General features: G+C 40.5%; 1 protein-coding gene across 1 annotated transcript; it reads right to left on the bottom strand.

Moving 5' to 3' along the window:
* Positions 1-17,535: 17,535 nt before the first annotated feature.
* On the bottom strand, positions 17,536-119,001 carry LOC130172297 (raftlin-like). Its single transcript, XM_056380895.1, has 10 exons — positions 118,405-119,001; positions 104,854-105,037; positions 75,227-75,404; positions 64,963-65,071; positions 58,633-59,119; positions 50,965-51,168; positions 41,490-41,608; positions 28,801-28,904; positions 23,692-23,767; positions 17,536-22,947 (listed from the first exon to the last, which is right to left on the bottom strand). Exons 2-10 carry the CDS (start codon positions 104,999-105,001, stop codon positions 22,288-22,290), a joined length of 2,085 nt encoding a protein of 694 aa, XP_056236870.1. The 5' UTR covers positions 105,002-105,037; positions 118,405-119,001; the 3' UTR covers positions 17,536-22,287.
* Positions 119,002-121,476: the final 2,475 nt, after the last annotated feature.

Consider the following 121,476-nt stretch of genomic DNA (forward strand, 5'->3'; position numbering starts at 1 on the left):
GCATAAAAAGTCATAGTACAGTAAGGCATAAAAAGTCATAAAAACGTCATAGTATAGGAAGGCATAAAAAGTCATAAAAACGAAATAGTAAAGTAAGGCATAAAAAGTCATAAAAACGAAATAGTAAAGTAAGGCATAAAAAGTCATAAAAACGAAATAGTAAAGTAAGGCATAAAAAGTCATAAAAACTTCATAGTATAGGAAGGCATAAAAAGTCATAGTATAGTAGGCATAAAAAGTCATAAAAAAGTCATAAAAACGTCATAGTATAGTAAGGCATAAAAAGTCATAAAAACGTCATAGTATAGTAAGGCATAAAAAGTCATAATATAGTGAGGCATAAAAAGTCATAAAAACGTCCATGTATAGTAAGGCATAAAAAGTCATAAAAAATCATAAAAACGTCATAAAAACGTCATAATATAGTAAGGCATAAAAAGTCATAGTATAGTGAGGCATAAAATGTCATAAAAACGTCACCGTATAGTAAAGCATTAAAAACGTCATAAAAACGTCCTTGTATAGTAAGGCATAAAAACATCATAAAAACGTTCTTGTATAGGAAGGCATAAAAAGTCATAAAAACGAAAAAGTACAGTAAGGCATAAAAATTCATAAAAATGACATAGTATAGTAAGGCATAAAAAGTCATAGTATAGTAAGGCATAAAAAGTCATAAAAATGAAAAAGTACAGCAAGGCATAAAAAATCATAAAAACGTTATAGTATAGTAAGGCATAAGTAGTCATGGTATTGTAAGGTATAAAAAGTAAAAAAAATGACATAGTACAGTAATGCATAAAAAGTAATAAAAACTTCATAGTATAGGAAGGCATAAAAAGTCATTGTATAGTAAGGCAAAAAAAGTAATAAAAACGAAAAAGTACAGTAAGACATAAAAAGTCATAAAAACGTCATAGTATAGTAAGGCATAAAAAGTCATAATATATTGAGGCATAAAAAGTCATAAAAACGAAATAGTAAAGTAAGGCATAAAAAGTCATAAAAACTTAATAGTATAGGAAGGCATAAAAAGTCATAGTATAGTAAGGCATAAAAAGTCATAAAAAAGTCATAGTATAGTAAGGCATAAAAAGTCATAAAAACTTCATAGTATAGGAAGGCATAAAAAGTCATTGTATAGTAAGGCAAAAAAAGTAATAAAAACGAAAAAGTACAGTAAGGCATAAAAAGTCATAATATATTGAGGCATAAAAAGTCATAAAAACGAAATAGTAAAGTAAGGCATAAAAAGTCATAAAAACTTAATAGTATAGGAAGGCATAAAAAGTCATAGTATAGTAAGGCATAAAAAGTCATAAAAACGAAAAAGTACAGTAAGGCATAAAAAGTCATAAAAAAGTCATAGTATAGTAAGGCATAAAAAGTCATAGTATAGTAAGGCATAAAAAGTCATAAAAACGAATTAGTAAAGTAAGACATAAAAAGTCATAAAAAAGTCATAGTATAGTAAGGCATAAAAAAGTCATAGTAAAGTAAGGCATAAAAAGTCATAAAAACTTCATAGTATAGGAAGGCATAAAAAGTCATAGTATAGTAAGGCATAAAAAGTCATACAAACGTCATAGTATAGTAAGGCATAAAAAGTCATAATATATTGAGGCATAAAAAGTCATAAAAACGAAATAGTAAAGTAAGGCATAAAAAGTCATAAAAACTTCATAGTATTGGAAGGCATAAAAAGTCATAGTATAGTAAGGCATAAAATGTCATAGTATAGTAAGGCATAAAAAGTCATAAAAACGTCATAGTATAGGAAGGCATAAAAAGTCATAGAAAGTCATAGTATAGTAAGGCATAAAAAGTCATAAAAACGTCATAGTATAGTAAGGCATAAAAAGTCATAAAAACGTCCTTGTATAGTAAGGCATAAAAAGTCATAAAAATGACATAGTATAGTAAGGCATAAAAAGTCATAAAAACGTCCTTGTATAGTAAGGCATAAAAAGTCATAATATAGTGAGGCATAAAAATTCATAAAAACGAAAAAGTAAAGTAAGACATAAAAAGTCATAAAAATGACATAGTATAGTAAGGCATAAAAAGTCATAGTACAGTAAGGCATAAAAAGTAAAAAAAACGCCATAGTATAGTAAGGCATGAAAAGTAAAAAAAAAATGTCAGAATAGTAAGGAATAAAAAGTCATAGTATAGTGAGGCATAAAATGTCATAAAAACGTCACCGTATAGTAAGGCATAAAAACGTCATAAAAACGTCCTTGTATAGTAAGGCATAAAAACTTCATAAAAACGTCCTTGTATAGTAAGGCATAAAAAGTCACAAAAATGACATATTATAGTAAGGCATAAAAAGTCATAAAAACGAAAAAGTACAGTAAGGCATAAAAATTCATAAAAATGACATAGTATAGTAAGGCATAAAAATTCATAGTATAGTAAGGCGTAAAAAGTCATAAAAATGAAAAAGTACAGTAAGGCATAAAAAGTCATAAAAACGTCATAGTATAGTAAGGCATAAAAAGTCATAAAAACGAATTAGTAAGTAAGGCATAAAAAGTCATAAAAACAAAAAGTACAGTAAGGCATAAAAAGTCATAATATAGTAGGGCATAAAAAGTCATAAAAAAGTCATGGAAGGCATAAAAAATCATAAAAACGTCATAGTATAGTAAGGCATAAAAAGTCATACTATAGTAGGGCATAAAAAGTCATAAAAACGAAATAGTAAAGTAAGGCAAAAAAGTCTTAAAAACGTCATAGTATAGTAAGGCATAAAAAGTCATAAAAACGTCATAGTATAGTAAGGCATAAAAAGTCATAATATAGTAGGGCATAAAAAGTCCTAAAAAAGTCATAATATAGTAGGGCATAAAAAGTCATAAAAAGGTCATAGTATAGTAAGGCATAAAAAGTCATAAAAACTTCATAGCATAGGAAGGCATAAAAAGTCATAGTATAGTAAGGCATAAAAAGTCATAAAAACGAAAAAGTACAGTAAGGCATAAAAAGTCATAAAAATGTCATAGTATAGGAAGGCATAAAAAGTCATAGTATAGTAAGGCATAAAAAGTCATTAGAACGAAAAAGTACAGTAGGGCATAAAAAGTCAAAAAAACTTCATAGTATAGTAAGGCATAAAATGTCATAAAAATGACATAGTATAGTAAGGCATAAAATGTCATAAAAACGTCACCGTATAGTAAGGCATAAAAACGTCATAAAAACGTCCTTGTATAGTAAGGCATAAAAAGTAAAAAAAAAGTCATAAAAACTTCATAAAAACGTCATAAAAACGTCCTTGTATAGTAAGGCATAAAAAGTCACAAAAATGACATATTATAGTAAGGCATAAAAAGTCATAAAAACGAAAAAGTACAGTAAGGCATAAAAATTCATAAAAATGACATAGTATAGTAAGGCATAAAAATTCATAGTATAGTAAGGCGTAAAAAGTCATAAAAATGAAAAAGTACAGTAAGGCATAAAAAGTCATAAAAACGTCATAGTATAGTAAGGCATAAAAAGTCATAAAAACGAATTAGTAAAGTAAGGCATAAAAAGTCATAAAAACAAAAAGTACAGTAAGGCATAAAAAGTCATAATATAGTAGGGCATAAAAAGTCATAAAAAAGTCATAGTATAGTAAGGCATAAAAAATCATAAAAACGTCATAGTATAGTAAGGCATAAAAAGTCATACTATAGTAGGGCATAAAAAGTCATAAAAACGAAATAGTAAAGTAAGGCAAAAAAGTCTTAAAAACGTCATAGTATAGTAAGGCATAAAAAGTCATAAAAACGTCATAGTATAGTAAGGCATAAAAAGTCATAATATAGTAGGGCATAAAAAGTCCTAAAAAAGTCATAATATAGTAGGGCATAAAAAGTCATAAAAAGGTCATAGTATAGGAAGGCATAAAAAGTCATAGTATAGTAAGGCATAAAAAGTCATAAAAACGAAAAAGTACAGTAAGGCATGAAAAGTCATAAAAATGACATAGTATAGGAAGGCATAAAAAGTCATAGTATAGTAAGGCATAAAAAGTCATAAAAACGAAAAAGTACAGTAAGGCATAAAAAGTCATAAAAATGACATAGTATAGGAAGGCATAAAAAGTCATAGTATAGTAAGGCATAAAAAGTCATTAGAACGAAAAAGTACAGTAGGGCATAAAAAGTCAAAAAAACTTCATAGTATAGTAAGGCATAAAAAGTCATAGTATAGTAAGGCATAAAAAGTCATAAAAATGAAAAAGTAAAGTAAGGCATAAAATGTCATAAAAACGTCATTGTATAGTAAGGCATAAAAAGTCATAAAAATGAAAAAGTACAGTAAGGCATAAAAAGTCATAAAAATGAAAAAGTACAGTAAGGTATAAAAAGTCATAGTATAGTAAGGCATAAAAAGTCATAAAAACGAAAAAGTACAGTAAGGCATAAAAATTCATAAAAACGTCATAGTATAGTAAGGCATAAAAAGTCATAGTATAGTAAGGCATAAAAAGTCATAAAAATGAAAAAGTACAGTAAGGCATAAAAAGTCATAAAAACGTCATAGTATAGTAAGGCATAAAAAGTCATAGTATAGTAAGGCATAAAAAGTCAATAAAAACGAAAAAGTACAGTAAGGCATAAAAAGTCATAAAAATGTCATGATATAGTAAGGCATAAAAAGTCATAAAATTGTCATAGTATAGTAAGGCATAAAAAGTCATAAAAACGTCATAGTATAGTAAGGCATAAAAAGTCATAAAAAGTCATAGTATAGTAAGGCATAAAAAGTCATAATATAGTGAGGCATAAAAAGTCATAAAAACGAAATAGTATAGTTAGGCATAAAAAGTCATAAAAACGTCATAGTATAGTAAGGCATAAAAAGTCATAAAAACGTCATAATATAATGAGGCATAAAAAGTCATAAAAACGAAATAGTAAAGTAAGGCATAAAAAGCCATAAAAACTTCATAGTATAGGAAGGCATAAAAAGTCATAGTATAGTAAGGCATAAAAAGTCATAAAAACGTCATAGTATAGTAAGGCATAAAAAGTCATAATATAGTGAGGCATAAAAATTAATAAAAACGAAAAATTACAGTAAGGCATAAAAAGTCATAAAAATTACATAGTATAGTAAGGCATAAAAAGTCATAGTACAGTAAGGCATAAAAAGTAAAAAAAAACGCCATAGTATAGTAAGGCATAAAAAGTCATAAAAACGTCATAGTATAGTACGGCATAAAAAGTCATAAAAACTTCATAGTATAGTAAGTCATAAAAAAGTCATAAAAAAGTCATAAAAACTTCATAGTATAGGAAGGCATGAAAAGTCATAGTATAGTAAGGCATAAAAAGTCATAAAAACGAAAAAGTACAGTAAGGCATAAAAAGTCATAAAAACGTCATAGTATAGTAAGGCATAAAAAGTCATAAAAATGAAAAAGTACAGTAATGCATAAAAAGTTATAAAAACGTCATAGTATAGTAAGGCATAAAAAGTCATAATATAGTGAGGCATAAAAAGTCATGAAAACGAAATAGTAAAGTAAGGCATAAAAAGTCATGAAAACGAAATAGTAAAGTAAGGCATAAAAAGTCATAAAAACTTCATAGTAAAGGAAGGCATAAAAAGTCATAGTATAGTAAGGCATAAAAAGTCATAAAAACGAAAAATTACAGTAAGGCATAAAAAGTCATAAAAACGTCATAGTATAGTAAGGCATAAAAAGTCATAGTATAGTAAAGCATAAAAAGTCATAAAAACGAATTAGTAAAGTAAGGCATAAAAGGTCATAAAAACTTCATAGTATAGGAAGGCATAAAAAGTCATAGTATAGTAAGGCATAAAAAGTCATAAAAACGTCATAGTATAGTAAGGCATAAAAAGTCATAATATAGTATGGCATATAAACTCATAAAAAAGTCATAGTATAGTAAGGCATGAAAAGTCATAAAAACTTCATAGTATATTAAGGCATAAAAAGTCATAAAAACGAAAATGTACAGTAAGGCATAAAAAGTCATAAAAACGTCATGTTATAGTAAGGCATAAAAAGTCATAGTATAGTGAGGCATAAAAAGTAAAAAAAATGAAAAAGTACAGTAAGGCATAAAAAGTCATAAAAACTTCATAGTATAGTAAGGCATAAAAAGTCATAGTATAGTAAGGCATAAAAAGTCATAAAAACGAAAAAGTACAGTATGGCATAAAAAGTCATACTATAGTAAGTCATAAAAAGCAAAAAAAGAGTCATAGTATATTAAGGCATAAAAAGTAATAAAAACTTGTAAGGCATAAAAAGTCATAATATAGTAAGGTATAAAAAGTCATAAAAACGAATTAGTAAAGAAAGGCATGAAAAGTCATAAAAAGTCATAGTATAGTAAGGCATAAAAAGTCATAGTATAGTAAGGCATAAAAAGTCATAAAAACGAAAAAGTACAGTAAGGCATAAAAAGTCATAAAAATGTCATAGTATAGTTAGGCATAAAAAGTCATAGTATAGTAAGGCATAAAAAGTCATAAAAAAGTCATAGTATAGTTAGGCATAAAAAGTCATAGTATAGTAAGGCATAAAAAGTCATAAAATAGTCATAGTATAGTAAGGCATAAAAAGTCATAAAAACGAAAAAGTACAGTAAGGCATAAAAAGTCATAAAAACGTCATAGTATAGTAAGGCATAAAAAGTCACAGTATAGTAAGGCATAAAAAGTCATAAAAATGGCATAGTATAGTAAGGCATAAAAAGTCATAGTATAGTAAGGCATAAAAAGTCACAGTATAGTAAGGCATAAAAAATAAAAAAAAAGTCATAAAAACAACATAGTATAGTAAGTCATAAAAAGTAAAAAAAAAGTCATAGTATAGTAAGGCATAAAAAGTCATAAAAACTTCATAGTACAGGAAGGCATAAAAACTCATAATATAGTAAAGCATATAAAGTCATAAAAACGTCATAGTATAGTAAGGCATAAAAAGTCATAGTATAGTGAGGCATAAAAAGTAAAAAAAATGAAAAAGTACAGTAAGGCATAAAAAGTCATAAAAACTTCATAGTATAGAAAGGTATAAAAAGTCCTAGTATAGTAAGGCATAAAGAGTCATAAAAACGAAAAAGTACAGTATGGCATAAAAAGTCATACTATAGTAAGTCATAACAAGCAAAAAAAGAGTCATAGTATATTAAGGCATAAAAAGTCATAATACTGTAAGGTATAAAAAGTCACAAAAACGAATTAGTAAAGAAAGGCATGAAAAGTCATAAAAAGTCATAGTATAGTAAGGCATAAAAAGTCATAGTACAGTAAGGCATAAAAAGTCATAAAAATGTCATAGTATAGTAAGGCATAAAAAGTCATAATATAGTAGGGCATAAAAAGTCATAAAAAAGTCATAGTATAGTTAGGCATAAAAAGTCATAAAAACGTCATAGTATAGCAAGGCATAAAAAGTCATAGTATAGTAAGGCATAAAAAATCATAAAAACGAAATAGTAAAGTAAGGCATAAAAAGTCATAAAAACTTCATAGTATAGTAAGGCATAAAATGTCATAAAAACTTCATAGTATAGTAAGGCATAAAAAATCTTAGTATAGTAAGGCATAAAAAGTCATAAAAACAGATTAGTAAAGTAAGGCATAAAAAGTCTTAGTATAGTAAGGCATAAAAAGTCATAAAAACAGATTAGTAAAGTAAGGCATAAAAAGTCATAAAAACTTCATAGTATAGTAAGGCATAAAAAGTCATAAAAACGTCATAGTATAGTAAGGCATAAAAAGTCACAGTATAGTAAGGCATAAAAATAATAAAAAAAACAACATAGTATAGTAAGTCATAAAAAGTAAAAAAAAAGTCATAGTATAGTAAGGCATAAAAAGTCATAAAAACTTCATAGTACAGGAAGGCATAAAAACTCATAATATAGTAAAGCATATAAAGTCATAAAAACGTCATAGTATAGTAAGGCATAAAAAGTCATAGTATAGTGAGGCATAAAAAGTAAAAAAAATGAAAAAGTACAGTAAGGCATAAAAAGTCATAAAAACTTCATAGTATAGAAAGGTATAAAAAGTCCTAGTATAGTAAGGCATAAAGAGTCATAAAAACGAAAAAGTACAGTAAGGCATAAAAAGTCATACTATAGTAAGTCATAACAAGCAAAAAAAGAGTCATAGTATATTAAGGCATAAAAAGTCATAATACTGTAAGGTATAAAAAGTCACAAAAACGAATTAGTAAAGAAAGGCATGAAAAGTCATAAAAAGTCATAGTATAGTAAGGCATAAAAAGTCATAGTACAGTAAGGCATAAAAAGTCATAAAAATGTCATAGTATAGTAAGGCATAAAAAGTCATAATATAGTAGGGCATAAAAAGTCATAAAAAGTCATAAAATAGTCATAGTATAGTAAGCATAAAAAGTCATAAAAACGTCATAGTATAGCAAGGCATAAAAAGTCATAGTATAGTAAGGCATAAAAAATCATAAAAACGAAATAGTAAAGTAAGGCATAAAAAGTCATAAAAACTTCATAGTATAGTAAGGCATAAAATGTCATAAAAACTTCATAGTATAGTAAGGCATAAAAAATCTTAGTATAGTAAGGCATAAAAAGTCATAAAAACAGATTAGTAAAGTAAGGCATAAAAAGTCTTAGTATAGTAAGGCATAAAAAGTCATAAAAACAGATTAGTAAAGTAAGGCATAAAAAGTCATAAAAACTTCATAGTATAGTAAGGCATAAAAAGTCATAAAAACGTCATAGTATAGTAAGGCATAAAAAGTCATAATATAGTGAGGCATAAAAATTAATAAAAACGAAAAAGTACAGTAAGGTATAAAAAGTCATAAAAATTACATAGTATAGTAAGGCATAAAAAGTCATAGTACAGTAAGGCATAAAAAGTAAAAAAAAAACGCCATAGTATAGTAAGGCATAAAAAGTCATAAAAACGAAAAAGTACAGTAAGGCATAAAAAGTCATAAAAACTTCATAGTAAAGTAAGGCATAAAAAGTAATTGAACTTCATAGTATAGGAAGGCATGAAAAGTCATAGTATAGTAAGGCATAAAAAGTCATAAAAACGAAGAAGTACAGTAAGGCATAAAAAGTCATAAAAACGTCATAGTATAGTAAGGCATAAAAAGTCATAAAAATGAAAAAGTACAGTAAGGCATAAAAAGTTATAAAAACGTCATAGTATAGTGAGGCATAAAAAGTCATAATATAGTGAGGCATAAAAAGTCATAAAAACGTCATAGTATAGTAAGGCATAAAAAGTCATAAAAATGAAAAAGTACAGTAAGGCATAAAAAGTTATAAAAACGTCATAGTATAGTGAGGCATAAAAAGTCATAATATAGTGAGGCATAAAAAGTCATGAAAACGAAATAGTAAAGTAAGGCATAAAAAGTCATGAAAACGAAATAGTAAAGTAAGGCATAAAAAGTCATAAAAACTTCATAGTAAAGGAAGGCATAAAAAGTCATAGTATAGTAAGGCATAAAAAGTCATAAAAACGAAAAATTACAGTAAGGCATAAAAAGTCATAAAAACATCACAGTATAGTAAGGCATAAAAAGTCATAGTATAGTAAGGCATAAAAAGTCATAAAAACGAATTAGTAAAGTAAGGCATAAAAGGTCATAAAAACTTCATAGTATAGGAAGGCATAAAAAGTCATAGTATAGTATAGTAAGGCATAAAAAGTCATAAAAAGTCATAGTATAGTAAGGCATAAAAAGTCATAATATAGTATGGCATATAAACTCATAAAAAGTCATAGTATAGTAAGGCTTGAAAAGTCATAAAAACTTCATAGTATATTAAGGCATAAAAAGTCATAGTATAGTAAGGCATAAAAAGTCATAAAAACGAAAAATTACAGTAAGGCATAAAAAGTCATAGTACAGTAAGGCATAAAAAGTCATAAAAATGTCATAGTATAGTAAGGCATAAAAAGTCATAATATAGTAGGGCATAAAAAGTCATAAAAAAGTCATAGTATAGTTAGGCATAAAAAGTCATAGTGTAGTAAGGCATAAAAAGTCATAAAATAGTCATAGTATAGTAAGGCATAAAAAGTCATAAAAACGAAAAAGTACAGTAAGGCATAAAAAGTCATAAAAACGTAATAGTATAGTAAGGCATAAAAAGTCACAGTATAGTAAGGCATAAAAAGTCATAAAAATGGCATAGTATAGTAAGGCATAAAAAGTCATAGTATAGTAAGGCATAAAAAGTCACAGCATAGTAAGGCATAAAAATAATAAAAACAACATAGTATAGTAAGTCATAAAAAAGTCATAAAAAGTAAAAAAAAAGTCATAGTATAGTAAGGCATAAAAAGTCATAAAAACTTCATAGTAAAGTAAGGCATAAAAAGTCATAAAAACTTCATAGTATAGGAAGGCATAAAAACTCATAATATAGTAAAGCATATAAAGTCATAAAAACGTCATAGTATAGTAAGGCATAAAAAGTCTTAAAAACATCATAGTACAGTAAGGCATAAAAACGTCATAATATAGGAAGGCATAAAAAGTCATAGTATAGTAAGGCATAAAAAGTCATAAAAACGAAAAAGTACAGTAAGGCATAAAAAGTCATAATATAGTGAGGCATAAAAAGTCATAAAAATGAAAAAGTACAGTAAGGCATAAAAAGTCATAAAAACGTCATAGTATAGTAAGGCATAAAAAGTCATAGTATAGGAAGGCATAAAAAGTCATAGTATAGTTAGGCATAAAAAGTCATAAAAACGAAAAAGTACAGTAAGGCATAAAAAGTCATAAAAATGTCATAGTATAGTAAGGCATAAAAAGTCATAGTATAGTAAGGCAAAAAAGTCATAAAAACGAAATAGTATAGTAAGGCATAAAAAGTCATAAAAACTTCATAGTACAGGAAGGCATAAAAAGTCATAGTATAGTAAGGCATAAAAAGTCATAAAAACGAAAAAGTACAGTAAGGCATAAAAAGTCATAAAAATGTCATAGTATAGGAAGGCATAAAAAGTCACAGTACAGTAATGCATAAAAAGTCACAGTATAGTAAGGCATAAAACGTCATAAAAATTGCATAGTATAGTAAGGCATAAAAAGTCATAAAATAGTCATAGTATAGTAAGGCATAAAAAGTCATAAAAACGAAAAAGTACAGTAAGGCATAAAAAGTCATAAAAACGTCATAGTATAGTAAGGCATAAAAAGTCACAGTATAGTAAGGCATAAAAAGTCATAAAAATGGCATAGTATAGTAAGGCATAAAAATGGCATAGTATAGTAAGGCATAAAAAGTCATAGTATAGTAAGGCATAAAAAGTCATAGTATAGTAAGGCATAAAAATAATAAAAACAACATAGTATAGTAAGTCATAAAAAGTAAAAGAAAAGTCATAGTATAGTAAGGCATAAAAAGTCATAAAAATGAAAAAGTACAGTAAGGCATAAAAAGTCATAAAAACGTCATAGTATAGTAAGGCATAAAAAGTTTTAGTACAGTAAGGCATAAAAAGTCATAAAAACAGATTAGTAAAGTAAGGCATAAAAAGTCATAAAAACGTCATAGTATAGTAAGGCATAAAAAGTCATAGTATAGTAAGGCATAAAAAGTCATAAAAACGTCATAGTATAGTAAGGTATAAAAAGTCATAAAAACGTCATTGTATAGTAAGGCATAAAATGTCATAATATAGTGAAGCATAAAAAGTCATAAAAACGAAAAAGTAAAGTAAGGCATAAAAAGTCATAAAAACTTCATAGTAAAGGAAGGCATAAAAAGTCATAGTATAGTAAGGCATAAAAAGTCATAAAAACGAAAAAGTACAGTAAGGCATAAAAAGTCATAAAAACATCATAGCATAGTAAGGCATAAAAAGTCACAGTATAGTAAGGCATAAAAAGTCATAAAAACAGATTAGTAAAGTAAGGCATAAAAAGTCATAAAAACTTCATAGTAAAGGAAGGCATAAAAAGTCATAGTATAGTAAGGCATAAAAAGTCATAAAAACGCAAAAGTACAGTAAGGCATAAAAAGTCATAAAAACGTCACAGTATAGTAAGGCATAAAAAGTCATAGTATAGTAAGGCATAAAAAGTCATAAAAAACGAATTAGTAAAGCAAGGCATAAAAGGTCATAAAAACTTCATAATATAGGAAGGCATAAAAAGTCATAGTATAGTAAGGCATAAAAAGACATAAAAATGTCATAGTATAGTAAGGCATAAAAAGTCATACTATAGTAGGGCATAAAAAGTCATAAAAACGAAATAGTAAAGTAAGGCATAAAAAGTCATAAAAACTTCATAGTATAGGAAGGCATAAAAAGTCATAGTATAGTAAGGCATAAAAAGGCATAAAAACGAAAAAGTACAGTAAGGCATAAAAAGTCATAAAAACGTCATAGTATAGTACGGCATTAAAGTCATAATATAGTGAGGCATAAAAAGTCATAAAAACGTCCTTGTATAGTAAGGCATAAAAAGTCATAAAAATGACATTGTATAGTAAGGCATTAAAAGTCATAAAAACGTCATAGTATAGTAAGGCATACAAAGTCATAATATAGTTATGCATAAAAAGCCATTGTATAGTAAAACATATACAGTCATAAAAACGTCATAGTATAGTAAGGCATAAAAAGTCTTAAAAACATAATAGTACAGTATGGCATAAAAAGTCATAAAAACGTCATAGTACAGTAAGGCATAAAAACGTCATAAAAACGTCATAGTATAGTAAGGCATAAAAAGTCATGGTATAGTAAGGCATAAAAAGTCATAAAAACGAATTAGTAAAGTAAGGCATAAAAAGTCATAAAAACTTCATAGTATAGTAAGGCATAAAAAGTCATAGTATAGTAAGGCATAAAAAGTCATAAAAACGAAAAAGTACAGTAAGGCATAAAAAGTCATAAAAACGTCATAGTATAGTAAGGCATAAAAAGTCATAATATAGTGAGGCATAAAAAGTCATAAAAACGAAATAGTAAAGTAAGGCATAAAAAGTCATAAAAACTTCATAGTAAAGGAAGGCATAAAAAGTCATAGTATAGTAAGGCATAAAAAGTCATAAAAACGAAAAAGTACAGTAAGGCATAAAAAGTCATAAAAACGTCATAGTATAGTAAGGCATAAAAAGTCATAGTATAGTAAGGCATAAAAAGTCATAGTATAGTAAGGCATAAAAAGTCATAAAAACGAACTAGTAAAGTAAGGCATAAAAAGTCATAAAAACTGCATAGTATAGTAAGGCATAAAAAGTCATAAAAACGAAAAAGTACAGTAAGGCATAAAAAGTCATAAAAACATCTCAGTATAGTAAGGCATAAAATGTCATAGTATAGTAAGGCATAAAAAGTCATAAAAACTTCATAGTATAGGAAGGCATAAAAAGTGATAGTATAGTAAGGCATAAAAAGTCATAATATATTTATGCATAAAAAGCCATTGTATAGTAAAGCATATAAAGTCATAAAAACGTCATAGTATAGCAAGGCATAAAAAGTCTTAAAAACATCATAGTATAGTAAGGCATAAAAAGTCATAATATAGTTATGCATAAAAAGCCATTGTATAGTAAAGCATATAAAGTCATAAAAACGTCATAGTATAGCAAGGCATAAAAAGTCTTAAAAACATCATAGTACATTAAGGCATAAAAACGTCATAAAAACGTCATAGTATAGCAAGGCATAAAAAGTCTTAAAAACATCATAGTATAGTAAGGCATAAAAAGTCATAAATACGAAAAAGTACAGTAAGGCATAAAAAGTCATAATATAGTGATGCATAAAAAGTCATAAAAACGTCACAGTATAGTAAGGCATAAAACGTCATAAAAACGACATAGTATAGTTAGGCACAAAAAGTCATAGTATAGTAAGGCACAAAAAGTCATAGTATAGTAACGCACAAAAAGTCATGGTATAGTAAGGCACAAAAAGTCATAAAAACGACATAGTATAGTATGGTTAAAAATGTTATATCATAGTTAGGCATAAAAACATTAAAATAGTCATAGTATAGTAAGGCATACATTTTTTTTTTAAATGTCATAGAATAGTAAGGCATAAAAACATCTAAAAACGTTATAGCATAAACAAGGCATAAAAATATTTCAAAAATGCTGAATTATAGAAAGGCACAAAAAAATCCAAAAAATTCATAGTAAGGTTGGTATAAAAACTTCTTAAAATGTCATAGTATAGTAATGTATAAATTGTCATATTATAGTAAGACATAAAAATATCCAAAAACCTCATAATATACGATGGTATAAAAACACTACCAAACGTCATAGTATAGTCCGGGGAAAAATTTTAAAGTATAGTAAGACATAAAAACGTCCCAAAAAGTCAGAGTATAGTAATTAATGAAAACGTCTAAAAACGTCATAGTATAGTATTGCATGAAAACGTACAAAGTCTGATAGTATATTATGGCATAAAAACATTACAAAATGTCACAGTATAGTATGGGAAAAAATTATAGTATAGTAAGGTATAAAAACGTCAAAAAACGTCATAGTATAGCATGGTATAAAATATTACAGTATAGTAATTTATAAAATGTCATAATATAATACGTTATAAAATCATCTAAAATCATCATAGTATAGTAAGGCACAAAACTGATAAAAACATCTTACTACTCTAAGGCATAAATTTTCATAGTATAGTATGGCATAAATTTTTTTCAAAAGTTATATTTTGATAAGGCATCAAATGTCTAAAAAATATCATAGTATAGTAAGGCATCAAATTTCATAAAAATGTTACAGTATAGTAAGGCATGAAAATCTCAAAAAGGTCTTAGTATTATAAGGCATCAAATGTCATAAAAACATCATAGTATAGAAAGGCAAAAAAAGTTAAATAACGTCATTGGCATATATTGGCATATATGTGTCAAACAACGTCACAGTAGAGTCAGGTATAAAAACTGCATAAAACTGCATAAAATGTCATATAAAACATCAAAGTACAGTCAGGCATAAAAAAGTCGTAAGGCTTAAAAAAGTCAGTATCGTAAAGCAGTAAATTCGCCAAATAACCTAATATGCATGTCCTCAGATTGCTGATGGAAGCCATAGTACCCTGCGAGAACAAACTCACGACTCCAGGTGAGATATGGGATAACTGCAAACTCAGACAATTCACAAACTTTATTTGGTGAATACAAAATAGAGCTTGATCATGTAAATAGTAGAATTATGGTCTAATAGACATAAGTGGTTGCCAGCTGCTGTGTAATCCAGCCACACCGGTCTCTGAGAGCTTGTGCGTCATCTCCAGGTAGAACAACTGTAAAATACGAATACCAACATACAATAAACAAAAAAAGTCAGAATCTAATAAATCTCAGAGAGAACAGCAACAGCGGCTCTTGGCATGTCTCCATCTCCAGATGCAGTGTGTGCCATAGGTATGGGCATGTGCGTCGGGAGGTGCCTTGTTGATTAAGATGATTTTATTCTTTCTGTGTTGATAATTTTCACTCTACAATATGTTAAAAATACATATCTATAGTGTTGTATTTCAGCACTGTTACCCAGAGAAAACTGTCCATTTGGACAGAAGACGTGCAGTGGCACTAAATAATTCAATGGCAAATTAATGACATGGAAAAACGTTAATTGGCAATTGGATAGTTGCCAATGCTTCTCTATACTTTGTTTTTTTTATTTTCCTTCACTAGCCCTGCATTTATCTGACAGTTTTAGCCTTCATTATAGCCTTTATACTGTATATAGATATTGTGTATGTATAAAGATCTCATGGGGCATCTTAAACACTCTCGGGGCCTTGAGAATGGATCTGGTGTTAGTGGTCTTGGTTGAAGGCAAAGCCCTCCTCTTAATGACCTTCTGCTCCCCCGGGCTCTGGGTTCATGATTTATAGATCACACCGGCTGTGTTGACTCAACTGTAAATATAGTTCAGTTCATAAACAGTGTAGGGTTATTATGATGTGTCCCTGCCTCGGTTTTCATGTGAAATATTGATGCATGTGAGACAGTTTTGGGGCTGAATGGCATTTTTTTGATGTAAGGGGCGAAATGAATGGTGTTGTTGCGGTGTTAGGGTGTAATAACTATAAAGTTGATCTATTCTAAGGTTCACACAGTAATGAAGGCAATAACCAGATGGAGCAGATTACAAAAAAAAAGAAAAAAAAAAGAGGTCCTTTCTCTAAAAGAAAATAGTGGTTTGGGTCTGTGAGTCTCATTTTCCTGCTGTATTCTGCTTCTTTTTCTATTTTCACTGTGTTCAGTGGACTGAATTTTTCATTTCATCTTCCACTTGCTTTATATAGTCCTCCAAGGGCAGCAAGGGCTGTCCTTATATAGAGCTAGAAGACGGCATTTCTGAGAACTTGTTTTTGCTGGAGCACCTGATGAGGGATGACCATTGTGTGTTGTGGTACTTGAATCTTGTTTCTGTCTCCAAAGTGTCTTCAGACTGGAAAGGAAGCGCTGTTATAGTTAGAGAAGCCAAATGAATATAAATAATAAACTTGTTTTAGAGGTGTGGTTTTATGCTCAAATCTGCGGATCAAAGTCAGACTGTCACTTGTAATTCACATGTAACATTGAAGATTACTTTATGTGATGTATTGTTATGTTTAGTTGTGTCACCATGAACAAAAGAACCTCGACTTGATCTCAGACCTGCTTGGACTTGGACTTGTTTCAGACTCGACTCAGTGGACTTACAGGACTGGAAGTAGAAGATTATGACTAAGACAATGATTATGTTCTCTAGCTGAAATAGTCTGTTTTAAAACAATTGCTCACCTCACCATATGTGATTAAACAGCTGCAATCATTCCTCCTGCTTGTAATATATCCTTTCCTAACATGCTAACAATTCATTAACTGAGTAGTTGATTGCTAGAAGATCAATCCGAAACGATATATAATTTAGAATCGATTAATCGTAGGTCTGTCTTCATGCAAAAAAGCTGAATAATTTTGATGAATCGAGCGTCACAAATGAGCTTTTCCTTACATCATTTTAAACTGAAAATCTTTCAATTTGAATGATAGTTGGACCAAAAAAAAAGTAATTACAAGACATCACTTTAGACTTGAAACTATCCCCTCTGGAAATGAAGCCTGCATTTTTGCATTATCTTTTATTTGATCTTTTAGAACAAATGATTAATCAGTTAATTGAGAAAATAATCAGGAGATTAATTGATAATGAAAATAATGAGAAATATATTCCAAAGTTCATTTTCAGTTAATATGAGGCTTCAGCTGTTGTGCCACACATTAGGAAGTGATCTCTCAAATATGGACAAGAGGAATGATTACTCCAAGCAGAAACAGTTTCAGTGTACATAAGGAGATCTGACTATTATTTTAACACTGACTTGAAAAATTGTGACCCTACCCTTTAATTAGTTCATGAGTCAAATCTAGAGCTAAAGGATAATTCCTGCACTTGAGCTTTGCACTTGAACATCAAAGTTACTTCTAACAGTGACTGCCTGAACAAACAGATGCTGTGTGATATTCCCTTTGACACAAAAGAAGCAAGGACACATGTACACATTAAATATAAATCATTTTATAATATACAAATTGTACAGATGTCATGAACAATAGGAATGTGGACATACTCAGGATAGCAAAGATAAAGAATACTTCTTCTTACTCGATAGCAAACACTGCTATGCAAGTGACAACAGCACATGATCAAAGATACTCAACTCAAGATGGCAGCCGAGGTGATAGGAAACTAACATCAGAGACAAAAAAAAAATAATCTAAGAATACGTTTTCCAGAGGCTGTGAGCAAGCTAAAGTGACAACACAGAAAAAAAAAATGACGGCATCCTATTGTATCATGTTCTGTCATTTCTACTCTGCCCATTTCACATCATAGTAGCACACAGGAAATGAACCATTATGGTTTTTTTTTTCTTTTTTTTTTTTTTTACAGCATTAACAAGAACGATTGCACCAGCGCCGCTATTGAGGCTCAGAGACAATTATGCTGATAAAAGACAGGAAACTGTATATTACCTTTTTTTTTTTTTTTTTTTTTTACACAGTTGAGTTGAGGGCTGCAAATGTGTTTGAGTCGAACATTAGACAAAGGTCTCTTTCTTTTCACGGACGGACAAGTTAACATGGTTCAGCATCATTTAACTGATGAAGTGTCAGATCCTGCCTCGCTTTTCTCTCCATGTGTTTTTCCTTTTTTTTCTTTCCGTAATACCAGACAGAAAAAAAAACAAAAAAAAACACAATTACCCACAGTCCCTGGAGTGTACTCGTGTCAGAGGTTAGACTGCACTGCAACCAATCAGCCCTTATCAGGGAAAGTTAGAGCACTGAAGGCCACGGCCTCAGGTAGGACGGGGCCGACACAAGGCCGGTTGTAACTTTTGTCAAGGTTACAATCATCCGTGTTTGTGGATGTCCAACCGGAATGTGGTGGGAGTCGGAAATAAAACCAAAACACAGTCGTGTCACATGACGTCACCTCGTCGCTTTAACTGATTTTCCAAACTCTGCTCTTCTAGATAAAGTGGAACATGATGTGTCTGTTTTCAGGATGCCAAAGGGGAATAAATGTCACAGTTTCAAATAAAATAAAAAAAAAGAAAAAGAAAGAACATTAAAAAAAAAAAAAGGAGAAAGGCAGGAACACTGAAATATATTCATATTCATAAAACAGATAGATGACAGTTAAAATGTTTATCTTGACAGGGGAGAATGGAGAAATTGATTAAATCTGATTAAAGTTGACCAGGATTCAGTGGGGAAATTGCTCAAATATTCATAGTGATCACGTCAGCTATCAAAAGGCATATTTTGGTATTGCCTTTCATAATTCATATGTCACACTTCACGAAAGTGTGAAAGTGATGGCTGAGTCTTATTTGCTCCCCAGCAGCATTAAATATTTCTTGAATACAATAAGTGCTTATTAAAGTTCAAACAGCCGAAGAGCAAAAAAAAAGAAAAAGAAAACACCACAGAGAATATTATGATATGACTTCATATCTTGATTCAATATCAGAGTGGTTATTTGTCATGTGCTCGTGCGAACTCCTGTGTACAGCTGTGGAAAATCCATTCTGGCTCAAATGTGACCCTTGACCTTGTCTGCCATTAGTGATGAACTCACGCTCATGGGTCTGGGCTCTGTCATAGTGGAGGCCGAGAGGACGAGTAGCATATGTTTCGGGGGGGGGGGGGGGGGTCACACAGACCGTGACCCCCCCCCCGTAAAACCAACAACAGCCCTCGGGAGGTAGCTCGAAGCATCAGTCAGAAATACATTTTAGCAAGCTTTAGCGGAACAGCAGAGGCAACACAAAGCCCACAATAAAAATCTCTCGACTCATAAACAGAACATTCACAATAATAATAATAATAATAATAATAATAATAAAAAAAATGGCATGTTCCAAACATCTTCAAAATAAATCCAAAACATATTTCCTTCATATAGACAAACACTTCAAATCTTTTATCCCCTCACTGTGAATTCCAGTAATAACACAGGGAACAACAGCTTCAAAATACCAACACTGACTGTAGCAAAACTTTCCTGTTTGACTATAACAAACATATAACACTTAAATCACCACTGTGCCTCTAAAGGACATTTCTAATAGCAGGTTGAGGGCCATTTACAGTATAGTAAGGCTAAACTGGTCACAGTTTTTATATTCTACTCTACACAAAGACATTTGCCATTTTACATTGAAAAGAATCTCAGCGGCGGGTGGATTAATCCCCCAAAAAGGAGAGCACTTATTCGGCATAATCGATCTTACTTGTGTGTAATTGAAGAGTTTCATCTCCAAAAGGAGACATGACCAAGGTATCATCTATTCTCATAAAACAAAAGATCCAAATTATGACAAATTATAGTCTGTATAAAGCGAGACAGCAGGTAGTTTAAGTTCTTGAACGACCGAATGCTAACGTTTTAATAAATAGATTTTCTGACACATTATATGACAAAGCGTGTCCAATTTCTCTGCAAAATTTAGCATTTTTAACACAAACTCATCCTCCTCAGTGCAAACGATTCCCTATATGACATCACCGTTAAATCTAAAGGCTATTTTCTTGAGGTGTTTTGCTGTCAATACATCCCCCAATAAGTGACCCCCATTATAAATGCATGATTCCTGACAGATACCCTACTGACAAAATCCATTAGCGAGCTAATGAGAGCTCTGCACCGTGAACATTGCCACCTCCCTCCCTCACCGTCTCCTTTTTCTCAAATGGAAAGCTACATGATGTAATGAAACAGCACATGATGACTTGGTTATTGTCAGGAATGATGTCGGGTAAGACGTGCTTAAAGAGCTGGAGGTAAAATAACGACGGAAATCTCAACGGGGAATGTGGAACATAAACAGACGTTGCTTTAACGGAGCCTATTCATTTCTTTTATTTGACTCTCTTATGCTCTGTGGCCTCTCTCTTCCACTCTCAACCTCTTCCTTTGTCTCAATTTCTCCGCCTCAATCTTCAGTTTTGGTCTGAGTAAACAACATCGAGCCTCTGCCCTGACCGCACAGCTTAACCTTGTTTCCGCACTGAGAAGCATCTCCGTGGCCTTTGACTGGAAATGTAATTAAAAATGTAACTTTTGCGTAGAAATAAATCCTCCCTCCTGTATGTAAAAACTAACTAGGAGAATCTAAATACGAGTGCTGCCCTTGGGCTGCAAACATTCAGCTGAATTTCACATCCTTATCTAACTTGGCTTTGAATGTGGGACATTCTGTATGCAAGGTGAGCTTAGCACACCACACCAAAGAGTGATTATCGGCTCTCTTTGAAGCACTTGACGGCTTAGAGCTCAGCGTAAACAATTATCTCTTCACCCTACTTTGGATTGCCTGTCGCAACAAACGCCTTTCCCATCACCTCTACCAGCGTTCTCCTCCAAGTTCCCTCCACATCACAACTTAATATGGTGCACAGAACCAAGGAACAGGAAGTGGTGATGCAGTCTGTGATCACATAGGACGCTCTTCTGAGCTTACCAGCCTCTTATACCGTGAGTCGTTTGGAGGAGTCAGGCCTGTGTCTAGTCAGGATTCTCTTGGATCTTGGATTAGGGAGCTGACTTGTCATTTCCACAGCTTCAAAAACCAAGGAGAGCTGCTCGAAATGTTTAACAGTCAGGTGAAAGTACCTCTTGTAACAGATGCTATATCTGGGTACAACTCTCAGACAGGACTAGAAGAGCTGAAGGGGGTAGGTGGGTGGTCTCAAACTTTTCTTCAAAAGCAAGAAATGACCTTTCAGAGACATCACTGCCGTTCTTTCAGGCTATCTAATCAACCCTAATTAAACAGGTTGCAAGCTGACATAAACTCAGTGTTACATTGCAAGAAGAACGGTGTAATGCTCCTCACCCTCCTTAAAGGCCTGGTCACAACAGAAAGATGCACAGTGTAATTTGTCCATGTATCTTTGCAAAATGTGTGGCTCTAGAAGCTTGGTGATATAGGGTCTATTCACAGGGCGAGTTGGTAAATTACTATATCTGGTGAGCTAACTGCTAACATCATTATTCAGTCTTAGTAGCTCCCCTTTAGCATTTCATTGTACCTTATTTAATTCAATAAAGAATCACTGAAGGGGTAAAGAAGAAGTTAGATAGCTAACTTGTTAACTGACAGTTAGTTTGGTTGCTGATGAGACAGTAAGCTGAATAAAAGTCAGCTAATAAGCCATGATAGCGTCCTTCATTTTTGAGTTGCCCTTGGTTAGCAGCACAAAATCGATGTTCAACTCTACTGAATTTGAACTTTATGCAAAGAAGTAATGCAGATTTATTTTGCCCCCAAAAACTTATCAAATAATCATGCTGATTCCATTTGAATGAATTAATTTCACTGAAAAGTTGAGCTGTTTTATGTGCTGATGTGACCAGGCCTTCAAGTTGTTGCTCATTCTTCTAGAGCAAAACAAAAACCCATCCTGTTTGTAGATATTCACCAACCCTGTTGAACCTCATCCAGTTATTCCAGTGACTCCACATTGACTCACGCACCAGCACCGCCTGTTTTTGGATATATACATTCAGTATGTGTGGTTATATGGTAGGACTGATGTCTGCAGTTACATGAAATCATTCTGTAGCTACACTGTTAAGATTGGGGTGGGGGACATCGTTTATGAAAGATGGCAGGTTTGGACAATGCTGCAGCGGTGGGGATCGAAGCCCCATTAATTTGGATCAGGGACAACACTGTGAACCAGTTTTTAAGATGGGGAATTTGAGAGGTAGGGCGGGGAAAAACCTTGACTTGGGGCTACTCTTGAGTCTCCTCTGGGCTTTGATTGGTCAGTGTGGCCTGTGAGTCTGCCACAATCTCCTTGGCGATGACCTCCACGCTTGCTGGTTCTTCTGTCTTGTGTTTGATCGCATTCTCTTCACCTTCGTCTTTCTCCTTATCCGTCTCAACACCGTTTTCGATCACAGCTTCAACTTCTGCTACGCTTTCATCCTCCTTTTCTTTGGTCTTGTTCTCTGTTTCCACAGTCGCAACAGTTTCTGCCACTTCCCGGACGTTTTCTAAAGGCTCTCCATTCTCCTTTGATCCTTCTCCATCCATTATCTTTTCTTCTGCCTCTTCTTCTTCCTCTTCTGTGCCATTTTCTGCTCCTTTTGTCTCTTCTCCTCCATCTTTCTCTTCCACGGTCTCTATGCTGATTTCAATCCCATCGTCAACGTTTCTATCTTCCTCACATCTCGATTCCCTTTCTAGTGGTGTCTCGCTTTCCCTCGCTGCCTCTTCATCTTTTGCGTTCACCCTACTCTTGTCTTCCTCTCTCTCAACCTTTTCTCGGTCATCAAGAATCTTGGGATCTTCTGCGTCCTTCTCAGTTTTTGTTTTCTTCTTCTTCTTGTTCTTTGCTGTGTCTTTGATGCAGTTCTTATTGGACTTTCCTCGGGGCTTGAAGATCAGTTTCTGAAACATTTAGATTAGCATGTTAGTGGAATGCATTGTAACTCTTTAAATATGCTTTTGGGCACAAAGCATTACACACAGACTTAATTAAGAATGGATCACAGTGGATCTAATATTGCAAAGGGATAACTAGCTAATTCAAATGAGTCTCATTGATGCACGGAAGGAAATTGAGGCCATTTTGAGGGGAGTTATTGCTGGCCTCAAGGCCTTCAGTCTGACCAAACAAACAGGCAAAATTTAATGCAATAGGTCCTCAATTACTTGAACAACTTCTGGAGGGTTCTACACATTGCAGGGATGTAGAGAACTGAGATAAACTCTGGTCAAGAAAATCTTGTTAACGTTAGCAATTCCCGGAGTCTTAGAGCCTATTAAATTTGTTGTTGTGATGGCAGTTTAAATTCGGGTCAAAGGAAGCGTCAACATGGATTCATTCCACTGCGGACAAAGGTTAGCTTTATAGTTTATCACCACTATTCAGGGTCGCCAAGACAGCATGACCAACCCTCCTTCCCCCAAACAACACATCTGTCGGTTACAGAAGAATCTCAAACAGAGAAGAGCGCCTTCACGTTTGTCCATTGTTGTGTGCGTTTGTGTACTTAAAAGAAAAACCAGCTGTGGAATCAGAGGAGCCAAAGGTAATGTTGGCTTTGGATATATGGTGAGCAGGTGACAGAAGGACTGGTGGGAGACCTCACATTAGCCAAGAAATACAGAGAGGAATGTGAGGTCAAATACCTTGGATTCCCTCCTCTTTCGGCCCAACACGGGTCTCTGCAGGAAAACAATCTGCTTGGTGGACAGACTTCCATCACTGAAAGATGAGGACACAGAGAGAGAGAAACGCAAAGAGAAGAGAACATCAGCTGACAATGTTAGCAATTCATCAAGACTCTGAGATTATTTTACTTCTTGAATCAAGCACCTTTACTTTTTTTGGCACTAATTTATTTAGAAATGATTTAAAACAACACGAGAATGGGAGAGGGAAATATGTTATTCCCATTGGCTTTTCAAGGTTCAGACATTCAGAAACACTGACGGATTATTTATAATTCATTGTTGTTTTTTTTGTGCTGCAGCACTCCAAGATATATGTGCACAATTCATCTGAGTTAAATCCCGGGATAACACACAGTCATCCACACTCTTACTGACCTTCCGACGAGATAGTGAGATGATTGCTGGCCACTGCCCATGCTTCACTCTCTTATCTGACAGTTTAAGGATATATGTTCACATTTGCGGCCGAACCTCTTTACTGCTGTCGCCTATCAGTGTCGTTTCACCCGCTTTCCCTTGAATCGTGCAGGGAAACAGTCTGAGGCTGATATTGAAGTTTGCCTGAATGCCTGTGAACATCTACTTCTCAGATTATGTATTTCTTCCTTTTTCCCTCAATTCCCAAAACATAATCCTCCATCCAATGCACATGTCACACCCCTGTGTTCTGAGGAGGATAATCTGCACAAGTACTCGCGCTGACAGATTAATCGTGGCAGGAAATGCAGATTCATTTCTGAGTGGGCTTCCTGTCTCTCACGCTTACTCCCACACTTTCGTCTGCTCATCTTTGTCATAAACAGCCCCCTGTTTTTTTTTTTTTGCCCAATGTGCTCTCACTAACTACCAACCCGCTGAGTTTTACCTCTTTGCTCTTATCTCTCACGACAGCCTGATGTCTGACAGTTATATTGTTTGTTTCTGCTTTGTTCCTTCTATTTCTCTTTTGCTATTATTGGACATGGTTTAAAAGGAGATATGTTTTCCTGTGCTGCTATCTGACACAAGTCCAATAACACACACACACACACACACACACACACACACACACACACACACACACACACACACACACACACACACACAAAGGTTACATGCTGTCTGAAGTTAAGCTGCCCGCTCAACCTTGCACATGAGGAAAGATGGCAGGTTTATGATCGCAGGAGAACCCTTAAAGCCTACTACAAATCTTCCCTTTCTCAACATCAAATGGACTTGAGACTCCTCCAGCACAGGGCTTACAAACCATCCAAAGCCCACCACAACTTCTTTTTTTTTTTTTTTCCATTACCTCCTTCCTTCCATCGTTTATCCATATGCTATTTTCTAGGCTGTCAAGAATGCTGGACGGCTTCCTGTGCGAATCACAGCTGAAAACTTCCCAGCAAAAGCCCCAGCCCATTAAGCTAGAAAGGAGTGGATGGCTTTGAAAATTACAGGCCTTTACTGAACCTGCTCTTGGCTGTCAGTGTCAGCCACACTATTATAACTTGAAGCCATATAGTACAGCAATAGCCTGCGACTATTTATAGGTGAATGTACCTGTCGGTGGCTTCATCTTTTGGGAAAGAAACTGCCACTTGAAATGAAAAAAAAAAAAAAAACCTGACACAACAAACCTGATGCTCCAACCGAATTGCATCTTTCCTCCATAAAACTAAGATGAAGACTCTATAATGCTGCATCTTTTGATCACTAGTTAGATCCCAGCAAAGTGAGATGCCTGCGATAATTAACTAATTTTTCTCAACCTTCTTGTTTGCTTGTTGTATGTTCACCGCATCATAGTTAATGCAGAGAAATTCACATTTGCTGTAGTAAATGGCTCTGAAATGCAATTACCATCCACATTAATTGAATGCGGCGAACATGAATGCGTGCTCTGAGACAACTACATGAATTAATGTTGTGTGGAGAAGCCGCTGAGCACCAGTTAGCATTAATTTCAGACGCTGCTGAGATCACTGACACTTATCCGACCCCTCCAGATGAAGTGCAGCCTGCAAACCCTCAGACTACAAAAAGCGTGCATTTACAAATTTGCTATTTAAAAATGGAGGAGTCAACACCACGAAAACAAGTGTAATGAGTATTGCTAATCTGAAATAGATCATCAACCATTATTTCAGTGCGCAAGAAATGTTTTGCAGGCAGGGGGAGAAATGAGCTCCGTCTTGTACTGTATCTAGGCCGACTCTGATTAATTAGCCATGTTGTGCTGTTGCGTTGTGGCATTTTGAAAGAGAGGAGAGAGGGAGGGAAGGTGGGGAAAAAAACAAAGGATGAAAATAGAGAGGTAATTAATCAGCTGTGTTCTGAAAGAGCAGCAAACATGACCAGGATAGGTGGGGGCAGAGCAAACAGACGGTCAGTGCATGGAAATGCTACATGCACACTTCATCAGTGGGACACATGACAACATATATTATTAAAGGATTATTCATGTCTACCTCAAAACAATATTTACATGCTTGTATGTAGACAGAAAGAGTTATTGGTGGCTTTAATCACTGGCCACAAAGAGTTCTCTTAAACGGTTTCAATATAAGTGAAGGGGGTCAAAAATAAGAAATGCAGTATAAAGTTTAGCTGAAGCTAACATGAGGCTTCAGCAGTCTGACAGTGAGGAGTCTGGAGAGGGGACGCTCCGAAGTTTCTGTCTTTTTAGTACGAACCTCACTGATCCTTCCTGAGTTGCAGAAGGACAGAAAGTGGGAATTTGGTTCTAAAATAAGCATAAATTTGGAAAATACCCACTTGATTTTTTTAATATTAGTTCCACCTCTTCCTCATATTCCCCCATTTTCAACATACACGTGGGCATGTGAGTATTGTTTTAAGCTGAAACTAAAGGTCATCTCTCCAAATTGTAGGGCTGCTTGTCAAACTGCCGTGCCTTGTTTTCTATTTCCACATGTGTTAAATACAGATGTGACATGTGTATGGAGTTGTTTAAAGGCATGTTTGACATAAAGTAATGCAACAAGTTACTTTTGCTGCTAATAGTAAACACTTTATATGGGACTAAATGTTGATCTTTCACCAGAAATAATTTGCTTCTTCCCGATACAGAGGACAATGAACTCATCAGACAGCTCGTCTAGGATCCAGTTTCCTTGTTACTCTGCCAATTCACTGTCACAATATTTATTGCTTAACTCTTGTTTATGGAATCTCGTCTTTTTCTAATTTGCAATCACTATTGAAGTTTCACAGTTGCTTCAAGTCAAGGCCCAAAAGCTGCCTGCAGCCTTATTTGGAAATGTGTTTATCTTGGTGCAGATCTGTGCATGCATGTAGACTAATTATCTTATCGTTATCACTGCAAAACATTACTTAATTGAAAAATTTAAAGCAAAAGCAGGTCTGTTTGATCATGAAGGCTTTTGACTATATTTGTTTTTGTTGTATTACTATTCTTAAATACCTATGAGTGGTTTCTAAGACTGGTTTGCAGTGTCACAGAGAGCCATACTGGGCCGTACTGCAGTGAAATATTCCACTGGTTTAGCACATTATCAGCATGTTGAGGAACAATTCTGTTTTGCAGTGAAGCTCTTCAGTGTGTCTGAGAACACGCAAGGCCTTTGACCATAAGCGGATGTACACTCATCTAGCAGCCATGAGTGATGAGTCAGCACGAGCTAAGCTGAGGAACCATTACATTTCTGTGAAGAGATTTTCCACCAACAGTCAGAGCTGCTGCTTTTAAACTTTCACAGCTGCTGCTGGTCGGCTCAACGCTCAGTCCAAATTGGCACAGATTTAGGTCAATTCCTTCTAAAAGCTGTCATATTTCTTTGAACAATAACTTCAACAGACAATGTGTGTGTGTGATAATTTACACCAGGCTGCAGTTTTCACAGGTATACTGAGGCACATACAGGAAGTGGCCAGTGTTAGATCTTGTGTGATTGTGTGATTTTTTCATTTTCACTTTTATTCAGAGATTTTAGTAAAAAAAGGAAAATCTATATTCTGTCTTTCTAAACATGGCAGTGACACAGAGCTGTCACTTCAGGTTATACCGGCAAAATGCTGAAAACTGTGTTTTTCCATTTTTCTTTTTCTTGTTTTTTATTCTTTTGAAATCCTACTCAAATAACTCTTTTAATGTTGCCCTTGCAATTTTATGTCTGATAAAAAGCACTTTGGCTCTTTTCTTGATGCAAGGTGCTTTATAAAAACTTGTCTTTCCTTGAGCACTTTGAAGAACATTATACTTCTTCTTTGCAGATTAAGGCTTTTCATCCAAAAAATTTAAAATGCAATTAACATGTTAATGCATCAATAATACCGATCCAATAACATTATATATAACAATTTAACACGAGCCCTTCTGCAGTATGCATTGTGCTGATGTAAGTGTATGTGGGTACATTTTAGGTGAAGGACTTTTCCTTGTAACTGAGTAATTATACATTGTGGCGTTCCTGCTTTTATTTTGTTAAAAGGATCATCATGACAAAGAGCAGAAGTAGCAGTTGTTGAATAGATCCTCAGGTCATAGAGTGATGTTTTACATTTTAAGTATATTTCACAGGACAGAGGCACCTTGTTATAAACAAACTCCATCAGATATTAGGCCTTGATGTGAGCTAAAGATTTAGCACCAAAATGAAATAAAACACTCAAAATATAATTTTAAGTATTTACATCACATATTCAGTGCCAACACTGAATTAAATATGATTTAATGTGGCTGCTTTTGTTACCCTGATGAACAGAAAATTACCTTTTAATGTTTAAATGAAAACAGACCTATACAAATGAATTACAAATATAATACTTGTGTAGGTACATGTGTGCGTAAGTATTCACCCCACAGGATATAGGACACACTTAAATCACCACTGCTGCTGCTAATTGCTTTTAGAAGTGGAAATGGAGATCACTGTGTTGTGTTTACTTGTCAATACTTTTTTATAGACACTCGTAAAAACAGTAAAAAGGAGCAAAAGGCTTGTAGTTGCTCTTGTTGCAGTTCCCGCTGGCTGCCAACAGAGGTCGTTAGAGGTCATACATTACTAAATGCCCCTCTAATAGTCACATGAGGGTGATTACCTGTTAGTCTTGATTATGGGAGTTGGCAGCACACAGGTGAGTCTCCATCCGTATGTGGCGAGGGACTGTAGCAGAGGAACATAATCAGCCTTCACCTGCAGACCCTGTGAAGAAAACAAGACGTCCATCACAACCTACAATCAAACTGAAAACAGCTCGCGGTCCCCGATCCTGCTCCTCTTAAACACTACGTACACACACAGCGCAATGAGCAGTATGCACGCATATTATGCAGCAGAGGGCATTCACTACTGTGATTACAGCTCAAGTTATGAGATGTAATCAACGTGGTCAGCATCACTCAAATTTCAGTTAAAAAAAAAAAACCTTCCCTCTCCAGACATGATGGCTGTTATACAATGTCGTGCCTGAGAGGTTGTTTTCCAAGAGCAGTGCACACGGGTTACTGGTAAACCCAGACATAAATCAACCGTTACAGAAACTCCCAGGTTGCCGTGAGTCAACATGGCAACCGTCTCTTCGTGACAAGTATTTGTCAGATCAGTAAGTCCTTGAGTAAATAGACTGCTCATGTGAAACTGCTCACTTTGAGACAAACATTTTAATGTGGTTTTAACAGCCACACATTGTCTCGGTGATGGATTTGAATCCAGAAAGGATGAAGCACAACAATTTAAATGTTATTATTTTAACAGAAATACACACATATTGCTTCATGTACTTTCAGACGACACAGACACAGCGACAGACAAACACACCCGTTTCGGAGCGTGTGCATGTGGTTTACCCTTCTTTTCATGTTAGGCACCTGCTGAAAATGAAAAACCACAACACGAGTTGGTCGGATTGCTCGTACTTAAAACAAGATTTGCATTCGCACGCACGCACACAGAAAAACATACCCTCACATAGAGGTATTAAAAGACCTGAAGGAACGGCTCTGCATCCCTAAAAGCACGTCCAAAGTTGGTGACTTTGCAAGATAAATATCATTTGGAAGACAAGAGTGGAATAAAAGTCTCAGCATTCAGGCCGTTACCCTTTTTTACATAAATTCCAGACCGTTACTATCTGTGGTGCAGGGTGAGTACTGATATGAGTCAAGAAGCCAGTCAACATGAACGAAGCACACCACAGAACTTCACAGAGCCTATTCATAGAGCACTGATCAACTGCTCAAGAACAGAGACTTGAGAATAGATCACACCTACACACGCTACATTAGCCGTCACCGTACTGCGAAGTGTGAAAATCTCCTCTAATTAAAGCTGCGCCAACCAAAGGTTTCATGTGCATGTACTGTACAGCTGCCTTCATCTGCCTCTTATCACAGAGAGGCTGCGCTGCACGAGTGTCCCTTTGTCCCTCAGGGAACCACCACACACACACACACACACACACACACACACACACACACACACACACACACACACACACACATACTCAGGTACATCTGGTGCCAAATCAAAACTTTAGAGTGAAATACAAAACCAAGGCAGAACCATCAGCTTTGGTCTCCTCCTTTTTTTAGGTGTGACATCACAAACCAGGCAGGTTCATACACATGAGCCTGTTACATGACGTTTTACTGATGAAGTGTTGGGTGATTTAGGATATTGGAGCTGGAAACATGCATGTACCTAAATAAAAAGCTTTAGCTGTGGTAATCTGCATGCTAGTGATGCAATGCAGTGCATTTTTACAGTGTAGAAATGTGTGTTATGATGCCACTTACGATGATAATGATAATGACACATCTCAAGGGGTGATGTAAATTAAACTAGATTAAACTTCTACTAATACTGTTTACACGATTAAATAACACATCATCTGTCATACTGTTAATTCTATAACAGCAACTATGAGAGCAACTACTAATACATGAACTATAACCATTTGTCCAGCAATTGCTACCACCACAGCTCCTACTACTATACTATCATAACAACAATATCTGCTACAAGAGTGATGACAGATGCACTTCCACTGCACTGCTGCAAGTATTACTACTGCTGGGCAACTGTCCCGAAGCAACCATGTGTCTATGTTTGTTTGACTATACAATATGTTCTCTACCTCTACTACTGGTACAACGATGATACTCGTACTATCATTATGTTAATGACTGCTACTACTGTACAACTACTACTATACAAGTAGTACAAGTGCAGATCGAGTACGATCACAACTATAGTCAATATGGCAACTTCCCAGGACTGAGCCACGAAGCCAACACACACCTGCACTTCCCCAAATGGCCACTTGAAGCTGGCTCCAAAAGCGGGTCAATCTGCATAGACCCCCCATGTTAAAATGTCCAGCTTTACAGCCGAAAATGAACATGTTTACAGCCTGGTAGAGTCGTGGCAACTGTACGGCAGCATAATTTAAAATTATGCATAATTTAAGTGACAGCTGGATGAACACCTGCCAAGAGGGCGACGGCGCAGCAGCCTTCTCTGAGCTTCAAAACGGCTTTTCAGAAACCTGTAGGTGATGTCACTGAGGCTAGGTCCATCTTTTTTTACTGTCTAAGACTACAATACTTCCCTGCCATGATTATCTCTACATCTGCACCTGGACATAGTTTGTATTCATACGGAGAGAATTAAAAAGTGAGAACATTTCTGAGAAAGACAGGGACTGATCAGCATGCAGGGCTCATTGTCTGCCATGAGACACACTGTGGGTCACAACACTTAAACCCACTCCACTGCACAACGCCTCATTTCTCTTCCACAGGTTTTTATTGACCAAGATGACAGAACAAGCACAGACAGACTTAGAGCAGTTGCGTATTAAGTTGTAGGTCGCATAGAGCTAATCGTTAGAACACAAGACACTGCTCCAGACATTATTTACACAAGCATTACTTTCTAAGTTCCTACAGGGAGCGGCGCACATCTACATTTTTCGGGGGTTTATGTTGGAACCACTCCCAGAAACAAGCTCTGTCTCAAAGCTTTCCCAGAAAGTAAATAGAGAAATAATTTTTCTGTAATGGCTTGCTGTTCTTTGGAGCAGGTGAGAGGTAATCACAGTCCCTGGAGTGTGGCTCTCCGCTCTTCCTGACTTATTATGCGGGGCCATCTTGCTGCCTCAGCACTCCAGCACCAACCTGTGAGTCTAAAAAACAAAGCAATCACATCGCCATCTTTGTCTTTGATGTTATCTGAGTGACTACAAAGACGGACCACACGGTAAGAAGACAGAGGTTCTGTACTGTAACCACCTCGGTCTAAGCTACTTTAAATTAAATCAGGGTTTTTCCTAAGATCTTCACACGGTTAAACAAAAGCCCCTTGCTAAAAGGTATCTCAGAAGGGAGGGGAAAAAAACAATTTTTAGCTTTCACTCATGACAGCTAAAACATCAGGCAAGAACACACATCTAAGTCTTACATTTTTTTGCTGCTCAACCGCCTCCTTATCATTTTCAGAAAAGCTATGGAGATTGACCAAGTTTATTTTCAGGCCTACGGCAAAAGAAGGTGCAGCTGCAGGTCAACTTAAAGTTCACAGTGCAATCTGAGAGTCAGCTCAACAAAAACACGTCTATTGTTTTTATTTAAAGCCCCTCCACCAGCTCTGCAAGACATAGACATAACAAACCATAATTCTGTTTTTCACCAGCTCTGAATGCAGCTGAATTTTGGGGGTTAAACGCTTTGCTGACACAGTCCAGCTGATGAAGCAAATACCTTTTTCAAAGAAGGGGCGTTCAGATACTGTTCCTGATGGGCTCGCTCAACCTGGAGTGTTGTCACAGCAACAGAAAATTCAGCATCCTCTGTGCTTTAAAGCACTTCAGCATCCCTTTATAAGTGTAATTGGTTCTTTTCAAAAAACATAAAACATTAATATTTTATATTTATGCATTTTAACATATATTCCTTGTTGCTACATCTGCTCACTTTTGTTTAGATAATAAGCTTGTTGCTCAGCATGGATGAAAACCAGCTCGGCAAAACAATCTCACCACAACATCTATTCAATACCTGTTCTGGAGCTTTCAGGCGAATCACATGTTTCTCATGTAAATGTAGATTTTACATTTTTCTGGAACTTCTTGTCTATGTTTTCTAAGTCTAAGAGTCTAAAAATCATAGGGTATATAGAGCTTTATAGGGCTACATGCAGCTAGTTTATATAGGGTATTTTATTTTTTTTATTATTTAGTCATTTACTTTATTTTATTTGCTATTTATTCATTTTATTTGTATTATTTTATTTAGGTTGATTCTGTTTTTTAGCCATGCTATAGGAGTGGCGATGTTGGACAGTTGGTTCACCACTTTAGCCCAGACTGAAATTATTCAATCAACTATTGGGTGGATTGCCATAAAATTTTGAACATACATTCATGGTCCTCAAAAGGTGTATTTTCCTGAGTTGGGTGATGGTGATCCCCTGACTCTTCCTCTAGCACCACCCTGAGGTTTACATTAGTGCTTCAGAGTGAACTATCTCAACAAATATTGCCTAGACTGCAATAAAATCTGCTGCAGACATCCATGATGCCCACACCATGAATCAAATTAAATTTGATCACCTTACCTTTCATCTAGCATCATCATCAGGTCACAATTGTAATTTGTCCAATGCCTTGGCACCATCAAGGGATGTTTTCTTGGCTTAAACCTGCATTACCGCAGCAATAATAAACTTTAATAGAAGACATACAGAGTACATCCAAACTTTAGACATTTACGAGGCATTAGCCGACTTTGGAGTCAAGACTAAACTATGCAGCCTGATAACACATGATGAGGCAGTTAGAAAAACAAAGGATCAGCCAGGGGATGGAGTTATACTGTTCATCATGTGTCAGTGAAAGCTTTTATTAGGCACTTTTGCAGGGAGAATAAAAGTGTGAGCATTTGATGTTTGAAACTGATGATTCAAATGGGAGGGGGAGGGTGGGGGGTGTGGGGGGGTCTGAGACAGATCATCAGACAAGTCATCAACTTTAAAGCAGCAGCCCTAATTATATTATTCAAATAAAAGAGAGGGCCAGGAGCAAAATTCTGACAGGGGGGCCCAGAGTTCCTCTCTGTGTCTCTGTTTACTGCTTTTTTAAATTAGCCTGCCAGGTAGTTAGGTAAATACCAGATGTTTTTTTAGGTTAACTGAGCTGACTCTTTTAACCACAACCTACTTTGGAACAAGAGATTAAAAACATGCCAGTTTCTTTGTCATGTTCACCTCAGCTCAGGCTCAACTCTGTCTGATCAGACTATTCACTTTTACTCATAACATTAACTGCACGCACACCACAGGGACTCCGCTCAGATTTCCTCTCTGTTTCTGAGGCCCTCCATGATATGGTAGCTAGATCAGTGGTGGGAGATGTACTCAGGTCATTTACTAAAAAGCACCAATACAACAATGTAAAAAATACTCCATCAGACATGAAAGCGCTGCATTCACAATCCTATAAGTAAAAGCATGAACGTATCATCAGCAAAATGCGCTCACTGTATCCAAAGTACTTGTTCTGCAGAGAGATGGCCCATGTGACCGACATATTTTATATCTTACATGATTAGATTGTCACTGATGCATAAGGAGGTGGAGCTAGTTTTAACTACTTCATATGCGGTCAGATTTGAATCTGTATTTATTTTTTCACTTCCTTTGAGATTCAGTTCAACAATCACTCTTTGGTGGAAACGATCACATTTCAATACTTTTTGTAAGTTGTCAGTTTGGTAACCACAGGGACAAGCCTTAACAATGCCATGTATTTAATAAGCTTATCATATTCTTTTGTGTATGATGAAATGTAGAGGAGTAGAGGTATGAAAATGGAAAATGGAAACTCTAAGTAATACAGCACAGCACTTGATGCACATTGTATGTTTTCAACCACTGCAGCTTGAACATTCATAACAAAACTGTCACGTCTAGGTTACATGTTATTACTTGTGTCTTATATCTTGCACATAAACAACTGATCCCTATAAACCGAAGCCTTCCCCTCCCCTCTACAGCTATCAGCATCATCGTCACGTTGTCTGACAGAGCGGGCGTGATCTCTCACTAGCACGGACAGTGCAAATTACTCTCCTTCTATCTAGGTCACCTCTTCTCTCACCTCAGTCAGAGGGGATAGAGATATCGTGGACAGGCAATTCATGTCGATGATCGACTCTCTGCACAACACGCAGGCCTCAGCATGCACACACAGACACAGAGCGTGCGATACAACATATACTGCACACTGTGAGTGATGTGTGAGGTCTGACATTAGAAGGAAATCTACAAATCTGCATCCTGTGTTCGTTGCACCGACCGCGGGAGTGATTCTAGTGAAGCCAGAGGAAGACGCTCTGTAGCAGGTGGCTTTTGTGTGAATCTGATTTCAAGACGTCAGGAGTGCCTGAGAGCGCGCACACACACACACACACACACACACACACACACACACACGATATCTTCATGTGTGGATCTGAGGTGTCCTTCGTCTATGTCTTAAAACTATTGCTTCAAAGATTCCTCCCTGCCACACCACTGCTGTGATGTGGGGCCCTAATCCCATTTTAGACATAATTTAGTTTCTGAAGACTGTGAAGTGCTGCTCTTCAAAGCCGGGGATGCTGCTGAATTCTGGGAGTGAGTGACAACAATGTCAGCTCTGTTAAGCTCCTTTCACTTGCTTTGACTTTGGAGTGCCATTCCTTAAATGTGAACTCCGCTGATATTAACTTTTAGTGCGTCTTCCTGCAGGACACTTTCTCTAAACTCCCCCTGTAGTTTGTTTTTTCCTGCTTTGCCGTTTGGGTTACGAGTTGTCAAGATCAAGGAGGAGTGAGCGTGCCTGCGACATCATCAGACTGCGGTGCTTGAAGCGGTTCAGAGAACATTTTACTCTCTGAGCGTCATGCTATGATATCCACAGACGGTACATGCTCAAAAAGCTGCGCATCTCGAGAAACAAAAGCATTTATGAAATCTGCATTAAGATCCTGTGCTATCCGTCTGAGTTCAGAGAGAGAGAAAACTGTTTTAACTTTAAATCATTTTGCACCAAACTCATAAAACAGCAGTTATTTTCCATGTTCCAGCAGCGTAATAAAACCCAAAAACAAAAGCTTTTTTTTGCGCTAACCAGGGAGCTAGTTTGCAATCCATCTTGTTTTCTGCTCTAACCATTTTTCTAAGTTATGTATAAAGCCTTGGTAACCACTGCACAGAAGTAATCATTGTCTTGAAGAACCGTGATTACAGTAGCGGAGCCATGCTGCATCTCTGCTGCGCTTAATTAGAGTCACAAACACACCTGCTGGTGTCGACCGAGCTGCATCATTTCACCTTTATATGTTGAGCTCTGGGGGATTTGGAGATTTGTGCTGTCACCCTGAAATGGAGGTGAATGGACTTTAGTTTGTGCTGCTCAAATTCCACTCGCTCGCCTTGTATTGGGGTGATGGCACATTCACACATGGCACATAGAGTCAAGATTATGAGCATGGCTGGATATCACCAGGTAAAAATATGCTCTCTTGTGATTTGGGTGTGTTGACCCTCGGAAGATGATTCTTTACAGACCTCTTCACTGAGTTAACATGTCAAGTTAATTTACTTTATCATGAGAAGTGCACAGTCTGTGGAACATGCGTCTTAATGCAGCTGCATCTTAGCAAATATAGGATTCAGTGTTTTTGAAGCTTGATCCATACAAGGCACTAAAAGTGAGGACTTTAATCTGTCTCTAACAAGTCTCCCGACTATGAATGTGCGCTACTAAATTGCTAGAGTGCTGTTCCGATTTAACTTCACATTCCTGCTGTCAACGCTGTCCAAAACACATTAGTTTAAAAAAAAAAGACAAACACAGATGCAGCAGAAACAGAGGCCCTGTTCAGACCTGGCATTAAAATGTGTCTCCACATGCGTCTCGAGTGACCACTTGTGAAAGGATCTCAACTTCCCCGCTCTATATGCAAATAAACACATTCATTCATGCTCATTCATAATGAGACTAATTAGACTGTGGCAGAGGACGTCGGTTAAAATTCCCATATTGTATAAAATGTGACTTCCATGTCTTTTTTGATTATAGATCAGGTCTAGCTTCTATATTAATACTGTGAAAGTATCAAAGCCTCAGTCCACAGAGAAACACACACAGCCTTTATTCAGACACTGAGCCTTAAAACAAGCCGTCAGGACTTCTCTAACTTTATGATGTCACAACAAACCAGTCAACGCCCTCAGCCATGCCCCAAGCCCCGCCCACATGGTCCCACAATCCTACCTTACAAGATTTGTTTTTTTATTTTTATTTGATCCGATTGGCTCACCGACCCGTTGTTACTAGAGCTCCAGAGAGATCTTAAAACCACAAATATACCTTATTGATATCAAAACTTCAAATTAAACAGTGTAAAATATGAGTCCTTTAACTAAGGCGGTCCTTCAGTGTGGCCCAGCACACATTTGTGTTCATTATGCTACAAGAATGAGGCCGCATGCAGCCCAGACCCGGAGGTGGTCTGATGGTGGAGTGATCAGATCTCAAATGCGTCTTCAAATTCATCTTGGGTGTGTTCCCCTCTGAACTTAGAGCTGTCCACTTGTGATCAGATGCATCTAAATTGGGCCAGAGATATCATCTTTATTATTCCAGTCATTCTTCTTCCTTGTCAAAATCTGTTGCCGACATCACCCGCTCAGCTGTCGACAGTTCGGTCAGAGATTTGGGTGTATCGTGCTTGAATCAGCTAATGTAGCCTCAAGCTGCTAGCAGAGGCGAGGAGCAGACTACAGAAGTGCAGTAAACTCACTTCTGTCTAACTCCGCACATCATTTTCCAACTTGTAGTCTTCAGCCCCAACTGCTCAGTCTTCATGCAGCTCCCTCTAGAGCCACTAGCGTCCCACTTGAATTACTCCACTGAGGCTATTCAGTTTATAAACACTTTTTATGTACAGTTCTTTGAAGCTTATATGAGGCTTAGACTGTGGCAGATCAGATGGAAATATTCTGCACACAATCTAATAATCTCTAAATTTCCCCTTTAGATCGACTTGTTAGATCTATTTGTAAAAATCTTTGTATGATCTTAAGAATTTATAATTCAGCACAACATGTGCCGGATGCATCATAATGGACCCACTGCTTGGGCTTGGCAGAGCTGAAGTGGATAATGGAGCCATAGACAACATTTTAAGAAGATATGAAAGAGAAGCTGAAAAGAGTCTTAGAAACACCAGAGTCCTCGTACATGTCAGCCGCACTGAGGTGAATATGAGTTTATCTTAAAACACACACACACACACACACACACACACACACACACACACACACACACACACACACACACACACACACACACACACACACACACACACACACACACACACACACACACACACACACACACACACAGGTGTTTTTGTGACTCTGGTGCACTCTTACTGTTTTATGTGGATACACAAAGACTGAAACACAACACCTTCCTGCTAATGCACTTTGTCCCTCCTGATAAATAAATTCTCCTGCAGCAGCTCATTGTGAGCCAACATATTAAGAGCGGCTCTAGCTGAGGTCTGAAGACATGTTTTGTTTGGTTATTGCTCTTGTGAAGCTCGGTGATAGGGGAGAGAGCTTTCAGCACATTAGCTCCATGGCAGCTCCTGTATTGATTTTCCCACAGGACAAAAAAGAGATGAGAAGCTGGTCCTAATTGGAGTTTCATAGCAGAGACCCTTGATGAGTTATTCATTTTGAGGCACGTCACCACCGTCCATATGGCGCCTATTCAGGTCATTTTGCTCAGGAAAAAAAGAAACCACTGTGTTCAGGCGACTGCTACAATCTTCATATGTATTTAGGACATCTGTCCAAAATAGTTTTCTTTCTCGTTTCTCATGGGAAACAAAAGCTTCAGGAAATGTCCGTATTAGCTCTCTAGCACTGATGTCATTTTTGTGCAGAGGACATGCAGCCATTTATTTGTATGTACGCTTTTAATTTATTTTTAATTTATTTATGAATTTCTCTGTTTTTGTGCTGTTTTCCTCCTGGCTGTGATCTGATGTCATTTAGCAGAAACCGTTTCCACAACACTTGCATCTTAGTTTGTCAGTTTGACATTCATTTTTGTTGCTTGTCTTCTTCTTTCATTTTCTTTTATGATATGATTTGTTTTGAAGTCAGAATCTTGCGGCCCATGAGTTTTTGTTTGTCTCACATGTAACGACGTCTGGTTTTTGTCGCAGTTGTTGACTGTTTATCATTGTACTTCAATACTGTCTTATCACAGTGCATTTTTTCATCATTTGGTAATAAACTAAATATCTGTAATCTAATGTATAAGATAAATGTATTTTTAAATTATATATTGGAGCCTCTTGGTTCAATCTTAATGACTGAAATGATCTTTTACAAAAGAGAGAGATGTATCGTCTTTGTTCACCAGTGTTGGGCAAGTTACTAAAAAAACATAGAGCTCAAATAGCTACAAATAGCAATAGCTCCTTTAAGCACAAAAGAAACACCTTGGAAACTAATAAAAATGCTGAAATAAAAGAAAAGGTTTTGTTATGGCAAACCTTTCTCTAATGATGCAAACTGATCTCAGCCTCATGTGACGCCCCTCCCACAGTCTTGGAGGCTCTCCTGTCTCTCCTGTCCAACCCCAGCAGGGGACTGGCAGACATGAGAGGGTGGTCAGCTGATGTTGTTCACCTGCTCCTTCCCGGACCTGTGCTCAGCCTGTCTCTTTGCCTCCTAGAGCTCACATCCACCCTGGATCACCTTCTTCCATCCATGCATCGCTGTCATGGCGAATATCGTTGATTTCCACACCTCTGATGTTCATGTGTGTCACCTTTTTTCTCTGCACCTCTGCACTTTTCACATGCAGATCTTCCGATTAGTTGTAAATCATTTATTGGAGAAACAATTAAAACCCTTGAAAACGAACAGACACCGTCCCTGAGAAGATAAACTCCCACTTGATGACAATGTAAATGATTGCATGCCCTCTGTGAAACAGCTTGTTTGCCTCTTCCGCTGTAAGCTTCATACATCCAACCACCTGTCAGACTTTTTGATAAATAAAACTGTAAAGCATTAAGGAGAAAAGATGATGATGTATATGAAGAAGAAGAAATAGAAAAAAAAATACCCGCAATCAATATTCAGCCTTATTTTTCATTGTAATTATCCCAGCACTGAAACAATAATGAGCTGTGAGGATACTTTGCATATCAATTTTCGGCAGTTATCACAATGAATGAATGGGGATGATGTGAGACCCTGGTCGCCCTTTGTGAAAGAGTGTGTTGTCAATCTGATTTGGCATGGTGCAGATCGCTCGGGTGAAACAGTTTTTGATGAAGTCCCAGTGGAACAGTTGATTGGATCTCCTGGAACACTGGGTGTCGGTTCAGTGTCGTTCGCCGAAATTTTCTGAGGAGGCTTTGAAATCCATTAAGCTGTAACCACATTACCATTCATCTCAGAGGAGGGGAGGTCTTACTGCTGCTGCTGCTGCCGCCAGATGACTGCCGCCAGGCGACCGAGCCTTTTTTATTGGCACATGTGGCCATCAGCGCCGCGCTGGACAATCAGAGAGCCACATATTGGGGACAAAAGTCTCCTTTCACACTTGGAAAGCCACGGGCCGCAAAAAGTCTAAATTCAATTACTGAGATAGCATCGGCAAACACATACAGACACACAAAAACCCGACCCATCCGCACACACTTAGCGGACACAAACACATGCACATACAGCTGCAGACACATGCACACACGCGCACACACACACACACACACACACACACACACACACACACACACACACACACACACACACACACGCATACATACAGATGAAAGGCAACGAAATGGCTGCAAACCCTTCAACTCAGACAGAAATCAATTTCCAACTTGGAACTTGTGCTGAGGAGAGACACTAATCGGCGGGCAGATAAGGGCTTGTTTGCTCCTGATAAGACAAGCAACCGCAACACATGTCCCATAAATTGAGATTTGCCAGATTTGCCTTTCGGGTTGCTGGGAGAATGGTTGGCTGAAGAGCGAGGAAGGGGCGGGAAGGCACAATATCCGAATGACAACTGATTTCAATACAAGACCAGCAGACTCTCAAAGTGGATTTGTCCTCTAAATAGATCTGAGTGATGTAAGTTAAATGTATTCATTGAATACTACAATACTGATATAAGCATTACTGACGCGTGACAAGTTATAGGACGAACCAACACACTGGGGGGATCAAACACCACACTCATAAAAAGATATTCCCTCATTTGGTGTTTAGATGTTGTCTAACACATGATCTCCCATAAGAGTTCAATCGAGCAGAGATCTGGTGCCTGGAAAGGCCATAACATTTTCTTTCCCATCGAACCATTGAGTGACGCTTCCTGCCCCGTACGGGAACATCAGTATTCCTTATTTCTTATTTATGACTCATTCATTCAGGTTGTTTCTTTGATTTATTGAGCGGGAGACTGAAAGGTGGATCAGAACGGCAACATGATAATATCATCACAACAGCCCTGGCTAAATGTGCCACTATGCATCTGTTAACACGGGTATTATGTTTAGTGAACCTGCCTTTCCAAACCAGCAGCATGTACAGTACGTGCTGAAAAAAAACGATGCACAAATTCCCTCAGATTTTCCTCTCCACTGGTGGCAGAGAGCGCAAAGCCTGTGACACTGTGACGAAAAGAAACACCTCTCCACTCACATCAATGACGGTCCACTGCTCCACTACGATGGCGTCGAATGTCGGCGCGGCCGCGTTCTGCTCTCCCTCGCTCGCCTCCTGGAAGATGAAGACACTTTCCACCGACTTAGGCAGCAAATCTGCAGAGAAGGAGGAAAAAAAAAAATAAAATCCAGCCGTGAAAAGAGTATTTACTGGATGGAGTGTGTCAGTCTTGTCTCTGCTGCTGCTTCAGACCCTCCAGGCCAGAGGAAATGGAATGATATCAGTCAGCCACATTCGCACACAACCCTTTATTACATAGCCAGTGGTGTGAGCCATTTGTGTGAGCAATGTGCACTTTATACATTATGCAGGGAGACAGTGTAAAAGAAAGGAGCAGGTATTCCCCTTCTGGGATGTTAAAAAAAGGAGAGGAGACATTATGCGCTACATCAGTGCTTTTCAGGACCCAGAGCCCTGCTGGTTTTCATGCTTGACAGCCAAACAGAGGCTAATTACAACTAGGATGCAAGGTGAATGCAATAGCTGATAGGATTTAAAACCAGCAGTGCTCTGCATCCCGGGGATCACGACAGAAAACCATTGCTTTGAAAAAAAGATGGACAGATTTTAGCGATGGCGAAATGTAGCCACTGATTTAATGAAGTCGGTCCGTAAGGCATTAAAGCATAAATCCTTTTGCTAAGCCTGCATAATTCACCTTAAAAAGACTTGAATTAAGTGAGCCACATAAAGACATTGACGTTGATGCTTTGGGCCACTAGTGAGATTGTGTGCTGCTGACCAAATAGATTCTCTAAGCTTCTCTTCTGTTGCAGGATAACAATCGCAGGATTGGCATCTGGCCCCCATGAGCTGGGACCCCTTTCCACCCAATGTCTCTTGTTATTCCTTTGATGCACATGCACATTACATTTAGACACAAACACACACATATACACAGACGCACACACCAAATACACGCCCCATGGTCCAGTCTTCCCGGCCGGCCTTAGTGCTTTCTCATTACTCCCACACCATTTACACACTAATACAGTTTGCCGGGGCCCGGGCACCAATACGAGACACTCCACATTTCATTACTGGGCCCTAATAATAGGGGGATGAGAGGCGGCTGGAGAGCCTGCGGAGAGAGAGGGAGGGAGAGGAAGATAGAAAGAGAAGGAGGGAGTGGGTGAGACAGAGGGAGAGATAGAGTGGAGGGATGACAGGCTCTTTTATTTCCCCCCTCCCTGAAAACCCATTTAGGACCCGTGTGCGCTCAATTGAAGACATCTCTCAGACGTCTACTGGCTCTCTCAAAACAGACATTGTCGTTGTTCACCTCCATCCCGCCCCTTTGCCTTTTCTCTTCCTCACCCTCACCCTCCCTTCCCCCCTCAGTCCACCGCTCCACCGCCTCATTCGTCAGGCCTCCTCGCTTGCCGTATAATTGGAAAGAATTCTTTTTCGGAAAACGCCAGGCCCTCCATCGGTTCCCTGCCAGCGCAACAGGGATCACTCAGGTGAGATCGACACAGGGTTGCGCCGTTGCTCTACAGGGGGAAGTCTGTCTCTGGTGATAATGCAGACAAGACGCTCAGCAGAGGAGAGAGAACGAGGGAAGTGGAAGAGAAGGAGTTGGTAGCTGGGGGCGTTGAGTCCGTCAGGGGAATGCACCGGTTGCGTGCACAAATAAACATTATCTTGCGCCTATTGACTGAGAGCTGAGCTGAGCAGCCGGCGGGCCGACTGAGAATAAGTTGTTTACACTTGCAAAAAAACCACCGTGCGCCCTCAGTAAAATTGTTTTCCATCCCTCCGTGACTCACATACTCAAGGTCGCAGGGCGAGGCATGCAAATACAGTCGCACTAACAACAGGGAGTGACAGCGCTGGGACTGAAAGACACAGAGGCAAGTGGTAGGATGGAGGGGGGGGGGTCAGATATCAGGGTGACAGCAAGTGACACCGGGTGACATGCAGCGGCTTAAATCAGCACCCAAATGACAGAGGAGAGCATCACCAACAGACATCCAGAGTCTGACACACACAGACTGACACTCGGATCAGTTGTGTGTTCCTAATATTCATGGACATGTTCTCAAACCTGCTGTTGTACATCGGCTTCTAGCACACAGCGCTTTGAATGAGCAAACAGCAGAGAGAGCACACAGGACGGAAGCTGCCTGCAGCTGTGCATCAGAAATACTTTCTACCCAGATTACGTTTTACAGGTGTACATCACCTACAAGGTTTTCACCCCAGGCAGGAAATAAGACCTTCCTTGATTTACCTTAATTAACAGATAGAACTGATTAAAGGGCCATACAGGTGTTGTAGCATGTTAGATCTTTGAATGTATTTCCCCATGTTCCAAGCAGCACATAAAAAGTGAACATCAACAAAGCAACATCTACTCTTACTTCCTCATTGAGAAATTCTGGATCAGACCTTGTGCCCCACCCACCACTGCTCGCGCCAGGTCAACAGGTGAAACAGCTGGCGAAGGAAACACTTGAGAGACTCTGGCACATGTTTGAGCCTCAGTCAGACCCTGATTGTTGTGCACCAAAATGAGAGGTTGGCGGTTAGCGCAGTTAGCATCTTTAATTCATTAGCTTGCAATTGGCAGTGGCTGACACCATGTTAGCGGTTGTGCTAATGCTAACTCTCACTCTCTGTACTGACAAGGTTTGAGGTTCCATAGATTCTGACGTATGAATGCCTGGCTGTCTGAAGCTCTGTCATTGGTTGGAAATACTGATTATTTTGTTTGTGATGACTGCTAATTTGTATTATATAAACAACATCATATAAAGACATTTACAGGGTTATAAAGCTTCATCAGAGGGCACTGCAGTACTTTCATTACATGCTGAGATAATATAATATTGACAAACAATTTCGTATTCATTGCAGTGGACTCAAAGTTCAAGAATCTCCTAACTTCAGAATCGAATGGAAAAATAGCTGCCTGCATGTGAGAAAAATAGGTGTGTCTGAAATCCCTCTCATGCCACTGAAGTGGATCGAGACGTTTCTATGTTCATTTTCATGTTTTTTGTATTTGACCGTTTCACCACCGTAGCAACTGCTGTGAATCTATTCAAGCTGACTATAGCTGCTGTCCTCTCCAAATGGAGCACTGCAAGAGGAAAGAGCACTAAACTAGATATTTATCAATGTCACAGTACTGTGGATTATTACTTTAAAATTTACACCATAATTTGATCCAAGCGAGCCGCATTCACAAAAAGATCTGTGTGCACAGATTAGTGGGTTTGTGTTCGAGCCCAGCTGACCGCTGCCGAGCTGGAAAGTGACCCTGCCCCAGGTCACGTCTGCTGACATAATTTAAACATGTGTGCCAGGAACAGCCTCAGAGAACTGGAGACAGGCTGCTGACAGCTTATCTATATTTCAAACAGGACGAGTGGACATCCAGAGAGAGGGACAGAGAGAGAAAGAGACCGGGGCGTCTAATGTGTGTGGACTGAATGTGGCTCTTCCCAGCGGAGCCAAAGATTTGGCAGCTGCAGGCTGGTACCTGTGGGTTACCGGGCAGACTTCAGCTGAAAGGGCAGAGGATGGACAGCATGGTGACTAGAGACCAGGGTGTGTTTGCAAATGTATAGTCCACTTGCTTTGGCCTGAATTCAGAGGATACAGGAGTGAAATCTCCAAGTGGGAAAGCATGTTAGCAATGGTGCTGCTGCTTTATTAATATACGCTTCCAAAATATGAATTTTTAATCTTTATTAATATTCATTAATTTCCATTTCCTACTAATTTACACTTGATATGTTCTAGTACTACATGAGCTCGTCTTCGTGACAGACCAGAGTGAACCGATAGGTGTTCATTCATGCATTCAACTGCACTGTGGAGTCAGCTGACACAGAAATATAGACGATGAGAAATCTGCTTTGTTACAGCTGTCAAAGGGATTTATCCTCCATCCGCGCTGCGTCGTGCACACGGGTTTTTACATTTTTAGCACGGTGAAATTTCAAGATAAATGCATTTTTGAGACTCAAGCTTGTGTTGGAGAAAAAAGAATAACTTCCAGAGGAGAGTCTGTCAGTGTAAAGCATGATAAATAGTTAATGGAGTGCATATAGCAGCCTCTCGGTCACCCGTTCACACACACGGATGGAAGGTGATGCAAGGTGCTGGCCCGACCAGGGGGAGTAGAGCAGCTGACTCAGTGTCCAAACAGTGGGAGTAATTTCAGGGTCAGCGTCTTGCTAAAGGTCAAATTGACATTAGGAACGAAGGAACTGGGGTTAAACTGCCAACCCTGTCATTACTGAGCAGCCTGCTCCACCGCCACATCAGTATTTGTGGATCATCTCTAATGTTAATGGATTTCTTCCCACTGTGGCACTGATGTATAACTAAGGGATTATCACTTTTTTCATACAGTTGAGTGAGAGCAGGTTCCTCTATCGCCATTCACTGGAGCTCCACCACTGTGAACGTCATCTATTCTTCCATCCAACAAGTTTTGTGAGTGTTTATCCGAACTAATGTGCAGAGATTCCTGCAGTTGCTTTCTCACTTGAGACAAACTGATCATACAACCTTCGAGAGGTGTCACTTCAACCACCTGGGTGCATTTGTATATGCCTAAATATATATACATGCTTTAAGTTAACACTGTCAACCTGTCTTATAACTGCAGCTCATGCTGTGCTGTCAAATCCTGTACACAGAGCTGCTACCACACAACAAACACGAGCGTGGATCCTGCAGAGATGCTCATGCTCACAGACATGCACAGACATCTCAGGGCCCTCAGTTCTAATTCCACCTCTCGTCAACTTTTGTCTCAGAGAAACGCTTGCACATCATTTCCCTTCCGTGAATTTCATTTCACAGTAAAAAAAACAAAAACAAAAAAACCTTATTGGAATTTCATATTCCCTGCATCTCTTTCTCTCGCTCTCTCGCTTGCTCTCTCTTTTTGTCTCCCTCCACTGGCTTTGCCCAAATTTAGAAACCAGTGAGGGCTGACTGTCATGCGTATGAATAGCTCAATGTCTCACAACAGGGCTACAAATCCTCATTGTGGCTCTGGAGATAGCTTAAGCTATACAAGTAACAAAGGCAAACTCCCCGTCAACACCATTACTGTCAGTTCTTTAGTAAACAAACGCAACACCCCCCACACCGCGCTTCACACTGCATTCAGGTAGAATGTGTATAAATGAGTGTATTTGTGTGTCTTTGTAAATATATATGGATACTTCATATGTAGGCCTGTATGTGTGTGTGTGTGTGTGTGTGTGTGTAAGTCTAGTCTTGTGTGGCACCAGTGAGCAGAGACCTCGTCTGAGCCACAGGGTCAGATATTATGGCGATATTGAATTTCACAGATCCTAAGCTGCGTGGAGGCCCCAATGTCATAAGACACACATTAAAGATTCATACGCACTGTGGCACTGCCTGCAAAACACACACACACACACACACACACACACACACACCTCATGTGTATGCAAACAATGCACCCTAATGCTTTCTCATCCGGCTTCACCATGGAAACACATCTTTAGAAGGAGCATCGGGACCTGGTGTGTTTTTGGGTGTGTTTTTGTGCACGTGTGCGTCCCTCTGCACCACGCCAAACAGCTGACTGTCAGAGACAATAGAAAGGTAGCAGATTTAGGAAAACGCCAGACTTGTGGCCTGACTGCAGGAACAAGAGCAGTGACGTACGTTCTGAAACAAAAGCCAAATAATCTATGGACTCCAGGTCAACAAGTACTGACAAGAACAACAACAATAACAACAACAGGCTCTTATAGTTTTTAAAACATTAATTTGTCATATTTAAAGGTTTGATATCCAAGAATCCAACTCATCAGTTAATTCTAAAAATGCATTTTAGGTTTAAAAGTTTTAAAAGGTTTAAAAAGCAGATGAATCAAAAGAATTATGATAGCAGTAAACTTTACATATTTGTACATATATGTAAGCAAAGAGACAAGAAAATCAAGTAAAGATGCAACAAACAATTCAGGACACATAGTTGCATTTTCCTTAGTTTCCATAGTTATGTTATTATGGTCTCTGTGTAGCAATAGCCTCATAATAAATAACTGTCATTTTATAGTTTACATTTACTGATTACTGTTGACTCACAGCACGACAGTGTTGTCACGGAAATATATCTATACTGTATTTGAGACTGATGACTGATGGGAAATCTGTTGTATTCTCAAATTGGAATTTATAATCTGCCTCAGATTACGCAGCATTACAGCTTCTTTAAACTTCCCAATCAGCAGGTTCACAGGATTTTGAGCTCAGAGTCTCTGGTTCAAACCAGGACCAGCTGAGGTCCTGAGGCTAATGGGAATATCATCATCGGTTTTCAGCAAGTATCTGGGCATGTCAATTAAGGCTGAAGCCAGGAACGCAGGAACGGACCCAAATGCAAGACTCGCACGGAGGCCGGCCGGATGTACAGGCTTACATTCAGACGGGTGGACAAGATGGCGGGCAGGAATCCAGGCAAACAGGGAACAGGGAAATGAACACAGATAGCAGGTTCACAGGAAACACAACAGGAACATGAGCAGGACAAAAGCAGGAACGAAGGCAGACAATTCAACAGAGGGAACAAAGGGACTGAACTAGTGTTTATATGTAGGGAAGCGATGAGGGAAAATGGGAACAGGTGTGTAGGTAGGTGAATCAGGCCGGGTGAACAGGTGTGCAGGTGAATGTGGGGAGTTAGATCAAGTCCGGAGATATCAGCTGGCTGGATAGACACATGGCAGGAGACAGGGGCGGGAGTGACCCAAATGAACAGGACTGGGGCGGGAGTCATGACAGGTCATAAATCAAAGCATGAGACGACTTTAAATGTTGAAGTGATGAACACTAGATGAAAAGTGAAGGGCTTATTAAAGTTATTACACTTCCTCTCAAAGGGCAACATGAAAATCTGTACTGAATTTCATGACAATCCATTTAATAGCTGTTTCACTCAAAGCCATGGTGTTAATCCAAAGTCAGGGGAAGTCACCATGTATCTGCACCACATTTTATGGCTCGATCCATCCAACCGCCGCTGAGATACGGTGGAAAGTGGTGGAACGACTGACATTGACATCCACGATGAAAAGCAGGGAGGCTCAGCAACACTTCCTTCAAGTGATCAACAGTGTAAAAACAATAATAGTACAACAAGATAAAAGTAAAAAAGAAAAAAAAAAAAAGGGGCAGAAGAAGGTCAGTCTTGGAAAAAAGCCCAATTACACTCATTAGACCACACATGTATCTGTCAGTGCATGACAAGCTGAAGCACGCTATATCTCAAAACAAGCCTGTCACTGCCATCTACCATCCTGCATGCGCCTGTCTCTGTCAGCCCATGTCCCTTAGTCTGTTGTGCCGCTGTCAGATATGTCCTTGATGTTTATAGGGCTGAGATGGTCCCTTGCATCGTGTTCAGCGTCTCATCACGAATTCAGAAAACTGGTCTCAAAGAAGTTGCTAAAAATGGAGGCGGCAGGAATGGATACTGATTCTAAAGCCCTGAGCTGCACGGCTGTTTGGTGTAATTAGCTGCTAACAACAAACGGGATGCCGCTTTGATGTCACATTGCCAGCTGCTCTCAAGAGACCGAAATCCACAAAGTGCAGCATTCACCTCTGTAAAGTTGTCTGTTTTCTAAAGTGGTGGAGCTTAAGCTGTGTGCTGCATTCAGTCCTATAAGTCAGTGAAGGGCGAGACGGTTTCATAATGCAGCTGATCTGCTTCCAACCCTACCCACTAATTTCACTGTTCATGAGACTCGTATCTTAGCAGTGCATGGAAAATGCAAAATATGTTAGAGGACTCTAATAGGCAGAAAAAATGTAATCATAATAACACACTTCATTACTCCATTCTCAGGACATAAAATATGCAAGGAGGCACTAATTTGTTATCAGGTTAATTATCTGTGTTTCAGACTTGCTGAGGCGTTCACTTTCCCAGATTAATGAATTATGACTCTTATTTACTCTGGTTGGCGTATTTCACCAGTGTCAGAGTGAAGCATGGAGCCGCCAGGGTCTGATGGAAGAGGAAACCCCAAACAGGAAATAGTTGAGAGGAGGATACCAAACAGCTCGTTGAACTCAAAGGAGGCATTGCAGCCGCACGGCACACTAGAGAAATGGAGTTCATCCTATTGTCGTTTGTAAAAGATGCAGTGTTTCAGTTTTCATCAACACCTCTAGCAATCCAGAGTTTCCTTCATGCTGCCGTCATCCAGCCTCACAGCAAGTTTATGGGTACACTCTAAACACTGAGCTGTCTTTTTAAATACGTACAAGGGAGGGTCACAGTTTTAACAGCACGCTAACGATAACATGCTAACGTTCAGCAGGTATAATGATAACCATGGACCAAAGTGACCAACTGAATGACTGAAATTGCCATCCCTAGAGCCCTGCTGCTACCAGGGCTAAAAAAGACTGTGTGTGCATCAAGCTATTTTTACCACTAGGGGCAGTAAGACAAAATATATTCACATCATCTTATTATTATGTTGTGGCTGGTTCAAGTTTCTGAGCAGCTAATGAATTAATGTCCAATATCCACAAGATTTCTGGCTCCAGTTTGGTCCACAGACTCCTCAAAGAAAAATCTGGGTCGTTCAACTTTTCATCATTCACTTGAATACATCATTTTCTACTTTTGGACAGTTGTTGCAGACTTGGTTCCTCTAAGCTTGCTTGTTGTGGAAATAGCTGCCTACATTTTCTTTGTGTTGTAAGACCCAATTTTAAAGTCTACGTTGACCAGAGGCTCCGAAACGATTAGATGAAATATGTTAAAAGCCGTGTAAAGCTGCAGAGTTGGGTATTGATTCTCAGTGGCTCTGGCACTATGAGTAAACCCTTTCATATAGTTTGCAAAATGCTTAATGTAGCTTGAAATTTCAAACATACTATATGATAACCACTACCCCTGCAGTTATCTAGTGTTTGTTTGCAGTAAAAAACTAAATCCTGCAGGACTTCTCCACTTCCTCACACTGTCAGAGGAAGTATTATAACAGTCAAATGCAAGTATTATTCAAATATGTTCTGATTGTTTTCTGGTGAAAAACCAATGCCAGCTAATGCATAATTAATGCCACGCAGGGCAAGGTGCATCATTACCTGCCACAGGCTTTTTATTTTAGAAAGGCTGATGTGGATTTTGCATTTGCCTGATGTTGACAATTTTACTGGTGAATCTGTGATAGGAAAAAAAAAGAAGGCAATTTGGGAACCTCTCTGACTTTTAATAGCTGTAAGAGTCTGAGCAATGAGAGTACGAACAATCCTGCAGCAAGAAGCCAAGAACAAAAGTGAAGGCCACTGTAATATTGAAGGAGAATAAAAGTATACTGTGTTAGTTGTATTTTCTCTACATTACTAACCTCTCATCTTTTTGACTGTGTGTGAGATGTAACCTAAAAACATTATGTGTGTTGTCGTGCAGTGATCTTCTTCACGGCCTTACCGTTCATGTTGCCCAGGTGGAAGTATCCATCGACCAGCGAGGCTCCGTTGTTGAAGTGCTGGGTCATGTGGTCCAGCCAGTTGGCCTCCACGCCTTTGACACCCTCGTCACAGTTTTGAACCCGGAGCGGCACCTTGACAGTGTAGTACTTCACCTGCTCCTCTCGGACGGGCGGGTGGTTGTACAGAGCGAGCAGGTCCACCCCTGAAGACACGCGACAGAAGACAAAGCTCTCGTCATTGATTTAAGTCAGTAAGGGGTGTGACAGTACAGATGTATCCTTGGTGGAAGTCCCACTTTTTACTGCACAATTGTTGAACTACTGCTGTACACTGGCCACAGTCCAAAGTGTAATTCTTCTCCATCTGCAGGAGCACTTTTATTCTCCTCCGCTGCCAGGAGCGGTGGAATTAAACGGTTGAATGAATGACATACATGCAAAGAACTATCTGCAGTATTAAGCTGGAATATGATGCAGCTTAAATACGACATTACTTACGAATTTCGAACTTTTTTCCCTTGGATTTTTCAACACTAACCACACGTCCACACTGTGAAACAACATGGTAATGAACAATTGGAAGGAGCATCTATTTTCTATGAGATAAGCAACCAGGGAAACTCAGCCAATGTGTTGACAGTCAACAAGCTTTGTGGCCAAGAAAAGTTGGCCACAGTGTTCGAGGTCATCAGCCGTCAATAGTAAATCACAATTTGTGTGCATGCTTTTTCTTTTTCCGACCGGTTTGATTTTCTTTTCCTGTGAAAAACTGTAAAAAACTAAACAAAAAAACAAACAGCAATGTTTTTCTGTCAGCTAGAATTACTTTACTTACTTGTTTTTTTTTAAATGTCCAATGAATGACAGTTGTGTAACTCCAAATAACAGTACAAAATACAGTGGAAGTTGTCAAAATTGTTGCTATGGCAACGGTCAGAAGCAATATTTTGTTACTGGGCCGTGGCTGTGGCATAAAATGAGCTATATTAGAACAAAAGTGCAATTTTGACAACATGATTATAATGGAAAGTGATGAGGTACAAACCGGGATATTGCAACACTGAGGTCAATGACCTCTCAAAGTCACCTCTCAATGTGAAATGAAACCTTTGGGGATGAAGATTATTTACCGAAACTTTCATGCTTTAGTCATAAAATAGACAATAGGTTTGCCCCACTATTGGAAACATTTATAAAAACTGAGCTCAAGAAATTGGTTGTACAAAAATCTGGCACAATTCACATAGAAATTAGTGTAAATATAAAATTACAAAAGAAACTTCCAAATCATTTCACCCTAACTTGCCTAGTTTATTCTTAATGTTTTTTTATTCGCAACTTTGTCTCAAAAAATCAAGTTATAGGACATTTTAAAATCTTATTTTTTGTATTATGCAGAGTATGAATATTTATGTAAAAACTAACCCAGTGTATTATTTTTCCAGTGGGTATTAAATTTCTAATAATCTTATTATGTGACTTCTAGGACACTGGTCTTTATTTTCATGACTTTTTATAGAAACAGTTGCGTGTGCTGCATTCTGCATCCGTTTTATATTAATTTCTGGCGTAAGCCCACACTGGCAGGGCACATTCTGTATGCAAGATACTATGATAAATCCTTCAGCATCATTATCATATCATGAACAAAAGTTCTCACCTGGCAGGTGCAAAATAGACGAGAAATGAAAAAGTAATACAAGATGAGATTTGCGTTGCCCCGAGCTGGACTCACAAAAATGCAGGAAATCTTTTTTTTTTCCAATTGGTTTTTTTTCAACAACAAACGTGAGGTGAATCAAAAGCAATTTGATCATATTCATGTACAAGTCATCCTCACATTCCTTTTAATGTTTTACAGGAGTGATATAACGCTGCTGAGTCTGAACTTAAAAAGGGACCTTTTCATTGTAGCCGAGTTAATTAATAGTATAACCTTGAATAATGCATTAAAAGCTCTCCAGCTGATGTTGTTTACATCAGGCAGAAATATACATAATGCGGTGGGCTCAGGAGAGGGAAACAGGCTTGGAAATTTGCCCACAGTACGTATGTCACTTCTCCTCGCTCATATCACACTAAATCAAAGTGGAAGGAGTTTCATTTGTTGTGATGTGAGTGAGTGAAATATTTGTTCTGCTTGGCTATGAAAAAAAAAAAAAAAAAGAAACTCCAAACGTGAGATGTGAGCGAGGTTGGAATCAGGGCGGAAAGCAATTCAAATCGAGCCTGGTAACATTTTCCCCTTTTCTTTCTAATGCAAATGTCGAACTGTCATTCCCCAAGTGAACCAGATGGATGAGCAGAATGTGCAGCACTGCCACCCGCCCGTCCACCCACACACACATGCACACACACTTTGATGTGGGGTGGAGGAGGTGGAGGAGGTGGTGGTGGTAGTGGAGGGAGTCATGGCTCAGTTGCTTTGGTTCCTCCATCCGTCCATCCTTCCGGCAGACACCCAGGAAGAATGAATCATTTATAGAACCATTTCTTGTCTGGCTCGTCTGACTGATGTGACAGCTGGCCACCAAATTCCATAATCTTGTCATTTGTCACTCTCGAGAAAAAGTCGAATCACAGCAGAATATTCACACACCCTCCCCTCATCCTCCCTATGTTACCCATGTTACAACGAGGACAATATGGTAAACAGATCTTGGACAACACATGACAACGAAACGACGTCCTGTTCGACATGCCTCCGTCTTGCCAAAACAACACATTTCCCCGCCTGTGATTGATTCTGTAGTTATTTGTACCATATTAACTGGTTTACAGTTTATGTGCACAAGCCTGAGATGATGTATCACTACAGTTTGCCCCATGAATCCTCTCTGTATCTCAGAGAGCTTCAGGCAGGTCATGAGGAAGGCTTCTTTTGAAAAATTGTGTCATGTACACTAACTGATTTAGAAATGCAGGAAGGCTTTGGGACACAGCTCTAAAATTCCTGTAATCGCGGTGTAATTAGATAAGTAACAGCATTAAACCATATTCGACACAGATTATTCCAGTTCTACTGATGGGGCTTTTATAGACACTGGTCAGATTTATAACAGCCTGACATAAAATAACAGCCACTAGCAAGAAACATGCTGCCCGGCCTCCATCCTTCTCACAATATTAGCTGCTTTCTGTGTAATAGCTGAGAGTTTCTCCATGCATTATATTTCATTACAGTCTAATTATGCTGTGATTATGGCACTGAGGCGACTGTAATTCAAGCAGAGGGTAGGTAGCTCATTTTCTAACCTTTATTTGTCTGTAAACATCTCTTCAGCAGTGCACTGTTCACTGGAGATGTACTGCACAGAGGCCACAGAGCATTAAGTGCCTTGCCTAAGGGCAACTTCAGCAGGGGAAAGCAACCAACATATTAGATAAGATAAGCAAACAGCCCTCAGATATTGACCTGACATTTGCCAGTCCAGCTGATGGGCTGTAAAATAGTAGGAAGTCAAACTGGGGCCATGCTTTCAACTGGCAGTCTCAATAATTTCCATTCAGAAATGATTTTGATAGAAATCTGTCTCTTCATGTGCAGACATTGTGCACCTGAATCTCCCTGCAAAGCACAAATAAAACATACAGCATGGGTCTATTTTCCAGCTGCAAGTCGCAATGCAAATGTCAAAGCGGCTGTTCTTTGCCAGACCACGCTGCAGACTAAGCATTTTGTATTTCTTTTCAAATGGGCGTCTGCCATGCAAATCAGCTGAAAGGTGCCTGCACATAGCATCAGTCCTGCTTCTGTAGCATTAATTTACACAACAAAAAGGTGGATCAGATTCCATAAAATGATATAAAATATATTAGCAAAATTCAATGGAAGATGATGAATAGATCGCATGTCTCATCATTTCTTCCCTATGTGAGTCTGGACTTAAACCAGTGACCCACCAGTCACATGTTCACTATGACCACGACAAGCTTGAGAAAAACTGGTGCAAACTGCAGAGGAGCAGATACTTTATTGTCAGGGAGAACATAAGGTTAAGTAATTATAGGTCTTTAACAAACTCCATTAGAAACCGACATAAATCTCTAAAACAGGTCTCTTGCTCAGGCTCACCACTCCCCCTGTTCTCTTGAGCTTAAGTGGCCTGTAAATGACACAAGCAAACGTTCTCTCTTTCCAGAGCCAAGATCTGGTGGAGAGGCGATATTTTACCAGTAGGAAGTGGCAATAATACTGCAGTGCTACTCAGTTTTTGGCTCTATAACAAGAAAAAGACATGAAAGCCATAAATGTCACCTTATTGTCCTGATCAATAACTAACGGAGAATTATTATGGTCACTTTTGTATCTAAGGAAGTTAAATCTCACTTAATGCCCCAATAATTAAATATTAATAGGTATATATAGGTAGACAAACACACACACACACACACACACACACACACACACTGAAGCTTGCATGTTTAACTCCTTTGAACCCTGATCACATGACTTCATTACACCAACAAACGACTGCTAAGCCTTTCAGAATAAAGTCCTTGCAGCTAACCTGACTCTTGTCACTGGCATGGTCGGCTAACGAGAAAACGAGCGCATGAGCGTCGTTAGGATGTTGAAAGCATGTTGCTTCAAAGGCTTATCTGATAGCAGTGCAGCTGTCCAAAAAAATGACGAGGTCGGCGGCACTGAACCTGGCGTGATCTAAGCAGTGTGACTCTCCAACACGCCATCGTTTCAACGTCTGTCTCTATAATCTGAGACGCTGGACACTGATCCCATCAGAGCAGAGATAACACTGATCTCAGGGATAAGAACAAGCAGCTGAGAAGACTTCCTCTGCACAAGATTTCAGACTGATGTGCGTCAGGATTACACCTATGATAAAGGTCTTTACTTCATTTTAAAGTGTTACTGTGTAGTCACTCAGTTTTGTTAGTTTAAAGCTCAGTAGTTCTTGTAGAGATGGCAAACGTATATCATGGCAACAGAGCAAGGCAATTAAATGTTGATTGTGCATCAATATCTGTGAGCCTCTGATGCATCATCACTTCAGTTTCATTATGTCTCCTGCACAAAGTCTACTCACAACTTCATTTCTGACAGTATTATAAATAATATTTTTTCAGGCCTCAAAACACAGCACCCATGTGACGTTATGTTCCGCCTGCTGAAACAGCTGATAGCGTTTTAGATTAGATGCTGAAAAGGTCAATGTGACTTTTTAAAAAAAAATCTAACCATCATGATCTCTGCTTTGAGTCGTCTAAACATAAGCATACAAATGTTAATGAGTAGTTTCAGTTTAAATGTTTCCTCTGTATATTCATAGAATATAATCCAGTTGGCATTTCATTCCCTACAAAACGTTTTTGCTCATGCAAATTAGTTGCATCTGAAAGTAACTTTTATGAGACAAGAGTTGTCTTATCCAGACTGGCTTCTACAGCTGTCACAGCCATGTTCTACCACCAGAATCCCTTTCCCCCCAAGCATTTGAGTCTCCAAACTTAAGGGCTCAGTTTCTATCAGGAGCTCCAGTCTCAGGGACGGTGTTCCTCTATCAACCGTAAGCTGCAGACTTTCCCCGGCTCCACTGGCAGCGCTCGCACAGTGTTCACCTTGAGATCTGAGGATTAGCGTGGACAAGCCAGCAGTAGCCGAGACTCTTGGGCCTCCTCAGCAGACTGGGCATTAGTAGAGAGGGACATGGGAGCTTGGCAGGCTCCCTTACCACCCCGGCTGGCTGCTTCCCCGGCGCTGCTGGCATTGTGGAAGAGATTCAGGGGGGGGATGAAGGTGGGGGGTTGAGAGAGAGCCGTGAAGCTGAGGGAGGTGGAGGACGAGGCAGTGGGGGGATTATCTCACTGCAAAATGCACTGTAGGGAGGCCCAGATGGACCAGTGGGCTGTGGTCTGCTGTGGTGCCAAGTGTGTGTTACCACACACACATATACATGAAGAGACGCACAAACAAAAGCACAAAGCATGCACCACCAAAGAGCACATTCATTATGCAACACCTAGTATTAGGTGCTTTGAACCTAATCACACCGCACACTGTACCTACAGTATAACACACAGACGTTAACACTCCCACTGGGACGTGTGTCTAATGCACAGTTTGCACGTTGCACTGAAACATATCACAAATAGGTTCTGTGAGAGGACGAGAGACGGGGGGGGGGGGGGGGGGGGGTGTAGTGGTGGGTGTCTCCATCTGTTAATCCGAAATGCTCAAATAAAGCTGAAACTATAAATGTCTGTGCTAATTTCAACAGCGCTCCCACAGACAAGAGGGCGATCATGAATAACTCATTGAGGTGCAGCTACGTACGGATCACTTTCTGGGAAGACGGCGAGCGAGCCATGAAATGTGCAGGTTCCGAAAAAAAAAAAAAAAAACTGTTTTGGTGAAATTCACATACTCCCCGCTTCATCAGCTAAGTGCGAGTGTGAATTTGTATGCACCGCAATAATATGATTCTTTTTGTGTAACGGATAGAGAGGATTATATCCCAAGCCAGCACATTGTTGTGTAACATTGAGGCAATAGCAGGAAATGACACCTCTGCAGTTGCCAAGTGTTTCAAGAGGGATCTATGGCGCCACACTGTTCTTTAGTTAAACAGCCAAAAGGTATGGCTTCAAATGAAAACCAAAAAAAAAGAGAGAAAGTGACACGGATATGTAGACAGATACTGGCTGAAGATTAGAAGCTGTCATTTTGAATCTCTGTGAATATGTGACACATGAAGCTACAGTTTAGAGGATGCCCTTGAGTGTTTGATTTCACCCCCAGCTGCGTTCGCTTCTCTGGGATCAGCAGCTGATTGTGTGCGTTCACAGGTGTGAATGTGTACAAATATGCAGCACGAAAAGCATACATTTCCAACATTTATCCGATGTCACCGGCCCGAGTTTCATCTTCACTGAACATAGAGTGCATCAGCAGCTACAGCCTTTCACAGTTTGAAGCTTTGACCTTTAATTATCTTAATTATCATTCCTCATTAGGTCTTTCTGTGTAATTTGTAGGGTTAGCTGGATTTGTGTACCAGTAACAGGTCTCGTGCCATTTGGATTCAAAAGTCTCGTCAAGTTTTAAAGTCTGAAATTTTGACCTTTAATTACAGCCCGCCCATTGGGCCAATTAGTGCAGTTTGTTTTTTTAGAGGTTCCGTTCAACCACTTTACAAAAAAACGAAATAAAACAAAGCTTCTGCGATATTCGCTGCTGAGATTTCATCCAGCACAATACAACCGGGGGAAGTCGTCAAAAATCTATTGACCTCGCCATGAACAGTTGGGTCATTGGGGCCACAGAAGAAAATTGCTGACAGCATGCTTTGTGGATTAGCTCTAAGAACAGATGAAGAACAGAGATGCTGCTCCTCTGCTGTATTGGGGTGGCAGAGAGACAGATATTTCACAACCTGGACATATAAAATAACAATCTTGAGCTTAATGTAATTTGGGTGAAATGACCCTTTAAAGTAAGTTCTGTAAAATATGGACCAGCAGAATCTGAAATATCAGTTTTAGTAAACTAAAATAATAAAAGCGCTTCAGTTACTATACACAAATACCCGGATGCATTCTTTTGAGGCAGCATATGAGACTCACGGTCCTTATTTCCATGTTTTTTGTTTGAGACATCATTCTCATCTTAGTTTGAGTTTATGATAGTAACCATGGAGACCACTCACCATCGCCTCTCCGCAGCCGGTATCTCGGCCTCTCCTTTGTCTCTGTGTCGCTGCCTTTGTTGTTATTGTGACATGGTGAGTTCTCCTCCGTCAGCTCCTCGCTGTGCTCCAGATCTAACTCTGATATTGGCGACGTGGCAGGCGAGACCTCAGCCTGACTCCCCTCCACCCGGCTCCCCGAATGGTTCCCAGTGTTCTCACTTTGATTCTTCTCCCCGCTCGGCGCTCCTTCCCCAGCATCGCGAGAGGCCTCCTCGCTCCCCTCTTTGACCGCCGTGCCAGCTTCAGCTCCAGGTTCTGCGTGGTGTCTGGGGCTCGAGGGGTTCGAGGGGCTGCAGCTGCCCAGGGAGTCGAGCAATGAGCTCGGGCTGGAGTGCAGGGAGAGGGAGGGGGTGTCTGGTTCTCTGATCGTGGTGCATGGGGCCCCATATGGTTCCTGGACAAATCCCACAAACTTCACTCCCTGGTCAGCAGCATCCTGGATCTGCTGTTGAGAGCAAGAACAATAAAAACAATAAAAATCAAAAGGTAGAATGAAGAGACTTTGCATCCTCTGATTTTGATTCGAAAAGAGCTAAAATGATCAGTAAGTAAATTGACAAAAAAAAAATGCTGCTTTTCTTCATGTATGATAGTAAAAAGAACATCTTTGAATTTGAAGATGTCACCTTGTGCTCTGAGAAACTGAGCTGGGTATAAAGTATAAGTATAAGTATAAGTATAAATGATTAGTCCACTAATTGAGAAAGTGACTAGCAAAATTATAAAAACAATTGTGAGTTGCATCATTAGATATAGTGTTAAATATCTTGGGTGTGAAGCTGCTGTTGCACCCGTTTGTTAGGAAAATGGCAGAAACTGTGAAGCATAACATACACAACAAAGTTGTTTGCCATGATATCTGAAACTGAACTTTCAGAGCACTGTCGACTCCACTGCATCTTTACGTTCCTCTACCAGCATCTTCTCCAATCACACAGCTGTTGATTAGACTGGAGCGGCCACAACCTCAGTCAGGCCCGGGCCGCATCCCAAATCCACCCCCCCCCCCCCCCCCCCCCCCCGTCTTATTGTCATCTGGCACTTTATGTCAATATTGGGATTCTGCCACAGAGCGAAATTGAAACGTTAACTGTCAGAGAATGTTAATGATGCCATTCTCCATTTCTGCCCCACCACCCCACCAACCCCCTCCGCAGACCATCCCCGCCCCACCCACAAGCCAAGGCGGCGCCCGTCTCTATCTCCAGCCACAGTGAGGGAAGAGAATAAAAATCAAATCAAATTGCAGGTTATTCACTATGAAATTAAATTGGAAAACAGTCACATTGTTTCCAGCCACATTGTTTAATATCAGTGAACGCACTCAGGGTGCTTCCACATCATATTCCCCATACCAATATGTTGAAATGGAATTGCAGAGATAAAAGAATGCAAGTGTTGTATCTCATTTAATGGTAATGCAGGCAGTCAGAGAGAGAGAGAGAGAGAGAGAGAGAGAGAGAGAGAGAGAGAGAGAGAGAGAGAGATGAATGGCTGCGACTGTCTAATGCTGTTGCAGTTGATAGCACAGAGGATTCAAATGGTCGGCTGTAATGATAGAAAGTATTTTTAGAACCATTATTGTCATTATTATTATCATTATTATAAATCCCTTGTATGACACATTAGAGCCATTCAGGTTTGATTTCTTTTTCCAAACAACTTGCCAAAAGGCCTACATGGTGACAAATGTTGTGACTGCACAAACAACAAATATGAGTGAAAACAAATAGAGTAAATCACCAAATATGTCCAAATTAAGCTACATTTTTGCTGTATAATCACTAATAATTTAAAATCTCTTTCAGATGAGTTGTAGGTTATTGTTTGAGACATGAGAGTCTGGTGGGGTAATAATTAGTTGCTTAATTATTTAAAACTGAAAAATAATGGACAGCAATTTTAATAACTGTTAAGTCATTTATTGAGCAATATTGTTGTTATACCTTCTTAAATTTGAGAATTTTCTGCTTTTCTCTCCTTTGTGTCATTGCAAAATTGAATGTCCAAAGATAACACAAATATCTCTGGCTGAATCTTGAGGAAATGTGTCAGAGGCTGTACTTAAAGCTCCAGCAGACGTTATCTGAAACTCCCTTTTGCCCCGACATCTCAGGAGTGCCCCAGGGATCAGTACTGGGACCCCTCCTCTTTGCAATATATATCTCCGTGTTGGGCCCAACTACTTTCGGTGCTACTTACTTAATCTCCTTGCTACTTATTAAATCTATGTAATACTTAGTACTTACACCAAGTTCTCCCACTGCACTGAAGCTGTAGTGATGTCCCTCACATCTAAGTTGCTTTGGATAAAAGTGTCTGCTGAATGAGTTAATGTAATGAGTAAACATAACTTCTCGTTTAAGCTTTTTTCTGCGCTGCACTATGAATACTTTCCTGTAAAGACTGATTAATTTGAAATTTGGTACACACAGGAGCATGCTGATGTTTAGGAGTTAATGTTTACCATGTCAAACATTTTAGTTGAACGTGCTAACATTAGTTAATTAGCACTAAAAAGATAGTACGCCCGAGGATGATGGGAAAGTCATTAGTTTTGCAGGTATTTGGGTATAAAACTTAAATATAATTATCTGTCCTGATGATTGCATTAGATGAAAAGTCACCAAAGTTAATAAAGTTAATCCTCGGGGGGACATAAATGTGTGCAACAAATTTCAAGGCATTCATTCCAATAGTCAACCTCATGGTGACATTAGAAGAAAAATCAGGAGCTCACTCAAGTCATTAGGATTCATCCTCCAGGTAACACAAATGTGTGTACAAGATATCACGGCAATCCATCTAATTGTTGTTGAGATTGTTCGCTCTGGACCAAAGTGGTTAACCAACATTGCCATCCCTAGAGCAACACTGCTAGGATGCCGAATGATGCACAAGTCATCCTGTATATTTCTATTTGATGGCATAATTCAGGCATAAAAACTTGAGTTGGAGTAATTCCCTCAGTATAGACAACGTATAACTTTGATTTAAAGGCGGAACAAGAGGATACAGATATTACATATACTGTCAGACCGTGTGGAACAAGACAAGTTTTAATAACCTTAAAGATAAAGGGAATTTAAGAAGAAAAGTGGATATCAAGGGGGTTTGCTGAAAATGAGAATAATTCTTGGTTGCAGCCCTTCAACAGCAATGTCCCATACACACAACTGGGAACAGTCGAATAAATGGAGGATAAAATCAAAAATTAGCATTCTTCTGAACTTTTCAATCTAAATGAACTCACGGGTTGCTCCGGCTCAGAAGGAACCACCTCGGGTCAAGAAAATGAGGTTTCGAGGTCAAAAAGGAAACTTTGCATCACATAATTTCTCTTCATTAGCCAAAATGATGCAGAGCACAAACTTAATGAAAAATATTCTGGAAGCTGCTTCCCTTATTCTGCCACCAGAATATCAACAGCCTGCAGTGAAAAACCCATTTCAATTTTGACTTGAGACTACATTTCCTATTTCCCCCCGTAAGTTATTAAAGTGGCACCGGGAGAAGGTGCCTGAAGGTCAAGATGAAAACCCCGGAGAGAGAGATTAAGCAAGGCAGAGAGAGGGAGAGAAGAGATGACAGAAAGAGAGGCAGAGGGATAACGACAGAGATCGAGACGGTGGGGAAGATAAAGAAAAGAAAATGAGACCAAAAAAAAAGAAAAAAGGAGACGAAGACAGAGAAAAACAGAAACCAAGAGAGAGGCTGAAGGGAATGGACTTCTCTGCTCACTCCTCCACCACTCATCCATGTCCACTTTCCTTTTAATAGATTTCCAGCAAGGCCTCCTCCTCCTCCTCCTCCTCCTCCTCCTCCTCCAGCAGGCCTGTAGCAGCTCAGTAGATTAAAATGATAACCAGCAGTAATGAGGTCCTACAGGACTGCGGTTGCATGACTAATCGAAGGGCAAAATGTACAGAAAGGTTCGGGAGCGAGGCTTCAAAGGCGGTCGGTAATATACAGATTAGGCAGGAGCGTTGAATCATGATGATGCAGCAGAACCAGAGACAAGAGAGGAAGGTGTGTTCCTGCATTTCATCTGAAGTGCCATTTCAAAAACAGGCTTTCTGCAGCGGTGCATCATAACAGTGACATAGGTTACAGAGCCAATTCATTATCAGATCAGGGAATGTGATTTCACATCTGTGGCTTCTGTTAGCTGCTTTCATCTCCTCTATGGAAAGTACAGATATGCTGTGTTATTTGGTTTGTTAATTAACATTAGCTTTGAACCATCTGGGAAATACGGCTTTTAGTATATCACACACATACATTCACCAACTTGGAAGTACTGCAAATGAACAATATTGTCTTGTGAAAATGTGAAACCATGCAAATATATAATTCTATATGAACCCTGAAGAACACTCTTTCATACTCTGATGTCTGTGACACAGATTTTGAGAGCTATTACAGATTTGAAGGAGATTATGGGGCTGAAAATAACAACCCAATATACAGTTATATGAATGATCTAGCTTGGTCCAACTGAGGTGGAAAATTTGAAATTGTTCACTTTCATTTTGTGCGACGTTTCGCGTCTTCTTCACTGTATTTCAGAGGGAACTATTGTACTTTTCACTCAACTACAGCCATTTAGCTGCTGCACGTTACTCTGAAGACAGATTTTTTTTTTTTTTAATGCAAAATCTCATATAATAATCTTGTAAAATATAATGCATGCTATAGTTCCATCTGGATCAGCTACGACATTACAATGCTGTTCAACCTTAACGCATCAGCAATTTAACACTGAAATAGGCCATTCTGTGTAATGAATATTTCACTTATACATTTTGCTGCTAACACGTCCACACGTTTTCTCATAATAGAATATTTTAGCACTGCTATATTACTACTCTCACTGTAATTAAGGATTTTCACGTGTCCACTCCATTCCTAATATTCAAGACCTGACTCAGGACCGAAGTAAGGTCAGGTCCAAATTACATTTAGTATAATCAGGTCAGGTGGGGTCCTGCTGTATTGCTGAGGGTCTGGTGTCTCTGTGTTAATATGTATAATACTCAAATGGCTCCAAGTGGACCCGCTATTACCTCACATTGTGTTAAAATTATGGCAGGGGAAAAATGTGTTCTTTAGAGGTGAGAGGGAGAGTGTGAACTGTGAAGTGCAGGTAGAAATTACATGTGTTTCTGCTCATTATTGGTGCATCATGCTGCTGGTGATAGCTCTCTATTTGGGTCTCCCGAGTTGATCACATTTTGGAAATTTTAGAATTGGGTCTAATTATGTCAGTCAGGTCTGACTGCCTTTTCCCCAGCTCTGTTTTGGATCTGGTGAAGACACTTGAAGACCTCTAATCCGAACACTTCTCCTACTACCGATCCGTCCACTGCCTCCTGCTGCCCCGTCTGAATTTGATTGATGTAACTGATAAACTGCTGCTAGTTTAAAACAAATCTGACAAATTTGGGATTGAACTGCAGGATCTCTGGCATGACAAAACTATGATTTATTTAAAGGTTCTGTAAACAAGATTTTAAACACTAACATAGCAGCAAACAACTGTTTTCTGAAAGAGTGTTGTAATCTGAGCTTCTCTGTTCTTTGGTTTTGTATCCGGGACAGCGGTGTGTGCGTGTCAGTGCATGCGAGTCCCTCCTTGTTAAACCGCTGGCCCACCCTGTGTTCATAAACAGACAGGGACTAATTGATCAGAACATGCAGCAGTGGCAGCCTGTCAACACAGCTCATAACAGAGGAGTAGTAACAAAAATCAAAGTTGTGAAGTTGCCACTAATTTATACCTGACATCTCCTGAAATACACACACTTTGTCACCACCCCTATGTTTTCTTTATTATCTTTTAAAGTGGCAAGTTTGTTAAAAAATCCTTTTTATTGTCACTCCTCCAACATGATGGACTACACTGACAACTGTGCTCCAAGCATTCTGTGACAAGCTGCTATTAAAACCCTTCAGCCTGACAGCAGTGTGCTAGCAGGTTTAGCCATGTGGCTGATTCACTAAAAACATACAAACCTTGTCTTCTCTGAACCTTCAGACAGCGTGACTCGCTGAACAAAGTGATTTCAGTTTGGTAGCACACTAAGTTTATATTCTGGACTGAGGACATGGACTGCTTTGGATGTTCTCACTCAGTATTCGATGTTAGAATATACATTGAGCCATTTACTTTGCTTATTTCTCACTCATTCATCCCTCCCCCCTTCCTTCCTCCCTGCTGCATCCTCTCCTTCCAGCTGGGCACAAACTGACAAAACCTTCAGCTTGGCATTTGTAAAGCAGCCCTACCTTCTTGACGTAGCCCTGGATGAGCTCTGGGGTGGGCACCTGCTCGGCAGACAGACACTCTTCCAGCTGCAGTTTGTACGGTGGGCAGACCGGCTGGCTCCTCTCCACCCTGCAGGAACCACAGTGGGGGAGACAGGACAATGAGTTTCAGCCTTTCAGCCAGCCAGCCTGCTGGACAAACACTGAGGATACATGAGGGTACCCATGCATTCACACACAGGCAAACACACATTCACAAATGGCCTAAAATCCTGAAATTATAATCATAAAACATCCACAAACAGGGTGCCATTCATTGGACCAGGCATCAAATTTATAATGCAAAAATATCCCACTATCAACAAATTACACGGCATCTAGAAGCTTTGTTAATGTTATTGTTGCCCTGTGGGAGGCAGGAGAAAAATACAATAAAACACTTAAGTCTGACAAAGATCCACATGGATGAAAGCAAACACACAGGGAGCACGGAGAGCACAAAATTCAATGCAAATCTCGTCTTGCACACACCCCCCATCAGTCCTCCCCGTTGAGGCCATCGGTATTTTGAGCGGGGAGAATCTATTTATATGGTGCTGTATTTTCCTATTCTGTCCTCTGGAGGAAATCCCAGAGCTAGCCCCGAGGAGACTAACGCCCCGGCTTCCATCTCCCTGCTCCTCATCCTGTTGACAAGGCGAAGAAGCCTCACACACCTTTTTCCTCAGTGTGCAAGCTACAGTAGGCACATGTGTGTTTGTGTGCAAGGCTGCGTGTGTGTGTGTGTGTGTGTGTGTGTGTGTGTGTGTGTGCTCTGTTTGAGCGCTGACTTTACACGGACCCCTGATGTGACAGAGGGTAAAAGATGCATGCGTGCATGATGGTCTGTTCTTGCAGCTTCTCAGTCCACGCGAAGACTCACTCTGAGTACACATTCATGTCACTGCCTCTTTGCGTGTGTGTGTGTGTGTTTGTTCCCTAATGCATTATCACAGTGATTTTTCCACCACTGGATGCAGATTGAACAATTCATGTATCAACTATGAACAACGTTTGAGAAATTGGTAACAAAACAGCAGCTTAAAGGAATAGTTTTTGGGAAATATGCGCCGATCCAAGGTACATAAAGCACAACTTTAGTTTTTTTACATTTTGGTTTTTGTACAGGTTAAACAAACAACATATAGTGTGTTAATGCTTAAGCTTTAGAGGAGCTGGTAGCTGGACTTATTTTTTTCTTTTAACCCATGGACAGACCTTGGCTTTTCCCCCCTTTTTCCAGTCTTTGTGTTAAGCTAAGCTAATCAGCTGTAGGCTGTTATTATCATATTTAGCATACAGACATGAAAGTCAATCTTTTCATTTAACTCTCGGCAAGAAAGTGAATAAATGTATTTCCCTATTTGACTCATTTTACGTTATAGTATTGGAAAAACGCTGTCAAGAAGACTGACTACATTCTTTTTACCTTCATATGAGTTATTGTTGATGTTTCCATGAAAACTGCTAATTAAAGTGACACTCCAGCTGTTTAGGATTGTACTTCTGTGAAGTTAGGCAGCTTGCAACAGACAGATTTAAAGATGAAATGGTTAAAATCAGAGCCACACGGGCTGAGATATCCTGACTTTTAGATCTTAGAATGAGTCACACTACAAAGACACTGGACCCTGCACTTCCCATGATGCAACTCAACAGCCTCTTTCATTAGGCCCTTACTGCCTGGTAAACACCAATCCTTCAAACTTTAAGCCCCTCGTTTGTCACACAGGCTTTCACTAATAAAGTCTAGTCTCAAAAACCCTTGAGTGAACCTTTAAAGTTTGCCCAAACTGCTTGAGTTTGTCGGCACAAAAGACACTTCTACTGTATAATCACAGGGACGCCGAGAGCAAAATAAGCTTCTTTAAGCTTCTTCTTTAAGATTCTTCACCTTTCTTCTGAGTCATAATGTGCCCATATTTTTCTTTTACATCATTTTACTGTCTGACTAACCTGACTCTGCTGGAGTGAAAACACTATTTTCCCCACATGAATCAGAATCACACAGTTTGAAAAAGTCGTTGCAAGATTTACTTTAAACCCGGGACAAGTCTTATAGTCTCCGCAGCACGAGTAATGGCCCTGACTCATGTCAGTCCATTCACAGAAAAAAAAAAACCCACACTCACCACACATCTACTCTACTGTCACTAACACCCGTCGCTTTGCGTATATCACAGACGCAGCACACAGCAGAGCAGAAACTGGGCCGACCGACTCGATAAGTACAAACTTCACACGCTCTGTGAAACATTCATTACGGTGCGCTGGGAGCCATCGCCCCTTCTTTTGAGCGTCATTTCCTTTCTCGCATTATAAATGATTGTACTTGCACTACCTTATGTAATATGGTTCGGTAATACTATACTGAGGTCTGTAGTTGCTCTTGTGTGCTGCAAATTAAAAGGCAACTTCAGAGGATAATAAAATGAACAGCCTTTTTTTTTCATGACAGAAATCTCAGTTCATCATCTAGAAATATAATAAAAATGATTCAGTCCTTCTGAGAGACACTTTTAAATCAAGAACTGGCACTTAAGGACTATAATTTGATTTCATTTTGTGCTATCAATATATTTTGCACAGAGAAAGTGTCTCTTCTTTTTAAATGGCGAATAACTCTTTGGGTAGAAAGGAGACTTCTGCAGGCAGAGCGTCAGAGAGGGAGGGAGAGCGTCGAGGGGGGGGGGGGGGTAGGTTGGGAACAACAATTCAAACAGTGTGTTGAGTCCTGGATGGAGGCATCGGGTTAAAAATAGCAGCTGCAGCACCTGCAGTCCATCTTCTCTGTGTGAAACGGTGACTTTTCATGCAGTGTGCAGCGCTGGCTGTCAACCTCCGAGGCCTCGTGTGGTTAGACGGGTGTCAAATGCCCGCCTGCTCGCCCGCCCACCTACCTGGAGTTCCCTCCTGGGTGAGTACACCTGCTAAGCTCCCTCTCCTCTTGTCTGCCCACAGATGGGTCACATGCTTTGTTTCGCCGCGGAACATCTTGTGTTGGAGTAATCGCTCCCCCTGGAGCTGAACGTTCACATGGTAACTAATTGCGTATTACCTGTTAATGGCTTCCTTTGGGATTTGTTTTAGCAGCGTGGTGCCACATCATTTGTAAATGTGATTCCAATTGCAGTGTGTTCACTGAGGTATGAAAAGAGATTGTGACGATATATTATACTGTTTTTTAAGGGGACAACAAACTGCAAAAAATGTCTTTTGTTTTGTTTGTCTCATCTCAATTTGATTTGTTAAAGAAATTGTTCACCTTCTTTCTTTATTATAACTTGGAACCATTTGTGGCAATAAACACTTGATTCTTTGGTTTGTTTAGGGTGCACTCTTGTCTGCTCAGTCGCTCATACTAACTACCGGAGCTGTAGACGACTCGGACTCTGAGTCAGGCTTAAGTCACAAAAACAAGAACTTGAGTTACTGGAAAGTTTAAAACAAAAACATTCATGTTAAAACTGCAGGAAAATAAACAAGACTAGGAGTCTACAGTCACGCTAGGGGCCCCATGATACTGTATTTAAGCACAACATGCTTTTAACTACATGCTAACGTTAGCATACTAACATGGTGGCTGCAGCTGTGGCTCAGTTGGTACAGCAGGTTGTCCACTGATCACAGCATTGGCGATTAGATCCACAGCTGCTGCTGTCCACGTGCCGAAGTGTCCTTGGGCAAAAAACTGAACCCAAATCAGTAAGTGTAAATGTAACATGCTAAAAATGAGAATCATAACATGCTCTTAGTTTAGGAAAAAACAATTTTGGTTTGATAACGACAATTGCACGAGATCAAAAGTCAGGGATCACCAAAGTCAGTAAACTGAATCCTGGAGATCATGAACATCTCTACAAAAATTGCTCACTAGCCAGTCTGTAGTTGTTGAGATATTTCTGTCTAAATCAAGAAGACCAGAATAACTGACCAACATTAGCATCTAGAGTTCGCACGTGAGGCCGAAGCACAATTAACTAATTGTTCAAATATCATGTCATTTTCATCACTATTCAGAGGCCTGATTAACTGTTGATTCACTTGCAATTCACTCATGAAGACTGATGCTTTTACTTGGGAAAAACAGCTTCTTATGCACAGGACCATATTTCACATGCGAGACTAGATGTATGTGATAGAAGAAGTCTGATCAGGTTATATGCTGTTTAAAGTAATGATTGTCTGAGAGTAACGAAGCATTCATCCAGTGAAACGTTTTAAATCATTATTTAATATCAGCTGTTTCAGGGAATCTTGAGAGGAGGTGAACTGCACTCACTGTGCATGATAAAAGCTTTTCTCTCACTCAACTCATCCGTTTCCACAGTGTATACGCTTGATAGTGAAAATGTTAATTCACTCCTGTTCCTTTTGCATCACAAACAAAGTCATGTCAGACCTCTCACCCACCTCCATCTCGCACTTCTCATCAATTGCTATGACGACACAGTCAGGGAGCATCCGAGCCCATGTTTAGCACTCTGTCACTGTGCAGCTTTAATGATACAGTACACCTCTTCTAATGTCACATTTTCACACATTCCTGAATAATTTCACCAGAGCATATCCCCTCTAATGGTTTTTAGTCGTTACCTCTTTATTTTCCTCTTTCTCCATCTCTCTCTCTCTCTCTCACGCTCTACACCCTTCTCCTCCCTCTCAACCCATCTCTCCTCTTTCAATCCCTCTCCTTCTCTGCCTGAGCACACGGGAGCTCCTTGCAATTACCCAATAATGATGAATACATCCCATCAGACATTGCCTGCTGAACTGTAACCCTATTCCATCGCAACCAAATTGAACACTGAGAAATTTGACAGTTGACATTTTAAATTTTCAAACGGTCCAATCTATTTTGTCTGCGTTGCAGTTTTTTTTTCTACTTCTTCTTCTTCTTTCCCGCCGCAGGGTTGTAACACGGTGACAAATTGCCATCAAAGGTTTCTAAAGTTATAACCAACTTAACCAGCTGTGTCAGTCAGGTGACAGTGTCTTAACATTTGCGAATGACAGAGCGCTGTATGTACACAACCTCTGTGTAGTTCCTGATTGCGAGTAGGACTCCTGCAGCGTCACCCCCTCCGTGTAAAGTGCCTTGTTGGCTGAGCCTTTCACTAATACTATAGAGACGTGACTGGGATCGTGTCCGTACTGTGCATGTTGCATAAAGACGTCTTTACAGCTGCTGTACACCAGTCAGCTCCTCTTCCCTGACTTTGGTTTTGTTTTCTGTACAGTTGCGAAAAAAGCAGTTCGTTTTAGAGGGACAGATGAATGGTTGCTTTCAAATCTCATTCACTGTAACCCCCCCCTCCCCCGCCCCCCCTCCCGACACCAACCCCCACCTCATCGCCTTCTCCTTTTGATTCCTGGGTCTGACAGCAAAAGGGAGCAGGAGAGGAGATGCTCCGCTTTTTGGTTTGTCTTATTTCTCTTCCCTCATTTTTCCCTGGGGGAGATTTGGATTCTCCTGGGCTGGTGCTGATGTGAGCAGCTGTCTCCACGGTGACAGACGCTGGAGATAAAGCCCGGGCCCCGCTTTTGGCCAGGGCCATCAAAGGATGGTAGACTCCTCTGCTCTTTTCACTCACTATCTCTCTCTCTCTCCCTCTCTCCTTTTTCAGACCCCATTCAGCCTCCTTCTGTCTTCCCTGCTCTCTCTACTCAGCTGAGATTTTCATGTCTGCCTCACTCTCCCCTCATGGTGTCTTTTGCTCTGTAGCAAGGCGACTACGTCTTTAAAAAGAAGAGAGAGATATGCAGTCCGTTCAGCTGTAGCCTTTTAATACACAATCAATATTTCTGTTGTCCGGTTTTGCAGCAGTAAGAAGAGCTGAGGAGTGTTTGTATTGTTTGCACGAATGTCTCTGCGTGCTGAAAGGGAATCTGAGGTGTTCTACACAACAGCATGGGAGGTGATTACTAATGGACACAATCTGCAGGAGGGGAGAGCAGATAAGGTGCCCTGCATTTCAACTATATGACCTTCTAAAATGCTGCTGGTTGCCTTGTATTCACCCCACAATAAGTGCGTTCCAGTCACCCGTTTTTTATGCACATTTGCAACAAAGCTGCAAAGTCAGGAGTTATTTTAGGAAACCGTCAGGTCCATTTTCTGCACAGATAATGGTAAGTGAGTGGCTGTTCCAAGGCTTGGATATGCATGAAACACCTGGTTTGAATTATCAGTATGAAAGATGAACTTAATTAGAACGTATATGTGAAAATGTAAAGAGAGACGTTAATGTCTCAGTAAGAAACATCCAGTCATCAAGCTTCAAACTCATATCTCTGCATATATCAGTAACGGTGAGCTGAAGGTTTTGGATGAAATTAACTACTTCTCTAAATTGTAGTGGCAGTTCAAGTGTTTAAAACCTACAGGTAAATAACAAATAATGATTTAAATACATCTTGATGTTGTGGTACCTGCTCGTGGTTCTTCTAAATGCCTGTTCTCAAGCAGGAAGCCTAAAAAATAAACAATGAAGCATGCAAAGTCGTCTAGACGGTGGCCATTGTTCCATGTCACTCTCTATCTCTATCACCAGAGCAGCTGATAAAAACACCACAGGGTCCACATGGATCAGAATAGGCAAATTCATTTGTTAAAAGACTTGAACACCATCATAAGTGGAGGGCATCATCGAGTTGCTGTGATGTATCAGAGTTATTGTGCTGGATTAATTATTTAATGTTGTCATATCCTCTATCTTCCCTCTTGAACACACTTAACATGAAGACATCTGATGAAAACACACAATGATTCGTGCTTTGTTTTGCCGAATCAGGTTTCTGGAAGCTCAGAGTGGGCTGCTCCACCATCGCCATCATGGCAGTCCCTCACTCTAACAGAGACCAAAACCGTTTTTTGTACCAGGCCGTAAACATGTTTATTTCTGCTGTAAAGTTGGGTGTTTGTACATGGGGAGTCTACAGGGATCGACTCACCTCAAGTGGCTCTTCAAGGAACTACAGCTTTTGGCACCTCCATGTTGGATTCATTTTTCAGCCCTGGTGGTTGCCGCTTGGTTTAAACACTGTAAACAGCCTACGGTTATGTTTCCTTGACATACTCTTGTGGTGTGCCAGTAATGACTTGTCAGAGTGTTAGGTGGTAGTTATAACACCACAAAATAATCTTAAACAGAAGCTCAGGATTGATGCCTTTTTTCGTCATTTAGACATGAGGACTTGATGTAATGAAAAAACAATGAATTACTTAATATTAATGTTTTCAACTATAAACTTTATCTTGAACTTAATGACGCCCAGGTGAACAAAGATGTCTCACATAAGAGTGCCTGGATGTAAGGACTTAAAAAAAGATTCTTCTACTTTTTCCTGCAAGGATTGTCAGGTGATTGACAGTAAGCAGGCAATATCGTAACGCCTTGCGCCGCTCAACTCCGGCAAAATTACAGTAAATAATGATAAAACAGAAAGTTTGACAAACCCAAATTAAGTTGTCATGTTTCCTGTGATGAATTATCTCAGGACTGTGGAGGTTTGCTTTCTCATACGGTAAGACAAGGAGAACAGCGGACGGGTTCTTTTGAAGGGAAGAAAACAGGCTGCGATATCTCCAACAAAAACACCAGCAGGGATGAGGGAAAGACTCAGGCTTGTTAGGCAGTTGGGACTAACCTGAAAACAATTTTTCCCTAGGACATAATTGCTGCACTCCACATGAGAATTTAAATTATCATCAACATACATTTGCACAAACCAATTAATTGCTTCCCTTCTAACTTATTACTTTTTGACTTTTTTTCATTCTTACTGCTGGTATCTTTTGTTATGTTTTTTTGTTTACTGCTTGCTTTGCTTGTATTATAGTTATCTTCTTTTACTTTGAAACCTTACATTATCTCTTACAACTCTCCCACGAGCATCCAAAAAGTTTCATCCTATTTCACCTCATCTTAAATTCATGTAAATTCCCTCTGGTCATTATCTGTCTCCCTTCTGAATCGCAGCCCTGATCCTCCTTTCATTATTTCGTAACAACAACAACAACAAAACCCTTCCACTGCAACTCTCTCTTTAGTTTTTATTTTATGTCTTTTGTGTTTTTTTTTTTGACATGATCCGTCTTCGGTTGCAGCACAAACTGTCAGGGCACAGCGGCTCTTATTATTACACCCCTTACTCTTGGTTGCTTGTAATATTGGGTATTGGTTTTTTGTTATTGTACTGTCGCTGTGGGTGAGAGCGTTAGCTAAATGACTGAAATGTCAATGTAGATTAGTAGCAGCGGTGCCCTGTTTATGCTCAGCTGTGAAGAAATTACAGCGACGGTTTGTCAGCATTCAGAAATGGGTTTTAAGGTGTGGGGTAGTGCAGAATAATGTCACACACACACACACACATTCATATAAAACCACATTCTACATACGCAGAGACAGATTTAAACACCACTAAGTTACTATGTGTAGCTCATAAAAAGATGAGGCGAGGTGAGATGAAGTTTAAGTGCTGGATCTCTTCAGGAAAGGGGCGAGACACACACACACACACACACACACACACACACACTCACACACACACACACTCTCGCGCTAACAAACACACATCCATGCCCTGCAGCCAGGGAACAGTGTTTTGGTAAAGAGCCCTGGATGCTCGCTGGGCGTCAGAGTCAGACAGAGCATCCACTGGGGCTTCAGCTCCTCGTCTCTGCCTGTCTGCATGTCACCGCTACCAGGGAAAAATAAAATAATAAAATAAAAATAAACTCCTCCTCGTAGCTTCAGTCTTTTTGAGTGTCATGGTTTTACTTGAGCTGACTTTACAGTACGTGGTCCTGAATGAGCGGAGCAGGTTTGATGACCCCTGGGGTTCAAACACATCCTGAATATCCCCAGAAGCTACTGTAGTTTTATTTTTTTAAGAAAGATTCTGTCCGGACAAATAGCAACCTCCACCCTCCACTGTCCATCACCGCCACTCCATGCCCTTCAACCACCCTTGGCGCCGCTCCCTGGCGTCATGCCCTCACTGAAGTGCACACCCACCCCCACAGTTCCCAGGACAGGGGGGCTCGGGCACGGGGCTGGAGGGCTGGAGGGCAGATGTAGGGGGCGGCAGTGACTTTGGGCCATACAGCCAGATTTGGCTGCAGCGTTGAAAGGGATGGAGATGGAGGATTGAGACTATTGCTGACTCACATCCAACGCAGCTGCCCACATGACGGCTTGCTGAGCCACAAGCAGATGTTGTAATGCTCTGAAGCAACACGGAAAGGTTGAATGACTGATATGAAATGTTACACAAACCTCCACTGTTTTTCTTAGGTGGTTGTTTTTTTAGGTGGAAAATGTTCTGCATGCACGTATCCCACATAAAGAATAAAAAAAATCTGAAATATAAAGCAATATGATTATTTTATAAACCCTAATGTCGCTAACCAGCCAGTGTATCATTTTCGTACCATTCAACACATGAAGATAAAGCAAGAGCCGATTCCCACCAAGTGTTTTTTTCTGCGTAATGACACCAATTACAGAGCATTAGTAATCTCAGCATGTTTTCTTAAGTGACGATAATGGCTTCATCGTTTTGTGATAACAAAGGTCTTATTCCCAGGGGTGTAGCTGAGACGTCTGAGGCCCATGAAACACGACTGCCTCAGGGCCAAAATACATTTCTTTTAATAAAGGACGTCTGCTGATATTTGTTGCATCCTTTTGCCACACTGATGGTTAGTCCTCAAAAACACCCTTGTGTTAAGTTGTAAACAATGCTTATGTTTATGATTTTTATTTTTTTAAATGTGTGAATTTAAATGAATAAAATACATAAAAACATTTGGGTACAAATGGTGCCTAAAATGTGGTTGAAAATCAATTTGAACTGATCTGCTCCTTTTATAAAACCAGGTAGCAAAATAAATCCAGCTCATTCTTGGGCCACATGCTTGTTGTCTTCTGGCCCAGAATACGCCCGGTTCCATTGCCCCAATCTGACCCATATACGGTATGATAATCACACTATATGTGGAAGACCATTTCCACATCTGGAAAATTTTACAGCTGTCAGACAATACCGGAGGAAAGCAGCCGGTGTCTGCCCAGATGTGGAAGTATATGGGCCAGACTCGGGCCGAGGACCCAGGCATATGTTGGACCAGAAGTTTCATTTGCTATCTCAAAAATGATTCATTTTACGTGTCGGTTAAGTACTTCAGTACTTGTGTAATTATACATATCAAAGTCAAAGATGGCTGTTTTCTGGCTCTTACCCGTCGTTGAGTCGGACCAGTATGGCCCGGTACAGCTGGTGCTGTGGGCTGTTGGACTCCGGACCGCAGGGGTGGATGAACGGGTGAACGGCTGCCAGAACGAAGCCCTGCTGGTAAAGCTCCTGCAGCTGACCCGGCAGCTCCCGCACCGACGAGAGACGCAGCGTGGACGTCCCACCTGAGAGACATCAAACAGGGAGGGAGGTTTGTATGTGCAATGACTTAAAGCACTGGTGCGCTTTATTTGGACACATTTCATTTCTACGGTTCCTTTGGATTTCTTTGTTTTTGTAACGTGAGTTTTCTGTATTCCTTGTCTGTCGGCCATGACGGCGGTAGCTGTTCATGTTTATAATGCACTTATGCTTCTGTTTATTCTAAACAAATCACTGCTGAGTCTCCAAAGCTGTAACTTCTGTTGTAACAGAGCATTTTTCTGTTATATTTCTGTTGTGTTAGGGAACAACATAACTGAATTGGAAATGGCAAGTAATTCAGCCTCATGACCCTTTTCCTGACCTCTGCATTTTTGTAGACCTTTTCCAAACCCCTGCGCCTCGCTGCGCCTGACCCTCATTGCCTTTTTGGCTTCTATTAAACTCCCCTTAATTCTACCTTTTCCTGCCAGTGTCTGCATTTGGACTCTTTTCCCCTGTTGCATCTGTGATGTGACATTTATAAAAATGTAAAAAAAAAAAAAAAAAGTAAGAATAGTTCAGCACAGCTTTCCTCATCCTCGTCTTCACGCGGCTCAGGGAGTAGAGAAGCAAGAAATATCCAGTGCATACAATTTCAACTGATTCTAAAGCAAAGCGACAAAAGGAAACCACACAAGAAACATTTTCCACTGCAGGTCTCAGCATTCACACTATTTCTGTCACAAATGACGCAAATTAAAGTCCTTGTTCACAGCAGTTAGCCTCTTTTTGATTTCCCTGGTTTAATTCATGTATGAAGTTGATTGATGATTATTGTAGGAAGGTTCTGCTGCAGCTAGACCTTGCTAACTTTACATATTTTTAATGATAAAGCACAACAGAGATGAGGAGGCACCAGACTGGTAGGCAAAGAAAATTGCTGAGGGGGGGAAAAAAAACACTATGTGAAGATTTGCAATTCAGATACCAACACTGATTTTAGAGTCGTTCCCAGTTTGTTTTGGCAATTAGAATCACGCTTTTCACTCCATCCCCTCAATCTGGGAGTTAATAAGAGTGGATCAAAATCCAATCAGAGTTGATTGCTTAGACTCTGTATCACAGCAGCTCTCTATATTCTGACACTTACTTTGATTCCCCCTCAGCTCAACTCAACTGTCCAAGTAGAGCGGACAAGGGCCTGACAATAATGAGCTGCAATCAGCGAGTGGCCAGCTGTTTAAAAAAGGAAAGTTAGCGATGGACTTAGTCTTTCCCAGCTTCCCTCCTGAGGGGATGAAACATGCAACAGACAGCCGCCGGTGACAGCCTCATTCAGGGAGCAACCAGCTGTGTTACAACAAGCCACACACAGCTTCTGTCAGGCAACATCAGCCAATCAGGATGTATGGTAATGAGCGCAGGAGAGGAGAGTGGTTCAGGTTCAGGGACGGGAGCAATTAAATTAGAAAATAAAGAGTTTGATAGCATGGAGAAGACGGTAGTCAAAACAGAGAGGAAGAGAGGGAAAGTTAGAGAGACTACGATCGAGACTGACGCTTGGCCCCGGATGCGTGACGGCTGGGATCCCAGCAGCACACTGTATGAGGCGACATTTACTGCAGGCCAAACAGCTGGGGCGCGTGGGAGAGCGCCAAGACAAAGAGCTGGATGCAGAACGAGAGACCGGGGAGAGGAGAGGAGAGGAGAGGAGAGGAGGGAGGGAGGGAGAGAGGGGGGGAGTGGGAGAGGAGGTCTGGTTGTCTGTACGAGCTGTCACAAGACGTGGGAAATGCGGCTATGGCTAATTAGAGTCAATGAGACTATACAGAGCGAAAGGTTCAGATCCATGGGAAAAGTCAAAGTATAGAAGTTCAATGGAGGGTCAGACAGAGGGCGAGTGAGGGCAGGGCTGACTGGCAAGAGGATGCCACTGTTGTGTGCATGTGCGTGTGTGTGTGTGTGTGTGTGTGGACGTGTGTGTGTGCGTGTGCATGGTGTGTGGTAACATCGAACGCTAGTATTATAGGTGTATAATCCATAATCTGGCTGGAAAAGTTACTTTGAAGTTGCATTTGGATCCAGATTTTCAGACTCCTGTATGTGCACCTGTAAAACCTAAGCTAATTACTTTAGTCCAGTCTCTTATTGGCAGCGCTACTATCACTGTATAAATAAACATAAACATAATTTCAAACTGTGCAATATGTTTTTTTTTTCCCATGGTGCAACATGAGGGTATCAGGAAGCCAAATTCCGGTCAGTCAAACGTAGCGAGCGCCGCTGCTTGTTCTATTGTAAAGTCTTGTAAATGTGTCTGTGCTCGTGAAAGCTGTTCTGCATTACGTCTGTGTGATTTATCACATATGGCCGCCGGTACAAACAAAGCTTTTTGGATAACAAGCTCCTGTGATCATAACATGTGGATCTGTTGTTCGTAATACATTAGTACGTGATTTACTGCTGCCATTGTGTATATTATACATGCTGTTCTGTTGTCTGCTGTTGATTGATCCGCACGTCTTTACATTCACAATGGCATCTGCTACTTTATATCGCGTCTTTATATTTCATACATTATTCATATGTTTAAACAATCAAGGGAGAGGAAGCATCAAAGCGGTTTATTGCACTTGTACTTGCTATAACTGCGGACATGACAAATACAATATGAATAGGAAGCTGCTGTGTTGAATATGCACTTCACTTACAAAGCTTGATGTGTTTGAGATAAATTATTATTTATTTATTATTATAAAACTTTGGTGGTTTGATCTGAGTGCAAACACGTTTTGAAGGTGACACGATTACAGACATTTAAAGTCATGCCAAACAAGTAAGCGGATACAAACAGATGCAAATTGAACCCAAATGAATCCGTGTGAGTTGAAAATGCTTCAGCTTCTTCGGAAACCTTTCACTTATCTCGAGGCTTGATGACGCCACTTCATGAACAAACAGAGACATAAGAAGAAAAGGAGGTGTGTGTATTGCTAGATGTGCACGACAGTGGTTCCCAGACTTTTCCCATTCATGGCCCACCAAAAAATCCCACCCGCATCTGACCTCACAACAATATGGAGGCCAGATAAAGAGCACTTTTTACTTTGATGATAATGATCAAACATCCAGGTTTGAACTGAAAACAGAAGAAGCTCAATTTTCCTTTTTTGTTTGACGGGGGAGAGATAACTTTTTGATTCACCATTTGTCTCCTCACTCTTTTTCCTTTTTATTACAGGCTATCTTTTTTGATAGTATCGCACAATCAGACAATATGATGTGGTCCGGCGGCAACAACATAAACGTTCCTATCACAGTGATAGGCCTTAATATTAAATAAAGATTATTTAGTCTTAAAACATTTAAAAACATGTATATATGTACTGCACTGTTGTGTACCCACAAGTTGGGAACTACAGCTCAAATTTCCTCAAATTTGCAGGAATGATGAGAGGTGAAAATCTGATTAATCATAAGAACTTCATTTTAAGCAGCTGTTGATGCTATTAGACTTTTTAGTTTCTGGATTTTTCCTTTAAATGTCTTTGAATCGCTGAAAAAGGCAACAACAGCTTGTATCTAATCTGATTTGTGTCTTATCAATATCTGTTACTGATTATAATTGTAAATGTGTTGTTAGACTATTTTCATCCGTTTGCATGGAAGCCGCCTCTCTCTGCCCTTTAAACCTCGCACTTCCTCTGGCAGACAAATTCAGCTGAAGCTCGTATGCATGACATTGTTCAATCATTCTGTGCAGGCTGTAACACAGTGGTGTGCCGTGCCTTCAGCATGCTACACCACATCATCAGGACTGCAACAGAGAAGAGAGGGATTTCTGCACCGAGCCTGCACAGCACCAATCAGGAAGCAGCTCCTGAGATGTAGATAGAGAGCTGATTCAGTTCGGATCCCAACACTTCCTTCCGGGCACAAATCCAGCGGTTCATTGTGAAACCACTAAAGAGGCAGAAGAAGAAGGAGAAGGGGAAAGGGGGGAAAAAATGCTGTCCCCTCAGGGAAAGTGAGTGCTTTGGCTAAAAATACTCCAAATTTCTCAATCACACTCTGTCCTACTGCGCCACAATGCAGGAGCTTTAGAAGTTAAAAGGCGTGGAGGAATTAACACAAAGAAATAGGTCGCCATCGCAAACTGGTAAAATGTATTCGTCTACCCCCCCCCCCATCTGCTCCTCCTTCCTCCCTCCTCTTCCTCCACCGGTGACTGCCTTTCAGAACAGGAATTAATCCTTCTGTGATCAGTGATTTTGTTTTTTTTCTTTCCTTCCCTCTTCATTTTGGTGCAACGTGAACACCCTGTCCTTTTCCCCGGAGGGATGCTATAGCGTGTGCGCGCCGTCGACAAGGCGGTGGATATTAAGTGGAAAATGAAACCGTCTTTGCTTGCTCTCTCATCCCCTTAGTTGAGATGAGTAAATAAGGAATGGTTTCAATTAGGCAGCGGGAACACAGCCGCTGGCGACTTAAGTTGGCTTTAATCGCTGTGTGAGCTGCTAATAATCTCATCCAGAGGCCTTTAAATACACAGGCTCTACATTTATTTATCAGACCAAATTTTATTTATCATGCTGCCCCGAGAGCAAAGTGTCGCCCAGTGCTGAGTTTTTTTGACTCTTGTGTTGTAAAGATGTTTACTCTGCCCTAAAATCTTGTTATCCAAGGAGAATCGCTTTGTTTGCGCAGATGAGAGCAAATTAGCTGCCGTATAACTGCTGCATGTGAGTGTCAGCGTTGATGTTTCGTATTGCAAATATTCGGGTCTTTGAAGGAGCCTGTGGTCGATCAGACAGGCAATCTGCTAAACCTTACATGGCAAACTGGCAGCCAATTACTTCACTTTGTCTTTTTGTTTACCCTGGAAGAAAATTCTCGCACATATCAACAGAGGAGCCCTAAACTCACAGGAACAAATCGCTTCGTGACAAATAATGAGAAAAAAGGGGGCTTCTGGCTGACAACCAACAAATTGGTTTTCTGGAAAATTGTGTTAGCATGGAGCCATCAAAGAGACACTGACATTAAACACAGAGGAGGAGGCAAAAGTGGGGGCAATGTATGTATGAATGTATGACGAGGGACTGATAGCTGTGCCGTCACGCTAATGGAAAGACATTTGATCAGTTGCTCTGTGTTTGTGGCGGATGACGGGTCATGGTTCAGAATAACCTTGGTGTTGTATGAATATCAAGAGTTGTTTAAATCAAAGCTCTGCAGATTTACAGTGCTCACCTAGACAGTACAGAGAGCTAAGGCCAAACACTAGTGACATTTAAAGGTCCTCTCCAGACATGTTTTAAACTACGTAAAAAATACTCTGACTAATGTTTTCTTTTTTCTGGTTGACGGGGGGAAAGAGCAGCGCGTGTCAAACGGTTAGCGGAGGAAACATCTGTAAAACTCTGCCACATGTTTGAGCCTCAGTCAGACGCAGACTCAGGAGTTTGTCGTGCACCAAGATCACTGAGTAGAAGACGTAACAGAACGATGTGTAGTTATTTGTTTATGTTGTTGCTGTTGTAACTGTTAGTGGCTGACACAGAGTTAGGGGTTGAGCTAATGCAAACTCTCGCTCTCTGTACTGACAAGGTTTTGGCAACAGGTGAAAGAGCAGTGCACATCAAGATGGTTAGTGTTGGAGGAAACATCAGACTGAGATGAGGAGTCTTTTGTGACCAAATTCGGCAACTGGCAGACATATCGGAACGGTTAGCGCAGTTAGCATTTTGTTTGTTAGCTTGTAACTGGCAGTGGCTGTGCTAATGCAAACTTTCGCTCTCTGTACTGACAAGGTTTCGGGTTTACTTTGCCCCCCCCCAGCCATGCTTATTTCACTCATGATAAGTCTTGTATTATATATAAAAAAACATCAGAGGACATGTTAACAAGGTTAGAAACTTGATTTTCTTCAGAGATGGTCTTTAAAGTGAATTCAAACATAGAAAAATGACTGATTGCTGTGGTGATGCAGCTCCCACAGATGAGAGATGTGTTTTTTGTCCTCTGGATTCTCTGTTGATACAGTTTGAGATATTTGCCGTCTCTTCCCACATCAAACACATCCACAGTGTGTTTCTCCATGGATTTATTTATTAAATCAACATTTAGATTGAGCTTTCACGTTCATTCCCACCCTTGGAAACAGCCTTTGAGAAAACATTCCCACCACAAGGCTTTCTATCATATCACATGATCTTCATCAGCAGATGGTGATGTTTTCCAAGGTCAAGAGTAAACGTTAATCCTCGGCTTTTAAGCCAGAATGGATGAGAAGTCCTTAAAGTGTTCAGAAATATAAGGAAATATGAACATCTACAACTCTGTGTTGGTGAACTCCATCTGCTCCTGAGGATCATGGAATATGATTGAAAGCTCCAGAGCAGCTGCTAAATGGACCTTGTGGTGAGATTGTTTTTTTTTTTTTATGTTTTAACAACTCATCAAAAATCAGGACGACAAATGCAGAGGAACAAAGTCGATTATATAAAAAAAAACAAAGACACACCATAGACCTCAAATACTGCAGGGAGGGAGTTTAGCAGTGTGAGAGTTTAGCAGTGTGAACAGGTTGTGGTTGAGTGTGTGTTCCAGGAGGGAGACGAGGGGGAGAGAGTGTGTGAACGAGTCTGTCTCTACGTTCGTTTCAGAGTGAATATGTAAACATGCGGTTTCAATATGCATGCATGAGAGAGTTCATCTAAGGAGCGGAATAAATAATAAACACCCGTTCCATTTATTCCTGTGATGCTGACCCTCAACACATCGCCAAACATATTTAACTGACTCATCACTTGGAATTAGCAGCGGCCCCTCATTTCATGTGTCTCATTTCTGGCTGAAGTCCAGATATGATTTAATTGCCATATATTTACACTAACAGATCTGATCGCATCTGTCTGTGTTTTCCTGCCCTGCAAATAGTTAGATCCCGAAACAGTCCAGTCCAGGTGGTGGGAATGCAACTAAAGCTGTTTGCCAATTACACAAAGACGACAGAATAGAAAGGAGGAAAGGGGGAAAAAAAATAGAAGAATAAGAGGCAGAGAAAGGACAAGAAAGAGGACAAGAAGAGCAACGGGGAGGGGGAGATAAAGTAGATGAAGGAGGATGAGAAAATGAAGAAGAAGCAGGAGAAGTTAGAGGAAAATGACTTGCGCTAAAACAATTTAACTCCCCAGCAACTGACACAAACACTGACAAATCCCACAAGTGGACCATGAGTGAGACAAAGGTTATTCAGGAAGAGATGAACACTACGTACAATACAACAGCACCTAACACTATTACAATGACCACAAGAGCCGAAACTCGGGAAAACCAAGTGTTCTGATTATTTTACTGCCATCATCACTCGCAATTATCACCGTGGCAACAGCTACACACCACAACATCTTTTGAAATGTTTTCAGTATCCGGCTGGTACGCATCTTTAACCTCCTTAATACTTCTTGCTTTGGTGGTTTGAGCAACTAGATAGCAATGCATTTTCAAAACTTCTCGGGCGTGTTGTGTCAGGCTGAAATTATGGAAAAATACAGCCCAGGAAGTCCAGTTACAAACCAATCTGTCAGTCTGAAAGATCAGACTGCAAAACACTGCAAAGTGGTTTAAAATACTCTGAGACTGAAGTCTGGGAAGTTATCACAGCAGCAGTTACTTCACATTTTGTGGCAACAATCGTGAGTGAAATGTTAGAACCGCAGTGTTTACATGTATTTACCCGCAGCGCCTTGTTAAATAACATGATGTTATGGCCCGGCAAAGCTGCCTTACACTTGGCCTCCAATCTGCCTCAGACACATGAACTGACCAAGTGTTAATTAGTTGACCACACTCGATGCAAATCTGTGTAAACCGGGTGACATTATTGGCAGGCCATCACTCTGAAAGTGCCTACATCTTCAGACATCGTTGCCCTCGGGAGGAGTATCATGTGTATGACTTGCAGAGATTCACTCACTCCTGTCATTTGAGCTGGTAGACTGACTCTAATAGTCCTCGGCTGCATTTATACTTAATGGTCTGCCCAAGATATATGAAGTAAATGCAGGCAAGATAAAGGCTTTGTGTTTGTGTTTGCAGCTGTAAAGCTGCCAAGTTGAATCCATCAAAAACTCTTGGAAAAAGACACTAATGTACATTAGAAATCATTTTTCCATTGTCTCAAAAGTAGTGTGCCCTTGAGCTGCACATTTAAAACCCAAAACAAGGCAAGTGTAGCGTTTGTACTGAATAGGCAGCACAGTGAGACGCCATGTACGCGTACTCAACTTCCCGTAGATAATTCTCACTTTCCATGAATAATAAACGAAAAAAGATCCCTCAACTTTGAATTGAAATCCTGCCTCTGACACTGGCTCACTTCCCCTTTTAAATCCATCTGCCATGTAAGCACCTCTGAGCTGCAGCCTGCTGCATTTCCATCACTCAACACATTTAAAAATAAATGAGTAAATATGAAATTAATAAGCTGAAAGATTGGAGCGCCAAGCCTCTGCACACACACGGCATGCACCACCTCTGGGAGAAATGGTTCGACCACATTTGCATGGGGGGAGAAAATAGCCCGGCATATATTATCCACCTACGGCAACCGAAATTTTGATCCTGCTGCTCCTATCCGTCACATCTCTCATTCGGTGATATTGCCTCGTCTAATCATGATTACAGAATTGTTTGTTTCTTCTAACAGTAATGGCTGAATTGGCAGATGATGTGTTCATATCAGCATCTTAGAGGACACAGTGTTTTTCTTTTCTTTCAGATGAAAAGAAGTTGAGAAAACGCTGCTGTGCCACTGGGGACAGGAGGGATTTATTTCTTACGACAGCAGAACTTTCAGGACCTGACAACAGGGCAGTGAAAACAAGCAGCTTTACTCAATCTTTAGCTTAAATCCAGTTTTGAGGTGTATCATTGTTTAGCTTCTGGCTATAATCACTGCTATATTAACTGCAGCTCGTACTGATGAACCCACAGAGCATCTTCACCAGGATCTGCAGGTCCTCGTTGTTTTGGTTTTCTGCCTGTTTGGGTTCAGCCTGGTTTTCAGCCACATCAGGTAGTTGTGAAAAAGCTCTGAAAACGCTGTTCACTACCTGCCCAGCACCAAACAACACACACAGTTAGTAAATGGACTGCACTTGAATTATCGCTTTCCTAGTCTTACTGTATCAACCACCCAATGTGCTTTACAATGGAAGCTGCATTCACCCATTCACACACACATTCACACAGCACTTTTCTACCATTCTACCACACCTACGATACATCAGGGGCGATTTGGGGTTCAATATCACTTCTGAGTAACGTGTGACCCGCTCCACCTCCTAGTGACTTGCCAGTAAACATAGGTGTTTAGCAGCTAAGTAGCCAGATATAGACAGAGCTACAAGGAAACTGAATTTTGGATTTATATTCACAAGTTGGCCAAAAAGAAAGAGGACTCAAAATGAATCACAACGTTGCTCCATTTACACAAAAAATAAAAAATAGGCAACTGTTTGCTAACCAAGTGATTATGTGTCAGCGTTGTTCACAGTTTGCTTCCGCTGCCTCCATGTGGCCAGAAAATCCGTCACTGCAGGTTTAAATATTCCCACTTTATGTTACAGTCCAAAAACAATGAGCTGAAAGACGCTAAAATGCACAAAAGCAACACCTGTCATGCTACATATTCTAGTATAACATGGTTGATAAGTGCAGCTCATCTTCTTTCCCTTCAGCATGTTGTGTGTCTGGACTGTACCACACATTTGCATGTTACCTGCGTGCTCGTGCAAGTGAACGTGCGTCCTCGTGCACATGCTATTAGAGCCCAAGATACAAACAACACCAGGACTGGCTCATGAAAACACTGCTCCAAAGGCCCACTAGTTGACGATGATTGTTACCTTGTCCAAAGCAATCTCTCCATAACGCCCCAATGTATATTTCCTCAGCAGAATTAGAAATAAAATCACACAAAAATCAACCAGTTCACCTTCATAAAGTCTTGATAAAAGCAATACAACATGAATATAGTGTAATTGGCCTTTTGGAAGTGAAAGCACCACCCCACTAGTCTCTCTGTGAAGTAGTCATATCGTTATTCAGTGTCCAATTAAAATGGCCTTAGTCTCCTCAGGAGCTCTCCACTCCTGTGAGGACCACCTGCAGAACCCTCGCTCAGTCGCAGCAGCCTGCCTTGTGTCATTAGCCTTCATACAGGCTCAAAATGGAAATGCCAGTAACTCCTCTGTTCTCCCCGCCGCCGCCTCCTCCTTTATTTTTTTTCTCTCCTCTCTCTCTGCTCCGATTTCTCTCACCCCTCTGCCACAGGAGGGGGAAGTTTCTCTGCTTGGCTCCTGTGCCCATTTAGCCTATTTTTTCAGCCTTTGCTCTCTGCGGGGAATCTGCCCCTCTGTCTTCAGCTCTCCTCCACTGCTTTCTGCTGCTGCCCCCCCCCTCCCCAAAAAAACCCTCCATCCATTCCCTATACTGTGTGGTGAGAGAAGTGCAAAATCTTTGATGGGTCTCTCCTGCTCTTAACCTCTTTCTCTGCCTCTACACGTGAGAGTCAATTTTCTGTATTTTTTTCACCTCATTTACTGTATAATTTTTAAAATTGATCTTGTCGTAATTATTATACAATACTGTGTCTCTTGTGCTATAGAGCAATCAAAAAAAAAAAAAACCCCTTCCTAGCTGAGTCTGCAGCGAAGCCACCAGCTCCGTGAGGCTGTGGTCACATACACTGGTGCTTTGAGCAAAATGCAAACAGGCTGATGTTTACCCGGTAGGCTGTATTTAGTTGAGCCTGTTAGCATGCTACCATGTGCTAGTTTTCACTAAACAGTGTGCAGCGACCAACAGCTGTTAGTGTGGCTCACATCCCATGTGTGCTGCTTTATCATAGGCACTAAAATCTGAGCACTCTGACGGACTAGGAGGCCAAAATCCAGAAAAATCTTTTGTTAGTAACCAGTTCGTACCCAAATATAGGAAAAATAATCATTTGGGGATTGGCACTGTGCAAGACCGACAATATTGTGACATTTGATATCATTATACTGTATAATGATACAATATGGGACTATTGTTGGCGGTAGTAAACACGTAATATAATCTGCAATATGACTGTAATGACCAAAACAAGTAGAATGATTAACTCCTCATTTTATTGAGCTATAACCTTTTGTCATTTTACAGCCTTTAAAGGTGCTATATGTAAGTTTTGCTATTGCTACATAGCCAATGTTAGCATTACCAGTTCAGCATCAAACTTCTTTCCTTTACTCATCAAGAGCTGTCTCCAGAGGTGGAAAGCAACACCAGTGCTAACTTTTGTTTAGCTTCTATTCCTATCACTTCTTTTCTTCCTCTGAACTTTGCATGCTAACCAGCTAGCCCCAGCACATCCCATCTTTTGTAATATTACTTTGTGAAAGTGAGTCACTGTGGCGCCCAGTCTGCCCGCAGTTCAGCATTAGAGCATGAAGATGTAGCGTTAGCTCAAAGGGTGTATTATAATCTCTTGTCTTGGAAATGTAACCGTGGCTGACGCTCTTAGCAAACAACCATCACCACCACCTGCTCCCACCAAGAAACCACATTTGGTGGCAGAGAAAACTTACATACAGCACCTGTAAGACTCAATATTGGATAAAGTATACATTGATATTACAGAAACCCAATCCTACTCAATATTAAATCTTAGATCTTAGATTTATCGCCTCACTCTACTGTAACTACAATAGTGTTACCTATTTTTTCTATACGTGTTCAATGTTTCCACTAAATGTTTCCTGCAGGATGAAGTTTAACCTCAGGAAGTGTTGATTGGAGCACTTCAGCAAAGATGAACGATGTAAAGGTCTTTGTAATTGTGGTATGGTGACAACAAAAGCTGTGAATGACAATTATAATTTTCTATTGTGATATAAAAGTAACACCTCCTTTGAAACTAACCGTCCCACAACATACATGATTCTTTGGGGTAAATTATAAGTTATGAATATTTGTTCCGTTTCATTGTTTTGGTTTGAAGGTGAGTAAACTCTAGATTATTCTGCAGAGAGGAGGAGAGTTTAGGTTGGTTTACTGTGCATTATGTCCCTGCAGGGTGTGAACACTATCGACCCCTCCGTCTTTTCACCTCTCTGTGTGAGAAGCAGTCGGGGAACCTACTGCGTGAACCAATCTATGTGTGTCTGTCTATCTTGCACTCTCTCTCTCTCTCTCTCTCTCTCCCTCCATCTCTCTCTTCCTCTGAGGTCCAGGATGGCGTCATTAGCAGTCGGGGCTCAGAGTGCAGCTCGTTGGAGCCCTGGGGCCAAAGCTTTGTGCCTTAATTACCCACCTAATGAGTCACTCGGAAAGTCACTGGGCCTGCTGGTGACTTACCCTCTCTCTCTCTCTTATTTGCTCACACACACACACACACACACACACACACACATATGTACTGTATTCACTGACTTATATGCTTAATCACTCATTCACTCAATGGCACACACACACACACTTTCACACATTTTCCCTTGCTGCATCCACCTAATGACTGCAGCTGTAGTCACTCACTCGCTCACTCACTTACTCGCTCGCCTGCATCGCTCGATCCCTGATTTACACACACATATATTTATTCTCTCGCTCAGTTGCTTGTTTGGCCCCTCGGACTGCGGCCAGTTAAATCTGACAATATGTTTTAGGTGTGAAAAACAATGGATCTCTCTCTTGCATTTTCAGGTTGTTTTCATAAAGACCTCCATCCTCACTGAAACACTTCAATAGTCACTGTAGAAAAACAGCTGAATCTTTCCCTCCTTTCCTTCTCTTTCATTTGGCAAATAAAACTTTGCATCACAGCCAACAACACTCAGATGAATAAACCTCCCTTCTATCCGCCCGTGCTCTCTGTGACCACTTAAACTGTGTTTTAATGCAGCCAGTTAACAATATAGCTGTTGTTCTCATGTACACATGTTTCTGTTTCTGTTGTCAGAGAGTGGAAAAAGCATAAAAAAAGAAAAGTGATGTGATCTCAGCTCATAGATGCTTCCTGTCCACCGGGCAAACAGTAAATCCTGCTGTTGTTACTATTACATTATGATCCAAAAGTCTGAACCCACTTTCGGATGAAGCAGATCAGTTTTATGATCAGAAAGTTTTCAAATTTACCATAAATAGAGGTTAATAACAACGATATTCGACCGTACAGACATTTACGACGAATGATCTCAGGGAGGATTCTGCCGCACAGCCCCCACCTGCTTTCAACGAAAATGACATACACCATATCCACATACACAACACTTTACATTTGAGTGCAGTTATTGAAATGAAATTACATTTTATCATAGAGCAACGATTTCTTGCACACACACACACACACACACACACACACACACACACACACGGACTAGAGACACACACTCTCCCTGTGCCTTCACACCTCCTGCGCTCTCCCGCCTCGCGTTCTCACAGTAGCACTCAGACTGATGGGATCACACCTGCATGTAGAGCAGAACAGTCTGCTCCTGTTCACTTCCCAGATGCTGCGAGTTGGACATGATGACACTTGCCGTGCCATTAAGTTAGGACTGAACTGCCGTCAGGGCTCGAATCCCACTGCGATCGAGTGCTTTATTAAACCAGTTCAAGCATGAATGTTAAACAGAAAACAAACAAAGCCGAACCACGTCCTCAGAGAAGCATCGCTTTTCATATCACTCTGGGAATGGACACCTGCTCTGATGCGGTTCGTGAGAGGTCAGCAGCTTCCTTATGACCTTTCCTTTTAATCAACACACCTTTATGAGAACGACAAATCTGAAATATTTATATTTAAACTGGATATATTTTTTTTATATTTTTCCACCATATAATTTCAGAGGTATACTGTTGCCAAATGTGACAAAAACTCTCCTTCACAAATGTAAAAAGTTTTTCTCTTTGCTGCAGTTTGTGTGATGTTGACATCTCAAAGATTCATATTGCTGGCTTAGGAAATCTTGTCATTAAGGTAATAGGCACCATAGGACAGGTTTTCGAGAGGAAAAACCAGGAGGAAAATGGTAACTAGAAAATTGGCGGAACATCTGCCCCGAGGCAAAAATTCAAAAACAAACTCGTGACCGGAGGAGCGAGGAAAATCTGGACAGGGAAGCGAATGAGACACGCTTTTTTGCTCCTTCAACAACTCCTGTTAAGATGCCCTTGAGCAAGGTGTTTAACGGCCGACTGCTTTGATGGAGCTGCTGACTGGCACCAGACTGTGGTTCTACTGGGCAGCTCCCAGGTCTTAATGTCCGTAACTGAGTGAGTGTGAAGGGCGTTACTGAATAAAAGCACACTGCAGAGCTTTTCTGGGTATATACAGATAAAAACAAATAGCCTTGATGGCCAGCTAAATGCTAATGTAATTGCTCTCTGTTTGTCTAGACAGAGCATTTAAGGCTGCTTGGGAAATTTTCTAAATAAATATGCATCTTTCAATCTGTGTCCAGAGGTCAGGCGGAAGCTTTTACTGGAGATGGGGAGAAAAGCAAGTCGAAGTCATTTACTGTTCCCCTCGCTAAATGCCTGGAACACTGTATTTTGAAGGCACACGGCTAAATGAAAAGGCGCCAGATGTCTTGATGGGGGAAAACTACCTGTAATTTGTTCAGCCAGTAGAAAGGTTCATATATATATATATATATATATAAAAATATATATATATATATATATATATATATATATATATATATAAATATATATATATATAGAAAGAAAAAAAGGTTTGTATCTTTGCCTGTGTCAGTCTCTCTCCCTTTCTCTCAGGAATTAAAGTATGCCTCCATCACCGGTCCTCAGGTTGACAGCCGGCCTCCAGAGTGTGTTTTGTCCGCTCGGCGTCACCTCCTCCGCTGACAGCCCTCAGTTGCCTGGAGACGCGGCTTGAGAGACAAGCTGTGGTAAATGAGCAGGTTGTTGATCAAAGCCCACGACGGCTCCACTGCTGCGCTTTCAACAGTGTGACGCTCAGGCGCCACACAACACTCTCACTTCCTGTCCTCTGCTAACTACAAGTTGCGGGCTTTTTCCGTACAGTACACCCTGACATTAGCCTCCTGTCGAAAATCACAGTTGAAGCACTTTCTGCCGAGACGTGCTGGCTTGATTGGGGGGTTTTCTTCCATTAGCATTGCAAAAGAGTGTAAATTTGAATTTTAAAACATGGGGTTCTGTGATGATTAAGCTCTCTGACAGGCTCGGGATGTTTTGGTGGCACCGGGGGTCTGCCATTAGATGCTTTGTGCTGTTGATTGTGGCGCATAATTTGCCTGATACTCTGAAGACTGACAAGCAAACAACCAGTTTTATTGTCGTTGTCACCTTTCAGGCAAAAAAACTGACTTGAGTGTTGAAGAGGAAAAAGTCACGACCTAGTTCATGAGTGTTTCATAAATCCAGAAGCATTCTGAAGATTTGCTCCATTTGCTACAGATGATTATTTAAAGTGCTGATTCGGGAGCTTTAGTCGCAAAACCACAATGTAAAAGGTAACAGACGGAGAGCTGTTGCCACCCAGCGACATCTGTGTCCTGTGTTTAATGGCCATGCACCACAGGTTCATTCTATCCTACTCTCATCACACCACACAGCCAGTATAAAGCAAGTTGAAAGGTAATTTAAGTACCATCATAAACTACTGACCCAGACCAGATAATCAAACTTGGAAGCTGATGTTTCTCTGAGTCTGGAAACAATGGAGGCTGTGGCAGCAGCTTTTCACTGTCTGAATGTTCCTATAAAAGTACAGAAGTAATATCAGTACTAAAATACCTAATACGTCATCCTTGTGGCACTCCCTGTACTATATGACACTGCATTGTATTTCAAATGTCCATTATAGTTTTAAATACCAAATCTGTAAAAAAACAATAGCAACTACAGCCAACAGATAAATGGAGTGGAGTAGAAGTAAAGCATAAAAGCTGTGCTAAATATAATTCTGATGTAAGTAATTGTTTGCATGTGTGCTTTAAGTCAACACACAGGGAAAGAGGCATGGGGAAAAAAAGGATCAATGCACAATTGCACACGCACGCACACACACACTTACTTAAAAACACTCTTACACCCAGCCTACAGCCCTTGACATTCCTCCAGTTCACTCCTTGAAATGTCTGGTTGTAATTGAGGAGGCAAGATCGGCTCAGCGCTGCACTGCACAGTCCCGACTGGAGAAGAACCTGACATGTCACTTCAGATACTCTGCCAGCAGAGAGCTTGTCCAAGATACCTGGCTGGGAGAAGTTCGGTGACAGAGTAGAGTGGAGGCGAGAGTGGGTGTGATCGGGAGTGTCAGAGGTAGCTTTGGGACATCACAATTTACCGCTGGATGCGCTGTGATCTAGATTCAAGGAAACATCTGGGAACTTGTACATGTGGGAACTCACTTGTCACATTTCACTTGTCACATTTCCCTCTTTTGCTCTGACATCTAAGCTAGACTTTTACTAACCAGGGTGGTAGCTACACCTGACACCTTCTCTGCTCGCGATGCTTTAATGTTGAGCATGTGGGCAATGAAAAGTGAAAAAATGCCCCCATAAGCTTTAAAAAGGGTTAATGAAATTAGAAATAAGGATTTGTCTTATCCTGTCTATATTATTTCCATCAAGTTGTCAAATATGTTGGCAGGAATACAACTACCGTTCTGTTTTTAGATGAGGGAATAACAGAGTCGTATACTGTTGATCTTGGCAGCAGCAAAGAAAAGGCCGATCCTGCACAAACCATAGTATCAACAAAAAAATAAATCACTAATGCAAACGCCTGAGCAAAGTGCAGGATATGAACTGCTTGGGGACAGAGTGCTTTCACATAGATCCATGAAACTGCACCTGAGAAGGACAAAAAAAAGATCAAAGGCTCCATTACCCTCAGTATAACACTAAATATGTTTCTCTTCTAAAGACTCCACCAAGTGTTAGCCAGTCTGTTCCACACTTACAAGATGAGGACTCAGCCTAAAAATAACAACAAAGTGTGAAATGGTTCCAGGCTTGCAAATTGCTCTTGACTGTGAAACTGCACAAGGGCTCTGGTGACCTGTTTGTTGCAGAGCATAGCAGTTTAAAGTTGGTATCTGGGCCTGTTCTGCCTGGAGTCTCTGAACACAATCCCAAGAAGAAACTCGGGATTATCTTCTTTTATTCCACATCGGCCTTTCTCTGAGAATAGGGTTTGACTGTGTAATATCTAGTGAGTCTCCGTTATTCAGGCTATACCTTCACACCTAATCCTTCAATCTATTTCTTTGTGCAGTAAGAAAACAAGCAGCAGAGGAGAGTGAGTGAGGTAGAGATCAGCAGTGTGGTCCAAGCACAGATGAATATTGTGTTAATAGCTGTTTCTCATCGCTACAAAGAATTTACAACTAGAGCATGTACGATTTTTTTCTTATAGCATTTACAAAAGGTTTGTCAAAGTTTTATCCAATGACACATTTTCTGTCCTGAGGTTTATTGCCCAAACAAACGCACCACCTGTCACACAGCGTATTTGACCTGCATCTGAAACACGAAGATGCATAGGTTAACGGTGCTTCCATGTGAAACTGAAGAAACCTGAAGCTTGGGCGCATGGCTGAGAGCGGTGACTGCTTTGTTGTGACATCACTAAGTTACAAAGGTCCAGACGGCTTGTTTTAAGGCTCAGTTTCTGAATACAGGCATGTGTGCATTTCTCTGTGGACTGACACGTTCACAGTGTTACTATAGAACATAAACCTGCCTTATAATCAAAAAAGACATAGAAATCTCACTTTCTACAATACAGGACCTTTAGTATCACCTCCCTGTAAAGTCAGCACCATCACTACTACAGGGCCACAAAAGCCTCTAGCACCAAATTCCAGCTGGACTGAGCCATGTTGGGTTTCACTGCTTATGAACTCAGACTCTCAGCTGTGAGAGGAAGATTTTTCAAGAGTTATTTAGTCTTGTTTTAAGCTTCAAACGAAAATTCAAATTCCAGCTGTTCAATTTTTTATGGTTAGCATCTCTTTTGAAATCATGTGACCTCTGTTCTGTGGTAACCTCGAGATACATCAGGCCTTAAAGTTAATGCTAACATACAAAAAAAAATTCAATGAATTAAATATGGCAATGAAATGTCAACGGCAGGTGTCACTGCTCAGGAAAAACAAAACCTCCATCATATTAGACGCGGACGACATCAATGGTCCATATCCAGTGTAAAATCTGATGGCAATATTATATAATATTTATGTTTAAACCAAATTGGGAGACTGGTTAACCAACATTTTCCATCCTTAGAGCCACATCACCAGCGTGGCAAAGAGAAGTTCATTTCAGCTGCACATAAGAACAATATATCATCTAATCCTAATTCAGACTTTGTGCTGGAGGGGGACGGATGGATGGTTTTTGACAATTGAGAGTTTCACTGGGCTGCACTGGAGGGCCATGGGGAACCAGAAACCGAGCGTATGCTAATAAAAACACAGTGCTAATCCATCACCCAGTCTCTTCAGAAGTAATTAAGTTAAATTATATACACCCCACCCCCCCCACCCGAGCACCCGCACCTTAATCTCCCTCCAGATGGGGACCCTGCCGAGCAACAGGTGGCCTCTCTTCATACAAACCTGCATCCCACCACTGTCATTTGAATCCGGGGAAACAATGGTGGACGCAAAGAGCCAGACACACGAGTGAAATATGAGACGGATGTGTAATTATGACGGAGTGAGTGCACGAGTGCGATATCTATTTCATAATTAACCACCTACTGTGCTTCTGTGACACCTGTCTCCGTCTTTTGTCTGTGATTATAACAATAGATTGACAAAAGAGACGCACACAAACGGCTGCCTCACATTTTCACAGTGCAGAAAGTTCAAGCCATCATGATGTACGTGCGAAACAAAGCCAGAACAACACCTGCAGGTGGGTGAGCGCCAGTTTGTAGATCACACTTACAAACTCATTATTAATGGTTTATTTTATTTTGAAAAATTCCAGGAGGTGACGGGGGCGTGATCAGAGGCTCAGCTTCCTTTCCTCTGAGAAGATTAACTCACTTGTGTTGTAAATTATGGCCATCAGCATTTTTTGTGGCAAGAAGCCTCCAAACCGCCAGCAGCCAGATTTGGAGGCATTATGTTGTCGGGTTGTTCGTGTCTGTCCGTCCCATTCTCGCTAATGTGATGTCTCAGTAACGCCTTGAGGGAATTCTTAAAATTTTGGCATAAACATTCACTTGTACTCAAGGAGGAACTGATTAGATTTTGGTGGTCAAAGGTCAAAGGTCAAGGTCACGATGGCCTCACAAAACACCATTTTGGCCTTGTGAACGCGATATCTCGGTAACACCTTGACAGAGTTTCGACTCAAGGATGAACTGATCAGAATTTGGTCAATGTGACCTCCCCCAAAAAAATTCATACACTACTAGGATAAAATGAAGTGATGACATTTTATATCCAAATGGTCAAAGGTCAACTTCACTGTGACATCATAATGTTCTGCAAAAACACGTCATCTGCTCGTCATATCATTCATCGCTGTAACTCAGGAGATATTTCCTGCCACTCGGCTGGAAACAATTGCAAGGTGGTGATTCTATTCTTTTTTAAAGTGCATCTATTTTATGCTCACAATCTGTAAAACAAAACAAAACAAAACACAACTGCATATAAGTGACCATTGCATAGTCCACAGCAGGTGAAAGCCTCTCCGCAGTGTCTTTTCACATATCATCATGCAGTGTAAACTCAGTCTAATCAGGGTGCTACATCCGTGTTGCAGGGACGGTGAACCCTGATTGCTTCTCCCTCGTCTCTCTTCCGTGACTGCAAATTCATCACACCAACAAATCGCTCTCTGCGTCTCACGTGGGTGTAAGTGCAATCAAAGTGTAACGTGCACGCAAATCGACCCCAATCAGCACCCTATTTCTGAATGCCACCCCTTCATGTGATGGGTTGACAACACAAGCAGGTTTGAAGTGTCTCCATTCCTGTTTGACAATGGCTTCGGGCAAATTGTTAGTCCATGCTTGCAAGAATGAAATCAAGAATTAAATGTGTGTGAGGCCAGTGGATACACAGCTAGTTGAAACATGGCTCAGCAGAGCTTTGGAAAGAGTGGATCCTGCTTTGTTCAACAAACATTTTCCATGAATATCTCTCCTCATTTGTCAAATACACTTAAATAAAACAGCAGTGTTTCTCACTTATTGATGCTGTGAGTCCTGTGGGCCTCAGTGGAGAGCTGATTTCTAAGGAAGAGCAGCCTAGCGAGGGGCGGTGCAGCAGAAAGAGGGACATTGCTTCTGCCAATTCATTCTAATAAGGGGAAACTTCAAATACGCTTTTGAAAAATGTCAGGCTTCCAACTCCTAACATGTCCACTGAGAAGGGTTCAAACAACTTGAGAGCGTTTGGAAGTCTCAGCTGGAGCTGGTTAATGGGAGTGGGAATAGTTTTGGGCACACGGAAAAAGACAACCACAACTGTCTGCAAAAGGACAGTTTGGATATCTCTAAATCACAGTTTCATGGTCTTTTATGAATGCATGAGATCCCACACTCACAGACGCAGACTAAGCCACGGTGTTAATGCAAAAACAAGAAAACATCCTGGCTTTCCAATCGATGCAAGAATCATTTACTGGCTGTATTTATCATTTAAGCCCATTGTGGAGATGCAGAGACTAAACCTCGTGCATCTTAATTATAGTTTTATTTAAAATGTCCACACTGAGGACCACAACAGGCAAAGCCGATACCACACATAAGCAGTCAGAATGGAAACAACCAGTCCTCCAACCTGAGCAACTATACAGGTTGTTTTGGGGTTTTTTTTTTCAACCCTTTGATACGACCAATAGGAGTGTCTCCTGAAATAGCGCAACCTTGGTTGTCATGGTTACTACAATAACGGTTGTGTTAGGTTTAGAAAAAGATCATGAAAATAAGTACTTCCTCAATATTAGACGATATTTGTTGTCATGGCGACGATATAAACTGCACACCGCTCCCCAGTGTTTTGTTGCCCCATCCATCCACCTCAACCTGCACCTAATGTGGACTTGGTCTCTCGTTTATACTGCGTCACCACACTTTGCCCTTTGCTCCTGTCATAATCACTGCGGCCACTAGATGTCACCTAACAACAAAATGTAACTATGGGTCGTAATAACTCGCTGCACAGACGACCTATGGGCTCATTTTTTACAGGACAGTCTCATTTTAAAAAGCTCCTTTTTTTCAGTAACTGCAACAATGCAGGGAGTGACAGGGAGTGAATAAAAACAAATATCTAACATTTTATTTTAAAATGTAGCCTCACCTACGTGTGTGCAAATTGAGTTGGAAAGGAGTTTTACAGGAGGAGCACTTTATAACAGTGGGGAGGCAGCAGAGAGTTTCATTATACAGTTGACAAACCTTAGTGATTCACAGCATTTTCTTCCTCTCAAGGAAAAGTCTGGAAATGCTGAGAACTTGCTTTGTAATGTCATTGTGCAAATACCGGCTGCAAGGAAAACTCATAACTCAGATTTTGACGATTGTTTGTTTTCAGTTTAGCTGAGTGATCACATGGCTCTTTTATGAGCTGAGAAAATTGTCTGACCTCCTGAGCTCATAAAATAATTTCGCCACCTCTGGAGGAATGTCATGTGTGCATTTCTCTAACGCTTGTTTATGTTTCATGAATTACATTTTAAGATACTTCAAGGTCTCAAAGTTTGTCTGCTAACTGACATCTGAGGCAGGTTGAACCCTGAAACATTTTTGCTTTGACAACACGCTGTAAACACCATACACGGCAGGAAGTGAGGTCAAGGCTGAGGTCACTTCCTGCACACTCTGCTTGTGCGGCCTCAAAGGCTTCTTGGGGCAAGCGGCTAACAATAGCTCTGACCGAGTGAAAGATCCTCTATTTCTCTCCACACACATAAATACATTTGTTCCTCTTTGGGAGGTGCTATCAGGGCCTGGCTGTGGGGCGGCGGAGGTGTTTTGTTAAATTTAGATTGTTTGCTCCTCTGCTGTGGAGACCCTGATTGCATTTCAACACAATCAATACTGGCATATTGGATCTGAGTGAGAGGGCAATAAGAGCCAATAAAGCTTTGAGGGGGCGCTCAGGCGTATTGTCTGTCAGGCGGGCTGGAAAACAGCGGAGGCCACGTTGGAAGAGGCAATAAGCAGACGGGCTGGATAAAAACACAGCAGTGTACAAACACACCTAAACACAAGATAAACCAACACAGACCTGGACGCAGAGGCTCGAAGACTAAAAAAGACATGTCACCCGACTACATGTGTACACACACACACACACACACACAAACAATCCTCACACACCACACACAGCCTCTATCTCAGTTTCTATCTTTCTCTCCTCATTTCCTCTCTCCTCAAGACACTCACTTACTCATCTAATGACGCACGCAGATTCCCCACCCACATGCAGCATGCATATCTCAAAAATAAAACCCAGAGAGCCGCAGGATGTGTTATTTTGCCAAAGCGCTGGGATGGATGATAATAAGGTCGTTTATAAAGCGCAGTCATGACTGGAATCTCAGAAATCAGAGGGGATTTTAGATCCAAATTCCCCTGAAAATTTAAACTTTAAAAATGTCTCTCTCAGTCTTACTGGCTGTTGCACGCCTGTTCCCTTTTTTTTGTTTTGCTTTTCTGTTATTCCCTGGCCTTCTGACCTCTCCATCTCATACTCCTAACCTCTCATCTTACACAACAGGAGCTGGCATCCAGCAGAGAAACCTGTAACACACTCATCGTGCGGGCCTGAACAACCTGAATCGAATCATGAGGAGAATATTTCTCTGAGCGAGGGAAATTGCATTTGCTGCAACAGCATACACACACACACACACACACACTGAAAACTGAGTTCAGTTAACTGCAATAACAAAACCCTCAGACACAGGAAACAGTCTGCGCAGAATACGAAACGTTACAAGGAAAGCTAATCTTAAACATACTGCTGAGCGAGAAGCAGCGAGGGAGGGAGGGAGGGAGGGTGGGAGGGAGAAAGAGGAAGGAACCGAGTAGAAATCTGCGTTTCCTGTTGCTGAAAACTTTGTCAGCAGATGCAGCCGTTTGAAGCTTAGCGAATAGAACCTGCTGAGCTCTGGCTCTGTCACACGCCTAAAATGCTGCTCTGACATCTTTGTCTCGGCAAACGATGGCTTGGCATTTTGCTGCCTGAGTGGCTCGAAACAATACGAGTAGCACCCACTTAGTACGCCACTAACTGTGGATGGAGGGGGACACAAGAAGCAGCCACACGAGTCTGAATTTGTACTGTCAGCTCGGACGGCAGCTGATGCATATTTCATGCACATTTCTGGAAGATTCCACAATTTGGCAGTAATCACGCTGAATGCCTTCATCAGGAGCGCTCAGTGTGCAGTGGCGGGCCTGTTCCAGAGGGGGATCCGGGTTTATTAATTCAGTATTTTCTGATACACAATCACAATTTTTCCCGTTGTGATTTCTCACAGCATCAGAAAACACGTTTCTCCCAATCGAGTCACTTCGCCCTGCATCTAATATTCAATCGTGTTTTGATTCTAGCCGCGCAGCCACACCCCGGGCAGCGGGAATAGAATGGAAATATAATGTAAAAACCAGATGACCGTGAATTCAGTCTTCAATGTCATTCTCCCCTTCAATAACTGCGATTCAATTCCACCTCTCAAGCTGAGGAGCCAGGGGATAAATCCCAGCTCCCCCGCCGTCCAAGGACTAATCTCCCCTCGGAAAGCTACTCCAGCGTGTGGCGTTCCTGCTGACCTCTCCTGCAGCTCAGTCTTATATCTGAGTGAAGTGACTGGGGGGGGGGGGCTGCTCCTGCGTGTCACTCACCTGCCGCCACTGCTACAGCTCATATTAACAAGGGGACTCGGGGCTCTGGGGGGTTTTGCATATAAATGATGTGTCTGGTTCCCAAGATGATATCAAGCGTTGTGTGTCTGGGCCTGTGTGACTGAGTGTGTGTGTGTGTGTGTGTGTGTGTGTGTGCAGGCCTCATATGTCTGCTCACCAGCTTTGATGTCAAGGGCGACAACTTTATATTTCCAGGATTCAACGTAACGTATCGAGCTTGTTTTCAATTTTTCATTTCTCCTGACATTTTTAACGTTTCAGAATCACACTTTGGGGAATAAGATTCCTGCCACACATCCTTGAGTCTGTTGCGCTTGTGTTTACAATGAAATGGCTTCTTTCCACACCATCTAACACAGCAACAGCGCGGCGCTCTCTCCGTTCCCTGAGGGGTCATGATCTCAATATCAAACAGAGTCTCCCGCTTTTGTTTTTCTGCAGCTCTTTCAGAGGTGAATGAATGGTAGCAGAGTGACCATGAAGCTGAGTGCACGCTCCGAAATGATACAGCAGCATGAGGCAACAACTCATTGGTGGGCCGGTGAAGATATTTAGTGCAGAGAAGGTTTATTACAGACAGCTTACCACCGATTTACTCTTCCTTTCATCACTGTTTCTGTGGAGAAAGGTGTTATTTTTGTACATTTGCTGGCTGGTTTGTAGCCCGCGGGGCCTTTGTGGTGGCAGTTGCAGAGAGCTATGATCTAACACTGTGGCAAGGAATTATTACAAACATTATTCACAGTGCAGTAGTCAGAGTGAGGCGAACTCGACAACATGAGGGCATCTGTATTTCTCAAGAAGAGGGAGGTGAAGGGGAAGCAAAGAGTCAGCCTTAATGTTGTTAAACATGCTGGTGCAGAACACACTTCTGCTTCTCGTACAGTACTGTTTTACTAAGAAAGGCTTTCACTCACGATGCAGAATTTTGTCAGAAACAACAGTTATAATGGTTCCTGAATTCAAAAATAATCCTTTCACAGTTGCTCCTGTTTTGCACATGTAATTATTTTTGATGTTGCTAACTGTCTTACAGGATCAATACAACATGGAGGTTTTTTTTGTGGAGAGCTGTGACACACTGGAAAGTCATTTTATTTATTTATTTATCACATTACTGCTTTTCCCATAACACAATAAAATATAATAATACTGTTTCAGTTGCAGTCAAACGAAAGTATTCATATTGGTTCTCAAAACACGACAACAATATCTAACACTTTGCTAACGTTAGCCAACGTTAGCCACCATGGACTACTGGTCATAAAGGACCAAGCAAGGCTCCAGCAACAACAACCACTGTGTGCACTGAGGCAACCGAGGGTCAGGTTTATTGCTTTATATAGGAATTCGACTTTTAATTTGTGAGAGGAGGACTGAGTTATTTATTCTTTCAAAAGTCACATCGTCTCGTTTTAAAGGTACCACATGGAATCTTCTGACTGCACCACAGCGCAGAGTTTTGATGAAGGGGTTCCCTTCTCTTTGTGAGAGAATGTGGATGATGTGATACACATCTCTGCTATTGGTTCCACACTATTCAACCAATTGTGGTGGTAACGCACTAAAAAAACTGATGCGCCAGCAAACAGCAAAGAAAAAGAACATGGATACAAACACTGCAGGTTTCAATTTCTTTTTTTAAAAACTCATCTCATGTTTTATAAGGAAGGAAATGCATTTATCACACTTATTATGTCTCAGTAAGTGTTTTGGTGTGTAACAACAAAAGTAAACTTAACTTTTGTTTGTTTAGAAGAACTCTCCACAGGATACCTTTAATGAAGTGAACTGGCTATTTTGAGAAATGAGTAATGACTCAAATTATCAAGTGAAAAATGATCACCCGCACTTCGAGTACCTGTATTTACGTGCACGCCCTACAGCTCTACCACAGACTATTTTCATATTCATAATCTTTGAATCTGTCTTTAATATTTTACAGGCTTCCTGTATAAAACAGCCAGACACATGAATCATTTCCTACACTTACATACCTGGTACAAGGTAATTACATTCACGAGTAAGACGCTAACCCTTCAACCCGAAAATCTGCTGATGCAGTGAAATGATTCAGCCACTGGGGCTGTATTTAAAAACTCTGATTTCTCAAACTTCATGTCCTCTTATGGGGAACAGGCAGGCACACACATACAGTTTGCAAGCGCACACAAACGCGCGCACACACACGCACACACACATACACACAGATGAACAACAGAGAGGCGTACTGACAGTGACAGAGAGACAGAGCAAGAGGAAAATAATTACAGTAAGTACCAACCCTCATCATTACAGAATATACTTTAAGATAATAATGTGGCCACAAGCCAAAGACACGCACACTGACACACAGTTCAACAAAAGGGAGGCAACCGGCATGTACCCCCCCCCCCCCCCCCCAGCCCCGCCTTCATGTCAGGTCCCGTCAAGGGAGGATGGAAAAGCCTGCCTGGCCTGCAGACACCCACATTCCCTGGCTCCTTCATCCATCCAGTCCAGTCAGCCTGACAAACTAATGGAGACTAATCAACTGTCAAGCTGAACACGCCGCGCACTACATCTCCCGGCTTCCCGCACCAGCACCAGCACCCCTCCTCCTCCACCACTCCCACCGCCGCCACAAAGCTCCCCTCCCACCATCATTTCGGCTATAACTGTCATGAGCAGAAATAACAGAGTGATAGCTATATATAGCTCCCTGACTCCTCCCTGGGCCGGAGCACACGCATACACAAATACACACAAAGAATCTTCCCGGAGCACATTAATATCCCATTTGCTCACCTTCACCTTAATGACCCCCATTATATATTTAACCTTAATCTAATCCCAATTCTGCACCTGATCTTAAATTAACCTTGACCTTACCCCCAGTGCTCATGTCTGTTTTCTAAGCAGGTGTCTGTATAATAATAGTATAACATTTGGCAGATGACATTGCACTCTATTTTTTTTGTAAATCAATATATTTGACAGCTTCCTGTTCCTGGTAGAAGGAGGGAGTTCGGTGTGTTTACAGGCAATTTGATTACAATCAGTGCAAACATGATACGACTGATTATTGCAACTGTCACCTTAACTGGGTTATCTTACTAATAGTCTAATAATAGGGTTGGATGACTCTTTTAAATGACTATGGCTGTAGTCTGCTTTCTTTCTTTGTTTTGACTCTGAGGGAGGCGAATCTCAAATCAGTGTGTCTGAAAAATGAGTGGCGTGGCTGGAGCTGTGGGATGTGAGGAAAGGACTTTTTTGGTGGGGCATTTGCAAAATGACTTTGCAACTAACAGCATCAGGAATATTGGTTATTTTAGGGTCCTCTGTGAATTGATTAGAATCACACACTTGATCTAGAAATCCCAGGTAAACAACCTATTTTTCTGAGTGTAAACACACCGAGGGTGTCTCATCAGACAAGAAGAACATGTTGTGTATCTGTACAAGTATCAGCATGCAGCCATGCTAATTTCACAGAATGAGTGGGAGTCAATACATAAACATTATTTCTGACTGTTCCAAATAAACCCACATTTGTTGCATATTTTATTTTTTTTAAATATTTAAATATTTCTTAAACCTGTAATAGCTTATCTTATTTGGCCGCTTAGGGAAGTGGAAGCATAACATACATATCATCACCTTTTAAGTTGAAGGTGAACATGCTAGCAGACACTTACTTATTTACACATTGATTGGTAAAGGGTGTAACACGATCACTGTTCATCTGATGAATCTACGGTCCAACATTCCCCCTCCCCTCTCCCTTTTAGCTCCGTTTTTGGTCTCCACCAACTCCTGAGAAAAATATCTGACTCTTTAGCTGCTAAATGCTCCACTAAGTTCATGTTCACTATGTTTGACGTTGAGCAGGTGGTAAACAGCTGACTGCTGCGGACAAAAACGACGGTATGAAAGCGGTGAGAGTGAACCAAAACAGTTAAGTTTTATAGCTAGCTAAAACTCACTATAAAGCTCCATAAAGCCAAGTTGAGCTGCAGATTCAGGTGATAATTCTTTGTTGGTTCATCACTACCGGTGACCTCTCTCACTTTGTCACGTTGTTTTCAGTCTTTAGAATTAGATACTAAAGTAAAAATAACCCTAGTTTAACTCTACCCTAACCTAACTTAACAAAACCTAATCCACTCTTAATCTGATTTAACCGAGTTTGATGTAATATCTAAATATAATCAAACAAACAAACGTGACCCATCATAAAACTGTTCTAAGTTTCTGTCTTTATTGGAAAATTAGGTCTTTTTAAGTCTCTAACACAAAAGCACAAACACACATGCATATTCTTCTGTACACACAAAGAAGCTCCTGAGCCGTTAGTTTAAGTCTCAGGAAGCAACGCCCACCCTCCATCTCATAAACACCTCAGACTGAAGAGAGGAAGGAGAGGAAGGGCCCTACTGGCCTCTTATGTGTTTGTCTGCATATCTGTGTGTGTGTGTGTGTGTGTGTGTGTGTGTGTGTGTGTGTGCAGTAGTGGAGGGATGCTATCTTTGCTAAAGGAACTGATTCATTTCCATATTTTCATGCACAGCATAGGGGGGGCTGCAGTTTCTGTTTGACTGTCGGCAACATCTTCCTAGTTAACTTGTTTGGGCAGCTGCTCGCTGGGCTGGTTCAGAGCACAGCGCCAGTCAGGTCACTGTCTCACCGACTGAAACAGACTGAAATCAGCTGAAACATTGTTCTGTGAGGATCAGAACTGTGACCTTAGACAAAACAGTCTCCACCCTTTATTTTGTTTGCATCCCCTTGCTCGCTGGTTTGGACTTGGTGCCATACATAATTGATGGCTGCCAGCAGGATATTTGGCATGGATTGGACTGGAAAATTCTATATCATTAGCACAATGTAAAAGCATGACTGACTAATTGTCAGAAAAGAAATTAAAATGGCTGCTGCTATACAGGGAACAAGCACTAATTAACACTCCATCATTACAAGAAAATCCTGATGAAAATTACAGCCAGTGTGCTGTTATTCCATATACATGAGTGATATATTTCTTCAGCATCTGAGTCCTTAATGTTCTTCTACTGGGGGGATGTGCAGGTATAATGGCATTTTCAGAGGGGGGAGCAAACAGATTAATCACATAGCATCTACCGTAAACTACGCACGGCATATTTGTAGATTGCAGTGCAGCTCAGGCGCTTGCAAAATTTGTGAGGCACATTACCGCCTTATCATGCAGAGGCATGATGCAGCAAAATGGCAAAATGGCCTTGAGGTATTCATATAATTTCAACTGTGTATGTGGAAGGGGCAATAATTTAGATTTTTACGACCCCATGCCACAAAATGATTAGAACATATCTGCAAAAAGGGGGATGCAGGGATTTACTGATCAATAGCAACAATTGCTAGGCGGAGGTTTCTGACTTGAGTGTTGACAGAAATCTGCAGATGAGACAAAGTCGGCGTTTGTGCTTTGCAGGCTCACAATAAAAAAACAATAAAAGTCGCATTGTTTTGTTTTTGTTTTTTGGCACCGCTTTCCAACAGATCAGTTAAAAAATCATGTCTTACCATCTTTTCCGATCAGAAAGTCCAGGTAGCGGTAGGTGTAGGACACGCCCACCTTGGTCTCCACCTGCGGCCTCTTCAGGGTGGAGTAAATCTTCCCCGGACTGTTCTCCTCCGACATCGGTTTCATCTTACGCAGCCCGCAGCCCATGGCTCCACAGCTCGTCAGTGACTCTGTGCACGGATCCTGCCAACCAGACAAAACAGACTGAGACAGTGTTTCATTGTCACTCGTGTGTCTGTCTGTGTGGCCTGTGAGTTCAGTTGCAAATTTTGCAAGTTTTAGCCTTTTGCATTTTCAAATGCTTCTCTACTGTGTTAGATTTACAGGTTTGTACGTCATGTATAATTTAATGGACAAACACAGTCTAAGCGTTAAGTGACAATAAGTGAGTTGTACACATTAAAGGGGCTATTTGTGAGTTTTCTCTGCTGCCAAATGTGGTTTACTGCCTGGAGCAGGCAGTGGTGACTTGACTAGAGCCTCGGCCATCATTGTGTTTACAAGAGGTTATAATACGCCCTCTGAGCAGCGCCACGTCTTCAGGACAGAGTGGAAGCTACAGTGAGTCCTCACATATCAGAAAGTGAGGAGATGGACAAGGGTTAGCATGCTAACTCCACTAGAAAAACAGACGTGATAGAGACAACACCTCTGGAGACAGCTCTCCAGGCAGAGTAAAGTAAAGGAATGAAGTTTGATGCCGAACTCACAACGTTTCTTCTACACTGGTAAGTAAACAGCTGTTAATGCTAATGTTAGCTATGTAGCAATAGCAAAACTTAGCTCCTTAAGAAGCACAGATAGTGGACGTAGTATTCACACTTAATGTGTACAAATAAAGTACAATAGTGTTCGAAAATTATACGCAAGTGAGAGACCTCATCATGCAGAACGGCCACAGAATGTTAATTATGTTTATTAATGAATATTAGTGAAACATTAACTCATGCTCGTCAAGTAAGTACAAGCACCTCAAAACTGTACTTAACTCCAGTGTTTGAGTAAATGTACTTATCTTCTTTCCCTCAGTGGGTTTTACTGATTGAGGGTCAGATTAACCTCTCTGTGACACACCGTACACACACAGACATGTACACACTCATATAATAGGAAAGCAAACATTCACACACTCGGATATCCATGATTCCTCTGGGATCTCAGAAGGGAAACCAATAAAGAAGAACATGCTGGATAAGTGTCTGTAAATAAATAAATAAACAGGACTAAATGAGCTTGATTTTTCACGGGTTCCCTCGCCCTCGTTCCCAGGGAGACCAGATTAACAGAGACAACCGTAGAGGAGGAGGAGGCCTTAAAGAGCAGGCGCTATGGACGCCACCTCACCCTAAATGGTTTGTGACAGCATCGCTGCCTCTCTCCAGCGGCTGCGTCTGGGAGCAGGTGACATCCTATTGTGTCCCACTGATTAAACTCAAGGATGGATGAGTAGATGGACGGATGGATGGCGGCGGTTGTGTGCTCCCCTCCCCTTCCACCTCAGCTGATGAGGAACCTTCTCTATTATGCTCCCTTCTAATTACGGAACGTGAAGGCCTTGGCCGGAGACGAGGAATCTGAGCCGGCCGTCGCTTCAGAGACGACAGGACAGGAAGTGTGGAGGGGCAGGGAGGGGGGCTGGGATGTAGGAAAGAGTGCGAGGCGAAATAGGAAACGAGCAGACGGGCGCTCCATTAATGAGGTGAACAGCAAGAATGGAAAAGGTGAGAATCAATCAAGGGAGAAAGAGGAAATGGGGGTGGCCGGGTTGGTGATTGTTCGTTGGAAAAGGGGGGGTTGGGGGGGGCAGCTGGTAATGCATGGCAAGTAGAGTCTGGAGAGAAAAAGAGCGTGCAATTAGAGTCCGTTGAATGGAAAAGGGGTGATGAACATACTGTATGATGAGGGAGCAGGGAGAGTGACAGAGTGAGGGATGAAACAGATTCATTACGGTTGTCATGAAAGCCAGTATTTCCAGTGGCACTTACATGGATGTCTTTGTTCAGCTTGAATCTCAACATGCATCACAACATTTCTACAAGCTTCATAACAGCTCTCCGAGAGGAACCACAGGCTGATGGTCGTCGTGATTAATGCCAGAACACACTGAGCTGAGTCCTGCGAGCCTCTCAGTCGGCGCGTTTAATGCTTCAGAAGACTTCTAAATGGTTTGTAGGCGATGTGAAGATGTGCCGAGGAAGTTGTGTGTTTGCCACTCAGCACGTGCCGAGAAGGACTCGTGCTTCCGTTTCCCAGAACAAAAAAGTCAAACACAATCTACAGGAGCTGGCATAGTCAAAGTCCCTAAAAGAGCTTCAGTCCCCCCTTAAATTGTCACTCAGGACTGCATTGCACTGCGCTGCAGTTCACCACGCAGCATCACAAATGGCTCTGGCATCAAACAAAACAGCTTAAAAAAAAGCATGAATTTTTCCAAGTCTTGGATTTCCACTGTTTCCTACAGTTACTTGTAAATAGCTTTTATCATTTCTCTCGCTACCCTGGAGAGAGCAGGAACAACAAGAGGGAAGGCGAGGCTCTGTCATGTAGTCTGCAAGAGATGGAGAAGAGGTAGTCAAGACAATAAGGTTTGGTGGGGGCTGGGGGGAGGGTTGAGGGAGGGGTGTGGAAGGAGAACAAAGTAGATGAGCGAAAAATGGAAGGGCTTGTATTTACATAGCTCCTTGAGACCAGAGAGGAGGCGATGTGAAGCGAAGGCGAACAGGAGTATTTTTAGAGCTGAACTGACAGAGAATTTGTGAGGGGTTTATGATTTTTAAAAAAATTTTTGAGTCACCGTTTCTTGCCTCGAACCTCTCCTCTGAGGCAGGAGATCCAGGCTGTTACAGCCCCCACATGCCCCGCCTCAGCTCATCTATAGTTTTTTCCTGAGATTGACAAGCGGGGAGTCGGGGATGCCTGATAGGGGAGACAGACGCTGGGTAGCGATGGGAAAAACAGGAAAGGGGCCATTGATTTCCCTTTTGCTGAATTAGCAACGATCCTCTTGCCATTTTGTTCTATCTTTTGTCTCTTGCTAATGGCGTTTTGAGGTTTTATTCGATAAGAGGTTTTATTCGATGAGATTCCCTCCTCGTACGCTGGGATCGACGCTCAGATGCTTTGTTGTAGCTGGGATGCTCTCAGCTTTGGCCCTTACACCCAAAACATCCCAAAGCATTTCTATTAGGCTGAATGTGTAAGACAACATCAGAGACGTGTTCATTGCCACGTTTTTTTATCCGTCACTCAACAGCAGTTTGTCCAAGGTTTGATCACTGGGGTCGCTGCCTGTTGCTTCTGATTTGGCACATTGTAAAAGCTGAAATAAATATTTTTTCATCACTCATGGGCAGGACCTCTGCTGGGCAGGTAACATACAGTGGAAATATTAGAGCATTTGCTGAAAACAGGTCCCTGTTGTCTCCGAAAACAATGCTGCGAGAGAGTTGACAGAAAACTATCAGGGTTACTTATGGGTGTTGCACAGAAACTCTTCAACGCTTCATTTTCAACCAGTTGTAGTTAAGAGTCAGAGGAACCTTTAGTTTTTTTCCTGACTTTGGTTGCTAAAGTCTTTTGTGCAATGGTTTAACTGACTTTAAGTGATTCCTTAATTATAAGACTAAAATAAGGAGAAAACCTTAATTAATAAGTGAGCATTTTAACAAAACTTTAAGGAGAAGACTTGAGGGTGTTTTGTGCAACCGGCCCTTGGATCCTTAACTGCTAAAATGTGTTGCTAACGTTGTCTATTTGGCGTTTAGTGTTCAGCAGATAGTGTACAGTCCATTTACCAAAAACGTTCATGTCGTTAGAACAAAGATTTCAAGTCGTCAAACCAAAACTTTGAGCTACAAGAGACTAAAAAGTCTTGAAAACCTGCAGACTTGGATGATAATTCTTGTGGGCTAGTCACTACAAACAACAGGCTTTACATCATGTAACCATTCAATCCACTCTTCCTATGAAAACACTGACGAGTGGAGCTTTAAATTGTGCTGCAGTCGTGCTTTTCTCAGTCACGTATGGCACATGAATGTGGTAGATGATTGCACAAAACCCCACCTGTACTTACAGACACCACAGCATCTGCAGCAGCTACAACTAATGATTTTCCTTAATGCTGCCTGACTGAGATCTTCCCCATAAAACAAGACCATGTTACAAGGCTTTGATAGCAACGTTGCTGAGATCAAACCCAGCAGCATGGGAAGCTTCAGAGTGGATTAATGGAGGAAGACATTAATTAGGACACTGTGTTCTTGTGTTCTTCTCCATGTAGTCTCTCTTTTAAGCCCGCTCTCTTCCTCTCTCGCTCTCTCTCTCGCGCTTTATCTCCCTCACCCTCTTTGCCTTTTTTCTGACTTTTGATCTTTTTAATCTGACAAGTTAAGTGGAGCACTGGGCTTGGAGTTGATGGTGGGTACTGCGGGTCCAGCATCATCCATAGTTTATTGTGAGGAGTAGTGTCAAGGGCTCTCCAAGGCAAAGTGGTTAGAGAGACCATCACGTGAATGAGAGAACGAGACTGACCCCGGAGGAAAAACAACAGCAGCGGTTTTTAGCTAAAATGCTTCATTTGACTCATGTTTATGTTTTCGACAAGCAACGTCCTGTGGTCGCGTCCTCTTGAGAGAAAGAAACAAAGAAGAAGAAACAAAGTTGGAAGTAATGTGACATGCTGCAGCAACAAAGAGAAGGAGTCACTGTGGTTCAGTGGGTCTATAAAGTCTGCTACTGACACATATCTTTGGTTCACATTCTTTTTCCATTCGTCATTGGTTTCTTGTATGCATGAAGACGGTGTTCGTCCATGATGTTTTACAGCGCTGTCACATCTGTAGTTTGGTTCATTTCCAGATCATAACTGCCAACACAACCGGGAGTCTCTCGTATTTCAAGGTAATTTCCCAGCACCCGCCATTTTGTTGTTTCTCTCTGGAAACTCCTGTAATTTTCACGCCCCTAAACCTTTATTATGAATAAAAATAATTGCCAGATTGTGTATGAAACAGAAGCTGGACACACAATCCACACACATACATACAACGTTAACCCTTCTGTTACCACAATAAACTTATGAACTTATGTTCATGTAATGTTTATCTAATGATAATTATAACTGACATTTGAAGGCATTTAAATAAAAAAAATGTAAACAAATCTTGTTATGTGTTTATTATATAGCTATATCATTCATTTATGTACTTTAAACCCCCAAAAAAGCTCTTTCATTTGACTGACAGGTAACACATTTATTGTTCCAGCAGTTATCCAGTATCATCAGTCCAGCATGACCAATGATGGGAAATCAAAAATTCAGGAGACTAACATCAAGTCATGCTGCACTTTACTGACTCATCTCATCTGATCAGCTCAGGCAGAAATAACTGACCATGAACATACTTAGTCCAGACTGCAATTTGACCTCATATATCATGTTGTGTATAAATCCTGACAAACACAAAGAAATGGGAAAAGAACCCTTTTCTTTATACACATTTTGTACTGTCATATTACGGGAGGATAGCTTTTTGCTGGGGATCTGCTAAAATAGGCAAGTAGGACACACACTCAACACACTTCTGGTCTTTCTGTTGTATCAGGGAAAATCCCTCATGTGCTGACAAGCGTAGGTGTTACCATTGTTACCAAATTACCTTGCATAAATATAGGCTTATACATCGCTTAAAGTCTGCAGAGATTTTGTAACAATTCAGCAGATGGATTTTAACAACAGTTCAGCAGTTGAAATCATGCTAAAAATCAAATGCTTACTGTCATAAACGAATGACACCAGAGTTAACTTGAGACCAGACCAAGGCAACTGGGCAAACTCACCAGGGTGTTATTGAACTGCAGAAAATAGATTAGGCGTGAAAGCGCCAGTTGCCTAAAATATACCAGACCTCAACCAAAGAACGGGCAAAGCAGGAAATGCTCTCATGAGTCGCTTTTCTGGGACCGGCACTTAAAAGCAACCTATTTTGAGGAAATGTCACAGGACAGACAACCCATGTGTCAAACAGGCAATAGCCTTGAATAGTCCACATTCGCTAACTCTCTGAGCTTCAGCCTCAGCATCCGGTCCTTCAGGTGACAGCCTCAGCTAAATGTCTGAAAATGTTAACACGCTCCAGCTGCTGGAAATCCCCCACTCTTCCCTTTCTTCCTTTCCTCCATCCTTATCACCTTGAATCCTCAATTAAGTTGGACAACAGAGAGGATGAAACAAAGAGGGACCATGCGGGGAGGGGGCACTGAGGCAGGATGGTAATGCTGTAACCTTTAATGATTAGACAATCCACTTAAGAGAGGCACCTGCAGTGTGTAACTACAAGTACTGTACATGCCATTTACAGGAACCTTTTACTCAGACTGATTTAAAGATATAAGCCACATGGTGTGAATATTGTACTGTCTGCCTGTAGGCTTGAAAGGTTGCTGGTGCCTGCAACTAAATACACAGTTTCCTCACCAGTTCTCACCAGTGCTCTTTACCTGCCTACACATCATGACAACAGACATAAAATGCTCACCTAGCTATCTTGCAACAAACATCAGCTCTGTATTTCGCAATATGTTTGAACCCTATGGTAAAAATATGACTTCTGGAACCATAACAAGCATCCAAATGGACGGACGACAATGCTGCACGAGTAGCTTGAAAAGTTTCTACTGACGCTTTAACATTTACTTCATGAAACTTGGTCGCTGTTGAAATCTGTCTTAACGGTTGTGAATCTGAGCTGCGTCTCCCACGACAGAGCAAACTACAAACTTCCTAGAGCACCTTCTAAGTATGCAAGGGGTTAAAAGTCTTATTGCTCCTTTCTCTATGTGAACAGTAGCAACACCTTGGACAGATGTTCAGAATTTACAAATGGAGTCTGCTGCACTTTTGATGGGGCTCTGCATTAGACAAGCCTGTACTGCCTCTTGAGAAACACACAAAGCAACAGTGCGACCATTGTTTGTTCAATTTCTGTTAATTATAAAGATACAAATTCACCACTTGCTTTGCTGCACTACAATTTCATGCTACTGTTATATCCATTATGCCATCAGTCTGAATAAACAATTTCTATTTTGCTTTTCTGAGTTTTCCCTTACTTTTAGTTACATAGGTTTTTGTGCATGTAAATAGTCTACAGAGTCAATAGGATCAAAGTTAACACCTGTCAGGGGGGACATTACTCCCTGGTCCTATTGACATCTCGGTCCTGCAAGCTTGGCACGCCCCCACACAAAGCACAGCACATAGCTACTTATGGTGAAGAGTTTTCATTAGTTTTGTAGTCATGCAGAAAAGACAGTGTTCTCAATTGCCTGCAGAAATCTACTTAATTTTTTCTATGGTTCTCCACTGCTCCAAACATTATAGTGTGAACCAGTGCTTCAAGAAGGACTGCTTTAGAAACCACGCACAGTTAGATGCTTCATTTTCACAATGGATATTTCTGTAATTCACTTAATGTGGCTGAACAGGGGACTCACAGCCTGTCAGTCTACATTGCTATTGTGGATCTGTGATGTCTGATCAGCTTAGTAAGAAGCAGCAGCAAAGATATAAATGCTTAAACGTTTGTCAGTATTGACATGCTGTACCTCGTTATCTCGGATAAATAATCCACAGTTTAATTGCAAAAGTTTAATTAATTCAGATTTACCGGCATCGTAGACCAGCAGGAGGTGAAGGTGGAGACGCCCTACCTCTTCACTGTCTGTCTGTTCCTCCATTACTTATATTGCTTTAGTCCAAGTGTCCACACATAAAAATCAACAGGGTTTGTCCAAGAGAATTATGAATATTGTCAACCACAGTCTTTGCAGTCTGTCCAGTGTCTTGATTCGCCACGCTTTTCATATTACTCCCTTCTTCCACCTGCGGGACGGTGGGTACGCTTGTTTTCTGCTCCAGTCCAGTTTGTGAAGGTGGATCAGGTCTGTCATCTTCTGGTTCAGGATCAGACTCACACTCAAAACGATAAACAGGACCGAAGCTGCCACAACCGTTTGTTTGCACAAGATACGCAGAACTTATGGTTGCCACAAATCAAAGCACACTTTTGGATTCTGTTTCTCTGAGCCTCAAACCGCTGCAGGTAAACCGTGACAGCTCAACAGATGGAGTAAGTCCATGGGCAAGTCGAGGGGGTCGTGGTTAGTTCAAACATGTTCAAACTATTTTTAGACAGAGAATTGCTGAGTGTTATGGATGTGGGGAAGAAATGGTACCCATGCTGCCATGCTGTTAGATTTTCAAGGGAGCTGTAGTTTTTTTCAGTGCTGACAAAGTAATCGGTGTTTGTGAAAATCACTGACAGCATGTGCTGTTGTGGATGCCTTAGAACATGGACAGTACAGCCCAGGAACACACTCAGAAAGACATGAAAGAAATGCTAAATGTCAGATTACACTGAGTTACAGAAGCTACTGTAACAGAGGCTAACCCAAATGTGATGTCATCACTTCAGCTGTCTACTGGTGAAAAGTTTAAGTCAATAATTTAAAGCACAAATGCAACAACCAAAGCTTTAAGTATTGTGAGCCTATAAAATATTTCTGCACTGAAAATGCTGTGGAAAAGCTGAAAATATGGAGATGTCTCCACATTTAAACACTCCCAACAAGGAAGGTGGAACAGCTTTTTCAACTCACTGAATATGTTATATTTGTTTTGAATGCCCAAGGATGACACATAATGGCAAGCTTGCAGGAAGAAAAGAAAAATGGAGGATGAGAGGTGATGAGTGAGGCAGAGAGAACAGGCAAGTAAACAGTAGTGTCCGTCTGAGATTCTCCGCCGTTTCAAGGCTCTCGGTGGCTCCGCTGCTCGCTACGGCCTCGGCCAACCTTGTCTCTCAAGGCCTGGTTACAGTCACACACACACACACACACACACACACACACACACACACACACACACACACACACACACACACACACACACACACACACACACACACACACACACACACACACACACACACACACTCATTGAGAGAGAGCTATTGCCATGGGAACCAACTCCTCTATGACTATTCCCTTCTCGGGAGAATAATAGGCACCAATCTTTCTCAACCTCTCTCTTTCATTGTCAGTTTCTCTCTCTCTGGTCACTACAAGCTTCCACCCCTCTTCACGTCGCTCTTTCCTCTCTCCTCCTCTTTCCTCTCCTCTCCTCTCCTCCATGTGCAGGAGCAAACACCCACTCTCCTCCTGCTCCACTCCTCTCTTCTCTGCGTGTCTTTGACAGTCGTGAGTTTGATTTGTCATGCGTAATCTGTCCACGCTGGGATTTGTACAGTTCTCACAAGTGAAAAGCAAAACATTAGCTCAACCCGACCTGCACAAACACTGCGTCGGTTGTTTTCAGAACCACAGCCAAAGAGACACGGTTGAAGTAAGGAGAGAAAAATACTTGGTTAAAAATAGAAAATTCTTTGGTTGCCCCGTTTGCTATTTTTCTCTAAAACACGGAGGGGTTTGAGGAGATTTCCCGTGAGTGACTCATTGCTTTCTGTGAACTTGCTCCAGGCAGGTCATTTTTTATTAAAGCCAGCCGAAGCCAAGTTCTTAGGTTTTCAGACACCCTATCGACATGTCCATGTTGAACATTACCCAATCAATACTGGTGCAATTTTCTTGACCACCCATTCCAACAAGAGTCAATTTGCCTTATAGAAATATCAAGGGGGATGTTTTTCCTTTTTCTTTGGTTCGAGGCTAAGCTACTGAACAACCAGCTGAATATTGGCTCTTGTGTTTTGCGTCTCGCCTGGAGGATTCGTCATAATATGCCATTTCAGGTCTAGGGCAATGCCAGAGGCGTGAATAACTTAGTATCTTCAAAAGCCCGATCACTGTCACCTCGCAGGGGAGCGAGGGGGAAATAATCTTTGCCCGAGATCTTGTAACCAAGCATTTCTGAGGGGAAAGATGTGAGACTTGCAGCAGAGGCTGCAATCAAGATGACACCCTGTCATGAGAGCTGCATAACTCACACCTTATCTGCCAGCACGTCATTCAGCCTCGTGTGCTGCCCAAACTTTATATTGCTGCCAGAAAGGATACCAAAAGTGATGTCTGTTCGACAAAAGACACCAGAGTTTGTGTCCAAAATACACCAAACCTTAAGCCCTGAACATCTGGAAACATCTGTAAAGATTCATATATTGTATTTCCCTTGATTTTAAAAGGGTAGATGTCACCTTGCAGCATCTTGTTTAAGAATTAAATTCAAATATACAGTTCACAGTGTCCCAAATATGAAGCCTGTGCGAGTTTCTCTCTCTGGTGTCTAACAAGCACGGAATGAAAGAATAGAATGGTTTAAAAATAACCACCTTTCAATTGGATGTACCCTAAATTTTCCGAATATAAAACGTTCCGGTATTTTGTTGTGTCTGTCTGTGGGTGTTTGTCTATACATACTGAGTGGAGAGGAGCACACGTCACGGTTTACACTAGCCAACGCTTGCCAATTACCTTAATCAAATTTCACACCACACAGGGGGATTCACTGTGCCCGGATCAGATAGCAAACATAAGTTGATTAAAATACATGTTTGCTGAAGGACTGGGGCAAAAGAAAATCAACACAGGCTCAGAAAATACACAAACTGATGGCTGAAAGAAAGGATTCAGAGAGTAAATGAGTAACATCTGAAAAACTCACACTCTCAGTGACTGCTACTGTAACTGTAACGGGCATGTTCGTGTGTTTCACGGCTGCACACACAAGGAAATACAGTTATTTATCCACATTACGTGAAATATATTTTCTCACCTGCCATAGTGGTATTTAGCTGTGCAGATAAATTATTTTCAAATTCTAATAAGTCATTGATAAAGGGTCATAAATCTGCAGGTATAAATGTTAGTGAGTCATCAATAAAGGTTAATGGGTCTAACTTTCTAAAGACGCATCACTCCTGCAGAGCAAATGTTAATAAAGTCATTAATAAAGAGTCGCCAGTTTTTCACTTCACCTAATAAGCTGTTGCCAAAGGTTAGTGAGTCATTTTCAAATCTGAACGTTAATAAATCATTAGTAAAAGGTTTTTACAACAATCCATCAAGTCCTAAGTTGTAAATATTAAAATGTTTTTCGAGTCTATCTTATTACAATACTTGCCCTGATGTTTATTTATGGAAAAAGTTATTGAATGTTTTAATCATTCCTCCTGTCCACAGGACTTTGTAGTCATCCTTCCTGGCTACAAAGGAACAAATGAGGAACTTCAGCTTGTGTGAGCCAAATCAAGTGGGTATCTTTCAAACAGTCTTGCAGTTTTTATAGTACAGAGTTCCCTCTTTGTGTGACTGTCCCTCCACACCAAGGAAACACTGTCCGGGAAACAAAAACATGGGATTTCATACTTAGAAAAATCAAGTCGGTATCTGCTGAAGTTACAGTCTTTATTTTAGTCTAAGTCAGACTGCTGAGGCCTCATGGTACAATACAATATCAAGGGATCATTTTTCTTGGCTAGTTTGGACAGGAGGAATGATTTCATAAGAGCAGTATCATATTAAGACAACTCTGAATCGTTCTTTAATAACTCATTCATAAATGGGACTTGGTTGTGATGCAGAAGGTGGTTCAACAGTCAACTGTCCATTGGAGCAAAGACACAGCAAATATCACGCAAAAGGGTAAATACCAACCTGGCAACCCATACACTGTTTCTTTTAATGGTTTAAAACTAATTTATTAAGCAGTAGCTAATTATTTATCAACCATTAATAAAGACATTGCGAAAATCTCAGAGATATCTCAAAATATCTCAAAGACCTGGAGAAATGAAACAAAAACTATCTGCACGGCTACATACCACTAACAAGTAAGTCAGAAAATGTGTTTCATTTTTAATTGAATAAGTTAACCCTTTCAGGTCATGGTTTCCTCACCTTTTGCCCTGAGTAATGACTCCATTTTCCATGTGATATTACAGCGTAATGAAGCCCAAACCACAATTGCTTCCACATTTCCAACAGCCGAGTCTATAATGCAGCCATGTGGGATGTCCTCTGTGTGTGTGTGTGTGTGTGTGTGTGTGTGTGTTTTGTGTATGTTTTAAGTGCGTGGCTATCTTTATGTGCTCATGCATGCTCACATATGTGGTACTACATGTGTTCACTGCATGTTACACATATACAGCACATTTACCCTTTGATGTGCATGCTTGACATAGAGCACATGGCTATTTTTACTCGCTGTGTGTGTGTGTGTGTGTGTACAGTGTGCAATCAAAGACAGTGAATATGTAAACGTGTGCTTGTGTTTATATGTGTGTTTTGTGTCTTTTTTTTTTTTTTTTTTACATCTGTCACCTTTTGTGCTTGTGATTGTCTTTGTGTGTGAATTTATGTATGTCACATTTGAACATTAGTATTTGTGGTGCTGCCTTCATGCTTCTCCTCTTGGGTGGTTTTTTAAAATTTTTTATTTGTGATGTCTCTGTATGTGTGTTTATCTGTGTATGTTACTGTCTGCGAGTGCGTGTGTGCATGTGTGTGTGTGTGTGCGGATGTGTGTGTGTGTGTGTGTGTGCGGATGTGTGTGTGCGTGTGAGACAGACAGACTGAGACAGAGAGAACTCCTGACCCACCAACAATGTAGCGTTAACGCAGCCCGACGCTCCACATCTCACCAGCTGAAACTAATTAACGGCAGTTCAGTCACATTGAGCTCTCTCACTCACTTTCTCTCTCTCTCGCTCTTTCTTACACACACATACACACACACACACACATTTACACCCCCCCCCCCCGGCTTTTCCTCTCTCTCATGCCCTCGTCTTCCTCCTCCCTGACATCCCCCCGCCCTTCCTTCACCTCCTGCCATCCCTCAACTTGTTTTTCCCTTTAAACCTCCCCTTCCCATATCTCGCACACTCACGCATGCTTGGGTGAACTCATGCACCGGAGCACATAGTCTAAGCATGTAAACATCCCACATGTATGGATAGATCTGCACGCACGTTGCACAAAAAAAAAAAAAAAAAAAAAAAAAAACACAGTGAAACCCATACTTTTACCCTTCACAAATCACACACTCCACTGTCTTCCTCCTCTCTGGTGGGAGGGTTGCGATACTGTACGCCAGACACATCTTGAAACGCTGTCAGGGTTCAGTCTGTGATTGGATCCAGGTAGACATTTTTGGCATTCTCAGCCCCACTCTGTACCATCCATCACTTTAAAACAACCAGACCTATTGATGTGTCTGATGAATGGCCAGAGTGGGTGAGTATTTGCGAGCATGTGAATGTGTGAACATGTGTGTGTGTGTGTGTGTGTGTGTGGTGGCAGTGGATTTAGAGCTTGTTGTTTAACACTGCTCATGAAGCCAAACTTGTGGCTTGCGGCGTCGTCTAATGAATCAACTCTCTGTGGTAAACAATTGCCACCATGCAGTCCAAGTTTACAGTGGCTGTTGCCCAGAGAATCAGGCGTGAGGATGGTCAGGCATCTGTTTGGAAGTTGAAGAGCTCTCACACAGACACAAAGCAAAAAACCCCCAAAAAATAAAAAAAACATACCTGTTTCACAATCTAGTTGAGAAGTTCACTGCTTGGACGCAAAGGCAGCAACTGGACCAGAGCTTCCAGCAGAGAATCGCATTCTACTTGGAGGGAGACCAGCACAAACAGAGGATGGAGGACGGGGGTTCAGATCCTGTCCGACAAGCTGACTGAGGTTTAGCTGTGGAGCTGGCCGGCTTGAGGGAAACACAATCCTCCGGCAGGCAGCAGAGAAACCAGAGTGTCTGTCGGCTCTACGGGTTCAACAGCAGCAGCAGCAGCAGCAGCAGCAGCTCCAGCGGTTTGCTTCGTCTTCCCCCCTCACCACCGAACGGAGCTCAAACACACTTGTACGCTTGGTGTGTTTAGGTCATGCTCAAAGTATGCCTGTATACTGATGTTCTGCAAGCTCAGGGAAACCACATCCTGTCACATATTTACCTCCCCCTGCCCTGTCTCTCCCTCCCTTTTTCTCTCTTTTCAGTCTGTCTTTCTGTGTCTTTTTCCTGTGTCTTTCTCTCGCTCCCCTGTGATTGTCTGAAGCAACTGAGCGCTCTGACCCAGCGTCTGCTCAGCACAGCCTCTCTGCCTCACTGTCTATCTCTCCGGCAGCCGCACCAGTTCCACTCGACTGACTGAAGAATCCATCTGAGGAGAGTAAAGGGAGGGGGGGAGAGGGGAAGGAGGGGTGGGGGGAGGTGGGGAGGGGGCTTCGCTGGGAAATACCAGAGTTACAGAGAGAGGGAGGAGAAGGAGGAGGAGGAGGAAGGGTGGTTGGTGTTGTTTAGGGAGTGAAGCACTAAAGAAAGATGGGTGGACAGAAATTGTAATCAATAGTTTGTTTGAGAGAAAGAAGTGGACAGAAAGCAGCAGAAAGCTGTGCCACATAGTCAATACACACACACACACACACACACACACACACACACACACACGTGCACACGCACGCACGCCGTGGGAATGGCTGCAGTGTTTTTATGAGCTGGTGATAAGTTTGACAAAAAAAATGATTGAATGGCTGTTTTGTTTTGAATGTCTGTATGTATGTGTATGTGTGTGTGTGTGTGTGTATGTGTATGTGTGTGTGTGTGTGTGTGTGTGTGTGTGTGTGTGTGTGATCCTCAGTACTTCACTCTGTGGTGGTTATGCATATTTAATACGCCCGAGTCAGGACCCCCTATAGCTCTGTATTTATTATTTAAGCCAGTTTGTATGAGGGACCACCACACAACAGACTTCTGATACATTAACTGTCCTTTCCGCCACAACAACAACTGCTGCTACTTCTACTAATGCTACTCCAACAACAAGAACAGGGGAAATCCATGTCAGTACCACTGTATCATTGTGTGAGGTGAACACAATTCTGTAATACTGCTGACACCAGGAAGGAAGTTTCTCTCACCGTCTGTCTGCACCATTAACTCTCTACAACACTTAACATCTATTGATGGTTACAGGAAAGGGCTGTGAGGTTCGGTCAACAGAAAAAGTTTAGTGCTGACTGATAGCTTAAAGTAGCAGGCTACTATAAATGTATTTATCCTAACAATGGATCACATGAATACATGTATGTGAAAGTGGTCACTCACCTGACTGTGCCTGCGTCTTTCACATAGACTGTAAATAAAGGTGGACGGAGCTCGGAGCCACTACCCCGCCAAACTCCTGGCTAATACAAAAATTAGCAAAGAGGTGGGGCATGTGTGGAGCCTAGACTTCAGTGTCTGCAGGTTTGTCACAGGCAAACACTCACCCACCTGTCACTCAAAGCAGCCACGCCCTCAATTATGCATAACTTTAATAAAAAGTTATTCACCTCCCGTTGTCATATCAGCTGTCATGAAGTGGGAAATTTGCTACAGAGAACAAAACTGCTTTTTGTACCAGGCTGTCAACATGTTTATTTCTGCTGTAAAGTTGGACATTTTAACATGGGAGTGTATTGGGATTGACTTGCTTTTGTAGCCACCCTCAAGTGGCCATTCAAGGAACTTCTGTTTTTGGCTTCATTTTACACTCGCTTGGTCTTTCAGCTTATTGTTTTGGTTTTCCAGCCTACAACTTTACTATTTTGATTCACTCTCATACAATATTTTTTTTTGGCCACAGCAGGTAGTTGTTTTCAGCAAAAAAAGAAAGCTCTGATAAACTGAATACTATCCTCCCAGCACAAACAGAATAAGTTTGCGACTAGCCAGAGATCATATTAGGGCATTTCACAGCTTAAGCACCAGATATTTCCCTCAGGAGTTGGTAGAGACCAAAATGGAGCTAAGAGGAGAGTTCAAATTTGACGACCAGAAAAACTACTTTCTCCACATCTGCCAGATGCGTAAAAAAGCAACTGTTTGCTAATATGAACTTGCTAAGGTGATAATGTGTCGTGTTTCTGCTGCCCCCAAATGGACAAAAAATCAGCTACTGCAGGTTTAAAGATCGGGGACATACACACAAGGGAAAGCATGATGATAACAACATTTCAACACACATTTGTTGTTTGTTTTGCTGTTTTCATGCTTCAATATTACAAAGAGAGTACATGTGACACACTGACCCTTGTGTCTGGAGAGAGCCACAAAGGTTGGACTGGGTCCTTGTAGGTGAAATGGGTTGACCTGTGGCTCAGTTACATCTCCAGAGAGGTGAACAATTGGGGCTTAATGCGAAAGAAGCAAAGCCAATGAAAGAAGGGAAACCTGTCTAAATTGTTAGCTGCATTATTATTATTTGTAAAATACTTTTATAAACGGCCAACAGTTGTTATTGAGCTTGAAGGTTCATTCTTGTCCTTAGAAACAGCAGTTTGACAAAAACAGTTTTACCAAAAGAGGTTATGTTTTCACCTGTGTCTGTTTGTCAGCAGGGTTACACAAAATATACAAAACCTATTTGCACCAAACTTGGTGGAGTGATGGGTCACAAGCCAGAGAAGACCCCATTCAATTTTGAGGCCTCTATCATTGATCTGGATCATTTACTATGACTGAGTTTATTCCTCAGTAGTCTGGCGAATGTTGTTTGACACTGGCCTTGGCGGCGGGCTGTGCTCTCTGAGTGCCCCTCTAGTTTTACAACGGTGACTATTTT

The sequence above is a fragment of the Seriola aureovittata genome, chromosome 7, assembly GCF_021018895.1.
Source record: "Seriola aureovittata isolate HTS-2021-v1 ecotype China chromosome 7, ASM2101889v1, whole genome shotgun sequence".
NCBI lineage: Eukaryota > Metazoa > Chordata > Actinopteri > Carangiformes > Carangidae > Seriola > Seriola aureovittata.

Excerpts from the sequence above, each read along its gene's own strand:
- LOC130172297 (XM_056380895.1), bottom strand. The coding sequence starts at position 105,001 with ATGGGCTGCGGGCTGCGTAAGATGAAACCGATGTCGGAGGAGAACAGT. Across the intron at positions 59,120-64,962 it reads TCCAGGGCTACGTCAAGAAG|CAGATCCAGGATGCTGCTGA; the intron begins GTAGGGCTGCTT and ends TGCTCTCAACAG. Across the intron at positions 51,169-58,632 it reads CCGGCTGCGGAGAGGCGATG|GGGTGGACCTGCTCGCTCTG; the intron begins GTGAGTGGTCTC and ends GCGTGTCTTCAG.